The sequence below is a fragment of the Neomonachus schauinslandi genome, chromosome 13 (genome assembly GCF_002201575.2).
Source record: "Neomonachus schauinslandi chromosome 13, ASM220157v2, whole genome shotgun sequence".
NCBI lineage: Eukaryota > Metazoa > Chordata > Mammalia > Carnivora > Phocidae > Neomonachus > Neomonachus schauinslandi.
The window spans coordinates 72,092,661-72,225,706 of record NC_058415.1 but is presented as its reverse complement, the minus strand read 5'-3'; the positions used below and the strand labels follow the sequence as shown (position 1 = coordinate 72,225,706).

Here is a 133,046-nt window from a genome sequence, read left to right as displayed (position 1 = left end):
AAGGAAGGAAGGAAGGAAGGAAGGAAGGAAGGAAGGAAGGAAGGAAGAAAGAAAGAAAGAAAGAAAGAAAGAAAGAAAGAAAGAAAGAAAACGCTGCTTTATTTTTTTTTAAGTACACTCCACACCCAATGTGAGGCTTGGCTTGAACTCACAACCCTGAGATCAAGAGTTGCATGCTCTACTGACTGAGCCAGCCAGGTGCCCTAGTAAAGTCATTTTCTAACAAGAGTTTGGGGAGCCTTTGTTTTAATAAATATGGCTGCACATTGACTGTAAGGGTTTCCTCAATTATACAAAAATATAAGAAATCCTAAAAAGGATCCAGAATTATAGTTATTTTCTGCTATAAGACTAGAGAAATTTTTCTAGATTCCACATCTGGAGATTGAGATGAAATTCAAAGTTGTAAAATCTGGGTTTTCAACACCATGGACGTACCTTTAAAATAAATAAATAAACCTTCTACTTTACATTTCTACTGGAATAGCCTATCAAACTGTACTTAAAAAACTAAAGTCCCAGGGGCACCTGGATGGCTCAGTCGGTTAAACGTCTGATTCAGCTCAGGTCATGATTTCGGGACCCCCTGCAACAAGCCTTGCATAGGGCTCTGTGCTCAGAGGGGAGTCTGCTTGTCCTTCTCCCTCTCTCTCTGCCCCCCTGCTCGTGCTCTCTCTCTCTCTCAAATAAATAAAATCTTAAACAAAACAACTCCCCCCCAAAGTCCCAATTCCTAATTCCTGCTTCTAAAAATATTTCCCCTTTTCTAACTTCCTTATTTCTATCAATGGCATCCCTTAAGTGATGCTCAGAGTGGATATTTCCCAGATAAGGCAGAAGCCTAGGGAACAGAGACCTACCTGGTATAGAAGCTTCTGAAATGCAGGTCAAGAGGGAGACATTAATGATACCAGAGAGTTAACTGATGGAGTAAGGCCCATGAGGAGGTAGAGAGGGATAAAATTCAGACCACAGGTAGCTTTGGCTTTAGATTAGCTTTAGATCAGAGGATTAGCTTTAGACCAGAGGAGGGAGATGAAGATAATTTTGCATACTGGAGATGAGGCACAGAGACTTAAGGTAATTGCTCTTTAACACTTTTTATTTTCTGTGTAAGGTATTAAATGTGGCCATCTTGTAAGAGTGATGAGGTAAGGTGAGACACAGAAGGGGTAGAGAGTTTGCAGAGAATAGAGAAATTAAAAATAACTCAAACTTCAATGAGGAATAGGACAGCTGATCAGTGATGTGTCATGGAAGGTCCAGCTGTTTTTCCACATGGGTTAGATAAAAAGTTAAGGGGACAAAAGAACAGAAAATTTTGCCAATCAGTAATTGATCTGAAGAGCTGAGAATTTAGGTTAGATAGGGGAGAGACAAATAGACTGGAAGAAAATGGAAAAATCAAATACTGGAGGTCTTGTTAAGATCAAAGACCAGGTTTAAAAGAGCAAGGAGTGAAAGAAGTGGAATACTGAAGCCAGAGGGTACTAGAGTTACGATTATGGAGGTGTGGTTTGGGGCAATTGACAAGATCCAAGTTTTGTCTGTGACTGGGGGGGGGGTGACTAAAATTACATGGAGGTCAGGACATTGAGAAGGTCAAGAAGTTATTGGATAGGTGCTCCCCCCAGACACCGTGGTCACCCACGGATATTAAGGGACTGGACATGGATCAGGGGCCAGAGGCAAATGTGGGGGAAGGACTAGGAAGACAGTAGTTTGAGTCAAGGAAGGGAACTGTGGTATAACCTAGTGGCCTGAAATTCAACAGAGGAAAATGTTCTACTTGAGGGTATAGGAGTAATAGCCTGCAAATGACAATGGGATGTAAGAATGATGCGTTTTCTTCTGGCACTTGTGGTTGATGGAGTGTGGAAAGGGCAGTAGGGGAAGTAGTGTCCTTTGGGGAGAACCTGTGTCTGTTAGGTCAAAAGGAAGAGGTCAAAGATGTAGAGGACCTGAGTTAACATAATCTTGGGTAGAAATGAGGGGAAAATGGGGAAGCTGGTCTTGGAAGTGGAAGTACAGAATGTGGACCACTTCCCATAGGGAACTATTCCCCACCAATCCAGTTTTTATTTATCCTATATTCTCTGCACTTCTAAAAATTAATGTCTTCAAGTGCAGAAACTGAAGGGCATCCTTCAGTATTCAGACTGCCTGATTCATTGTAGAATGCTGCCTTCCAGGCATCCTCCTAGATTCTGATGTTACACCTGAGTTAAGACTTTGTGAATATTCCAGCTTTCCTCAACTGGTCCAGCAAGTTGAGAATGATCAGGTGTGGGTGGTTATTGCATGCTCTGACTACCAAGAAGCCTTAGTAATCCTAACATACCCTGATTCCGCACCTCCCCCCCCCTTTTTCACATAGCAGGGTAAACCAAAAGGCAGATAAACCTTTACCTATAGATTCTTTGTGTACTTTCTAAAAACTCAGGCCTTCAGCACCAAAAGCAAGCATACTCTTAGGATTTAGGCATGAGGTCAGAGCCAGAGGGATCTCATTTTCCTTTTCTCCCAAGAAATTCTCTTAATCAGGTACTCCCAAGTCCTGGTGGAGCCATTTGGTAACTGACACAAGATGCACAGACTGTTCATAGAAGCAGTATGAGGTAAAGGACATGGTCTAGAAGTTCACGGTCATCAAACCAAGAATGCAAAGATGGCTGATGGTCAGGAATTCACAGCCATTCTGATCTTACAGTGCTCAGGTGTCCAACCTGGCAGAGAGAGGGACTTGAGCTCTCTTACATGATCAGTCAGGAGATAAATAAGCAGAAAACTGCTCTTCTCACTGACATCATCCACATACTATCTATGGTCTTTCCTTCCAGTTACAATGGTTTGTCTCAAGATAAGGTTTCTAGGACCTGCAGCTGGGTATATCTCTGAAATGGATGGTTCAAGTTCTCGGTACTGGCTCTCTCAGCTACCCAGTTCTACTGCAGTTAACTGGGTCATTCTCAGCTTCATTCTAGGATATGACAAGTTCTCATGTGGAGAAGAGCTCTTTGCCATTCTTACTAATAATAGACATTTATGAAAACTTATTATGTATCAGACATTTTATAGATATTGATGCATTTAATCTTTTCAACAATTTTATCAGGTTGGCTCCATTTTTTTAGATAAGGAAATCGAGAAATTAACTAACTATACCCAAGGTCACAAAGCTAGTAAGTAGCAAAGTTGGTCTTCAAAATTAAACAGTCTGAATATGGAGACCTTGCTCTTCACCAGTACATTATACTATCTTGCTTGCTTGTTTTATAGAGATAGGAACAGTGTATGATTGCCTAGTGGAGGGAGTGAAATTCTTGAAGAATTCTTCAGTTCTGGGTATCAATAATAACACAATGAGGCTTCAAATCACAGATGGGTGATGGGAGATAAGTCAACTTATCAGGGAGCACTGAGGTTGAAATTTAAGGGGACTTCCCAATGCCATTTAAGTGAACCCATTGGATGCTAACCTCTTCCACACACACACAAATTTATCAAGTCCAGCATAACTGGAGGAACCTATCACTTCAGAGAGAAAAACATACATTTTTTTAATCTTTCTAATGAGACATCTCTTCAGATGAAACTGTAGTGAAAAAATGGCAGGAGTGAGATTTCAAGTCACAAATAGCCAAGTGCATACCTGTTTCATGCCTGAACTCGTGTCCTTAGACAGTCAATTCACCCCTCCAGGGTGCAAAATTTTAATAGTCTTTACTGACATGTGCACACTGGTGGTGGGGTGTTGGCAGCAGCAGAGCCGGGGAGGAGTGGATAGGTAAGAGAGGAAAGAAGTTATCATGTATCAGCCAGGCCTTATGCTATATGCTTTTTAGACAGAATCTCACTTAACCCTCATAGCAACAATGACATAAACATTATTATCTCCACTTTACAGATTAGGAAACTGGGAATCAGTCACATAATTATTAAGGGGTGAAACCGAGACTTCAAAGATCCTGGGTTTTTACTGTAGCAAAATGCATACTCATGTACAGGTGGGAGGGATGGCAACTTCCACAAGGGCTTAACAAATAAAAGGAGAAGTTGAACTGAAGTAAGTGTAGTGATATTTGGTATGCCAAGGACAATTACATCCTTGATTCACTTGGCATGAGCTGAATAGGGAGAGAAGACAGGGCTCTGTGCCTTCCAACCATATCTTTCCTCTTGTCCTAGATGTGGGCTCCATGCAGTCCTTGCTGCCAAGTCACTTTTATGCTTCCAACCTCTGAAATCCAAGCAGGGTATAACCACAGCCTGACAGAACAACAAAGACCCAATCCTCTTATCATATAGACCAAGAGACTGAAGCCCAGAGAGAGGTAAGGACTTATTCAAGAGCAGGCACAGAAGTATGATCAAAACCACAACTGGAACCTCGTGTTTTCCAGGCAAGGTTGGCCCTGGGGAATCAGCAGTTCTATGCCACACTTCCTCAAATGCTTAGTGTTCAAGTTCAGTTGCATCGTCCTGGGGATTCTCTAGAATTCCCCATACAAAGATATGTCAGTGAGGATAAAGAGCATATATTCACATTCAGGGGAGATAAATATCCATAACACTAATGTGAGGAATGGCTGGCGAGAAACCAGAAGACCCATTATGAAGTTAGAATTCCAGGTTAGAAATGGATCTTCAGAAAAACCCTGGTTCTAGGCTGTTTCAAAGCAGGGGACCTGATGTGGATGGTGATGTCCACTCAGTACCTCGCTTTGTAAAGCCTGTGTCTCTCCATACAGCCAGTGTTCCCACTCTGGTTTAGAACTCCTTGACCTTGGGGCGCCTGGGTGGCTCAGTCATTAAGCGTCTGCCTTAGGCTCAGGTCATGATCCCAGGGTCCTGGGATCGAGCCCCGCATAGAGCCCCGCATCCATCTCCCGGCTCGCCGGGGAGCCTGCTTCTCCCTCTCCCACTCCCCCTGCTTGTGTTCCTGCTCTCGCTGTCTCTCTGTCAAATAAATAAAATCTTAAAAAAAAAAAAAAGAACTCCTTGACCTTCCCATTAGAGAATTACAATCAGAGAACATGGATCTGCTTCCTACAACATACACTACTTTTGTGGCAATGAGAAAAATGTGCCCATGCCCTGCAGTCCTTGCCTCACGGGTTAGTGCACTGAGCGCAGGCTAGATTTCTGCCCTGACTCTCCTCCTCCAGGCACTCCATTGCATAGCAACTTACACAACAATACTGGGCACTGGCCTTTTCTCTTCCTCCTTCAAAGAGCCCAGATAACTCAGGGGAATCTTTCTATCCATGTACTTACAACTGCGCACAGGATCTTATCAACAAATGAGGTGTGGGTGTAGGAGAGGGCGTTACTCAAGTATATGCAACTCTGATGGGAATTGCTCAATTTTAATTGGAGTTTGTTCCACTTATTCCTCAATTAGAGTCTGAGAAAAAACCCACTTCAGCTCCTAATATTGGGGTCTTTCAGATTTTCCTAATTTAAAGTTGGCATGTGGGGCACCTGGGTGGCTCAGTCAGTTATGGCTCAGGTCATGATCTCAGGGTCCTGGGATGGAGCCCTGAGCAGGGCTCCCTGATCAGTGGGGAGTCTGCTTCTCCCTCTCCCTCTGTGCTCTCTCTCTCTCTCTCTCGCTCTCTCAAGTAAATAAATAAAATCTTTAAAAAAAAAATAAAGTTGGCCTTTTTTTCCCCACCATCTTGGAGTCTGTGGAGGCCTGCTGGGAACAGGACTCCTATAACGCCAAATAATGTCTGGAAGGCTGTGGTCCAAGGCCATTTTTGCTGGCTATAAGCGGGGTCTCCGAACCAGAGGGAGCACACAGCTCTTCTTAAAATCGAAGGTGTTTATGCTCGAGATGAAACGGAATTCTATCTAGGCAAGAGATATGCTTATACGTACAAAGCAAAGAACAACACAGTGACTCCTGGTGGCAAACCAAACAAAACCAGAGTAATCTGGGGAAAAGTAACTCGTGCTCATGGCAACAGTGGCATGGTTTGTGCCAAATTCCGAAGCAACCTTCCTGCTAAAGCCATTGGCCACAGAATCCGTGTGATGCTGTACCCCTCAAGGATTTAAATTTAAAGAAAAGTAAATAAAGGTGTAGATTTGTTCTCTTGTATTTTTGTTAAAAAATAATAATAATAATAATAAAGTTGGCATGTGATTCTTACCACCTTCTTATTGGAGTAGTGTCTGACATGCATAGCTCAAAGCACGCCTAGTGAGTGAAGGAAGGAAAAAGGGACGAAAGAAAAGGGGTAGGAGTGGGGGAAGGAGCAAGGATGGAGAATCCTCTGTGACAGAGATCATATCTATATGATGAAGAATACAGAATTCCAGGAGCAGCCTTGGGCCACGCTCTATTCAGAGAGTGGATGCAGGATTAATTTGGGCTCAATGGTACGCCGTGTGGCAATGATCTCCATATGTCTTTCTCCCTACCCCTAGTTTGCATGTCTGCAATTGCCAGACAATGCTGTAGCGGATGTGTTTGGCCCCCGAGAGATAAGAACACATTGCTTAATAATATGCTTTCTGAGATTCTTCACTTGACTAGTGAGTACGTACAGCTTCCTGAAATGTAGGTTCCCCAAATGCACGGGTCACTCTCAACCACAGCATCAGCTACTGAATGGAGAGAATTATGAGAGTCATGGCTACCAAATTTAATGATGTCCAAAAACCCATTTTGGGGGCAGAATGATATGCTAAGAGAATAAACAGGAGAGACTCCTTGCAGCAAGTAGAAGTCATGTTAAGGGCAGTGCCCGGCCCCAAAGGAAATGGGCAAAGAAATGCCATTCTGGGGAAATCACAAAGCTCCAGTGCTTTGGCTTGGGTAGTGATGAAATGAGTTCTTGCTCATCTTATCATTGGCACTATCATAATCATTACCAACAATAACAACACCTACGTCAGCAAATATTTATTGGGTGCCTTCTGTGTAAAACTGTCAACAGGATCTTTGGGCCGAGGTTCTGAAAGACCTTCTCTTCTTTAAAAAACCTTTGGAGAGAGCCTTAAAAATAAGGAATATTATCAATTTTAGATTTATAGATTGAAGCAGGTAGGTTTCCATAGACTTTTTGAATAAAAAAGAAAATTCACTCCCCAAATTTGAAAGGTACCAAAGCGTCTCCCTTAGGCTTTAGTAGCCACCTTTTTTTTTGCATCCCACCAATACTCCACATCCTCCTATCCACCCTCTGCTTAGTAGCCATCTTTATTAGCAATAAATTTGTGTCTTGAAATTTTGTTTCATCTTAAGTGAGAATTTGTCATTTATTTTATGGCTCTCTCTCCCTCTCTCTTAACCTCTCTCCTTGCCTATGTTTTGTTTTGTTTTTTTTTACCTCCACTCAGCCCTCTGGGTCCCTAATTCAGAACTAGGTCTCATAATAGTGGATCAGAGCTGATATTAAGGATAAGGCAGATCAAGTCATGTACCATTGGGTGTCTTGGCTTATATCCTGGTTGCAAGGCTATGATCTTGACCTTTGGCCTCCTTAGGCCTGCAGTTCATTATAAGTTATGGTCCCAGGCAGCAGTTAGCAGTAGTTAATTTTCATTCTCTTTTCATGGTGTTGAAGATGCACCACTACTGCTCAGGGTTCTGAGCTACGTGTCTGGTTCCAGTCTTCTATCTCACAGGCGTATTTTCAATCCCTTTCACTATATAAAAGGCAAACTTCAAGCTGGCCCAGCTTTAGTCCTTTTTACTGGCTTGAGTTTCTGTTCCTTTTGGGATTTTTTGCATTTATCTGGTATTTGAGCCTACTTATGCCTTTTGGTTTTCTTTCTTTATATTTTTATTATTGCTATGTATATGGAGCAAAGTGGGATTTCATGTTATAAATCCACTGTACCATCTTGATCTGAAAGTCTTTTGCTTCACATTAGAGTCATGACTTTTTTCTATATTTCTTAATTATTTTCCTAGGATTTCTCATGGCTTTTCTTTCTTCTTGATTTATCTGTATTTATGGTTTCCTCAAGTTTTCCAAGTTGTCAAAAATATTTTCTTTAATATTGGGTTCGCTTTATTTCTGTAAACTTTTGTCTAAGAGCCCTTAATCTTGCAGTTTCAATGTGGAGTACCTGTTCTATAGACTTGCTAATTACTTCATCCAGGAACTTCTTTTCTCTGTGTTTTTTTGAGTTAGAGTGGTACACTGTTTTCTGGATTCCATATCTCATCTTTCTTGGTCTGTTCTCTAAATTTGCTGGGGTATATCCTCAAGTAAGTTCTAAGAACAGTTACTTGGAAAGTAAAATTTTAGTCTTTTCGTGTCTGAAAAGATGTTTTCTTCCCTTATCCTTGATTAATAGTTTGCTCAGTGTTGGATTATATTTTGAAAATAATCTTTCCTCAGAACTTTAACATTCTGGAAGGACTTTATATGGAGGGACATGTTCTGGAAGTTGGCCCAGGGACATTCATGATCAGAAATAGGTGAGCAGTTCCTTAGGCCTCTGAAGGCCTGTCTTTACATCTGGTTAAGGTGCCATAAGTGTGAGAACATTAGAAGGGGGGATATGTCAGGCTATCAGATGTCTCTGTGGGGCATGTTAAGGGCTTTGGATAATCTGGAGAGGTTGGCTAGATTCATTTTAGGACAAAAATAAAACACCCAGAAATGGGCTTCTCTGGCCTGAATTTCATTTCATTCATAACTGTTCCTGGTCAGAACAGTTCCCCTCTGAATTCTGCATTCCCACAGGCAAGCTCTGGATGGCTGGGTGGTCATAATCAAGCTCAGGTACAGAGCATCTGCATGTTTCCTGTACCAAACAGTTCCCAGTCATCACTGGGGCTCGATTGCTGAGATACCACAGGACAGAGGGAATGAGGAATAGAGAAGTGTTTGTACTGTTATTTCCCTTGTTTGTGAGATAAGGCATTATCTACCTGCCTGCCCAGTGCCTACTGGACAGAAACAAAAAGGTGGACCACCTTGTAGGACGTGAGGTAAGCCTCCAGGTCTATCTCAGTTGCTCCAAGCTTACTCCCTGAAATTAGCCCTCACGCTTCTAAGGCAGCCTTTAAAACCATTAACGTTCACTCCCACAGGAGGTAGTTGTGGAAGTCAGTTATCTGTGCCTATATGAATATGATAACCCTATACCATGGATAAAAGTAAAGCTTCCAACAGTATGGGGGTGGGGAAGGCTTGGAACAATGGGAGTTCTCATGGCTTAAAGATGCAGCATGTTCTCTTTATTGAGGTGATTTGGATAAAATTGGGCTGATGAATTGCTCATAAAACAATAAACCCCAAGATATGCTAAATGCTTTTGAAAAAGTCCTATTTCCAAAACCATTGTTAAATTACTAGGTATCACATTTAAGCCTTGTTTGTCTATGTGGACCAGTAATCAGCCTGTGAGTCCTCAAACACAAATCTAACAGTTAAGCCAGTTTTTACTATACTGTGTCCAGGAATATCCATGTCAAGCTAGATTTCTAGAATAGGAGGATGTCCCCAAACAATATGTAATGTACTGTCATGGTTAGCACTTGGGCTGTCAAGTCAGGTTTCTGGGTTCTTCCTCGCTCTGTTACTTACTAGCTGGGTGACCTGGAGCAAGTTATCTGCCTTTATTAATCTTCAGTTTCCTTTTCTGCAAAATGTGATTAATACTGGTACTTAACCTCACAGATGTGTGGTGAGGCCTAAATGGGATAATCATGTAAAGTTCGCAGCATAGTGCCAGCAGAGAATACGTTTGTAATACAGATCAGCAGTTATTAATAGCTATCACTTTAGGAGGCCCTACTTTAGGAGCTTATCACTAACCTTATCACTAACCACTGGAAGATGATGGTGGGAGGGTGATCCAACAGTCCCAGTAGTCCAAGAGTGTTCTCAAAGGCCAACATGTACCATGGGACCTGGAGAGTCATGTTTGTTAACTGCTTTAATTGTAGGTACCCCAAAGATCCAGCTTCACGATCACCCATGTTCTGGGGTTGGTCTCAAGGTTGGCCATCAGTGAAACTGTGTGGCTATCTCTGATGGTGAGCCCAAGGAAGCTGAACTAATCTTGCACCAGGCAGAACTCCCTGTTTCTCACAGAACAGCTCCAAAATTGCCATAGATTTGAGAAGCACCTTAGTTTTAGGTTTGGCAAAGACATATAGCGATGTAATGGGAATACATTTCATTGTCATACACACTCGTGCATGCAAAATGGGAATGACTTACTTTTAACTCAACTTACTTTAGCTCTGGAGTCCTTATGGCACTGATGATGGAAAACCTGACTCTGTAATCCAAAGTAATCTTGGTAAATTCTTTTTTGGATAAATGGTCAAATTAGTATTTTTTCCCTTCACCTTTCTCTGTCACTTTCTAGTAGTCATCTAAGATCTGGATGATCCGAGTCCTGGGTAGTCTATCACCCTGACTTTGGGGGAGAGTAATATGTTTTGCAGTCATTAGCAAACCACCCAATGGCTTCTGCTGAGAGGAAAAATCCATTTCCTGTGTAGTAGCTGCCCATTCCCACTATTACCACGCCAAACTGTGTGTCAGCTTGGCTTACCAGTCATCAGGGCTTCACAAGTCACTCTATACTCCCCTGTCCTGACCCACTGAATTGACTTTCAATCATTTTTGTCTTCCTACTGGGGGCATGGGAAATTTTTCCCCCTTGATTTTTAAAAATTCTAGTAAAATATATATCACACAAAATTTCCATTTTAATCATTTTTAAGTGTACAGTTCATTGGCATTATTATTCATATTCTCATTTTTAAAAATATTTTATTTATTTATTTAGAGGCTGCACATGCAAGTGGGAGGAGGGGCAGAGGGAGAGGGAGAAAGAGACTCTCAAGCAGACCCTGTGCGCTGAGCATAGAGCCCAACATAGGGCTCAATCTCACGACCCTGAGATCATGACCTGAGCCGAAATCAAGAGTCAGATGCTTAACCTACTGAGCCACCCAGGCACCCCTCATATTCTCATATTTGTGCAACTATCACCACTATCCATCTCTACAACTTTTTCTTCACCTCAACTAAAACCAATACTTATTAAACTCTCCATTCTCCTTTCCCCCAAGCCCCTGGTAATCACTATTCTACTGTCTCTGAATTTGACTATTCTAAATATGCCATATAAATGGAATCATACAGTATTTGTCCTTTTGTGTCTATCTTATTTCACTTAGCATAATGTTTTATAGGTTCAATCCTATCGTAGCATGCATCAGAATTTTATTCCTTTTTAAGGCTGAATAATATTTCATTGTGTGTATATAACATATTTCACTTATCTAGTCACTTGTCAGTGGATATTTGGGTTGTTTCTACCTTCTGGCTATTGTGAATAATGCTATGAACATGATTACAAAAATTATGTGTGAGTTTCTGCTTTTAATTCTTTGGGGTATATAGCTACAAGTGAAATTGCTGGATCAAACGATAATTGCGTTTGCTTTTTTGAGGAACTATCATACTATGGCATAGGAACTTTTGAAGGTTCTCTCACACTACGCAGGGGTGTGCAGAACACCAAGAAGCTGCCTCAGGCCCAGCTACCTGGTGACATTTAGCAATTGCTCCTCCTCAGTTCAGATGCTCTCCTAGAGACTAAGCCTTCACTATAAGGTGTGCCATCTCATCAGGCAACATTCTGGGAAGTTTGATGATGGTTCTCCTGCCATGACAGCCCCCTAAATCTCAGTGGAATAGCTAGCTGATGAGTTTCTTCAATATCCCTCTTGGGACTCAACCTGAAAAGTGTTAAGGATAGAAACTACACCCATAAAGACAAGTTCCTTTCATGTCCTCTCCGATTCTCTTTGTCCTGCCAAGTCCTGGAAATCTTACTTTCTTTTGGCTAGGAAAACTGCTCTTCCAGCATCCTATATTGTTCCAAAATCTGATAATTATGGTATAAACTTTATATTTGGATTTTGGCTCTTGGTTTTCAAAGACAAGTTTCTGATTTTAAAAATATTTTCACTCTCAAACAGCCCAACTATTGCAATTTATAAGTCTGTGCTTGCAAGCCTGTTTTCTCTGCTATCAATTTCAACAGCCTACTTTAGAATTCAAAGCCAAGAATTTGACTTTTTGTTCTTGACTGTATAGGCCAAACCCTCTAGATCAGTACGTTTAGAAGTGATTGCTGCCATGCAATAGCTTGTTCAAGAAAGCTAGGAAGAGCATAGCTTGTTCAAGAAAGCACAAGGGTCAAAAGGAAACAATCTTCATTGTCTCAAAATATTTTACAGCTGTTTGCTTGGCTGTACCACAGGTCATGGACACAAAGTGTGTTACTTAGTTACTAGGGGTATGAAACCAGTCAGCCAGAGAAGAGCCTGAGACAGTTTCTCAAAACCAGAGTATAAGAGAACATGAGAGAGCTCTGAAATCTGAGAACTCAGAGTAATAGGATATTCATCATCCTGGGATGAGGATCCTAACTAGGCAAATGCCAGGATCCTAGGTAAATACTGCTGGCATTGAGAGCTGGTACTGGCGACTGACTTTGATACACTCTCTATGGGCTGGTTAAATCACAAGGGCCAGAAACAGGGTAACACACAGCATGGAAGTAAACTACCTTACATCCTAAAATGTTCCTAGTACCTCTGTATATAACATCTTAGCCCAAAAGTCCCCCTAAAGGGACTCAGCAGGACATACTTTTGATGTACTTATCCTTTGATTATCTAAAAGTACTTATTAGTAGGTTATTGTTTAGGAAGGAATTTTCTCAATAGATTATGTGTGGATGTGGGGGGCGGGGAGAGGGGGGGGGGGGAGAGAGAGAGAGATTGATTTTAGGCACAATTTCCTTTGCTTCTTTATTATACATACCAAGGAACAACAATAAAGCCCAATTCTGAATCCCACAAGCACAACCACAGAACCATAAAATTGTTGAAGGTTAACAAAAGTTGATTATACAAGACAACTGTGATTTGATTTTTGGGGTTTGTTGAAGTCTAGTCTTTATCCCTGCCCTTAACTTGTCGTGGCTTTGGCTTGGTCACATTGTTTCAGTGCTCATGTTCCTTCACTTGCAAAATGAGGTTAATTATAAGGACCAGCCTCACTCCCAAAGTGGTTTGTGGTTGTTGACTGCTTTAATTAGCAAGTCTTTTAGTACTAAGGATTTATCAATATAAACCATCTATACTCTTTACTGGTAACTGTATGGGTGGGGATATAAATAGCACATATCTGAAGGTTTTGACAAAAAAAAAAAAAACCATGTGAGGGTCACTCTCCTTCAACAAGCACTAGTTCACAAGAAATAAATGTTTCATTTATACACTGCACACTTAGGTATCTCTCCATGAATGCCCTCCTGGGAAAATAAAAATCTTAAATCTCAGGACACTAAAAATGCAAATTAAGTTCATCATCTTCATAATTTTAGTCTTTGCCATTCTTGTAATGTCTCCTGTGGCTTTGGTGAATCCTACCAGGCTCTTTGTTTCCAAACTTCTCCATGTTTGCAGAAATCAGGTCATAGAAACAGGGACTACTTTTCCCAAGCAGATGGAGACACATAAACTCTTTTTTTTTTTTTTTGACACATAAACTCTTTAAAGTTAATGGGCACTCATGTGAATGTCCCATATCATGTGATATCAGAATGGCCAACAGACAATGTTCACTTAGCACCAATTTTTGTCATCTGAAGGTTCACAGGGTAACCAACAAACAAAAGAGGGAAAGGACCATTATGTGCCAGCACCTACTAGAGCTTGTGCATACCTGATCTCATTTATTTCCACAACAACCCTAGGAGTACTTTGCATTTGAAGAAACTTAATATTAGAGTTTAAGAACCTTCTTCCTATGACCACACAACTATAAACTGACAGAACCAGCATTCAGACTCAGACCTGTAGGACTCCAAACCCAGGTTTTTCCTGAGGTAATATATGAAAAGTATTAATAACAGTCCCTGATTTATAGTAAGTCCCATGTAAATGCTGGATATTCTTTTTTTTTTTTTTTTTTAAAGATTTTATTTATTTATTTGAGAGAGAGAGAATGAGAGACAGAGAGCATGAGAGGGAGGAGGGTCAGAGGGAGAAGCAGACTCCCTGCCGAGCAGGGAGCCCGATGCGGGACTCGATCCCGGGACTCCAGGATCATGACCTGAGCCGAAGGCAGTCGCCCAACCAACTGAGCCACCCAGGCGCCCAAATGCTGGATATTCTTTAAGTCATTATTACACATTACAGTGTTTCTCAAGAGTGCTCCCTCTTTCTTCTGACAATGATTCCCATGTGCTGGGACAAATGTGGAGACACTACTTGAAGATGACTTCATTCCGTAGGGGAAGAAAATTTTTCCCTTCTTCCTTTTTAGGTTCTTTGGACTGTCTAATAATTAAATTGATATAAGACAGATTAACAGGAGAAAAACAAATTTAATTTTGTACATACAGAAGCCCCAAAGATATATGACACTCAAAGGTGAGTAGAGCAGTTGAGGCTTATATGCTATCCTGAGTTAAGGAGTGGGATAGGGGCCTGGGGCTTCAAAGGGAAGGAGGGTAATTCACAGGACAATAAGAAGATATGTTTGGTAATTAGATGTTTGCCCTGCCCTACAGATAGGTCTTTTAGATAAAAAGTTATCTCTGGTAAAAAGGAACCGTCCTGTACTGTCAGTGGGAATGTAAATTGGTGTAGCCACTATGGAAGACAATATGGAGGTTCCTCAAAAAATTAAAATTAGGGGCACCTGGCTGGCTCAGTTGGTGGAGCATGCAACTCTTGATCTTGGGGTTGTGGGTTCAAGCCCCACATTAGGTGTAGACATTACTTAAAAATAAGATCTTTGTGCCTGGCTGCCTCAGTCAGTACAGCATGCGACTCAATCTCCAGTTCATGGGTTCAAGCCTCATGTTGGACATGGAACCTACTTAAAATTAAAAAAAAAAAATTAAAAATAGAAATACCATATAATCCAGTAATTCCACTACTGAGTATTTACTCAAAGAAAATGAAAATGTTAATTTAAAAAATATATGCACCCTATGTTTACTGAAGCATTATTTACAATAGCCAAGATATGGAAGTAACCCAAGTGTCCATGGACAGATGAATGGATAAAGGAGATGCGGGGGTGACTGACATCTTGCTATTTCCAACAACGTGGATGGCCACAGAGGGTATTACATTAAGTGAAATAAGTCAGACAAATACCATTTTTCACTTACATGTGGAATCTAAAAAACAACAAATTAACAAACAAATAAAACAGATGCATAAATACAAAGAACAAACTGAGGATTGCCAGAGGGAAGGGATGAGGGGATGGGAAAAATGGGTAAAGGGGAGTGGGAGATACAAGCTTCCAGTTATGGAATAAATAAGTCACAGAGATGAAAAGTACAGCATAGGGAATATGGTCAATGGTATTCTATGGGGACAGATGGTAGCTACACTTGTCAGTATAATGTATACAGTTGTTGAATCACTATGTTGTACACTTAAAACTAATGTAATATTGCATATCAACTATACTTCAATTTTAAAAAAGAATACATTAAAAAAAGTTATCTCTGGTAATAGCTCTTTTTCTGGGCCAGCCTCCTTATCTAAATTCTTTTAGGTATTTGAGAGGTAAAAGTTTTTCTTGAGTCTTCTGGGTCTTAATTGACTTCAGCTCAAAATAATCCACATCTTGATTATTTTGTGGCACCTTCTGCTCCCCTTCAATTTCCAGATCCTATTCATACCAGGAATTTGAGAACAAGTATTTGTCCAATTTATAGGTGAGGACACCGTGTTTCCCACTTAAAAAGCCAGTTTTCAAAAGTTGTTTGAAAGTACGTCTTCCGGGGCGTCTGGGTGGCTCAGTCGGTTAAGCGTCTGCCTTCAGCTCGGGTCATGATCCCAGAGTCCTGGGATCGAGCCCCACATCGGGCTCCCTGCTCAGCGGGGAGTCTGCTTCTCCCTCTCCCACTCCCCCTGCTTGTGTTCCCTCTCTCGCTGTGTCTCTCTCTGCCAAATAAATAAATAAAATCTTTAAAAAAAGAAAGAAAGAAAGTATGTCTTCCTCCTATCATATGCCCTTCCTCTGACCTTTCTGTCAGTTGTGAAGTTGATGACATTTTTTTGAAGTCCCCAGAGGGCACTGGGCTGGCTGTCACAGGTTTACCTCTTTCTACAACCTTATGAAGACACGATTATGTCTTGTGACATGCACAGTCCATACATCTAAAGCATTCAGCATGGATACACAAATTTATGAATAAGGCAGACTTGTTCTTGCTTTGCTTGGGGGAGATATGAAAAGCCATGTGAGTGCCACATAGGATAGAATCAAGAGTACTTTCACCACAAAAAAGAAATGGTAATTATGTGACATGAGGGAGGTATTAGCTAATGCTTCAGTGTTAATCATACTGTAGTACATAAATGTATCAAATCAGCATGCTGTACACCTTAACCATATACAATATGATGTCAACTATATCTCAATAAAAAAAGAATCAAGAGTACTTTATTAATCTACAAGCTATTCTGCATAAAACTTTATGAGATTTCAGATTAACATTCTAATTCTGTTGATTTTTACACATCAGATGGGGGCATAAAGTTCCTTCTCTAAAGGAAAATAGGAAAGACAGACTAACCTTTTACATAAATGCTGTACTGGGAACTCAAAACTTTTGTGGGAACTCAAAACTACATCTGTTTTGTTGCTAGGATAGAGAGCAGCTGAAGTTCAAGTATGTGTGAAACTAGTTTTAATGTTTTATTCACTTCCTATTCTTGTAGGTAAGAATGAGAAAAAGTGGCTGGAATATTGAAGGAAACATTAAAAAACTTTAGGGAAAGTGGGTTGAGGAAAGAAAGTGAGAAAGTAGATACAGAGAGAGAAATTCTCCAGAACTCCATCCTTCACTTGTGAAATCCTGAATATGTTTACACAAAATGTAGTTTATAATTAGGGTGACTATATTCCCTGTTTTGCCTGGGACAACCTCAGTTTGTTCCTGTTGCCATGGTATGATTATTAATTTGCTTCTTTCGTTCTCAAAAGTGTCAGATTTAGACAACAAATTTTATGATCACTTTATTTATAATCTAATCTCCCAAGTTCTGGTTTCATGTCAGTGTAGTATTTTTTAACTATCGAGGATTACATTTCAGCAAGTCAAAATTTGTATTTACATCTAACCTTCCTCACACACAGGTGATTACATAAATGTTGGCACCACTCTAAAAAGGTTCTGGCAAACATTCCTGAACTAGCTGAATTAATGTAAGTTAAATAGCTGTAGTAGAAATTGGAGAGCACATACTTCCCGATCATATAAAATGTTCTGTTTCCTTAGGTAGTCATAGGATATCCAAAGTCAAATTATGTAGAGGGCTATTTAGAACTGTTTTTTCTTTTTTGGTCTTGCCTTCTGTCTTCACACCTGACTGGTTGAGATAGGATGGTATAAGAGTTGAGAATAGATAGTCCTATTCTGTAAAATAGATGTGTCTGCTGGAATAGAGTGGTACTAGATCAGAGCTCAACCACACAACATAGCTCAGCAACAACAAGAAAAAATGAGTAGTAGTAGACAGAATGCTTCAGCAATCCTCATTAGACAAAGCCTACCTGCCTGCCTGGTATCTGCCTCTTATTGTTAGGTACCTGGTCCTCACAAAGCAATTAGTTAAATCTTTCAGCATTCTTACTTCAATCCAAGATAGTTTTACCAAATAGCCAGATCAAATTACTGTTGGCTAACAGGAACCTCAGCACATATCAAAAATCATGGGGTGATTATATTACAAGGTCCTTTAAATTCCCTCAATTCTGGATTTAGTGGAAGTCTCCATAATTATAGGAAATCAAGCGTGCCTGGGTGGCTCAGTTGTTAAGCGTCTGCCTTCGGCTCAGGTCATGATCCCAGGGTCCTGGGATCGAGCCCCGCATCGGGCTCCCTGCTCTGCGGGAAGCCTGCTTCTCCCTCTCCCGCTCCCCCTGTTTGTGTTCCCTCTCTCTCACTGTCTCTCTCTCTGTCAAATACATAAATAAAATCTTTAAAAAAAAATTATAGGAAATCAGTAATAGGCCACCTAACGCCTATAGAACATTGTTTTCTTAGTTTTTCCTAACCAGAGTTTTGGATTATTTTCTCAGAAATTACTCAAAGGGTGAGTGTGCTGCTAAGATTCTACGCTGAATTCTAATGTATGGGGTTTTTCTCCCACACCTAGCAATTTCTGATACCAGCTGGGTGTCCTACAACTTAACTCAATTCTGACACTATCTACCCAAAGATAGCATCAGATCCCACAGGTTAAGGGCTCAGTCCTATAAGACTGCACCCCATCCCCCCCCCCCCGCCCCCCCCACACACACACTTCAGACACCAATTTCAAATACAGATAGTCACCTATGCTTCTGACCAACTGGGTATAGATTGGATATTCCAAAGACCTGTCCTTAGTTTCCATTAATTTGCTAGGGTGGCTCACAGAAGTCAGAGAAACATTTTACTTACTACATTACCAGTTTATTATAAAAGGATATAACTCAGAAACAGCCAAATTGAAAAGATGCATAGGGCAAGGTAAGGGAAAAGGGACACTAAGCTTCCATCCTCTCTCGGAATACACCACTCTCCCACAACTTCCATGTGTTCACCAACCTGGAAGTTTTCTGAACCCTGTCCTGTGGGGCTTTTATGGAGACTTCACTACATAGTCATGATTAATTAAATCATCAGCTACTGGTGACTGAACTTCACCGCCAGCTCCTCTCCCCTCCCCAGAGGTGGGGGAGGACTAAACTAAAAGTTCCAACCCTCAAATCACAAGGTTGGCTCCACAGGCAACCAGCCCTAGCCTTAGGTGCTTTCCAAAAGTTCCTCATTAACTTAATAAAAGACACCTTTATCTCTTCCTGCATAGTTAATTCCAAGGGTTTAAGGAGTCCTATGCCAGGGCGCCAGGGTGGCTCAGTCGGCTAACATCTGCCTTGGGCTTAGGTCATGATCTCAGAGTCTTGGGATCAAGTCCTGGGATCGAGTCTAGTGTTGGGCTCCCTTCTCAGCAGGCTTCTCCCTCAGTCCCTCCTCCCTGCTTGTGCTCTCTCTCTCTCTCAAATAAATAAAGTCTTAAAAAAAAAAAAAAAGCCCTATGCTGGGAACCAGAATAAAGATAAAATACTTATTTCTTATATAAATCACAATATCACAGCTCCATTCTTTCTGTGATATTTTGCAGGGATATTTAGTATATATTTAATTTGAGGAGAGCTATACTCTTCCCAACTTCCTCTCATCTCAGGCATCATTATATGTACTGACAATCCAATTAATTTCTTCACTGCATCTTTCAATACTCTCCCTATACTCATGAACGTCTGTACTCTGGTACCACTGATAATTTCCCTGAGGCTGTGATACTCTCACTTTGCCACTTAAGTTAGAAGCAACCCATAATTTATGTTAAATAAATACAGAAAAGAAGAAATGACATGAATATGAGGGTGAAAGTCAAAAGAAGGAAGATGAGGAACAGAAGTAGAAAAAAAAGTGTTTTTTTTGTTTTGTTTTTTTAAATATATATATTTTTAATTTTATTTATTTTTGAGAGAGAGAGAATGACAGAGAGAGAATGAGAGGGATAAGGTTCGGAGGGAGAAGCAGACTCCCCGCTAAGCAGGGAGCCCGATGCGGGACTCGATCCTGGGACTCCAGGATCATAACCTGAGCTGAAGGCAGCCGCTTAACCAACTGAGCCACCCAGGCGCCCAGAAAAAAAAAGTTTTTTAATAAGAGGAATAAGAAAAGAAAACATTGGGGAGGAAAGATGCAAAGAGAGAAGATGGGAAATAAGAGCCTGTTCTCAATAAGATTTGAGGGATTAATGGGGCACCTGGGTGGCTAAATCAGTTAAATGTCTGCCCTCAGCTCAGGTCATGATCCCAGGGTCCTGGGATTGAGCCCTGCATCAGACTCCCTGCTCAGTGGGGAGTCTGCTTCTCCCTCTGCCCCTTGTCCTGCTCCTGCTTTCTTGCTCACTCGATCTCTCTCTCTCTAATAAATAAATAAAATCTTTAAAAAAACTATAAGATTTGAGGGATTAAGAAAGTTGCTCTCAAACAGCCAAAATAATCTTAAGGAAGAACAAAGCTGGAGGCATCATGCTTCCTGATTTCAAACTGTATTACAAAGCTATACGAGTCAAAACAGTATGGTATTGGCATAAAAAACAGACACCTAGATCAATAGAACAGAATAGAGAAACCAGAAATAAATATATGGCCAACTAATTTATGACACATATATGGTCAACTAATTTATGACAAAGGAGCCAAAAATATACAATGGGGGAGAATAGTCTCTTCAATAAATGCTGCTGGGAAAACTGGACAACCACATGCAGAAGAATGAAACTAGACCACTTTCTTTCACTACCACAAAAATAAACTCAAAATGGATTAAAGACTTGAGCATAAGACCTGAAACCATAAAACTCCTAGAAGAAAACATAGGGGGTAGACTCCTTGACTTTGGTCTTGGCAATGATATTTTTGGATTTCAAAAAAAAAGCACAAACAACAAAAGCAAAAATCAACAAGTGGGACTACATCAAACTAAAAAGCTTCTGCAACAGCAAATGAAGAGGTAACCTTACCGAATAGGAGAAAATATTTGTAAATCATCTATCTGATAATGGGTTAATATCCAACAAATAAAGAACTCATACAATTCATAGCAAAAAAAACAAACAATCCAATTAAAAAATGGGCAAAGGATCTGAACAGACATTTTTCCAAAAAAGTATACAGATGGCCAACAGGTACATGAAAAAGTGCTCAACATCATTTATTATCAGGGAAATGCACATCAAAATCACAATGAGATATCACCTTACACCTGTTAGGATGGCTACTGTCAAAAAGACAAGAAATAACTAGTGTTGATGTGGAGAAAAGGAAACCCTTGTGCTCTGTGGTGGGAATGCAAATTGGTGCAGCCACTATGGAAAACAGTATGGAGGTTCCTGAAAAGATTAAAAATAGAATTACCATATGATCCAGCAATTCCACTTTTGGGTATTTATCTGAAGGAAACAAAAACACTAAATCAAAAAGATATCTGCACCCCCATTTCATTTCAGCATTATTTATAATAGCCAAGACATGGAAACTACCAAAGTGTCTAAGGAAATGTGATTTCTCACACACACACACACACACACACACACACACACAGAGGAATATTATTCAGCCATAAAAAAGAAGGAAATCTTATTGTTTACAATAACATACATGGACCTTGAGGGCATTATGCTAAGTGAAATAAGTTTGACAGAGAAAGACAAATACATATGATGTATGACATGATCATATATATGTAAGTATGAACATATGACTCATTTATATGTAGAATCTAAAAATCAAAAGAAACAGAAACAAACTCCCAGATACAAAGAACAGATTGTTGACAGAGCAGGGGTGTGGGGTGGGTAAAATGGGTAAAGGTGGTCAAAAGGAACAAACTTCCAGCTATAAAATAAATAAGTCCTATGGGATGTAATATACAGCATGTTGACCACAATTAATAATACTGTACTGTGTTTTTGAAAGTTAAGAGAATAGATTTTAAAAGTTCTCATCACAGTGGGGTGCCTAGGTGGCTCAGTTGGTTTAGTGTCTGCCTTTGGCTTAGGTCATGATCCCAGGGTCCTGGATGGAGGCCCCATCAGGCTCTCTGCTCATCAGGGAGTCTGCTTCTCCCTCTGTCCCTCTCCTTGCTTGTGCTCTCTTTCTCTCAAATAAATAAAATCTTTAAAAAAAAAGTTCTCATCACAAGAAAAAAAATTTGTAACTCTGTGTGGTGATGGATGTTAACTAGACTTATTGAGGTGATTATTTCACAATATATACAAATATTGAATCATTATGCTGTCCACCTGAAACTAATATATTATGTGTCAATTATATTACAATAAGAAATTATAGGTCCACAAACCATAAGACCCAGCCATTCACTCCTAGGTTTTTATCCAAGAGAAATGAAAACACATCCACACCAAGACTTGTACACAAACATTCACAGTTGCTTTATTTGGGATAGTTGCTAAATAACCTAAGTGTCCATCAAGAGGTGAGAACAAATTATGATATATATTTATTTTATTTTTTTGTTGGGATATAACTGACATGTAATAGTGTATAAGTTTAAGGTGTACAATGTGTTGATTTGATATGTATATATTACAACATGATTACCACCATAGCTTTAGCTAAAACCTCCATCACATCACATAATTATCATTTCTTTTTTGTGGTGAGAACATTGAAGATCTAGTCTCTTAGCAATTTTGAAGTATATAATACAGTATTGTTGACTATAATCACTATGCTATGCATTAGATCTCCAGAATCTATCTACGAGTTCTATTGTTAGCAAAGGAAAAAAAGCTAGTGAAACAAATGCTAAGTGAATGGACTCCTATTCTAAAACTGTCCTCACTCTCTGACTTTTGCTGGCCCTTGCCTCCTCTGGCAGTGTTAGCCAAGCATGCTCTTAGATTGAATAGATCCAAGATATATGCAGATGACAATTCCTTCTCATTCAATTTCATGAGGCTACACAAGGAACAGTTCACCTGCTTAAGAGTGCCTTGAAAGCAATGTTGCATTAACTAGAAAAAAGTACAGAGAACATAATAGAATGTAAATAGATTTGTGAGGAAATTTTCCATGTCTTTTGGTTACTTTTTTTTACCCCACCTATTCTAACAGAAATTTGAGGAAGTATACAAATCAAATTATAAATTAAAGAACAAAGTCCTACTAAGTTAAATGAGAGTACTCAAGCTAAATATAGTCACTGCAGTTGAAATTTTTTCTCTGAAATTGTAGGCAGCTAAGTTCTAAAGGAAAATATTCTAAGTTAGGTAGCTATTACAGAAGGGTATCCTCTATTTCTCTGGCTTCATGTCCCCATGCAGTATTTCAGCTAGAATAATATTCCTGGCCTTTCTCTTCACCAATCACTTCACCATAAGAAGAACAACTGACCTGATTAGTACTTTTGATTAGTACATTAATAAATACATTAGCATCTTCTAGGCTCCCTACAGAGAAGGTTAACACTAGTCAGTTCTTACTATGTGATAAGAAGCTAGTGCCTTCAGGGAGGCCTGAGGTTGCCCAACTTTGCCTATAAGAGGATAAGGAAGTTTGATTTTAAGGTGAAGTATTAAGAAGTCCAGTCTAGACATCAAAATCATGCCCTCCAATACAGCTCTTATAGTAATTAGCTAACACTTTTTATTTCCAGTTTTGATCTGTGTGTATTTCTCAATGGATTCTGCCAAATTTTTATGTCAGGCTTGCAAAACACAGAAATAAATTGACTCTATCTCAGGAGTTCACAGTTTGGTTGGGGAGACAAACAAGTTAACTAGCATTTACAGAACAGTATGGTAAGTCTGTAATAGAGGTAAATACAAGGTATTGTGGAAGTATACAGAGCAGGAGCTTCTTAGCCTCAGTAGGGAGGGGTCAGAGAAGAACCAGAAGTGACCTGAGTTGAGTCTTTAAAGAGAAGTAGGAGTTTTAGAAGAAAATGTTCTAAGCAGGGATGATCAAACAAGGTAGCAAAGTAGGATAACATTAGAAGAAAAAATGCTACGAAATATTTAAAGATTTACTTATTATTTAGCTGTAAATCATTAGAGGCTCATGTCTTAATATATCGAATTATCTTTGCATTCCTGAAATAAAATCTATTTGGGTCACAGTACATTCAACTTTAAAAATGCTGTTGTATTCAATCTGTTAATGTTTTATTTAGGATTTCTGCATTTATTTTATTATTAATTGTCCTATTGTTTTTTCTTTTCTTCTGCTATTCCTCACTAATTTGGTTTCATAGTTATGTTAGCCTTGTGTAATGAGTTACAAGTTTTCCATCTTTTTCAAAGTTCTGTAAATAACATTGTTTCTAAAAGTTTTGATAGAATCCATGTTTTAAAACATCTTGAACTAGAGGCGCCTGGGTGGCTCAGTAGGTTAAAAGCGTCCAACTCTTGATTTCAGCTCAGGTCATGATCTCAGGGTCATGAGATCAAGCTCCGCATCAGGCTCCATGCTCAGTGTAGAGTCTGCTTCTCTCTTTCCCTTTCCCTCTGCCCCTCCCCATTCTCTCACTCCCTCTGTCAAATACATACATACATACATACATATATACATAAGATATAAAAAAAAAAATCTTGACCTAGTGCCTTTTTCAGAGGTAGAACTGGTAACATTTCCCATTTCTTCTTTTGATCAGTTCAAGTTTTCTGCCTCTTCTTATATCAATTTTCATAATTTATATTTCTTAAATAATATCCTATGTTGTCAAAATTTTTGCTTTATTGATAGGTTAAACTTCGAGTATTCTTGTAATCTTTAAACTTCTTGGATATTTATATGCATCTGTTAATTCCATTTTTTTTTTTTTGCATTTTCAGCTGTTTTCTCTTTCTTCAGTTTTGCAAGAGGATTATTTGTCCTCTTAGTATTTTCAGTGAAGTAGCTGTTGATCTGCTTTATCTTACTTGACCTTTCAAATGCATCAGACACACATTTTCTTTTTCATCACTTGGCTCTAAGTGACATAAAATTCTTATCAAAAAGTTATGGGAAATGATAGTAATTCACAGGAAAGGGGAGCCCTCTGGAGGCTGAAATTTCAAAGTTTAGTGTTTATTAAGATTGCACTCCATACTCAAAATTAATAAAATGGCCACCAATAAGAGAATAAGAAAAAAAATCAATTTTTAATAACAGTACATAAAACACAAATTTAATAAGAGACATGAAATGTTTCTTTTATATACCATATAATCATGTAATCATAGGTAGTACTCATAGGGTACTTACTATGTGCCAAGTATTTTTTTAAGCACTTTAGATATATTAACCCATTTAAGTTCCATGATAACTCTAGGAGGCACTATTATTATCATCCCCCATATTATAGGAGGGGGAAATAAAGAACAAGTACACAAAGGTGAAAGAATAGGTTACATGGCTAGTAAATGGCATAGCTGAGTTTGGAACCCAGGCAGTTGATTCTTGTGTATATGAACTTAAAGCACAATGCTCTATTGAAGTGTACACACACACACATATACACAGAAATTGTAAAATTGGGCGCTTGGGTGGCTCACTTGGTTAAGTGTCTGCCTTTGGCTTAGGTCATGATCCCAGGGTCCTGGGATCAAGCCCCGAGCTGGTCTCCCTGTTCAGCAGGGAGCCTGCTTCTCCCTCTCCCTGGGCTGCTGCTCCCCCTGCTTGTGCTCTGTCAAATAAATAAATAAAATCTTTGAAAAAAAAATGGGGTGCTTGGGTGGCTCAGTTGGTTAAGCGTCTGCCTTTGGTTCAGGTCATGATCCCGGAGTCCCCAGAATCGAGTCCCACATTGGGCTCCTGGCTCAGCAGGGAGTCTGCTTTTCCCTCTGACCCTCTCCCCTCTCCTGCTTTCTCTCTCTCCCTCTCTATCTAATATAAATAAATAAAATCTTAAAAAACATATTAAAAAAAATTGTAAAATTATAAAATCTTTGGGAAAAATGACAGAAGACCTGAAAAAATGGAAAACCATATTAAGTTCTCTGATTCTGAAGCCTGCATATTAGAATGAGTCAATTCTCCAAATTAATCTATCACTTTTATTTCATCTCAATCAGAATCCCAGTAAAAGAAAATGGGGGATCTTGACAAAATATTTATGTTTTTTTTTTTTTTAAGAATAAACCTTAGAGGGGTGCCTGGATGGCTCAGTCAGAGGAACAAGCAGCTCTTGGTTTCGAGGTCATGAGTTCAAGCCCCATGTTGGGTGTAGAGATTACTTAATACAAAAATAAATAAACTTTAAAAAAAGAATAAACCTTAGAGGGTAGCTAGGAATATATTTTTTTAAAGAAGAGTAGTGGGGGCACTTGAGTGACTCAGTCAGTGAAGCGTCCAACTCTTAACTTCAGCTTAGGTCATGATCTTGTGGGCCTGAGATCGAGTGCCAAGACGGGCTCCAGTGCTCAGTGTGGAGTCTGCTTGTTCCTCTCCCTCTGCTCCTCCCCCCACTTGCTCTCTTTCTCTCTCTCAAATAAATAAATAAAATCTTTAAAAAATTTTTAAAGTAAAAAAAATAAGAGTAGTGAACGAGACTGCTGCCCAGAAATTAAAACTTTAATAATTAAAACAGTGTTGGGGCCCCTGGGTGGCTCAGTCATTAAGCATCTGCCTTGGGCTCAGGTCATGGTCCCAGGGTCCTGGGATCGAGCCCCGCATCGGGCTCCCGGCTCAGCGGGAAGCCTGCTTCTCCCTCTCCCGCTCCCACTGCTTGTGTTCCCTCTCTCACTGTGTCTCTCTCTGTCAAATAAATAAATAAAATCTTTAAATAATAATAATAATAATAATTAAAACAGTATAAATAAATAAATAAAAACAGCTCAGGAGTAAGTCATCAATAGAATAAATTAAAAATCTGGAAAGCTTAGTTTACATATATAATTATATATGGACATATATGATAAAGATGTAATTTAAATCAGAAGAGAAAAATCAATAAATAGTTCACTCAACTATATAAGAAAAACATTAAATTATAAACCTATCACATGCCTTACACACATGTATAGAAACACTCACACATGCACAGACACATAATCCCAGAGATTCTAAATGGAAAGAATGACATGATAAAAACAGTAGAAGAAAATATATTTGAGTATCTGTATAATTTTTGGGATAGAGGCGACCTTTCTAAAATGACCCAAAAAGCAGAGACAATAAGGAAAGAGAATGATAAATTTGGCTACAGAAAAATGAAAAACAAAAATTGAAAAATTACTCTCAATTTTCTTTCTACCTGCTGATTTTAAGTAACATAAAAACTTGTTTGTTAAAGGTGTGTGGCACGGGTGTTCTTAGGTGTATAATAATACAGACTTGAACCTAATGCTGCCTAAGATATTTCATCAGAATGGGAGGGTTTGTTTTCTTTCTACCTAAATACTATGTGTGAGGATGAGTCACATCCTAAAGTGCTGTTATTCTTGGTGGCCAATAAACCTCTCATGACTTTCAACCTCAAAAAGTATGTTCTTTTTTTTTTTTTTTTTTAAAGATTTTATTTATTTATTTGACAGAGAGAGAGACAGTGAGAGAGGGAACACAAGCAGGGGGAGTGGGAGAGGGAGAAGCAGGCTTCCCGCGGAGCAGGGAGCCCGATGCGGGGCTCGATGCGGGGCTCGATCCCAGGAACCTGGAACTGTGTGAGCCAAAGGCAGATGCTTAACAACTGAGCCACCCAGGCGCCCCTCAAAAAGTATGTTCTTAACAGACATTTACTCATTCATTCAGCTCATATTCAATAACTACGATGACCAAGGTATAGAGCTAGGATATACTGGGGGGCCAAAATTCTGAAGCCCTAGGTAGTATAGTAGAAAGAACCCTCAATTAGAACTCTTGAGTTAGAGCTTGGGTCTTATTGGAATATTTCTGCCCTTAGGCAGATCACTTGATCTCTCTGAGCCTCAGTTTTCTTATCTGTTAGTAAAGTATAATAATACCTTGGAGAATTGCTATGAAGATTAGAACCAAACAAGCAAACAAACATTTATTGAGCTCTTGTTCTTTGTCAGGTTAACATATTTGAAAGAGTGCTTATAAAATTCTACACAAAAATATGTACTATCACATAATGAGCTCCCTATTCTAAAGGAGGTAAAAATAGAGAAAGGGCAAAAAAGCATATACATACTTTATAATATCAAAATTTGTAAGCAAGAAAAAGCCCACTAGGGGAAAAAAAAGGGGGAAGATCAAAGATCAGCTGGGAAGCTTGGGTTGGGCTTGAAAGTGGGTGGGTATTTGGACCTCTAGAGATGCATGAGAAGATTAACATAGAGGGTATGATATGAATGGGAGCAAAGAGAAGAAAAGAAAGCAAAGAGAGTATGCAGAGAACAGCAGTACTTTAACATGAGTGTAGGGTGGATGAAGGTCGGCAGTAGCTGGAAAAAGTTTGAAGCCAGACACAGAGAGACCTGAAGCCAAAATCAGCAGTCTGGACTTGACGCCTTAGGGAATAAAGAGTTGTGTAAAATGTACACCAAGACTTTGGCATAAGACTGACTTGGATTTGAATCGGCTCCTCACATCCTAGCTATAGAATTTTGACCAAGACACTTAACCTCTCTAAGCTTCAGTTTCTCATCTATATGATGGAGATTAAATACTAACTTAAGTCAAGTTCCAAGCATAGTATCTTGTAAATAAAAAATGCTTGATGTGGCATAGTTATTGTGTATGGGCACTGGTTGACTACTGAAGGACTTTGATGAGACTAGTTGACATAATCTAAATTCTACAGCACAACGATACTAGATTAGAGGCTGGGAGAACAGTTAGGAGAAAATTATAGGAGTCCTAGGGGATACAGATAAGTTAAAAAACAGAAGGATTAAAGTAAGAGTTTTAAAGAATATTTTAAGATAGAATATAATTAAATACTTTTTAGACACAGAGAGAACCCATTGTAGGGGAAAGAATGAAGATACATGAGAGGAAATAACCTGTGAATTAAATTCTGGAGCTGGTGAGTGGGGATGAGATAAAGAATCCAGAGGAAACAGTACTCTGCTTGATTTCTTATCTGTTTTATTCTGTGATACAGAATGCATTCTTAGCAGCAGCATAAATAATTTGGAAAATAGGGTAGGGCATAAATATTGGAAGAGATTAGTCTTGGAAAGAAAGAAGAATATTTATCCACAGAAAGAAGTAAGAAAATGCCAAATGAGACTATATGGACATTTTGATATAAAAAGAGAAAAGTGAAGGAACACAATTTCTCATTCAAGAAGATGAAGTCATCTCCAGGGAATGGGGTAAGTTATATATATATATATATGACTAGAAGAGTGTGGATATCGTTTAGTCTTTAATCAGTTAAGATCAGGATTTCTCAACCTTCGTACTATTGATATTTTGGGCTGGATAATTCTTATTTAAGGGCGGTGGTAGACTTCCCTCTTAATTTTAGGATGTTCATAGCAGGATCCTGGCCTCTGCTAATTAGATGCCAGTAGCAATCCTTCCCCCAGTTATGACAACCAAAAATGTCTCCAGATGTGCCCAAATGTCCTCTAGGAGGTAAAATCACCTCAAATGAGAACCACTGGTCTAGCTGTTGGAATATGACAAGGAGCCTAAAGATACGGACATTGTCTTGAGACTCTTTCCCACATTCAGAAGATTGCTGGCACATGCAGACTCTCTCTCTCTCATATATATATTTATTTTCTAGGTACAGAACAGGTGAGAGAAATCAGGAAGCTAGAAACCTAAAGAGAAAGATATTTAAAAGAGAAGGTGCTCCACGTTGTGATGAGTACTGGGTGTTACACGCAACTAATGAATCGTTGAACACATCAAAAACTAATGATGTACTATATGCTGACTAACTGAACATAATAAAAAACAAACAAAGTAAAAAAACAACTTATAAAAAAATAAATAAAAGAGAAGGTGCTCAATAGTGTTAGATATTATTGTTTCTGGGTACTTTTTTTTCTTTTTTCCTGTAAGAGACAACCAAGTTGCTAATCTGCTAAGTTTGTACATACCAAGCATGTAGTAGGTGTTCAAAAATTATTTGTTAAATTAATTTACATTGTGAGGTATGAGATTGGGTCTAAATTCAAAATATGAAGTTGTGAGAATTGCTGTTTATGAAACAACATTAAGACTTCTTTTGGAGAGGGGTGCCTGGGTGACTCACCCGGTTAAGTGACTGCCTTCGGCTCAGGTCATGATCCCAGGGTCTTGGGATCGAGTCCTGCATCAGGCTCCCTGCTCAGCAGGGAGTCTGCTTCTCCCTCTGTCCCTGCCCCCGCTCATTCTCTCTCTCTCTCTCTCTCTCTCTCTGTCTAGTAAAAATAAATAAATAATTTTTAAAAAGACTTCTTTTGGAGAGAAAAAGAGAAATAGTTTTTCCATCTTATATAAGGATGATATTGGCTACCCTGGATATTGGTGATTTGTTATAACTTATTATAGTTTGAATTTGCAGTTTAGACCTTAGGAAGTTATTTACTTTATAAGTTGGTTCATTTTCTATTAAGTACACAGTGGTGTTGTTATGCTTTTGTGGTTCAAACAGCTAGATTTCCCATAGGTGTAGTTAACCTGGTGAAATATCTAAATGAGATATTTACTCAATTATTCTGTATCTCTACAACTTATTTGTTAAAACAATAAAGCATTATTTCCTTTAAGCTCCCATAACTCTTATGACATTAATTTCCTCAGGGAATAATTAGTTTTTATGTAAATGTCTTATTTCCCCTGCCACACTGACAGAGTAGAATCATTTGCTCTCCCCAACTAGCATAGTTCTTGCACATAATATGTGCTCAAAAATAATTGATGGATAGGGGCACCTGGGTGGCTTAGTCGATTAAGCGTCCCAACTCTTGATTGGAGATAGGTCATGATCTCAGGGTCATGAGATCCAGCCCTTTGTTGGGCTTTGCCCTGGGTGTGGAGCCTGCTTAAGATTTTCTCTCTCCCTCTCCCTTTGCCCCTCCCCCCCCAAAGAAATTGATGGATAAATCGATGAGTGAACAATTTCACCTCACTGGGTGGAAGTCAAAAGACCTATATTCCTATCCCACCTATGTTATCTTTGGCAAATGCCTTAATTTCAATGGACCATAAAATATGAGAGGTGTTAGAGTGAATGTTACCCAGGGAAATATTAAAGTATAGAGCTAGCCGTTCCATTTTTCAGAAGGAAATGGACACAAATATAACTGTTTATTCCAGCCTAAGGCTTCTTTAGGGGAACAGAGTCAAGTCTAAGCATGGATAATGTTTTTATCCTAGCCAGAAGCTTAGCTTAAGTAAATTTTTCAATGTGTGTAAAAGATATAATAAACACATAAAGTATGAGGTGACTCATAATCAGAAAAATGTTTAGGGGTTCTATATGTGAAAAAGAGAAAAGTGATAGGGTTTATAGAGACAAATGTTGCAAAAATAGGCTACAATATCATCTGGCTTCTGTAGTTGAAAAAAAGGTAAACTACATAAATATGAAATATTAGGCTTCCCTTGTATACTTGTGAAAATTTCTTTACATGCTGATGCTACCACAGCTTGTTTCTAGCATTATTATCTAGTTTAATTAGATTAAATATGTTGTGCCAAAATGTTTGCTCTCAATCTATTGATGTAAAATAGTTCCTTACTGATCAAAAGATAGTATGTGAGACTACACCCATAAATTAGCAACCACAAGACAATTTACTTATGCAACACATTTGTGCAATATTATTTCATTCCATATATCCAGATTTTCTGCATAATCTGGTTCAGACTAATCTGCAACTCTGTCTCAAACTGATTATCTGCCATATTTATGCCATGTCTCCTTTGGCTGATGTGTGTGTATGTGTAGGTAATATTTCATACACATTAATGCTTCTGCAAAAACACTGAAAACCTACATTTAATAGAAAATGCAAAAAAAAAAAATTTATTATTTCAAAATGACCTAGTGCCAAATTTCAAGTAGTGAATTAAATATCTATTTTAGAGCTTACTCTAGATAAGGCATTGTGCTAGTATATACAAAGTGTATAAAGATAATTAAGACATGGTCCATGGCCCATGATCTTAAGAACACAGCAACCTGGTAGGAGAGGCAGGCATAAACAAAACAATTATAATGTAAAGCATGGAAACTACCCAAAGTGGGACACTGAGAAAAACTGTTAAGAGTGCCAAAAAGGGGGCGCCTGGGTGGCTCAGTCGGTTAAGCGTCTGCCTTCAGCTCAGGTCATGATCCCAGGGTCCTGGGATCGAGCCCCACATCGGGCTCCCTGCTTGGCGGGAAGCCTGCTTCTCCCTCTCCTGCTCCCCCGCTTGTGTTCCCTCTCTCGCTGTCTCTCTCTCTGTCAAATAAATAAATAAAATCTTTAAAAAAAAAAAAAAAAAGAGTGCCAAAAAGGTAACAACTAATTCTGAGATTATCAGTGGGAAGAGGAAACAGTTGAACTGAACCCTGTAGAATAAATAGGTTTTCAACATGTGATCAGAATACAAATAAAACACCAAGAACAAAGACTTGGAAGTTGAAGGATCTGGGAGATGTTCAAAGAATGGCTAATGGTTCAGGGTTCCAAAGTAAATGGGATGGAATAATTGTTCCACGCTAAGAATTTCAGATTTCATCCTGTATGTGATAAATTATGAAGTTTGAGCAGGGGAGTGATATTCTCAATTAGTTATTTTAGAAATATCATCCTGGCAGCAATATACAGAATTGTCTGAAGAAAAGATGAAAAATAAGAATAACCCCAGACAAGGATTCACAAGCTTCTCAAAGGCTAAAATCTGTTTTCCTTATTTTTGCATCTTCAGTGCCTAATATTGTGCCTGGCACAAAGTATGTTCTCAGTAAACATTAAACATTATTACTCTGTCCTCAACAGCATACTGTGAGAATACAACAATGAAGCTTAATATTATTATAAGGGATTTCCACAAATGTATGGAATTGATCTGGATAGTAAAGGGTTTTTCCAGCTTCCTTTATGGCTCCTCAGCTTAGTTTACATTCAAGTGTGTTTAGGGGCACCTGGGTGGCTCAGTCAGTTAAGCGTCTGACTTGGTTTTGGCTTTGATCATGATCTCAGTGTTGTAAGATCAAGCCCTGCATCGGGCTCTGCACTCAGTGTGAAGTCTGCTTGGGATTCTCTCTCCCTTTTTCTCTGCCCCTCCCTGTGTATGCCCTTTCATTCTCTCTCTCTCTCTCAAATAAATAAATAAATAAATAAGATCTCTATATTCAAGTGTGTTTAAATTTACTTCCATCTAGATACAAAATAACAGTAACATAAATAATGTGAATTAAAACTTATAGGGAAGGGGCCCCCGGGTGGCTCAGTCATTAAGCATCTGCCTTCGGCTCAGGTTGTGATCCCAGGGTCCTGGGATCGAGCCCCATATCGGGCTCCCTGCTCGGCAGGAGGCCTGCTTCTCCCTCTCCCACTCCCCCTGCTTGTGTTCCCTCTCTCGCTGTCTCGCTCTGTGAAATAAATAAATAAAATCTTTAAAAAAAAAAAAAAACTTATAGGGAAAAGTAATTGTCCTAAGAGTCTTTTCATACGCATAATTTTTAAAAAATGATGCAGAAATATTATCTACTGAGAAAAAAACACAGATGACTTAGATATATAGGTGAAATTCACTATAAATAAAGAAAACTACTTTTAGAAATTTCCAAAGATAAGCAGGAGGAAAATCTCTGTAAAATATATGGCAGACCAAGAACAAATATTCCTTTTAAAGAGTATATGGCCCAGGGGCACCCGGGTGGCTTAGGCATTAAGCATCTGCCTTTGGCTCAGGTCATGATCCCAGGGTCCTGGGATCGAACCCCGCATCGGGCTCTCTGCTCAGCAGGGAGTCTGCTTCTCTCTCTCCCACTCCCCCACTTGTGTTCCCACCTCGCTATGTCTTTCTCTGTCAAATAAATAAATAAAATCTTTAAAAAAAAAAAAATAAATTAAGAGTATATGGCCCAGCTAAAATCATGGACTTTGAACCAGACCACGTGAGTTTGCAATTCTGTCTCATACTTTCTAGCTTAATCTTGGGTAAGACACTTAAATTCTCAATGTCCCAGTTTTCTTACCTGTAAACTGGGGTTTGTAATATATTATCTAATTTATAAGTAAAGTGTTTAGAATAGTGCTTGGCACATAGTAAGCGCTCAATAAAAGTTAGCTATTTTTTTGGGCGCCTGGGTGGCTCAGTTGGTTAAGCGACTGCCTTCGGCTCAGGTCATGATCCTGGAGTCCCGGGATCGAGTCCCGCGTCGGGCTCCCTGCTCAGCGGGGGGTCTGCTTCTCCCTCTGACCCTCTTCCCTCCCGTGCTCTCTGTCTCTCATTCTCTCAAATAAATAAATAAAATCTTTATAAAAAAAAAAAAAAAGTTAGCTATTTTTAAATTATTATTCTTAATGCAGCAGAAACTATTTCTCAAGATCTGTTCTTTCCTTCTTACTTTAATAATAGAGTCTCCAAGTTGTAACTATGCACATGACTGTCCAGAATAAACAATGACTCTTTTAGCCTTTACTACAGCCAAGAGTGACCAGGTGACTAGGGCCTAACCAAAGAGATGCAAGCAGAAGTGTCATGTGGCAGCTTATGGGAACCTTCCTTGAGAGAAACTAGATACTTACCAGATACTCAAAATTAAATAATATGAAGCTGCTAAGGGTTGGTAAGGACAAAAAGCAATAGGAACTCTAAAACATTGCTGGTGGGAGTGTAAATTAGTACAATCACTTTGGAAAACAGTTTGCCATTATTGAATAAATGTGATGATAGGCATACTCAATAATCCAGAAATTCATTCCTAAAATTATATTCCAGAAAAATGTATACGTATACTAGGATATATGTACAAGGATATTGATAGCAGCACTATTTGTAATTTGTAATAATCCAAAGGTCCATCAACAATAGAATGGATAAATAAATTGAAGTATATTTATACGATGGTGTATTCATCAATGAAATTGAATTAACATACATACATACAATGGCATCCACTGAATAGAAACAAGAACCAAACTAACACAAACAGCAATATTTAAAAATAAGCAAAACTGTATCATTTAGAAATGCATACTTGGGTGAAACTAAAGAAAAGCAAAGCAGTGATTACCATAAAGTCAGGATTATAGTAATCTCTAGGTCTAGGAGGAGACTTCCTCAAGGGAGAGTTGTGATTAGAAAAGGAAACATAGCTTCTCGAATTCTTGTAATGCTCTGTTTCTTTACTTTGAGTGGAGGGTGCATGGATGTTTCTTTAAAATAATTTTTTTAAAGATGTTATTTATTGGGGCACCTGGGTGGCTCAGATGGTTAAGCGTTTGCCTTTGGCTCAGGTCATGATCCCAGGGTCCTGGGATGGAGCCCCGCATCGGGCTCCTGGCTCAGCAGGGAGCCTGCTTCTGCCTCTCCCCCTGCTCATGCTCTCTCTCTCTTTCTGTCTCAAATGAATAAATAAAATCTTAAAAAAAAAAAGATTTTATTTATTTATTCATGAGAGACAGAAAGAGAGAGAGGCAGAGGGAGAAGCAGGCTCCCTGCAGAACAGGGAGCCTGATGTGGAACTCGATCCCAGGACCCTGGGATCATGACCTGAGCCAAAGACAGACGCTTAACCGACTGAGCCACCCAGGCACCCTTTAAAATAATTTTTTAAGCTATAGATTTTCTTATGTGTTTTTCTATATGAACATTATATTTCACAATTTTAATTACAGATACATAAAGAAACATTGTGCCCTTGGCCTCTCCTCTTTTTCATTCCTTGCTTCATCTTGCTGCCTGAAACATAAATAGTGCCACCTGAGACCATGAGACCAAGGACCACAACACAGGAATATCAGAGTAATGAGCTGGATGGTTAAGTCCCTGAGGCCTTTGTGGGGCACAGCTGCCATATCAGACCTGAACCTTTTACTTCCGTACCTCATTTACATGACAGAGAAATAAATTTTATATTGCTTGGAGATTTTCTGTTATCCACATAGTCAAATCTGACAGTAACTAAAGTACCTATATACAAGATCTTCAAAAGAGAACCTACCGAATAGAAAAATCGCCTGATCTTGCACACACACACACACACACACACACAATTACGCAATTAATGGGAATTCATGGAAGAAGAAATCAGAAGGGCTCATGAATATCTAAAAAGTGTTTAATCTCAGTAGTAATTAGGAAAATGCAAATTAAAACAATAATGAGATAGTATTTTTCATGTGTCAGACCAGCAAACATTTTCAAAGAGCAAAATATTCATTTCTGTTGAGTATTCAGAAAAATGATCCCTCTCAAGTATTGTTAACATAAATTGCTATAAATTTTTGGAAGGTAAATTGGCACTATTAAATTTGAAATGCTCTTACCACTTACGGCAGCAAAGCAACACAAATCTATACCATAGGAATAACAGCAATAATATTTAAAACCCTATGTCTAAAAATTCTTATTGCAGCATTATTTGTCAAGATTAAAAAAAAAAGCAAACCTGAAAACAATCTGTTAAATCCATCAGTAGCAGAATGTTTGGATAAATTACAGCATATCTTTACTATGAAATACTATGCAACCGTTAAAAATGAGTTAAATCTATATGTTTTTATCTGGAAGGTTGTTCATGATGTATTGTTTAGTAAAGAAGGGTGACAATTAAGTCACCCATTTTTATATAATTGGCTGAACTATCTTGTGTGTGCATGTCCATATAAATTTGTGTGAACGTATAAGAGGTATGAAAAGTTACACCCCTGGGTGGGGGGATGGGGTAACTGGGTGATGGGCATTAAGGAGGGCACTTGATGTAGTAAACACTGGGTGTTATATGCAACTGATGAATCACTAAACTCTACCTCTGAAACTAATAATATAATATGGTAATTAATTGATTTTAAATAAAAAAATTTAATTTAATTTAAAAAAGATACACCCCAGATTGTTAACCTTGGTTATCTGGGAATAGGGTTAGTAATAGAGATTACTTTTTCTGTATTCATCTTAGGATGGTTTTACTGGTTACAATGAGCATAACTATGTGTTACTTCTGTAATTTTTACAAAATTATTTAATTTAAAATTAGTTTTAATGAAAGGTATACATCCAAGAATGCAGAGTAGTGTACCTCAATGCCAGATGAACATCTTTATATTGATGACTGCCAAACATTAAATCCGTATCAGTGAAGCAAACTGCACAAACCTGTACAAAATAGAATGAAGTCAATAACTTGGGAGAGTAATGTGGCTTATCCACTGATGTTTCATAATTAGTATTTTGTTAGTCATTAACTAGAAAGACACCCATGTGTTAGTAAAATAAATAAATGCATGTTACGTCTTGCAATATTCTGGGAAGAAATTTAATACCAAGTTACATCATGGAAAGAAAGGAGTTAAGAAATACAGCGACAATTCTTCCTGATCTGGTGGGTCTAGTGATTCCTAAATGAGTGTGTTTGTGAAGGGGTGGCTATCAATCAACGTGTACAATCTGCATGTCCCAATTGTACATATCTTCCTGCCCCTCCTCAAATGCTCTTCCGCCTTCAAGGCATGGCCAATACCTAGCCAGACACCTGAATCATGTTGCCCTCCTCCCTTTCGCTTTCCTTCTTCCTGAATCTGATGGCTAAAATCTGTTTTACCTTTGGAACGCTTCTGTCCTTGCCTTCCCTCTGGTCCTGTCCCGTTTGGCCAGGATTAGCTAAAGTCCAGACTCCCTGGCCTGCTCGTCCCTGCCTTTCATACCGGGTCCTTCCGGCTTCCTGCCACCTTCTCCGCTGTCACTCTCCACTGCGTGCCGTAAAGGATTCGCTCAGCCGCAAGGACCCGGGCACCCCAGGCACTGGGCAACCGCAGGCGGAAGTGCCGGGAGCCCGAGGGGCGGGGCCTCGCCTGGCTGGCCAATGCCAGCGCTGAGCCCAGGGCCAGAGGTCACATGCCCAGTAGGCGGGAATTTTCTCAGGCGAAGACGGGTACGTGGCGATTTTACCTCGGTAGCAACCCTGAGGGGCTGAAGAGAGGAGAGAGGGAAGGTGTTCTTGAGCAGAGGAGAAGAAAAGGTCAGGATGGGGCTAGAGTATGGCAGCTCCAAAATTGCTGGAAAACAGATCTGTGAGGCCCGGTTGATGTGGCTCTGTGGGGACAAGACCCCAGAACCAGGGTCCACGTAACCTAATGAGGCGGGAATAGAGGTTGTGAAGGGCACGGAAAGGCCAGTGGGATTTCAACCCACTAACAAGAAGTTGTATAGATTAAACAATACGAGAAAATGTGTGAACCTTGTCTCCTCTGCGATTTTACATGGTTAAAGTGTGGTTTTTAGGCAAAGGAGTGAGGAAGGGGAGAAATCTCCATATGCCTTAGGCTGGCGAGAGGAGATGGGAAGCCAGCCCTAAAATTCACATTCACTCGTATGTGTCTTAAATAATCTTGGAAATAATATCCCAATGTATATACCTACACTTTAAATATGTAAAATTTTTACCTCAGTGATACTTCAGTAAAACTGGGTGGAGAAAATCTTGTGCCTTACTTCTCTGGCCTTGTGCATAAGAGCCTAACCTGGTTACTTATACGCATTTCCATTTTGGCCCCGATCAGGAGGTAGCACAAGAGAATAAAATCTTTAGGAATAGGTAAGGAAAAATATTTCAGGAATTGCTGCAATTCCTGATTGGTTGATTGATTGATTATTTTTATAATACCTTCTCTTTAGCCATGATGTTGCTTTTCTCCCTTTGACTTTAGAAATAAGGCCGATTTATCTCTCTTCCTATCCATCCACTATTATAAGATGGGATCAAATACCTGTAATGCAATGAAGTAAAGTTGACAGGTGAAAGGAATTCTATGAATATATATGATATATAGTATCTTATTTAAGTACTGTATGTTCAGCATGAATTTAAATGATTAATTTCAATACAACAGTAATTATTGTTTAAGGTAGTTGAGAGTGAATGAATCTGAAGCTAGTAGAAATATAGGCTTCACAAGAAAGGAAAATTTAAGATAAATGCTGATAATAACTGAATGGATTAACTAAGTAGATTGGTTGTTTTAAATTTTTTGAAATGACTTCTAGAATGATGCACAATCAGATAATGTTTTTTGAAAGCACAATATCAAGAAATGGAAATTCTAAATTAATATTTGGCTCAAAGGATCAGTGATACACTATATGGAAAAGGTATGGAAGTACAATGATTGGAAAATATTTCCAGAGAAGCAATCACCAGTGAGAAAACGCTATGTTGATATTGTTTAATTAAGAGTGAAAGAGTGAATTAAGAGTACTATGTACTCCCCATATCTGTTGATACCACAGAACCTAACAATATTAAAAATAATTCAGATAGCTTATTGGGTTTGTTTTCATTGGAAAGCTTATGATATCCAAAATGTCTTCTGATTCATTAACCAAATAAAGTAATTGTATTCTGGGACCAGTTTGCTCTTAGATTTTGTAATACAGTATTTGAGTAGTTAAGAATGTTCACTTGATAATGACTGAAAATAGGAATAGATTCATAGCTAATTAATGTAGATGAACTCTTAAGATCTTCTGGTGCAGTACCTTCACCATAGATAAGGAAACAGGTAAACCTCAAATAAGTTTAAAATAATAATGAAACTAAGGCAGAACCATTCGGATTAAAATGTTTATTTCACTCATTAAAAACTTACTGACAGACTACCTTATGAAGACTTCTAGCTTACATCTGAATTCCCCAAAACATTTTAAGTAACTGATCAAAATGCTAAGAACTACCTGATACACTGGACTCTGTCCTAGAGTGACTCTTATAAGCTGTAATTGCTCTGGTTCTCACATAAATGAGAACCATCTTGGACTCTTTCAGCATTCTAAATTTTACCTACTGCTTCATTAGATGAATTTGTTTATTTATCAGTAATGATCCATTGACCTAGGAATACTATGTCTTAGTGGCTTTATTCCAAATGAGCTATTAGGGAATTCTAACTTCAGCCTTTTTATTTTAAATTTTTATTTATTTTTTTTAGTAAACTCTACCCGCAACAGGGGCTTGAACTCATGACCCCAAGATCAAGAGTCACATGTTCTTCTAATTGAGCCAGTCAGGCACCCCTGGGCTTTTTATTTTTTAAGAGACTTGAATTTCCCAGATTCTTCTCCCCTGCTTCTGCACAGTTTTATGTGTGGTTATTCTGTTTCAAGACCACTTAAGAAATGTGGTTATCCTGAGAAAACCACTGTACCAGTCTTGAGAATTCCTGCCTGTTTTGCAACAAAATGGTCACAGAATATATATTTCAATCCACCAACCAGAAGTTGTGTGGATTAAACAATATAAACATGTATGAAAAATAAATGAAAAATTTTATATCAATATACATTATTTTCATATTAGATTTAAATCATAGTAATAAATGTTATTTTTATAGTAAACTTTTTTATCACTCAGTGCCTTTTTAAAAATGAATGAACCAAAGTTTTGTGATTAAGAATGGTTTTCTACTCCTTGCTTTGCTATTTTACCAACATTTAATTTTAATTTTTATATTTCCAGATACTGAAATTTGTACCGCTTTCAAAGAAAGAAGACATGTTTTCAACATTCAAATATTGTGCAATAGACTATTTATATGAGGTAGAGTATTATTGGATCACTAACTACTAAGAATTATGATATGAAAAGTACTATCTGCATTCACTACATGATTATGATAATTTTGCCATAGTCCTTAGATTAATCCTTAGTCTAATTACTTGGAGATTTATTTAAAATTTCTTCCCACTTCCAATATACCTTAAAAATGCCACTTTTTGGAAGGAAATTATTGACAATGTATTGTGAATCTGAAGCTGTCAGCAGAAAAAAATGGAAACTTGGCATATTTTGGCTGCTTTTATATGAACATTCTTGAGTGATCTTCCTTGAAAAGAGTGGGGGAAAAAGCAGTCCCAGTTATCTTTATGAGGAAATAACAGTAGCAGCATGTATTGACCACTTGTATGGGCCAGATACTTTGGTCTTTTGATGGATTATATCATTTGATCCTTTGCTCTTTTGATGGATTATGCCATTTGATCATCATAACTACTTCAAGAGCTAGATTTTACAATTTTACAGGTTAGGAAACTGATGTCTAGAGAACTTAAACAGCTTATACAAAGCTAAGATTCAAGTCCAGTACTTTGTTAAGAAACTAATTGGACTAGTCATACAACAAATCATTGTTCTTATGATCTTAATTCATAAGTTAAATTTTGATTTTCTTTATAACCTTGACCTCATTACCAGGAAAAAAAATTACTCCAATGTAACTAAAACTGTTCATTTTATAGGAAATAAGAAAGACATTTAGACATCTTCAGGTTTTGTATTTCTTCATAATTGTGGGAGGTAAATGTGTTATTATAACATATTCATGGTAGGGAATCAGAAGTCATTGTTAACCAAATATATTTATGAATATATTGGTCACTTCAAAATTAGTCTGTATTCAAACATCCTTAAACTTTTATCTGTGCCCATGGTATCTTAGTTTCTTGCTGGTGGATCACACCCCATGATACAGTACAAATATGATACTGATTGATGGCATTTCTTGCAAAAGTTGTAGAATTTTGTAAAGTTCATGGAAACAGTGTTGGGGAACCACTCAACAGGTAAAGCTATTGTCAAATGAAGACCTTGCAACATTCATTAGTTACAGATAAGAGGAAGAGAATGGTTTGAATATTAAAGGAGTCAGAGGGTGCCTGGGTGGCTCAGTTGGTTAAGCGACTGCCTTCGGCTCAGGTCATGATCCTGGAGTCCCTGGATCGAGTCCCGCATCGGGCTCCCTGTTCGGCGGGGAGTCTGCTTCTCCCTCTGACCATAACCCCTCTCATGTGCTCTCTCTCAAATAAATAAATAAAATCTTAAAAAAAAAAAAAAAGGAGTCAGAGATGCCTTGGGAATATTTTGGTTAAATATTTTTTAAAAATATCTTCTTTACAATCAAAGGTGAAGTAATGACTAATATCATGCATATCATTATATAATACAGTTTGTGGGAAAATTTTGACAAAAAACCAGTTATGGTTATAAACTAATTATAACCAAAATTTTGTTAGCTATAAAATTTTATTTTTATAACTTTATTTCATTTTTTTTAGACAAAGTATTAATCAAGCTTTTTTTCTGTTTTGCAATGAACCTTTGGTCCTTGTTTTATATGAATTACTTTAACTCTTCTTTCTTTGTACCATTTATTCTTGAATAATTAAGACCTCTTATTTAATATCTATAACACCTTCAGCAAACATAAAACTCTTGGGAAATAATGCAAGAAACTATCATTTGTCCAAATACATAGAATAATGAAGTTTGTGGGAAGTTGAGAGTTACTGAGGAAAAGCTTCATAGAGGAGATATTGCTTAAGATGGGCCTTGAAAGATAAATAGGATTTTTTTTTTAATAAATAGGATTTTGATAATCTGAGAAGAATAGTGGGACATTTTTCAGAGGCACACCATAGACTATGAGGTTTAAGAAATAGGTTTTTTTTTTTTTTTTAAAGATTTTATTTATTTATTTGAGAGAGAGAATGAGACAGAGAGTATGAGAGAGGGGAGGGTCAGAGGGAGAAGCAGACTGCCCGCTGAGCAGGGAGCCCGATGCGGGACTCGATCCCGGTACTCCAGGATCATGACCTGAGCCGAAGGCAGTCGCTTAACCAACTGAGCCACCCAGGCGCCCCAGAAATAGTTTTATTTGTTGATTTTTTTTTAAGTTAGAAACTTATTTGCTGGTTGTCACAAGTTTAATAATGCAAAGACATAGAAAACAAAATTAGACAGCCATATTATACTGTTAAGCGAAAAAAAGCACATTGCTAAATGGCATACTGTATAAATGATGTGATCTCCTTTTTGTCCAAACACATAGACACACACACACATTTTAGCCTAGCCTAGAAAAGGAAGTCTGTGGAAAACATGCCAAAGTATTACTTATATTACTAGGGACCTTGACTTTCTCAGTTATGTGTTCTGTGTTATTTTATATTTTATAATGAGCAGGTATTACTTTTAAATAAAAATAATATGAATTTAAAAGAATAAAAAATTTTAATATTCTGAATATTGATAGTTGCATCTGATAAATATATTAAAAGATTTTATAATCTTACTTTCTTACATAGAATATAGTTAGAAAGAAGTTTTGCAGAGATGCTTTATTGCTTCGAGTCCCTTCATGTTTATATCAAGATGGAAATTATGCAGGAGTTATTGATAGTAAGTTTAGGAGGCCATGGATGAGAGGTATGTTTTATTTTTATTTCTCAAAAATCTGTTTTAAAAGTAATGTCAGAGTTTAGCACCATAAATTATTAAGAAAGCATGCTTTTCTTATTAATAAAACTGCATTGCATTTATTATTTTTTTTAAGATTTTATTTATTTATTTGAGAGAGAATGAGATAGAGAGAGAGCATGAGAGGGGGGAGGGTCAGAGGGAGAAGCAGACTCCCCGCTGAGCAGGGAGCCCGATGTGGGACTCGATCCCGGGACTCCAGGATCATGACCTGAGCCGAAGGCAGTCGCTTAACCGACTGAGCCAGCCAGGCGCCCTAATAAAACTGCATTGCATTTATTCATATCAGAACTCCAAGGGGTGCCTGGGTGGTTCAGTCAGTTAAGCATCTGCCTTCGGCTCAGGTCATGATCCCGGAGTACCAGGATTGAGCCCTGCATTGGGCTTCCTGCTCAGCGGGGAGTCTGCTTCTTCCTCTGACCCTCCCCCCTCTCATGCTCTATCTCTCAAATAAATAAATAAAATCTTTAAAAAAAAAAAACTCAAGGTTACAAATTAATATTTTTATGACAGAATTTAGGTGACAAAGTAGGGAATTGGGAAGCTTATACTAGATATGAATAGAACAAATAAAAGATACATAGATGATGAAGTCTTAAAATATTCTAGCATTGTAAACATTTGTTGTATTGTAATAGGGTCTTGCTCAACTGTAGGAGGGCTACTTTAAAATGTTATGATATACCGCATATAAAACTATTTTTAAATGTATATGTACAAAATACTATCTTTTGCTCTTGTCATGTCATGGATTTAAGAAAGAGGTAGCTTCCATTGAGGAGTCAAGTCAGTTAACAACATTTATTTAGCATGTATTATGTACCAGGTACTGTTATAGGTGCTAAGGACAGTTACTAATAAGACAGAAGTAGTTCCTTCCCTCAGTGGGCTTTCAGACTGGTAAGAAATATGCAGCAATAAAACCATTAAATATATAAGCTAATGTCTGGTATTAATAAATATGTAGAAAAGACACAATAGGGTAATGTGATACAAGATTCAGTGGGGAGCACTATTTCCTAAGATGCTTAGGGAAGGAAGTGGACATTTGAGTTGAGATCTGAATGATGAGAAGGCAACAACAATAAAAAGATATGGGGGAGAAGCCTTTCAAGCAAATGCAGAGTTCCTGACTCAGGAATAAACTTGATGAGTTTTAGGACCAGAAAATTAAGCCACTGTGACAGGTTGATGAAAAGGGGATATCGAAGAAGTAGGCAGCTTCTGAAAGATACAAGGCATTCTAGGCCATAATATGGAGTTTATTTGCTTGTTTATATTATGGCTAATGTAACAAATCATTGGACAGTTTTTAAAAAGGGAGTGACATAATCTGATATGTGCTTTAGAAAAATCATTCTGGTTGTCTGGAGTATGGAAGGGGTAGGGATTGGGAAAGAGTAGAAATGATAAATTCAATCAGAAAGCTATCATATTAGTTCAGAATCTAGATTGCTAAGTGAATCTACACTCTACATAAAAGATGATAGTGGCTTGAACTAGGCTTATATTAATGGGAGGTGTGAGGAGTGGTTGAATTGAGATTATTTTAGAGATCCAGCCAACAGTGAGAGGGTTAAAGAAAAAATAGAACAATAAAGAATGTCTTCTAGGGTTTTTGACCTGAGCAACTGGGTGGATGGCAGTGCTATTTCCCAAGATAAGGAAAGGCTCGTGGGGAAGCCAGTTTGTGGCTAGAGTCAAAACTCTGCTTTGGCCAGGTTAAAATGCCTATTTAGGTATCTAAATGAAGACATCAAGGAGGCAATTTATTATATAAATCTTGAGCACTGCTGGAGTTTCAAATTGGAGTAATCATATATGGATTGCACATAAACTTATGGAAGCGGATGAAGTCACTGTGAGCATGAGTATATATAGAGCAGAGAGCCTAGGACAAAGCCCTAGAACACTCCAACAGTTAAAGGCAGAACCAGGTAAGAAAACAAGTGAGATAGGGACACCCACGGGGCTCAGTCCATTAAGTGTCTGCCTTCAGCTCAGGTAATGATCTCAGGGTCCTGGGATCAAGCCCTACACTCAACAAGGAGTCTGCTTGAGATTCTCTCCTTCTCCCTCTGCCCTTTCCTGCCCTCATGCTCACTTTCTCCCTCCCTCTAAAATAAATAGGGGCGCCTGGGTGGCTCAGTTGTTAAGCATCTGCCTTCGGCTCAGGTCATGATCCCAGGGTCCTGGGATCGAGCCCCGCATCGGGCTCCCTGCTCAGTGAGAAGCCTCCTTTGCTTCTCCTTCTCCCACTCCCCCTGCTTGTGTTCTCTCTCTCGCTGTGTCTTGCTCTCTGCCAAATAAATAAAATCTTTTAAAAATAAAAATTTTAAAAAATATATTTAAAAAAAAGAACGGGAAAACCAGTTTGGTTAGGAAGGTGTACTATTATCATCTGTCAATATTGGATGACCATTTGAAATTTATGGTCGTAATCTGAAATGAGTTCATTCAGCATGACTGGATGATCTTTTTCCAATAATTTTCAGCTGTTCTAGTGTAGGTACACAAGGTGGAGAGTAGGGGTTTTCCTGAGTTAGTACAAGGGAAAGAGAGGCAAAGGAATCAAGGGTCTTTGTAAGGTAGTGGTTATGGGACTGGCTATGGAAACTGAAGTGTGTAAGAAAGGAAGTAAGGACACGAGGGAGGAAAGTCTTCATTTTACAATGAATATTGTAAAAAGGGAGTGAATCTCAATCAGGTTGGAAGTAAGATAAAGAATAGCTTTCATTAATCTGCTTATCTAAAAGTACAGAAGGAAATAAATAAATAAATGTACAGAAGGAAAAATGAGTTCATCATTTTTTCCTATTTCTTTTTCTCTTTTTAAAAACAATAATAACATTAACAGCCAAAATTTTTTAAAAAGATTTTATTTATTTATTTGCCAGAGAGAGAACAAGCAAGGGGAGTGGCAGGCAGAGGGAGAAGCAGGCTCCCCGCTGAGCAAGGAGCCCAATGTGGGACTCATCCCAGGACCCTGGGATCATGACCAGAGCTAAAGGCAGACGTTTAATGGACTGAGCCACCCAGGCGTCCCCATTAACAGCCAAAATTTGTTTACAATATGTAAGGCAATGTTCTAAGCAATTTATATGTCTCATCGCATTTAATCTTCACAACACTAGGAAAAGACCATTATTATCCCTAATTTGTAGATAAGGAATACAGATACAAAGGGATTAAGAGGTTTACCCGAGCTCATACACTTACTAAGTAGCACTACAAGTATTAAATAAAATCTAGTCAGGATGATTCCAGAACCTATACTCGTAACCACTAAACTTTTGTATTTTTTTCAATGACACACAGACTCAGATGTTAAGTGATTTGTTCAAGATAACAAAACTAGTAAGACATAACATTGGTGGTAGAATACAGGTCCTTTGACTTCACTCAGTTGCTTCTTCTGACATTAGTATATGACATGATCTCTCTTTTAAGGAACTGGTGGTCTAATTTGAGAGACAAGCTACAGATACCTAAAATTTTTAAATATGGCTGTGTATGATCATGTGCCAGAGTGAGTGCTACTGACAATTATGGCCCTTCAAGGAGAATATATCAGAACAAGCTGAAATGGTTAATAATAAAACTTCATGAGGACCAATATGAGCTGTTGAACAGGACTATCTAGGATGGTAGTGCTGTATTAGCAAAAGAGAGGTTGTAAAAATGAGGATGGTATGTTCAGGTGATATTGTTCTGACTATAGTTGAAGGGTTTTGGGGGGGGTGAATTATAATGAGAAAGATTACTTAAATGTTTGGAATTTGATAAAATTTTGGGAAAAATTACATTCGTGAACAAATAACACCATAATATAAAATGTTCATGTTTGGCTTGTAGTAAGTGCAAAAGAAAATTCTAGAAGCTAATGTTTACCATTCTCCTTTCTAGTTTCAGCTGTTTCAGTGTGGGGAATGACAGATGATATTTCAGTCTTGGATCAATGGAAAGCAAGTCTCTTTGTGGAGGAGTTCCTAGAGAAGTATGTGTCCTTAACCTCAATTTCCCCTTTACATCTAAGAGAGAAATAGTAAGTTCTCCAGACCTCTGCAGAGACAAGATCCTTTCCTTTGTATCCTCAGAGATTTTATTCTTTTATCTGAAGAAAAAGCCCTAATCTGAGCCACAAAAGAGAGGTTAATAGAAGTGATTTATACCCTTTTTATTTTGGCCTAATTTATCACATATTAACTGTTCTCTATGCATTTGTGTTATAAAACACACAGAGAAATAAAGCAAATATGTTATGCTTTTAATCAATAAGTAAACTTCTTGTAGAATGTGTCTATAGGACACTTTATATTAAAACTGGTCTTTTTTCTTATAGTATAAATGCAGATTTAAGGGTATTTTCTACATAACTTTGTCAAAACATTATTTATTACTAGTTCAGTCATTCATCAAATATTTATTATATACAATCCTGTGTGCTGGATACAGATACACAAATGAATAAGACACAGTCTCTACTTTAAACGAACACAAGAAAACACAGTCTCTACTTTCAAAGAACACAAGGGAGTACAGATTTATAAATAAATAATTACAATACAATATGGGAAGTATAATGACAAAGATAGGAACACAGAGCGTACATAATACAAGGAAGAACATCTAACCCAGTCTACATTGTTAATATAGACATAAATTAGAGATTTTAGTGCAAAGGTAAATAATTTACTATGTTGCTTCACTTTGTACAAAGAGTGCTAATCAGACCCAGGAAGGATTTAGTTATTATTCACATTTTCAGGTTTTAGTAATTTAAGTTTTCCTTAATTGTGCTGGAAAGAAACAAATAACCAATTTAAATGTGTCCAGACTCAAAATGCAAAGAAACCCAATATACCATTTCCATCATCTAGGAATTTAAAAGTCAGGTTAGGAAGATAATATATAGACATAAAAAAATTAACCATGTAAGAATTAAATGATAATATCAGATGACCATCATAAAGTCTATCACAAGGCATAAGGCCAATACAAAGTGCCTATTGCATGACTAAACTGAGCACTGAGGAAGCAGGAAGGTGTAGTTAAAAGAGCTCTGCTCCATGAATTAAAAAAAAAATGTGGATTTCAAGTCGTGATTTGAAAAGTCAAGTACTATCTACTTGACAAGTCATCTTTTCTCTCTGACCCTCACTCTCTATCAGTATAATGATACTGGATCAGTGCTTCTCAAACTTTAATGTGCATGTGAATCACCTGACAATCTTATTAAAAATGGAGATCCTGATTCAGTTGGTCTGTGTCGGGGCCTGTGATTCTGCACTTTTTTTTTTTTTTTTTTAAGTAGGCTCCATGCCCAGCATGGAGCCCAACACAGGGCTTGAACTCATGACCCTGAGATAAAGACCTGAGCTGAGATCAAGAGTTAGATGCTTAACTGACTGAGCCAACCAGGCACCCCAGATTCTGCCCTTCTAATGTGCTCTTAGGTATGCTGATACTGCTGGCCCAAGAACCTACCTAAAGTAACAAGAAACAAGATGCTCTCTAAGATCTCTTCACTTTATGAGTTAGATTGGTAAGGCTTTGCATTTATAAGCAGGAGAGATCAGCTTCACAAAGAAGTAGGAATTGAGCTTGAGCTGGACATTGAAGGAAAAACTAACTTGAGAGAAAATTTTTCAGGCAAAGGGAACAGCAAGTCTGAAGGCATAGAGCAAGAATACGCAGTAAGTCCTCAGTGAAGGCAATGATCTAGCTACTTTGACTCAAACAAGATTCATGTATGGGAGAAATGGGAGGCCCTGAAGGAATGGATGTGCGATCTTATCTGACCTTCCATTCATTTTGCAGTACCAAGATAGAGTCCATGGCAAAGAAGGTGGACCTGTGGCACCACCTAGAATCACTTTTACATTTCTCAGCCTCTCTGTAACTACATATAGCCATGCAACTAAGTTCTTCCTAATGGGATATTAAGCAAAAGAGGCTTATGCAACTTCCGGGGAATGTCCTTAAAAGGAAGCAGCATGTTTTTCTCCTTCACTTTTCTCCTTCCCAATGCTGGAATAGAGATGTAATGACTGGCTCCAGCAACCAGCTTGGACTATACTGACAAGAACTAAATGTGGAAGTAAAAGAGTGGAACAAAAAGAGCTTTAGTCTCTGACACATTGCAAGCTGCTTTACTAACCATAAACTTCTAAAGTCCACTTTTTATATGTGTTTAAGCTATTATTAACTTCAATTTTGTCTCATACAGTAAGATTTAATTTTTAATAGACTTTATTTTTAGAGAAGTTTTGGTTCAAGCAAAACTGAGCAGAAAGTATAGAGATTTTCCGTGTTAAAATTTAATTTTAAATAATTCTGTTACTGCAGTTTTGTTACCTAATGGATTTTAGGAATAAACATTCTGATCATTAGCACTACTTAGAGTCCCTAAATCTTGCTTTTCCTCTCTTTCTCCCCTTTCTTTGTTCCTTGTTTCTATTTTTGTTACTTCTTAATATTGATTCTAAGGCTTCAATTCTTTTACTAACGTGTTGGTGTACTGTGTTTTAACATATGTGGGTATTTTCCGCCGTGTGTTCCTAAGAAATCTTATGTTCTGCAAAATTACACACTAAAAATAACAGGACATACAAGAAAATTGGCTTCTGTAGTCAAAGCTACAACTTGTGACAGAGCACTAACAAAAATAATAACTATTCTAATTTTTAGAAAACCACCAGCAAAAAAAAAAAACCAGCATAGTTTAAAAGACATATTAAGCTCCTAATAAATATATACATATTAGAGTAAATATAGCACTTATTTTAGCTTGATGGACAGAATAAAGAAGGGATTGAGGCTATCAAGTCATGGAGACAAGGGCAAAATGCAAAAACATCAGGGAGAACCATGCAATAAACTTCTAACTTCCAGGAGAGAGCACATGAACAAGTAGAGTAAGAGGAAGAATGTATAACAATATCCCCTGTTCCTCTGTGGCTTGCTATATTCTGATGAATGCAATTGAATTCAGGGCATTGAACATATATTTATTTCCATATACCTCATAACTATTATGTGAGGTGGATATTACTATCCCAATATTATATATGAAAAACTGAGACTCAGATTAAATAACTTGTCCACAGTCAAGAGTTGGAGCTATTCAAATATTCAAATCCTAGTCTGTCTGACTTCAAACCCTATACTCTTTGGTTTGGTTTGGTTTATATTACAGCTTTATTGAAATATGATTCATATCCATATAATTCACCCATTTAAAATGTCCAATTCAGTGGATTTTAGTATATTCACAGAGTTGTGCAGTTATCACCACAATCAATTTTAGTGCATTTTTATCAACACAAAAAGAAATCTTATACTTATTAGCATCCACTCCCTGTTTTTCCCCCTCCTCCAGACAGGCAACTACTAGTCTACTTTCTGCCTCTATAGACTTGCTATTCTGGACATTTCATATAAATGGAATCAAAGTAAAATCATACACCAATTCCAGCATAGGGAGGGGATGTAGTTTCCCCAGACCAACAAGCAATGCTCTGATACCAGCTGGGTATCCTACAATTCAACTCAATTCTGACACTATCTACCCAGAGATAGTGTCAGATACCACCTGTTAAGGACTCAGTCCTAGAAGACTGTCTCCCCTCTCCTGCCATTTCAGACTCCACTTGCAAGACCAGGTAATAACCTGTGCTTCTGACCCACTGACTATAGATTGGAGGTTCCAGCACCGTCCTCCTTGGATTTGATCTATTTGCTAGACAGACTCACAGAATTCACAGAAACATTTTACTTACTGGATTACCAGAATATTATAAAAGGATATAACTCAGGAACAGCTAGATGGAAGATATGCATAGGGCAAGGTATGGGAAAGGGGCACAGAGTTTCCATACATTGTACCTTCACACCACTTTCCCAACGTTTCCTTGTGTTCACCAACCCAGAAGCTCTCTGAATCCCACCCTTTGGGTTCTTATGAAGGCTTCATTTCATACATGTGATTGACTTGATCATAGGCCATTGTTAACTGATTCAACCTCTAGCCCTTCTCCCTGGAGGTCAGAGGGATGGGGCTGAAATTCCAGCCCTCTGATCACATGGTTGTTTCTCTGGGCAACAGAGAGGTTTTTCCAAAAGTCACCTCATTAACATAACCAAATATACCTTTATCACTCTAAACACTTAGGAAATTCCAAGGGCTTTGTGATTTCCTTGCCAGGAATGGGGATGAAGACCAAATATACATTTCTTATTTAAAACACAATATGACACATACAATATGGGATCTTTTGTGACTGGCTTCTTTCATTTAGCATAATGTATTCAAGGTTCATCTGTGTTGTAGCATGTTTCAGCACTTAACCTTTTTTCTTAATGGCCAGATAGTAATCCATTGTGTGGACATGGCACATTTTATTTATCCATTCATTAGTTGATGGGCATTTAGGTTGTTTTCAGTTTTTAGCTAGTATGAGTAATGCTGCTATAAATATTTGTGGAAAAGTTTTTGTGCATACATATGATTTCATTTCTCTAGTAGTAGAATTACTAGATCATATGGTAACTCATTATTTAACTGTTTGAAGAATTGCCAAATTATCTTCCAAGCAGTTGTACCATCTTGCATTTCCACCAGCAGTGTATGAAGGTTACAATTTATTTACATCCTTGCCAACACTTGTTATTATCTGTCTTTTTGATTATAGCCATCCTAATGATTAGCTTATTTTATGTCATAGTAGTTTTGATTTGCATTTCCCTCATGGCTAATGATGTTCAGCATCTTTTTGTGTAATTATTGGCCTTTAGTTTATCTTCTTCAAGAAAATGTTTATTTAAGTCCTTTGCCCATTTTCCAGTTGGTTTATGTGTCTTTTTATAATTGAATTTTAAGAGTTTGTTATATAGTCTAGATACAAGTCCCTTATCAGACACATGATTTGCGAATATTTTCTTCTGTGGATTATCTTTCCGCTTTCTTGATAGTATCCTTTGAAGCACAGTTTTTGAAAATTTTTGATGAAGTCCAATTTATCTATTTTTTTTCTTTAGTCACTTGGGCTTTTGGCATCATATCCAAGAAGGCTTTGCCTAATCCAAAGTCATGAGGATTTACTCCTCTATTTTCTTCTAAGAGTTTGCCTGGAATTTTTTTTTTTTAAGACACAAATCAGATCATGAACTGTCTCTGTTATAACTTACTGACAGTATCCCATTGCACATAGAATAAAATCCAAAGTTCTTACCAGGTGTTATAATGCCCAACATGATCTGGTCCCTTCCTTCCTATCTAACCTTACTCTGTTCCAGTCACCCTGACCTTTCTGCTTTTCTTAGATTATGCCAAACTTGTTACCCCACTTTAGGCCTTTGTATAGGTCACTCCCTACCATTATTCAGGTAGCTGTGGAATTATCAGCTCCTCACCTGGCCACTCTCTAAAACAGACCTCTTATCAACTCTCAGGCTGTTACTTGATGTTCTAATATTTTATTTTATTCAAAACAATTTTTTGCCACCTGACATTATGTTGTTTGTTTGTTTGTCTATCATCCCATTAATAGGTAAGCTTCATGAGGGTAAGAACTTTGTTTTGCTCTACCACTCCATTCTCAGTGCCTAAAATGGTGTTAGCACACTGTAGACATTCAATAAATATTTCTTTTAAGTTAAGGAATTAGTGAATTGGAGTGGACGAACTTACCCAGATAGAATGATATGGAAAGAAAGCAAACACCATCTAGATTGGAATCCTGGGAAATATCAGTACCACAGGTTAGGTGGAGGAGGAGACACCAGTGAACAAAGAAGAGATAATATTGGACACGGAGGTAGGAGGAGTTCCAGGAAATACTTTTCTTCATAGAACATTTATATCTAGGGAAAGAGAATTGACTGATTTTTCTCAAAACTGTAGTACCAAGGATTATTACAAAGTGCTGACCCTATTAGTAACATTTAAAACAAAAGAGAGAATTGCAATATAAATGCTGAATTTAGAAGTCTGTAAAGATTCACATAGGAATCAATGGTCTTACGAGTAATATGGACCTGGGTAAGTTGAAATATTTTCTCTTGTGCCTTGTATTTTCTTAGTAAAGGAGAAACTTTAGAGATTTTTCTATGACTTGAAGATATGGCATATTCATTTTTCTCCAATTACATTAGGGGGTTATATTATTTTGGTTCTCAGTCTGTGTAGGGAATTATTGAGGCTAAAATATTTTAGGATATCAGGGGGGGAAAAGGTATATTAGAATGTGTAGTTAAATTGCCAATAATATATTTATTTGTCAGAAAATTCATTAAAAAGATCTCTTAGAAATCCAAACTTTCCCAATGTTACATACAGTGGCAGATTACCTGGATGAATCAGGCAACAGGCAAAGTATGCGCAAGGTCAAGGGAGCCCCCCAAGAAAAAAAAGGGCCCCAAAACAGCAGGAAGTTGTTAACGCTCTAAGCTTGTAGGAGCAAGGGGACTGAACAGTAATCAACCCAGTAAGAACTATGGCTAGCTGTAGGAGAGGGGCTGCCTGACAAGAGATGTAACTGTTGGTAGAAGAATGCAGCCACTTCCAAACTGTGGCCCAGGAGAGGGATTTGGGAACAATAATATCTCAACTTGTCTCTCTTCCCACCTTTGATCTGCCAATGCTTCCTATTGGCTAAACCCAACCAGAAACCAGAAAGCAAGTGAGCTTAGTTCAGTCATAGAGATGAGCCTCTCAGGTTGAAAAGCAGAATATAAAAGGTTGGCTAATGATGTGGAAAAGCAAACATTGAATATCCAATACAATGGCAACTTGGCAATGCATGGAAAAGTGTAAAAATCTGTATACCTTTGGGCGCCTGGGTGGCTCAGTTGGTTAAGCGACTGCCTTCGGCTCAGGTCATGATCCCAGAGTCCCTGGATCGAGTCCCGCCATCGGGCTCCCTGCTCGGCAGGGAGTCTGCTTCTCCCTCTGACCCTCCCCCTTCTCATGTACTCGCTCTCTCTCATTCTCTCTCTCTCAAATAAATAAATAAAATCTTTAAAAAAAAAAATCTGTATACCTTTAACCTCATTGCTTCGGTTTTTAGGAAACCTATTTTAAGAAAACAGGCAAGTGCACAAAGATATTCCTTGCATTCTAATAGCAAAGGATTACAACAAATTTAAATTGCCAACAATAGGGAACTGTTTGAATATATTATGGCCTACCAATACAATGGGATCCTGTTCATCCAAAATGAAGTGAATGTACATTGACTGACGTATAATTGTACTCATGTTTTATTGTTTATCAGAAAAGGCAGGTTTCATGATACTATGTACATGAATCCACTTTTGTTAAAAAATGTCCAAAAGTAATTGAGAAAATATATAATTTTTGAATTCACTTCTTGAGTGTTGGGGCTATGGGTAACTTTGTATCTATTGGAATTTTGTAATTTTTCTACAATGAACATTATTTGTTAATAAAGATGTTTTAAAATAGGACATACATAAAATCAGTAATTTTATAATGTCATAGAAAAACAATTACAGGAATGGTGACTCAGATTGACTGTGGGTTTGAGGAAGTTGTTCCAAGTTCAAACCCAAACTCCCAAACTGAAGTAGAAGAAGCCAGTTTATATACCCATAAGGACTACACTGAAGTCTTTACACTTGTCAGCGGTTTAGAAAAATGTCCAGCACTTCAAACACAGGACGAAGGTAAAACATTTATTGTTTCTATTATTATAAAACATTTCTTACTAACAGATTGTCATTTTTGTGAGTGTTTTTCTGTTTTATTGGATTTTTAATTTTTCTATTTTATTAAAGGTGTCCACCTGCAAAATTATAATTCTAAGCTTTGCCACATTAGGGAAATACTTTCTTTTTCATATTAATCCCCTTTTTGTGAATTTGGTTGTTTTTGGAGTTTGTGCGTGCTGGGCATCAAAAAAGCCTCAGGGATTTGATCATTGTCTGCTCACACCATATTACTGTAACCAGATCTGATGACATAGCAATCTCGTATAACATTAAAATAGTAGATCACTAAATGATGGCTGTATTTTATTTTCAAAATATGCTCAAGATTTTCAATCTCATTTTATTGATGTGAAACCATAATTCAAAGTAGAGATGGAATAGTTGCAGTATTAGATCAGGAAATTCACCTCATTTTTACAAATTTACCATAATTAATAATTAAAGTACATTTTGGAATATTATGCAGCCACCAAAAAATGAAATCTTGCCATTTGCAACGATGTGGATGGAACTAGAGGGTATTATGCTAAGCGAAATAAGTCAATCAGAGAAAGACAATTATCATCTGATCTCACTGATATGAGGAATTTGAGAAACAAGACAGAGGATCATAGGGGAAGGGAGGGAAAAATGAAACAAGACTAAACCGGAGAGGGAGACAAACCATAAGAGACTCTTAATCTCAGGAAACAAACTGGGGGTTGCTGGAGTGGAGGGGGGTGGGTGGGATAGGGTGGCTGGGTGATGGACACTGGGGAGGGTATGTGCTATGGTGAGCGCTGTGAATTGTGTAAGACTGATGAATCACAGACCTGTACCCCTAAAACAAACAATACATTATATGTTTATAAAAAAAAAAGTTTAAGATACGCTATAGCTTCAGCTATGTTAATCTAATAGATATAGAATATATAATAATTTGGTTCTTTTACGGCTGTTTTTATGTAAATATACAAATTGTGTATAAAATTTTTTGTGTTGGCATATAGGTGTGTGAGGACATAGAGTTAAATCCCTCTTAGCTTGAGATGAAAGAGTGAGAGATTGCATTAAAGATTAAACTTCAGGGGCGCCTGGGTGGCTCAGTTGTTAAGCATCTGCCTTCGGCTTGGGTCATGATCACGGGGTCCGGGGATTGAGCCCCACGTCGGGCTCCCTGCTCAGCGGGAAGCCTGCTTCTCCCTCTCCCACTCCCCCTGCTTGTGTTCCCTCTCTCGCTGTGTCTCTCTCTGTCAAATAAATAAAATCTTTAAAAAAAAATAAAAATAAATTTAAAAAATATATAAATAAAGGCTAAACTTGAAGGGCACCTGGAGAGCTCAGTTTGTTGAGTAGATCTGTCTCTTGATTTTGCCTCAGGTCATGATCTTGGGGTTGTGAGATGGAGCCCCAGGCCTGGCTCTGCGCTCAGCGAGGATTCGCTTCTCTCCCTCTGCCCCTACTCCCGCTCGCTCATGCACTCTCTCTCTCTAAAAATAAATAAATAAAATATTTAAGAAAGAATAAAGACTAAACTTGAGAACATGATATATTAGGAATAATCTGAATTTGATCATAGTCCAAATGAAAATTTGATCATAGTCCAAATCTACTCTGAAACAGTGGTGCAATTTGAGGATAGTTATTAAAAATTTTATGGTTTTCAATTTTCTTCTAGAATTTCTTTTAACTTCTAATTTCTTATAAAAATGTGGGGATCAACTAATATATTTGTACATGTAATGAGATAGTTTATAAAAAATAACAGATATCCAAACATAGCTATTATTATTAATGTGGAAAACCAGGAGCCGTTATTGGCAAACCTCATAATATCTATCATCAACCAGAGTCAGAAGCTTCCTTAACTACTATTCACTGAATATGCTTTGAGTTTCCTAAATACATATAAATTGTCTGTATCCTGTATTGCCTTAGGGATCCTGTGTCATTAGACATCATTTTATACATTTAGATTTGCAATTTCATTTATTGTCTTTGCAGCTATATTGATTGCTGACAGATTTATAGATACTTTGGTCTCAGTGTCTATATCCAAAGGAATGCATTATGTTTTGAAATTCAATTGATACTATAAATTTTCTGTCTTAAATGTAGTTAATTACTAAATTATAAGTTAATTTCAAAACATATATTTCTTTAAGATATAAAAACAGTGGGTAATTTTCTTTTATTGTGGGGCATCTGGGTGGCTCAGTTGGTTGAGTGTCTGTCTTCAGCTCAGGTCATGATCCTGTAGTCCTGGGATCAAGCCCAGTGTCAGGCTCCCTGCTCAGCGGGGACTCTGCTTCTCCCTCTCCCTCTGCTCCTCCCCCCAGTGCTCATGCTCTCTCTCTCTTTTGCTCACTCTCTCTCAAATAAATCAATCAAATCTGTAAAAACTTTTTTTCTTTTATTTATTGGTTTGTTGATATGTACTAATATTTCTACAACATTCACATATTTGTCAATAAATGTAATTATTTTATGAATATCCATTCAGATTCCAAGGAATATATAAGCAAATGCAAATGTAGCTTTATTTTTTATTTAACTTTTATTATTTTTTTTTAAGATTTATTAATTTGTTTGAGAGAGAGAGGAGAGGGTGCAGAGAGAGTCTTAAGCAGACTCCGAGCTGAGCACAGAGCCCATCACAAGGCTCGATCCCACCACTCTGAGGTGACCACCTGAGCCGAAATGAGTCAGATGTTTAACTGACTGTGTCACTCAGGCATCCCTTTATCTTTAATTAAAAGAAAATTGTAGGGGCGCCTTGGTGGCTCAGTTGGTTAAGCAACTGCCTTCGGCTCAGGTCATGATCCTGGAGTCCTAGGATCGAGTCCCACGTCGGGCTCCCTGCTCAGCGAGGAGCCTGCTTCTCCCTCTGACCCTCTTCCCTCTCGTGCTCTCTGTCTCTCATTCTCTCTCTCAAATAAATAAATAAAATCTTTAAAAAAAAAAAAGAAAATTGTACATGCAGTTTAGAGAATCAAATAGTTACTCAAAATTTATAATAAAAAGCAGCAGTCCTTTGACTTCAACCACCCACATGTTTTTTCCTTTTTTTAGATATATTTAAGGTGTACAATGTGGTGATTTAATATACATATTCATCGTAAAAATTCACATCATTGAATTAACACATCCATCACTTCACATATTTACCTTTTTTTTTTTTGGTAAAAACACGTAAATTCTATTTTCTTAGCAAATTTCAGTTATACACTGCAGTAGTATCAACTATAGTCACCATTTTATACATCAGATCCTCACACCTTATTCATCTTATAACTACAAGTTTGTACCGTTTTACCAACCTCTCCCTATTTCCCCACAGCCCAGCCCCAGTCCCTGGCAACCACCATTCTATTCTCTGTTTTCAAGAGTTCCACTTTTTTCCCCCTTAGATTCCACATACAAGTGATACCATGCAATATTTGTTGTTCTCTGCCTGGTTTATTTCACTTAGCAAAATGTCCTCCATGTTCATCCATATTGCAAATGGCAGGATTTCCTTCTTTTTTTTTTTTTTTTAATTTTTTTTTTTAAAGATTTTATTTATTTATTTGAGAGAGAGAATGAGAGACAGACAGCATGAGAGGGAGGAGGGTCAGAGGGAGAAGCAGACTCCCTGCTGAGCAGGGAGTCCGATGCGGGACTCAATCCTGGGACTCCAGGATCATGACCTGAGCCGAAGGCAGTCGCTTAACCAACTGAGCCACCCAGGTGCCCGATTTCCTTCTTTTTTAACGTTGAACAATATTTTCTTGTGTCTGTGTGTATAACATACCTTTTCCTTACAACACGTTTTTTATCCATTTATCTGTGGACAGACACTTACATGGTTTCCACACCTTGGCTGTTGTGAATAATGCTGCAGTGGGAGTACAGATATCTCTTTAAGACAGTGATTTTGTTGGCCATCTGTTTCTTCCTTTACAACATTTATGTCTTTGTGTGTGTGTGTGTGCTGACTAAGACCTACAGTACATTGTTTAATAGAAGCAATTATGCACAAACAATGAATCATGGAACACTTCATCTAAAACTAATGATGTAATGTATGGGGATTAACATAAGAATAAAAAAAAAAGAAGCAATTATGTTGCCATCCTCGTCTTGTTCTTGACAGTAAAGGAAATACTTTAACATTTCATTATTAAAAATGATGTAAATATCATTTCAATGGTGAATCATTTATAATGTTTACGTCAGTTTCAAGGGTTAAGTGTTGGAAGAATTTCCTTTATTGGGTTGAGGAAGCTCTTTCTGTTCTGAGTTTGCTAAGAGCTTTTGATCATGAATGAGAACTGAATTTTATTAATGTTTTCTACATCTATTAAGATATATACATCCTAAATATGTAGGATGTCCCTTTATTAAAAACTTCCAAACCTATAATCTAAACATAAATCATTGTACTATTGGGATCATATTGTGTCTGCATTAAATTATTTTTATTTTTATTTTTTATTTTTATTTATTTATTTTTTTTAAAGATTTTATTTATTTGACAGAGAGAGACACAGTGAGAGAGGGAACACAAGCAGGGGGAATGGGAGAGGGAGAAGCAGGCTTCCCGCGGAGCAGGGAGCCCGATGCGGGGCTCGATCCCAGGACCTTGGAATCATGACCTGAGCTGAAGGCAGACACTTAACGACTGAGCCACCCAGGTGCCCCTGCATTATCTTATTTTTAAATGTTAACATTATCTTGGGAACATCTCACCATATACTTGTCTTCGAAAGCATGGCTTTTAATGACTGCAGTTTTAAATCTTATGTATGTATCATACATTTCCCAATTTGAGAACACTAATGTTTTTAATTGCAAAAATGGACATAAATTTGTATGCTTCCATTTCCAGTTCTTTCCATAGACTAAATTCATGGAAATGGAATTATTTGATATTTCTTTTAACTATATATACGTCCACTAGCATGATATGAGAATATCCTGTTCACACCAGCCTTATCATTGGATATATTACTACTGCTATTGTGTTAATACATTTTGCCCAATATGATGGGCAAAAATTATGTTTTTACTTGGATTTTAAAAATTATTCATGTTTGGGGTGCCTGGGTGGCTCTTTGGTTGAACATCCAACTCTTGATTTTGGCTCGGGTCATGATCTCAGGGTTGTGGGACCAAGCCCTGAATGGGGCTCCACCCTGGGCAGGGAGTCTGCAAGAGCTTCTCTTACTCTCCCTCTCCCTCTGCCCTCCACGCCCCCTCGCACTGGTGTGTCCTCTCACACTCTCTCTGTCTCTCAATAAATAATAAATAAATGAAATCTTTTTAAAAATTATTCATGCTTACTGGCCATTTGCATATTTTTATTTTGTGAAATGATTCTTTTATCTATTTTTCTATTCTTATATTTTATCTGTATATGTCAAAGATATATTTAATCTTTCATTTAAAACTAACCAGTCCCATCAATGTTTTCCTTTAAGGTTTCTTTCATTGCTTTTATACTTAGAAAATTCTTCTTTAAATTAGATAAATATTTATTCACATTTTCTTTAAGTTTTTCCTTAAGACTTTGATATATGTTTAAAAGTAAGGATAAAAAATATTTTTTCCAAATGTTTTGGCAGTCATCTCAATATCATTTATGGAATAGTCTTTCCTTTCTCTACTGATTAGAAAAGCCACTTAGAAAATATGCTAAATCCTTACCCACGTTAGAGTGTTTCTGGAGTTTCTGTTTTTTCTATTGATTTGTCTATTATTGTATCATACCTGTAATTATAACATTTATAAATAGTCTCTTCTTTTTTGTTATTAAATTTTTTCCCCTAGTCTCACATTTTTATTCTTCTGGATTTACTTTCAGCAAATCAGTTTTTCAAGTTCCAAAACAGATCTCTTGAGAAATTGAAATGTCATTGTGTTTTTTTACTTTTTTTTTTTTTTTTTTACTATAATCCATTTTATTAACCAAGTGAGTTACCCAGGCGTCTTATTCAGCTTTTTTAAATGGTCCTCATTAAAGTTTTGTAGTTTCCTGCATATGCTATCTGTACATTTTTGTTATGTTGATTCCTTGATGTTTATATACTTGTTACCATTATGAATGAATTTTTCCATTAATTTTGGGGGTGTTTATGTGTGTTTGAAAACCAGAGATTTTATAAATTTTTTATCAGACACCTAGTGAACTCCTTTATTTGTTTTCACTTAGTTACCTTGGGTTTTCTAGGTAGACATAGGAATCTTCTGCCAAGAATAAACTTGCCTTTCCTGTCAGTAGACCTCTATTTTCTGTTTCTCTTCATAGGTAAAATTTTGCTTCTTTGTAACAATTTAACACTTCTTTACAATAGAGAACAATCTCCTCATATCTGTGTTGGTAATAGAAGAGCTGTAATAAAGTAAGAACTCCAGGAAGTGTTGTATAACCTTAAGAATATAAGGAATTAGCACCCTTCATAAAACAACTTTTGTGTAGTTACAAAGAACATTGGTTGTGGTGTGATGCTGCCCTCAAGCGGCTCTATCAAAAATGGGTGCTTGGAAAACAAGCTCTCATAACTGATAGATGTTTGTTTCCTTGGACTTGCAGAAATACGAGGATGAGCCTGTAGGAAGGGAAGATGGCTAGAGGACCTGTGTTTGGAAGTGGAAGGTGGAAACAGGGATATAAATAAATGCTGTTTGGGTTTTTACTATTAATATGACTTCATTAATACTTTCAGAGTGGATGTACAAATGAACCATCTTTAATTGTCTCACATAAGCCCTGTTTAGATATGGAATTGATTGGCTAGCTCTCTTTGGTATATAAAAGAACTATGCCAAATTTGTCATGGGAAGCTCTTGGCCACAAAATTATCAGGAACTTAGCAGGTTCAGATAAGTAATCTCTTAGGAGGCTAGCTTACGGAACAAGTTCTCTGTTGGCATTTCAAGGTAACACCAGGCAAAGGGGTGTTTCCTGGCTGCCTGCTTAACACCACATATTTATTAAACATATGCATACCAATGATGTAATTGGTCATGGGAGACATCATTCCATGCTATTCCTCTCTCATGCCATTCTAAATTTACTTAACTGAAAGGTTACTACCCAGAACAAGAAATTGTTGCTCCCTCTTCAATGTAGCTTTTGCTTTGGGGAGTTTGGCTTTCTGAGCAGTTCCTCATCTGAACTTATATTTTCCTTTTCTTCTTTCCACTCAGGAGCTTATTGAAGAATGGGAGCAGGTTTTATGTTCTCTCCCTTGGCTCAGAAACTGTTAAAGCACTGACACAGTTGGCTAAGATTCTAAAGTAACCTGAACATAGTAGGGTGGGGATAAACAGGAGAAATTTATTCCAGCAATTACCTCTTGGCAGTAGTGTTTCCTAATGTATAAGATGTATCACACTTCACAAGTAGATACTTTGCCATATAACTATTTTACAATAGAAACAATTTTTTTTTTGTCATTACAATGATAGAATCCCGATTGATCTCATTTGTAGGTTTTGTAGACCATCTCCTTTCCCTACATCTCAGAGTCTCTAGGGATGAATTAGAGACTTTAAGAGGTACAATGATGCAAAGAAAAGACTAGGTTCCATAAAAGTCAAATGCTTTTATTTCTTTACAACTTTGCTTAGGCTACCCCTGGTTGTTTTGAAGCATAAGGCTGCAAGATATTTTACTCCATTGATTAAACTAATCTTTGTTGAAAAGAAAATGAACCATTACAACTCTTTCAGGATATTTGGTTACTAGTGAGTGTACTAAGTAATACTAAAATTTATTGAGCTTTTATCTATATGCTAATCCTATGCTACATGCTTTATATACACAATGAACTAAAGAATTTAAAGTGTGTCTGAATGGCTGACTGCAGTAACTATCAAGATCTCTTTGTGTAACTTTTGGATTTTTTTCTTATTCCTTTACATTTCTTTTATTTTCAGATTTGTCTATTGATGAAGAAATAATTTTTTTAAATAACTTGATGGCCTATAAAAGTCAGCTACCAACTTTGCATACTTTGTTGAGTAGGCTAAAACTATTTTTGGTAAAGGACCCCATTTTAGATTTCAAAGGACAGATCTTCACAGAAGCTAATTTCTTCAGGTACTTAATTGTCTGATGTAAATATTTTTTTTAATATTTTATTTATTTATTTGACAGAGAGAGACAAAGTGGGAGAAGGAACACAAGCAGGGGCAGTGGGAGAGGGAGAAGCAGGCTTCCTGCTGAGCAGGGAGCCCAATGAGAGGCTCAAACCCAGGACCCTGGGATCATGCCTGAGCTGAAGGCATACGATTAACGACTGAGCCACCCACGCGCCCCTGATGTAAATATTTTTAAAGAAGAAAATATTCTTTGTATGCTCAAAAGTCTAGATGTTATCAATAATAATATATTATCATTGCTTTACATCAATTCCAGTTTTAATCATTGTATTAAATTATTATTTAATTTGGCTACATTTAGTATGTACCTTGCTTTTAATAAACACTAATTTAATGTTTATTTTTTTGTTGTTAAGGGAATGTTTCTCTTTTCAAGAAGATTTGAAAGGTCTAGTGGAAGAAGATTTTTACATGGATAAAGAGAACTTTAGTCAGGAAAAGCTAGAAGATACAGTAGGTTTAAATCAAACTGTAATACTTGCTTTCAGTAATAGTTTTACAAAAGTTAGTAATTTATAATTTTAGTAATATGCATTGACCATCTACTAATGTCAAGTTAAAAAAGACTTGGTAATGAGTGGGTTGAATATATCAATAATGAAGTCAAATTTACCTTAAGATAGTGATTCTAAACCTTGGCTACACATTGGAATTACTTGGAGAGTTTTAATAAAATACTGAAGCCTGGGTCCTACTCAGATATATTCTGATTGAACTGGTCTGTTGTGCAGCCCAGGTATAGTGAATTTAAAAACGTCTCTTAATGATGTTAATAAATCTACCTGGTATAGGACATTAAGTGGTCATATTCTAGTTAAAAAATTGGAAATCAGAGCTAGAAATGTTTATTTTTATTTGTGAGTTATACACAAAACAGCACTTACATTATCTAAGAGAAGGGATCTCATTGAAGTAGTAAGAATAAAGATGGTCTGAGACTTCATTTTAGATACTGCCAGTGGTTAATAAGGAAGATAGCATCTTTGCATATTAAAGATCAAATTCCTCAAAGGCAGCCCCTCTTTTTTCGCGTACAGTTCTAATAGCACACAAAATTGTTATTATGATATTAGTGTGTAAAGAATTTTAGCAGTTGAGAGTGCAAATAACTTTTTGCAGTTTAACAAACTTGAAAAACTAGGCCCACATAGATTAGATGCATTTACAAAGTTACTTTAAACATTTTTTTGAGACAACTGAAAATATTTCACATTTGGGGCTTTTCTTAAAACATTCAAAGGAGATAGATATAGTTGTAGATATAGATATAGATACAGACACAGATATAGATATCTTAAGGCATTTAAAGGGTTTCCTTACAAATAAAAATTTTAACACACATGATAAAGAAAAACAAAACAACACACACACATGGTGACAGTATTAATTCACTTATTAGCCCCTTTTCTCTAGTCCCCCTCTCCCTCACCTATTAGCTCTGAGAATTATGCACGTAGAGTCTAGTTCTGTAGGAATGAAAGAGAAGCATATTTAATGGAGTGTAGTGAAGATCCATTCCATTTCATCTACCCTTTTTATTTCTCCCCATTAACCATCTCTTATCTACTGCAGTGATTATTTTTAATTCAAAAGTTTAAAAATTTGTTATTAGCCCAAAAGAAGATATTTTTGCATCTAGGATACTGTACATCACTAGTGTAATCAATGGCCATAAAGGACATTACTCAGAACATTGCTTGTAATATATTTTTTTACTACTATACCTCTGTTTTTTTTTAAATGTTTTCATAACATTAAAAATTTTGAATGTTTAGTTTAAAATTTGATACACCAATTAAACAAATTATCTATGTTTATAAGTCTAGAAATATTTATCTGGAAAACTTCCCTAAAAGCTTCTTTTACTTATACTATTTCAGCCATCAATTTTGCCTGAATGTGAATTCTTAATACCTACAAGCCTCAAACAAGAAGTTGATATTCCATCACTCTCCAAACTGAAGGAATCCTTAAACTTAATGCCAGAAATAATAAATTATACAGATGAAAATGAAAAGCTTTTCAGAATAGGTGAGAATAAATTTAAAAATCTGTTACTTGTAAAAACTACTTAATAATGTTTGTTATAAAAATATGTTGATTAAACTGTTTTCTGAACCTCCAGTTTTTCAAGAAGTTAGGGGTGTGGGGATGGGTTAGCCCGGTGATGGGTATTAAGGAGGGCACATACTGCATGGAGCACTGGGTGTTATACGAAAACAATGAATTCATAGATCACTACATCGAAAACTAATGATGGGGCATCTGGGTGGCTCAGTTGGTTAAGCGACTGCCTTCAGCTCAGGTCATGATCCTGGAGTCCCGGGATCGAGTCCCACATCGGGCTCCCTGCTCAGCAGGGAGTCTGCTTCTCCCTCTGACCCTACCCCCCTCATGCTCTCTCCCTCTCATTCTCTCTCTCTCTCTCTCAAATAAATAAATAAAAATCTTAAAAAAAAAAAAAACTAATGATGTATGGTGACTAACATAACATAATAAAATAAAATTAAATTAAAAAAATTTTTTTTAATTTAAAAAAAAGAAGTGTTCTTCAGGTTACATGTTGAAATCTCAGAATTATTGTTGATGAGACTCTTTTCTCATTGTCTTTCTTTTTATAATTTAACATATATATGTATATATATATATAAGTTAACTTATATAACTACAAACTTAAAACGTCTCTAAAATTAACCATTTCAAGATAATTATACAAATAAAATAAATCACCTATGACTACTAATTTTTTAAAGTTGTTTTCTTATAAACAATGACAAAGCACTAACAACTTCTGTGCTGACTTTAGTTAGATATGGAGAAGCTCAGAGTGAGGTTATGATTCATGGAATCAGATGACTGGGAGAATCATAACCTAAAATGTAGAAGCTTTTATCCCAGTTAGACTTAGTAAATATTGTTGAATTCTTTCTAATGACAATTGAAGCCCAAATATTTAACTATCCTTTTATAAATTCCGGTTGAAATCATCAAAGATATATATTAGGGAGGAGTGAAGGGAGATTTATGATATCCATTGAGAAGAGGGATGCTTGCCATTACTAGACCACAAACCTGAAGGAATTCTTATAGACAAGACTAAATCAAGTGAATTACTGATTAGCCTACAAGTCAAAGCAAGGGAATGAAAAGTCAGCCTGAGTAAGTTGATCAAATTCATACCAGAACTTGTAAATATAGCAGAGCTTAAAACTGCAGGGTTACCCATTGGCTTATTAGCAGGACACAGATCCATGAATGCTAATATAAAGGGCATGTGACTTTACTGAAGGACTGTGGTGGTACACTCTCAGCCTTCAGTTCACTCTGATGGTATACTAAATAAAACAGTCATTGCCACAGAGGAACGGACAACATTACAAAAAAACTGATACAGTAGTACTTATGCTGATAGTAGACTTTCTTACTTTTCTTTTCAGATCTTACTACCAAGCATGGAATTGACATTGAGGATATAAAATGCAGCTTTACAGAGATTTTGGCCATTCAAAGCTATTGTGAACCAGAGTACAGTGAACCAGGTAGAAATTTTGGATAAATCATTGAGTTTATCAGTGGTTACCCATATCTGATGTAAAAGTACAATACATTCACATGGAAGGTCTACTATGAGACAGTTTTCATGTTTAAAATTTGATTATTGCAATCCAAGTTGTCATTTTTTTCTCATATCTGTCCATTTACATTTGTTACTATTAGTAACTCATTATCCTTCTAGCATTAAAACTGAATAATATACAGAGTTACAAAGATTGAGGAAAAGGAATGGAGGAAATAGCATTAATATTAAAATCAGAAATCATAATATTATAGTTCAGTAAATAAAATTTTATATTTTATCTCAGTATTAGTAATCTTGCTGACCCTTGTTACACTTTTGTAAATTTAACTTTTTAATCACCCAAAGCAATCCTATCATTACTGTTACTGTTATTATCATACCAGATTTGGACTCTGAATCATCTTTTGTTCCACTGTAATGGCAAGTTGTGTTGCTTCTTAACTATGTTGATGATACTATTATTTAGTTACATGTATTTTATTTATTTGTTTATTTATTTATTTATTTTAGTGGTGGTAGGGGGAGGTAGACAGAGGGAGAGGGAGAGAGAGAATCTTAAACAGGCTCCAACGCCCAGTGTGGAGCCTAATCTCACAACCCTGAGATCATGACCTGAGCCAAAATCAAGAGTCGGACGCTTAACCGACTGAGCCAACCAGGTGCTCCTTTAGTTACATTTATAATCGAATCACATTTATCATCTCTTTGGAAGTTTATTGCTTTATTTATGAAAGTGATAGAAACACTACTTATGAATAAATTAGTTTCAGTTTCTCAAGCCCACTCTATAAATATGTAACTCTGTGCTGGGCCACCCAGACTTACTAAGATGAAGAATTAGTCTCCATTAATACTATTTACTTAACATCACCAATATTTAGTATGAAGATAAAAATAGTACTGTCTCCTAAGTACTGACAACATAAGTTGTCAGAATTGAAAGCATTATTTCACATAAAACTCTTAGAATTTATATCATACAGTAAAAAATAAAGTTTAGTTGTCAGTGTATTTTTTAAAAATCACCACTATCACTGTTGACATAGCATGTGACATATGTGTAATTCCTTAGATGGAAATTTAAAACTGTTATTTTGTATTTCAAGTAACGAAAATGTCTTTTTATTGAAAATCTTTGTTGTAGCAGAATGATCAACATCATAGTTGCTTACAAAAAGTTCTAAACTATACTTAATTCTATTCAATGTTTATGTAATTAATTATTTTTTAAACTTTTTGTATTCTAGTAGAGTTAGAAATGCCATTAACTCATCTACATCTAACAAACCAACATTCTTCCATGACTTCATTATGTACAGGACTTCAGACATTTCCATTTTCTCCTATTTGTAAAATGTAAGTAAAGATTATAGCTAGAACTCAAATTGCAATTCAGAATAACTAGTCCTTAATTAAATCCCTCCATATAAAGGCAATTTACAAGATACCTCTGTGGAAAAAAATGTAAGAGAGGACAATGTCTTTAGTAAGCAAATAGAATATATGAATATATATGTACATACTTGAAAAAAAATTGTAATACTATTTTTTAAATTTAAATTCAATTAATTAACATATAGCATATTATTAGTTTCAGAGGTAGAGGTCAGTGATTCATCAGTCTTATATAAATACACAGTGCTCATTACATCATGTACCCCCCTTAATGTTCAGCACCCAGCTACCCCATCCCCTTTTCCCCTTCCCTTCCAGCAACCCTCAGTTTGTTTCTTATGGTTTGTCTCCCTCTCTGATTTCATCTTGTTCTATTTTTCCCTCCCTTTCCCCATGCTCCTCTGTTTTGTTTCTTAAATTCCACATAGGAGTAAAATCATATGAGAATTGCCTTTCTCTGATTGACTTATTTCGCTTAGCATAATGCCCTCTAGTTCCATCCATCTCATTGCAAATGATAAGATTTCATTTTTTTGATGGCCGAGTAGTATTCCATTGTATATATATACCACATCTTCTTTATCCATTTATCTGTCAATGGACATCTGGGTTCTTTCCATAGTTTGGCTATTGTGGACATTGCTGCTATAAACATTGGGGTGTAGGTCCCCCTTTGGATCACTACATTTGTATCTTTGGGGTAAATACCCAGTAGTGCAATTGCTGGGTCATAGTGTAGCTCTATTTTCAACTTTTTGAGGAACCTCTATACTGTTTTCCAGAGTTGCTGCACCAGCTTGCATTCACCAACAGTGTGAGAGGGTTCCACTTTCTCTGCATCCCTGCCAACATCTGTTATAATTAATTTTAGCCATTCTAACCAGTGTAAGGTGGTATCTCATTGTGGTTTTGATTTGTATTTCCCTGATGCCGAGTGATGTTGAACATTTTTTTCATGTGTCTATTGACCATTTGTACATCCTTGTTTTTATATTTATGGAATATCTTTAGAAAGACACACAAGAATCAGGTAGCTTTGGTTGTGTCTGGAAGGGAACTGGGACCTGGCAATATGGGAGCTGGTAAGTGATAGAGCCAGTTCTTTTTTTTTTTTTTTAAAGATTTTATTTATTTATTTGACAGAGAGAGACACAGCAAGAGAGGGAACACAAGCAGGGGGAGTGGGAGAGGGAGAAGCAGGCTCCCCGCCGAGCAGGGAGCCCGATGTGGGACTCGATCCCAGGACCCTGGGACCATGACCTGAGCCGAAGGCAGACTCTTAACGACTGAGCCACCCAGGCGCCCCCAATAGAGCCAGTTCTTTTATAGTTTTAGTATTTTGAATGTGAACATGTTACCATTAAAAATAAACAACTTGAAAAATTGTGAAGATTCTGGCACTACAACTATTTGCTTAGGATCTTGCCATTGGATACCTGCCAAGGGTACTGCCTCCATTGGCACTCACTGCTATGAAAGACAGTGTAATGGTATATTCGTTTGCTCAGGCTGCCTTAACAAATACCATAGACTGAATGGCTTAAACACCCAGTCTATGGTAAATAAATTTAAATTTATTTATTCACAGTCTGGAGGCTAGAAGTCTTAAGATTAAGATATTAGCAGGGTTGGATTCATTATGAAATGTCTTTTTTTGGCTTCATCTTAGGTAACTATCTTCTACCTTTCTCTTCTTTTTTTGTTCTTTAAAGATTTTATTTATTTATTTGAGATTTATTTTTTTTTCTTTTTTTAATTTTTAAATTTTAATTCAGTTAGTTAACATACAATGTATTGTTAGTTTCAGAGGTAGAGGTCAGTGATTCATCAGTCTTACACACTACACAATGCTCATTATATCACATGCCCTCCTTAATGTCCATCACCCAGTTACCCCATTCCCTTACCCCCTCCCCTCCAGCAACCCTGTTTGTTTCCTATGATTAAGAGTTTCTTATGGTTTGTCTCCCTCTCTGATTTCATCTTGTTCTATTTTTCCCTCCCTTCCCCCATGCTCCTCTGTTTTGTTTCTTAAATTCCACATAGGAGTGAGATCATATGATATTTGTCTTTTTCTGATTGACTTATTTCACTTAGCATAATGCCCTCTAGTTCCATCCATGTGTTGCAAATGGCAAGATTTCATTTTTTTGATGGCTTAGTAGTATTCCATTGTATATATATATACCATATCTTCTTTTTTTTCCGGTTGTCTCAGATGTCATAGTTTATTTTATTTTTCTTTTTTTTACTTTCATTTCTTTTTTTTATTATGTTCAGTTAGCCAACATATAGTACATCATTAGTTTTTGATATAGTGCTCAATGATTCATTGCCTAATTTGTTGGCATATAGTTGTTCATAATATGTTCTTATAATTGTATTTCTTTGGTGTTGGTTGTGATCTCTCCTCTTTCATTCATGATTTTATTTATTTGGGTCCTTTCTCTTTTCTTTCCATAAGTCTGGCCAAGGGTTTATTAATCTTACTAATTCTTTCAAAGAACCAGCTCCTAGTTTCATTGATCTGTTCTACTGTTCTTTTGGTTTCTATTTCATTGATTTCTGCTTTAATCTTTATTGATTCTCTTCTCCTGCTGGGTTTAGGCTTTATTTGCTGTTCTTTCTCCAGCTCCTTTAGGGTGTAAGGTTAGGTTGTATATTTGAGACCTTTCTTGTTTCTTGAGAAAGTCTTTTATTGCTACATACTTCCCTCTTAGGACTGCCTTTGCTGCATCCTAAAGGTTTTGAACAGTTGTGTTTTCATTTTCATGTTCCCATGAATTTTTTAAATTCTTCTCTAATTTCCTAGTTGACCTGTTCATTCTTTAGTAGGATGCTCTTTGGCTTCCATGTATTTGAGTTCTTTCCAAATTTCTTCTTGTAAGTGAGTTCAAGTTTCAAAGCATTGTGGTCTGAAAATATGCAGGGCATGATCCCAATCTTTTGGTACCAGTTGAGACTTGATTTGTGACCCAGGATGTGATCTATTCTGGAGAGTGTTTCATGTGCACTCGAGAAGAATGTGTATTCTGTTGCTTTAAGATGGAATGCTCTGAATGTATCTGTGAAGCCCATCTGGTCCAGTGTGTCATTCAAAGCCCTTGTTTCCCTGTTGATCTTCTGCTTAGATGATTGTCCATTGCAGTGAGAGGGGTGTTAAAGTCCCCTACGATTATTGTATTATTATCAATGTGTTTCTTTAATTTTGTTATTAGTTGGTTTATGTAATTAGCTGCTCCCATGTTAGGGGCATAAATATTTACAATTGTTAGATCTTCTTGTTGGATAGACCCTTTAATTATGATATAGTGTCCTTCCCCCTCTTATTACAGTCTTTGGTTTAAAATCTAGTTTGTCTGATAAAAGGATTGCCACCCCAGCTTTCTTTTGATGTCCATTAACATGATAAATGGTTTTCCACCCCCTCACTTTCAATCTGGCAGTATCTTTGGGTCTAAAATGGGTCTCTTGCAGACAGCATATCGATGGGTCTTGCTTTTTTTATCCAATCTGATACCCTGTGTCTTTTGATTGAAGCATTTAGCTCATTTACATTCAGAGTAACTATTGAAAGATGTGAATTTAGTGCCATTGTATTACCTGTAAAGTCACTGTTTCTGTTTATTGTCTTTGTTCCTTTCTGGTCTTTGTTACTTTTGGGCTCTCTCTTCACTTAAAGGATCACTTTTAATATTTCTTGCAGGGCTGGTTTAGTGATCACAAATTCTTTATAGTTTCTGTTTGTCCTGGAAGCTCTTTATCTCTCCTTCTATTTTGAATGACAGCCTAGCTGGATAAAGTATTCTTGGCTGCATATTTTTCTCATTTAGCACCCTGAATATATCATGCCAGTCCTTTCTGGCCTGCCAGGTCTCTGTGGCTAGGTCTGCTGCCAGTCTAATGTTTGTACTCTTGTAGGTTACAGACCTCTTGTCCCCAGCTGCTTTCAGGATTTTCTCTTTGTGAGATTTGCGAGTTTCACTATTATATGTCGGGGTGTTGACTTATTTCTATTGATTTTGAGGGGGGTTCTCCTGCCTCCTCGACTTGAATGCCTATTTCCTTCCCCAGATTAGGGAAGTTCTCTGCTATAATTTGCTCCAATATACTTTCCCCCCTTCTCTCTTTCCTCTTCTTCTGGGATCCCAATTATTCTAATATTGTTTTGCTTTATGGTATCACTTATCTCTCAGATTCTCCCCTTGTGATCTAGTAGTTGTTTATCTCTCTTTTTCTCTGCTTCTTTATTCTCCATCATGTTGTCTTCTATATCACTAATTCTCTCTTTTGCCTCATTTATCCTAGCAGTTAGAGCCTCCATTTTTGGTTGCATTCATTAATAGCCTTTTGATTTCAACTTGATTAGATTTTAGTTCTTTTATTTCTCCAGAAAGGGATTCCCTACTGTCTTCTGTGCTTTTTTCAAGCCAGCTAGTATCGTTATTCTGAACTCTAGTTCCAACATCTCACTTGTGTCCATAGTGATTAGGTCCCTGGCAGTCAGTACTCTCTTGTTCTCTTTTTTGAGGTGAGTTTTTCCATCTTGTCATTCTGTCCAGAGAAGAATAAATGAACGAGAGAACAAAATACTAAAATGGCAATAATGACCCCAGACAAATATACACTAAGCAAATCAACTGAAACCAAGAAAAAAATTAAAATTAAAAAAAGAGAGAGAGACTATAATCAGACAGGTGAACAGAACAGAGCAATACACTGGATCCTGTGTTTGTTTTGGTCTGTTTGTCAGAAAATTAGATCCCAAAATTGTAAAGAAAGAAAAACTTATATATATGTACAAAAATAAAATCAAATACATTGAAAGGATAGAATATAACTGTAAAGATGAAAATTTAAAAAGACTTTAACCAAAAAAAAGAAGAAGAAGAAAAAAGAGAGAATATGATCAGACAGGTGAAGAGAACAGAGCCATACACTAGATTCTGGGTGTATTTTGGTCTGTTTGTTAGAAGAAATTCCATCCCAAAACTGTAAAGAAAGAAAAACTTATATATGTACAAAAATAAAATTAAATACAATGAAAGGATAGAATTTAACTGTAAAAATGAAAATTAAAAGATAAAAGAAGAAAAAAAAAGAAGGAATATAAACAGGTGAACAGAACAGAGCAATACAATATATCCTGAGTGTATTTTGGTCAGTTTGTTAAAAGAAACTACATCCTAAAATTGTAAAGAAAGAAAAACTTATATATATACAAAAATAAAATCAAATACATTGAGAGGATAGAATATAACTGTAAAGATGAAAATTTAAAAAGACTTCAACAAAAAAAAGAAGAAGAAAAAAGAGAGAATATGATCAGACAGGTGAAAAGAACAGAGCCATACACTAGATTCTGGGTGTATTATGGTCTATTTGTTAGAAGAAACTGCATCCCAAAATTGTAAAGAAAGAATAACTTATACAAAAATAAAATTAAATCCAATGAAAGTATAGAATGTAACTGTAAAAATGAAAATTAAAAAATATTTTTAAAAGAGTTGATAAAATAAAAAATTGGTTGAAAAAAGAAAGAGAAAAAATTTAACATTGAAAGACTAAAGAATCATGGGGAAAAAAACCATGAATTCTATATACTATTATCCCTTAGTGCTGGAGTTTTGCAGTTCTGTATGATTGGTAAACTTAGTCTTAGCCAGATGTTCTTGCTGATCTTCTGGGGGAGGGTTCTGTTGCACTGAATCTCAGGTGTCTTTGCCCTGGGTGGAATTGCACTGGGGGCCAGGCTAAGCAAGCTGCTCCAGATTGCTCTATGTGGCTTTTGTTCCCTGAAGGTTTTCTGTGCCACTTTAGAGGATGAGAATGAAAATGGCAGCCTCCCAATCTCCAGCCCCAGAGCCAAAACCCCCTCAGAGTGCCCTCAGAGAAAAGCAGTCAATCACTCCTGTCTCCCTGGTCTCCATCCACACGTAGTGCTCACCCAGCCTGTGACCAAGCATTTCTATCTGAGGCATGCAACCCCATTTCGAGTCTCTAAGCCAGGAGAGAAAGAAGGGGTCTCGCTATGGTTCCGCTGCTTGCTGAGCCCAACCGGGTGGTGGTTCATGGTATATGGCAACCCTGAGCTGAGAGCCCACTTCTGGGCTCGCTGATTGCATCTGGCTTTCCTGCTCTGATGCCTGGGAGCTCTTCTGCACTCAGGCATCTCCAGTCTTCCTGTGACCCCAGGGATCCTGAGACCACACTGTCCCACCTAGGATTCCACCCCCACCTCACCACCTGAGCACCTTTCAGGCAGGGAAGTCCCTCACCAGAGCAGACATCTAAAAGTGCTGATTTTGCATTCCACTGCTATATCACTTTCCAGTGCCGGCTTATGGAGGCTTCCTCCCCTTGCAGTTTATCTTCCCCATATATCACCTCGGATTCACTTCTCTGCACCTCCTACCTTGCAGAAAGTGGTCACTTTTCTATTTGTAGATTTGTAGCTTTTCTTTTCTTAGCTCTCTGCTTGAGTTTGCAGGTGTTCAGGATGATTTGATAGCTATCTAGCTGAATTCCTGGGACCAGATGAAACTAAGGTCTCCTACTCCTTCACCATCTTGGACTATCTCTGATTTTATTTATTTATTTGAGAGAGAGAAAGAGAGCATGAGCAGGGGGAGGGGCAGAGGGAGAGAGAGAAACAGACTCCCTGCTAAGCATGGAGCCCAACGTGGGGACTGAAGCAGGGCCCATCCCAGGATCCCAAGATCATGACCTGAGCTAGAGTCAGCCTCTTAACCAGCTGAGCCACCCAGGCACCCCATCTACCTTTCTCTTCTTACAATCCTCCATGCATGTCTGTGTCCCAATGTCCTGTGCATATTGGATTAGCACCCATCTTAACCACCCCATTTTAACTTAATTACCTCTTTAAAGGCCCTATATCCAAATACAGTCACATTCTGAGGCACTGCAAGTTAGGGTTTCGATATGATTGGAATTTAGCCCATAATAAGTAGTTAAGAGCCCTGAACTACAGCCAGACTTCCCGGCTGTATCACTTACCAGCTTGGACCTTAATTGCCCTGTGCCTCAGTTGCCTTATCTGTAATATTGGGATATTAATAGTATATACCTTTCAGGGTTGTTATGAGGTCTTCTAAAAGATTGTCATAGCTCTCTGACCAGGAATAGCCAAGGATCACAGGGCAGTGTGGATAGGGGTCCATCAATAGATTTATCTATCAAATTACTTTCCTAGGAGTACTAGGGATCACATCCTATCTCTAACAGAGGACATCCACTGACCTTGTTTACCTCTGTCGATGTGGTATTGGTGTTGGGGAACTAGACATGTAGAACCAAGTATTGATCCACAAATCTGCTCAATACCCCATTGTTATTGCACAGAATGGTCTGTAATCTCAGAATTGACACTGCAGGGCTGGATCATTGTATTCTAGTTTGAGCCAAAATTGTATAGCTTAATGGCCCAGCATCTTTGCCCTCCAGTGAAGTCTGAGATAGCTTTGGTTGCTATCTTTTATCATGTGGCATACATGTAACTTAATGTGTTCTAAGTTAGATTAGTCTGCTATCCTGGAATTGTCACTCCATTTCCCTGCTCTTACACCAGTTACAAAACTAGGAGCATAACCAGTACAGCCTCTTTCTTCTTCACTGTAGTCCTGAAACTAAATGTGTCCTAAAATAATACATTATCAGGAAAATTACAGGAAAGTCTACAAGTCTCTAATGAATTGTTCCCAGAATGGATGCTTTGGGAGCTGAGTACTGAGTTTTGAGTTTTTAGCTATGATTGACTAATCTGTCAAAGGAGACTTCTATTGCGTATTTGGGAGCAACTGGAACAACTCATCACTAACTGCTCAGGTTTCTATTAATGGTCTCAGGAAGGTGTCACAGCACACGATGGAGGAGCCTGGTATTGAGAGCCCCAATTACCTTTATCTTCTGGCAAAGAATTGTGTCATTTGGGGGATAAATCTGTGATATACAAAACTCTACCATGAACCAGAACTGCCCATATCAGATATGAACTCTAAAAAATCTCATGGAACAAGTACAGAACCTACTTCTAATTTGTTTAAATACTTTTAGTCCCTTTGCTGAGGTGCAGATGTTTATTTGCAGGACCTGTACTGTCGTTTTTAGTGCTCTTTTACTCCACATACCCTAATTCATCTGTTAAGGCAGATTGACAATCAGAAAGAGAAACTAGCAGAAATTAGTACAATCTTGAATTTCAATCTGATAGTAAAAGCATTTACTTAACTATCAAAAATTCCTGTTAATCACACAAGTTACGTATCTACTTATTGAAACTCAACTAATTAGAATTTATGAAATTTAAATCTTATCTATGTATTATGATTTGCCTAAGTTAGAACAAAAAAGACTTTTTAAAATTAGCCAAAGGTTCTGGGGCCATTTGAAACAACTTAAAGAGGTCATTTCATCACTGCTATATTGATTAGCAAGAGGTAAATCACTTCCATTTGGTTTATGAATATAAAAAAACCTTAAAATTCCTATTCTAAAAATGGGTTTTCACCTCATCTGTGAATCTAAAAACAAAGAAAAAAGTGTTAAAATAAAAAAACAACAGAAGGGGAAAATAATGTGTAATGTTACTGTACTCTTAATTTGCTTTTATGGCCCCAATTACTTTTATTTCAGAATACAACATTTTGGCTGGAAATATATCCAGTTAACAAGTATTTTGGGTGCTTACCACATGTCAAACCCTGTGCTAGATTTTATGGTGCTAAAAAGAAAAGTCTGTGTAACACCGGACTTTATTTCCATACTGGTTACTGAATTGTGAACATATTTTTATATATGACCAAACAATATATCAAATTCAGACATGTCTTCAGAAAGTTCCATTAAGAGTGAGAATATTTGTTGCTGGAGTGGGGGGTGGGGTGGGAGGGATGGGGTGACTGAGTGATAGACACTGGGGAGGGTATGTGCTCTGGTAAGTGCTGTGAATTGTGCAAGACTGTTGAATCTCAGATCTGTACCTCTGAAACAAATAATGCAATATATGTTAAGAAAGAAAAAAAAGAAGAAGAAGAAGGTAGCGGGAAGAATGAAGCGGGGGGAAATCGGAGGGGTAGACGAAGCATGAGAGATGATGGACTCTGAAAAACAAACTGAGGGTTCTAGAGGGGAGGGGTATGGGAGGATGGGTTAGCCTGGTGGTGGGTATTGAGGAGGGCACATTCTGCATGGAGCACTGGGTGTTATGCACAAACAATGAATCATGGAACACTTCATCTAAAACTAATGATGTAATGTATGGGGATTAACATAAGAATAAAAAAAAAGAGTGAGAATATTTGTTTATATTATGGCCTTCTGTTGGACTTGGCTTGCTTTCCTTTTGCTTTAAAGTAATTGCCTATAATCTGAGGTGTCTGGTTGTCAGAGATCTTGGTAAGGTTCAAGAATTATCTAGAATCTCACAGTTTGTCATCTCATCCTAGATTTTGGATTATGTAGGTAAATTGGATAGCTTAGACATAAAACAGCTTTCTGCGGCCCAGGACTGTCAACTCAACTAGCAGTACTTATAATTAGCATGCTCACATTTGTTCCATATGAACAGAGAAACAACACAATCAATTCTTGCCTTGGAGTGAGAGGTTTGGGGGCATAGATTAAGGGGTTTGAGGATTAATGTTATCTTCCCTACCAAGGCTAGTAACTTCATAGCTACTGATAAGCTGTGATTTACACTAATTGTCATGCATCTTCCTTTCTCTTCCTAGCACCCCAAAACATGCAAACAGACATACATCACTCATTCACACACCCACCAAGATTGAAGCACCTGAACTAAACTTTAGCACTAAACTTTTACCTTCCTAAGAAGGTAGAGCAGACAGGACTTTTTCATAATTCTGATCCTCAACCAGCAGAGGCTCCAGAATTTGTTTAGGATGGACTTGGGGACAGCAATTTTGGAAAAAAATTGTGTTAAAGCTACTGTCTTGTATGGAAAGTACAGTAATTTTACTTAAATTATATTTTTAATTTGGGTGGCTTATAGGGTTGGTGCTGCCACACTTCATGGAAGGAAGTGCTAAAACCCTCCTAAGTCAGCCTCCTTTGGCTCCAGGTTTCATTGAGGGAGATAGAGGTAGGAGTTAAGGTATAGGCAAGCAGGAGCAATTAAAGAGGCTAACAAATTGCCAAAACTTCCAAAGGGAGGAAAAGTAAGTATATGAAATTTGGTCTATGAAACTCTACTTCAGTTTAGCATTTATAGAGTAAATTTTTCACTTGCTTTTGAGTGTAAAAAAATACTTAGAAAAATAATTTTCTTAAAATAAAATTTTATTACATGGTGTGATGAGCACTGGGTGTTATACGCAACTAATGAATCACTGAACACTACATCAAAAACTGATGATGGGCGGCTGCAGCCTTGCTCTGGTCCCTGTGGCAGGCAGCCAAGCTGTGTCTCCTCCTCCGCCACCGCCATATTGTCTGTGTGAGGAGAGGGGAGAGCCACCGCTGCTGCTTCCACCACAGTTTAAAGAAAACAGTTCTGAAACAAGGTCTTACCCCCAGCTGCTTCCGAACACAGTGACCACCAGATCTCCAAATATCAAGTCCACCTTCGTTCACCAACCTGTCAGACATGTCGGGACCCGTACCAAGCAGGGCCAGAGTTTACACAGATGTTAATATGCACAGACCCCGAGAGTACTAGAATTATGAGTCACACGTGGTGGAGTGGGGTAATCAAGATGACTACCAGCTGCTTCGAAAATTAGGCCGGGGTAAATACAGTGAAGTATTTGAAGCCATCAACATCACAAATAATGACAAAGTTGTTAAAATTCTCAAGCCAGTAAAGAAGAAGAAAATCAAGCGTGAAATAAAATTTTGGAGAATTTATGAGGCGGTCCCAATATCATCACACTGGCAGACACTGTAAAAGACCCTGTGTCACGAACCCCTGCCTTGGTTTTTGAACACGTAAACAACACAGACTTCAAGCAATTGTACCAGACGTTAACAGACTATGATATTCTATTTTACGTATGTGAGATTCTGAAGGTCCTGGATTATTATCACAGCATGGGAATTATGCACAAATGTGAAGCCCCATAATGTCATGATTGATCATGAGCACAGAAAGCTACGACTAATAGACTGGGGTTTGGCTGAGTTTTACCCTCCTGGCCAAGAATATAATGTCAGAGTTTCTTCCCGATACTTCAAAGGTCCTGAGCTACTTGTAGACTATCAGATGTACGATTATAGTTTGGCTATGTGGAGCTTGGGTTGTATGCTGGCAAGTATGATCTTCCGGAAGGAGCCATTTTTCCATGGCCATGATAATTATCAGTTGGTGAGGACAGCCAAGGTTCTGGGGACAGAAGATTTATATGACTATATTGACAAATATAACATTGAATTAGATAAACGTTTCAACGATATCTTGGGCAGACACTCCCGTAAGCGATGGGAACACTTTGTCCACAGGGAAAACCAGCACTTTGTCAGCCCTGAGGCCTTGGATTTCTTGGACAAGCTGCTGCGATACGACCACCAGTCATGGCTTACCGTAAGAGAGGCCATGGAGCACCCCTATTTCTATACTGTTGTGAAGGACCAGGCTCTAATGGGCTCGTCTAGCATGCTGGGGGGCAGTACACCTGTCCGCAGCACCAATATGATGTCAGGGATTTCTTCAGTGCCAACGCCTTCACCCCTTGGACCTCCGGCAGGCTCACCAGTGATTGCTGCTGTCAGCCCCCTTGGGATGCCTATTCCAGCTGCTGCTGGTGCTCAGCAGTAATGACCCCTTCTGTCTCTTGATGCCTAAGCAGAGGTGGGGGAGTCCTCACTTTCCTTGATGCAGCTTGCACCTGGCGGGGAGGGGTGAAATACTTCAGAAGCACCGTGTCTGAACCGTTGCTTGTGGATTTGCAGTAGTTCAGTCATAAAAAAAAAAAAAATTATAATATGCTGATTTTCTTTTTTTTTTTTAACTCGAACTTTTCATAACTTGGGATTCCCTGAAAAATTACCTGTAGGTGGAATACTTCACGGACAACATCTTTCCCCCTTTCAAATTCAGTTTCTCATCGCTAAAGGACAAAGATGAACCAGCCTCAATCCCGGCTGCTGCATTTGGGTGGAGATATCTTCTCATGTCCACCATTGCTCCCCGACCATCCCACACTATGGGGGGTTTATATCTCATGCTCTTCTCCAGAGATTACAGAAATGTAGGTTCTTCAAGGGAGGTGGGAAGGAAGGAGGAAGGGAGGGCCCAAGCTAAAAGAGCAGTGTACTGCTTGTCACTTTTCTCACTTTACTCCAAGTGCTTCAGTGGGGTTGTCCTGGTCAATCTCGTGGAAATATGTCTTAGTTTCATTGAGATGCTGAAAATCTACCCAAAGTGCAGACAGGTCCTGAAAACTTCTGTTCAGTATGAATCATGTCTTATTGACCTAACCCTAAATCCAACTCACTTCTACTTTTAGTTTCAGTTCAGTTTAAGATTATAATACCTTCCCTCCCAGGCTCCTTACCTTGGTCCTCTCCCCTTTCATCTCTCCATGTGCTCTATAGCTGGTGGGAGGGGGAGGAAAAGTCTTTTTCAGTTTTCTTTGACTTGGCCATTTTGAATTCAGTTAGTTACTGGGCTTAACTTACTGCTTTTTACAAAAGAAAAACATTGTCTATATGGGTTTCATGCTAGCAACTCTTTAAGAGCTAATGGAAGATGTGGCCACCCTGAGTTTCATCTTAAGCTTTCTGCCTTCTTTTCTTCCTTTCTTCCTCTTCCTTTACATGCCATCCAGTGAGAAGACCTGTCCCTCAGTCTTGTAAATGTATCTGAGAGGTAGGAGCAGAGCCTCTATCTCCAGTGAAACTGAAATGGTAGACCTGTAATTGTGGGAAAACTATAAACTCTCTTGTTACAGCCCTGAAAAAAAAAAAAAAAAAAAACTAATGATATACTACTATTTGTTGGCTAATTGAATTTAAATTTTAAAAAAAGAAGAAAAAATAAAATTTTATTATACAAAAAGTCTCAATATTATTAATATATTAGGCTTTAACTCTTCTTTTTCAGTAGTTTGCTTACTGCTGAAGAATCAGCTAACAAAAACTGGACGGTGTGGCAGTTAGAAAGCTGCAGAAGCTCATTGAAACCATTTTTGCTTACAGGTAAAGATTAATTGATTTTAAACGCTAAACAAAAAGTAAAGGTGAGAAGGTATAATTAGTAGAAATGCATTGTCAGCTTTATTATTTTTTTATTATTGTTACTGTCATAAATACACAGTTCCAAAATTAGGATTTCAGAATTTTTCATCTTAATTTTGGGTTGATGCTTATAATGCAGATAAAAGTAGTTGTGCTACTTCAGTTCCTCCATACATTATGATTTGTTATTATTTAGATTAAAAGTAATGAGGTGGAAAGCTCTGTGCCACAGTATCTAAGATGATAGTCATCATAAAATCTGGTCAAATATATCTTCTAGTTTAGGTTCACTATAACAAAATAGAATTTCAAATTTAGTAAATCTTACTTTAATTCTTTAAAATGTTATCAAATGTATTAATTTAGTAATTACTAAAATGTTCAACAAAATAATGGTTCTATTTCCTAGTAAATATTAGAATAATTTTAACTTTATGATATTTCCAGAGATTGAAATAAATCCCTTATGTGACTTCTATTGCTATAATATTCTGGACTTTTACAAGTATTACCATCTTGAAGACAAAATACTAGCTATATAACTTCAAGTTTCACTTCTTTACCAATGTGTGAAAATCTGTTTCATAAGGAATTTTCAGTGTGGTTCTATTTATTGTGTTTTCTTTTACCCTATGAACTGCTTCTATTTGTTTTTGGTTTGTTATTGTTTTTTAAGTGCCAAGAAGTGAAGAGCCCAACAGTCAATATTCAGTTATGGATTTGAAAAAGATATTTTCTATTGAAGAAGAAAGTCTTGTAGTTAATCCTGTAAGCACAGAGTGGTGGGGAAAAGGAGGACTAAATCTGAAAGAGGCAGAAACTTTGGAACATCTGAATACATATTTGTGTCATGATGATCTATCTTCTGATGATACTAAAATGGAGATATTTTTGCCAACAAAAGTGCTTCAGTTAGAATGTAAGTACGCAATAGTAAATATCACTTGTGTGAATTTTTCAGAATGAGAAAATGTTAGATACTGGCTTTCTACCAGGTGATTGGGAAAATGAAACGAAATTCCAGCATTCAGTATTAGCCCTGGCTCTGCCAGAATTTATGACTTTGAGCTCCATTAAGTCCCATTTTCTTCCTTGAAAAAAAATGAGGAAGTTTGACTAGCTCATCTTAAAATCCTTTGTTGTCCTAAAATTCTATAGTCTCAGTTTTTAAAATTTCTAGCCATTTTCAATTAAAGTGACTTTCTTTTTATAAATGATTAATTGCTAGCCCAGTGTTTATTAATATCAGACTAGACTCAAAGCAGCACTGTTATTTTTCTATCTGACAGGTGAACTCTGGGTGTTCAATAATATCTAATAACCTCTCTTTAACAATAGATAATCTTCCTTTGTTTCCAAAGAGTTTACTCAGTAAACATTTTTTACTTATACAATTTAAGGCAGCAAAATGTCTTTTGAGTATCTATATTTTGAGTTATTTTGGTTGTTACATATGCCATTATAATAAATGGAACATAGTCTGAATTACACATTTTTGAAGTATATACGGATTGTTTTTAAATCAGTTTGTGCAACAGCTTTAGATCTTAAAGAAGTTGGGAAAGTTCACTTTTAGTTTATTATAGAGTAAGTAAATATATTTAAAAATGCATTTTAGATATTATTGTGTGTGTTGGGAGACTGCTTTAAGGGGATAGGAAGTGGGGCAAGAATTGTTATCAGCAAGAGATGTTTCAAAGACAGACCTTTGAAGTATCAGGAAGAAACTCTGACATTATATTCTTGGCCAGGAGGGTAAAACTCAGCCAAACCCCAGTCTATTAGTCGTAGCTTTCTGTGCTCATGATCAATCATGACATTATGGGGCTTCACATTTGTGCATAATTCCCATGCTGTGATAATAATCCAGGACCTTCAGAATCTGTACACCAGTCTATCTGTCCTAAGGCCCAGGTGGGTACTCAGAAGAATTTTAAAAGAGATTAAGTCAGATTGCTAGACAAAGAAAAGGGAAAGGAAGATTTTATGGGGTCTTCAAATATCCAGAATAATGTATTATATCTATAAGACTATGTAAAGTCTTTATTATGGTATGTAACTATTTTGAAGTTAAAACATATAATTCACCTTGACATCCAACAGAGTTATGATGATAGTTTAATTATGAAGTTTAAAAAGCAATAACTGAAAAGAAAACAAAAATAAATAAAAAGCAAGAACTATATCAGGAGCTCATTGCCAAGTTATCAGGATACGGGTGATTAAACAGAGAGAAGTAGAAGAAAATAATCAGAAAAGGGAAATAATAAACAGTTCATATTTGCTTGCTAAACATACCAGGATGTCTCTAGAAAATATCTCAGAGGTTTCGAATTGGTAGCCTCTGATCCTAGTCAGCCCATATATTATTGACCCATATAGTGTTTTAATTAGTTACCAACATTTACAGTTTGGAGAGTTGCAGATAAAGGATCTGTATTTTGAGATTGTCTTTAAAAATTCCAAAAACCAGACCCATACTCTTATATGGCAACAATTGGTTGGAACCAATAGCAGCTCACCACTTTAGACAGGCCGTTAATAGCTCCCCACCTCCAGTTCACCATAGTTCCCAGCCCTCATAAATTGACTCCAGGTGTTAGTTGGCACTTAGCATTACTCTTGCACTTTTGTCTTACATTTAGTATAGTTAGAAGGAAAGTAAAATGTTTCTTAAACCAATATCTCTAATAAAAGCAAAATCAAAATTACAGACTGCATTTGGAAGAAAAAATTCAAAATTTATCTTCCTCAAGATTATGATTTAAGCATTGGCAATATTTTTTTAAAGATTTTATTTATTTATTTGACAGAGAGAGAGCACAGGCAGGGAGAATGGCAGGCAGAGGGAGAGGGAGAAGCAGGCTCCCCGCAGAGCAAGGGAGGCCCGATGTGGGACTCGATTCCAGGACCTGAGCCGAAGGCAGTCGCTTAACCAGCTGAGCCACCCAGGTGCCTTTAAGCACTGGCAATATAGTTCATTCATTTACATACCTTATTTCTCTGGCCCTATAGACATTTAAGATTTTCTCAAACGTTATAAGGTATAAGTTACATATAATAAAATGCACCCATTCTAACTGTACAGTTTTATGCATTTTGACAAATGTGCATACCAATGAAACAACCCACCACAATTAAGATACAGAATATTTCTTGTTTTACATGTTTTTATTTAAATTCAATTAATTAATATATAATGTATTATTAGTTTCAGAGGTACAGGTCTGTGATTCATCAGTCTTATATAACACCCCGTGTTCATTACATCACATGCCCTCCTTAATGTCCATCACCCAGCCACCCCATCCCTCCACCCACCCTCCTCTCCAGCAACCCTCAGTTTGTTTCCTATGATTAAGAGTCTCTTATGGTTTGTCCCCCTCTCTGGTTTTGTCTTGTTTTATTTTTTTCCTCTCTTCCCCTATGATACCTGTTTTGTTTCTTAAATTCCACATATCAGTGAGATCATATGATAATTGTCTTTCTCTGATTGACTTATTTTGCTTAGCATAATACCCTCTAGTTCCATCCGTGTCATTGCAAATGGCAAGATTTCATTTTTTGATAGCTGTGTAATATTCCGTTGTGTGTGTGTGTGTGTGTGTGTGTATTTATATATACACCACCTCTTCTTTATCCAAGGATATAGAATATTTCTATCACCAAAATGTTTCCTGTGCCCCTTTATACTCTGTAGTCATTACATTCCTCTCTTCGTCTAACCTTCACCCCTGATCCCAGCTCAGACCCATGTGTACTTTCTGTCACTATGTATTAGTGTCCCTTGTTCTAGAATTTCATTTATGGAATCATATAGTAACTATTTTGTGTCTGACTTCTTCCACTCAGCATAACACTTTTGAGATTCATTTATGATGTTATGTGTACGACTAGTTCATTTCTTATTACTGAGGAATTTTTCATATGGATGTACCCCAGTTTGCTTATCAACTCTCCTGGATGTATTTCTCAGATTTTTACTATTAGGAAAAAAACTTCTAGAAGTTTTTTTGTGGACATATGTTATCATTTCTCTTGATTGAATATCTATGAATACAATTACTGAGTCTTATGGTAGGTATATATTTAACTTCATAAGAAACTACTAAAGGGGTGCCTTGGTGGCTCAGTCAGTTAAGTGTCTGCCTTCAGCTCAGGTTATGATCCCAGAGTCCTGGGATCAAGCCCTGCATCAGACTCCCTGCTCAATGGGGAGCCTGCTTCTCCCTCTCTGGGAAGGAGCTCCGAGAGCTTGTGCTCTCTCTCATTATCTCTGTCGCTATCTCTGTCTCTCTCTTTCTCTCAAATAAATAAATAAAATCTTAAAAAAAAAAAGAAAGATGGGGCGCCTGGGTGGCTCAGTCGTTAAGCGTCTGCCTTCAGCTCAGGTCATGATCCCAGGGTCTTGGGATCGAGCCCCATGTCGGGCTCCCTGCTCCACGGGAAGCCTGCTTCTCCCTCTCCCACTCCCCCTGCTTGTGTTCCCTCTCTTGCTGTCTCTCTCTCTCTCTCTGTCAAATAAATAAATAAAATCTTTAAAAAAAAAAAAAGAAACTACTAAATTGTTTTCCAAAGTGGTTGCACCATTGTGCATTCACACTAGCAATGTGTAAGAGTTCCAGTTACTCTATATCCTTGTCAACAGTTGGTATTGACAGTCTTTAATTTTAGCATTCCAATGGGTGTGTTGTGGTATCTCAGTTTGGTTTTAATTTGTATTTTCCTGATGACTAATGATGGTGAACATCATTTTACATGGTCATTGGCCATTTGTATATCTTCCTTTAAAAAATATATTATAGGGGCACTTGGGTGGCTCAGTCAGTTAAGTGTCTGACTCTTGGCTTCAACTCAGGTCATGATCTCATGGGTCATGAGATCGAGCCCCAGGAGCTGGCTCCAATCTCAGCAGGGAGTCTGCTTGAATATTCTCTCCCTTTGCCCCTCCCCCTACTTGCACATGCACTCTCTCTCTAAAATAAATAAACCTTTAAAATATACATATATATTATAGCTTTATTGAAATATAATTCACATACCATAAATTTATCCATTTAAAGTATGCCATTCAATGGTTTTAGTATATTCACAGAGTTGTAATCATCACCACAATCAATTTTAGAACATTTTTCTCATCTCCCAAAAGAAATCCTGTACCCATTAGCAGTCACTCCCCATTTTCCCCAGCTGCGGAACCACTAATCTATTTTCTGTCTCTATAGATTTGTTGACTCTGGATGTTTCATATAAATGGAGTCATACAATATATGGTCTTTTGTGATTGGCTTCTTTCATTTAGAATGTTTTCAAGATTCATCCATGTTGTAGCATGTACATATCTTACGTGAAGTATTGTTCAGATATTTTGTCAAATTTTAAATAGGCTTTCTTTTTAAATATTAAGCTGTAAGAGTTCTTTGGATATATTGAATACAGTCCTTTTTCAAGTGTATGTATTGCAAGTATATTCTTCTGGTCTGTGGATTGCTTGGTACCTAAGGTTTTTACCTTTAGACTTAATTGCAAGCCTATTGGCAATAGGGCTTTTCTGGAATTCTTTCTTTGTTTGGTAACCTAGTTCCAGGATTAAGAAAAAGAGGTCTGAATTTTTGCCCTTTTTAAAAATTTATATTATTCAGGCCAAAATTGATTTTCAAAGCAATAAACAAAGTACTTCCAAGGATCAAATTATATCAGTAAGAACTTACAAATAAAAGTTATTCTAATACCCTAGTAGAACACTCATTTATGCATGGAAGTCATTTGGATATTTTTATTTTCTGTTTTTAGCATGGCTAGAACATGAAAGTTGTTCCTCACCTATTGTACTTATTAATGAGACATCTACAAATGATCATTTATTACTTCCACAAAAGATTTCATCTCCGGCAGAAGAAGTACCAGACCTGTGTTTTTCTGATGACAATTTTTCTGTTAAACGACCAAAAGAAGAAAAACCAAAGAATGATCTAGAACTAGTTTATAGAATAAGCCAAAATAAAGAAAATGAAGATTACTTGGAACGTGACTGCACAGTACCATCTATTGAATCATCTTCCTCTCCAAAAATTGAAAAAGCATCTTTTAAACATGGTAAAAAATGGGAGAATGATTTGGACCTTTTGAGTGACTTCATTATGCTGCGAAATAAATATAAAACTTGCACCTCAAAGACTGAAGTCACAGACAGTAAAGAAGATGATGGTGGGTAATTTAGTAATATTTTGGCACAGATATGATAGCTTTAAGGTCTAAATGTATAATTTATTACAGAAGGTAAGAAAATTTAAAGCTCTTTCAAATAGAATATATTCTTTTTCAAAGTCAAAGAAAGTATCATTTATTCATGATACTTATTGAGTATGGAGATAGATGTGGCTATTTAGATATAGATGTAGATACGTATTTTCCAAAAAATTTAAAAGTACACTTGAACTTGTAAGAAAAACCACTATTTGTAAAACTTGCTTTTGCAACTTGGCCATACAGAGTCAGTATTTCTAACTTTTATTGATCATTCTGCCATTCTTTTTTTCTCTTTTAGCTGACAGTTCTCAGTATTACATTTTAATGTGTACTTAAGAACACTTTGCCGATTTGATTGCTTATTACTCTTTTTAAATTTACCAAAGAGTTTCTGTGTGAGTTGTAATTGTTTTACATTCACTGCTTATAACCATATCAAAGGTAATACGTGTCATACATTTCACTTCTGGTAAAGAAATAATAAGTATTCTAGAATATGTTTGACATACATTGCCCAGAAGAATTAAGTACAAAAATATATATATTTTTTGTCACAAACTTCACTTTATTACATGAATAAATCTCCCACTGCTCCCCCGCTCTGACCTTTAGGGGAAAAGAGAGAGAGAGAGAGGGAGAAAACTTACAAAATGAGAGCACACTTGACCTTAAGTACAAAAATATTTATGTGTGAGGGGCGCCTGGGTGGCTCAGTTGTTAAGCGTCTGCCTTCGGCTCAGGTCATGATCCTGGGGTCCTGGGATCGAGCCCCGCATTGGGTTCCCTGCTCTGCAGAAGGCCTGCTTCTCCCTCTCCCACTCCCCCTGCTTGTGTTCCCTCTCTCGCTGTGTCTCTCTCTGTCAAATAAATAAAGAAAGTCTTAAAAAAAAAAAATGTATGAGAGTTACAGCATAGTTAGGTCTTATGGTCTCATATATTATTAACATAAAATTCTGCTGCTTAGTTAATAAGGCCATTTGACTCTCAAACTAAGCTCCTTTATCCAACTTAGCCTTTACTAGTAACAGAGGTAATATTTTGGTATATATTTTACTTCTTGCCTTATTTTATAGTTAATTCAGGGGCAAGAAAGAATGTTACAACTTATTGGGCCCCCTCAAAAACTCTAGTAATTGTATTATTTAATCCTAGCTATTCCAATTATTTTTTTTTAAAAGATTTTATTTATTTATTTGAGAGAGAGAGAATGAGAGACAGAGAGCATGAGAAGGAGGAAGGTCAGAGGGAGGAGCAGACTCCCTGCTGAGCAGGGAGCCCGATGCGGGACTCGATCCCGGGACTCCAGGATCACGACCTGAGCCGAAGGCAGTCGCTTAACCAACTGAGCCACCCAGGCGCCCTAGCTATTCCAATTATTTATAGTTAATTAAAAGTATACTTGAAAATAATAACATAATCTAGTTTAGGATATTTTACTCCATTATTTTTCACCATGTATTTAAAGCTCATATATTAAAATGTTTTAAGATGGTATTGTGTTTCTAAAATTACCCTGTAATCATATTATTAATAGATAACATTACTATCTAGTTAATATAAGTAACTATAAATAAATTAATTAGTTATATACATATTTGTAATCCTCTACAATACTTAGGAAAGAAGGAAGAAAACTGACATTTGAATGTTGTATGCCAGGCACTAAAATACATATTAGAGATAAAGATGATACCATTGCTGACCTTGAGAAGCTTACAACATAGTACAGTAGGCTTATAGAAAATGCCTGAGAGCTGAAGGGTGAGTGGTAAGAATTGACCTAATTAAGAAAGGATGGAGCCAGGGAGGGCTTGGGGCATAGGAGAGGATTAGTAGCAGAAGGAGGGGTATGTGGAAAGTCACAGAGAAATGAAATTGAGCCATTTGTGCCTTTCAGGTGTCAGGAACTGTACTTGGTGTTTAATCCCTATAACAATATTCAAAATAGGTATGTTTATCTATATTTTACATATGAGGACACTGAAGCTAGTGTCAGAACTGAGATTGAAACAGTGATTCGATGTCAAGATTCTTTCCACGATTGCCTTCAGCACTGTGTTACATCCATTGACCTGAATAGTTGTTCAATTTAACACTGACATGTTTCAAGGAAGAACTTTAACAACTGTGATCATATTACATGAAAGCATTTTAAGTAAAGCAACATTAAGTTTCCCTGAATAATGCAAATTAATAATTTTTATTAGAATTTCAAGATAAAGAAGAACATTCTTTGACTCTTCAGGAAGAAAGTCCTCCTGTTTGTACTAATAAAGCCATAGAGAAAATAAATCAGGAAAGGAGAGTGGATAATGTCATTGAAATTCAAGCATCAGGTATGCTGTTATGCTTTTAAAATGCATTCAAATTAAGTAAATTTGAAAGCCTTTTCCTGAGTATCTAGGACATACCTGATTTTCCATGTAATTTTCTTCATTTGTTTCAGATGTTTCTTCATTCCATTCCTACTTTTAAGATATTCCTACACCTGAACACCCCATTCACTGCCTCTGCCCCTTTCCATTGCCCTATTCCAGTCCACTCACTGTTATTTCTTCCTTCATTTAAACTGCTGCTTCCTGGGCCGCCTGGGTGGCTCAGTTTGTTAAGCGACTGCCTTCGGCTCAGATCATGATCCTGGAGTCCCAGGATGGAGTCCCACATTGAGCCCCACATCGGGCTCCCTGCTTGGCAGGGAGTCTGCTTCTCCCTCTGACCCTTACCCTCTCATGCGCTCTCTCTCATGCTCTCTCTCTCTCAAATAAATAAATAAAACCTTTAAAAAATATAAAAAAATAAATAAACTGCTGCTTCCCTACATTCATCAGAGAAGAGCAGACTGCAGCTGCTCAGACTCTTCTGCCCAGTTAGGAAAAATGAACTGCTGAGGCTTACTCCCTCTGTTCTCTTGCCCACTGTCAGGGTGATGTTAAAAAAGCTATTATTGTTTCCTATAGTGATTAAAATTTTTGCTTCTGCTGTGAAGAAGAATATTCTTTGACTCCTAAAGAATAGCCTACTTAAAAGAACATCATGCTCATTATTAAAATCAATAAGGAAATATGACACTAGTTTTTAATATCTTTTCATTTTTCGGTTCAGTTTTATTTATGACCTTTAGATGATAATGCAAATCTTAAAGTATTGCTATTCTAGTGAAAACTAAAAACAGTTTGTCATTGTGGTAAATTTATTCAGCTTAAGGTTGTAAGCTAATTGTGGAGGGAAAAAAAAAATATGTGATTCTCTTTATATGGCTCTTCACACTTGCCATATTAGTTACCGAATACATATTTTCTAATAAGCAGAATAACCATAAAATTATACATATTAACCATAAAATTATACAATTAACCATAAAACTACACAAATTCTACAGATGGTTTTTGTTTTGTTTTGTTTTCTTATTATTTTTTTGTTATTTTTGTTACTAGTTTATTTAGAATAAATATCCTAAAATGAACCTCTGTATAATCTCACGATTTTTAACTCAGAAAATAATTTGGAGGGGCGCCTGGGTGGCTTAGTCATTAAGCGTCTGCTTTTGGCTCAGGTCATGATCCCAGGGTCCTGGGATCGAGCCCCGCATCGGGCTCCCTGCTCAGCGGGAAGCCTGCTTCTCCCTCTCCCACTCCCCCTGCTTATGTTCCCTCTCTCACTGTGTCTCTGTCAAATAAATAAATAAAATCTTGAAAAAAAATAATTTGGATGTAGTTCAGTTTTCCATGAAGTGACATGTTTAATTGGTTTGTCAAAAAGAGCATGCCATCCTTATCAGACACTATCTTTAATGCTTTTACTTTCACAGAGAGCCAGTGCCAAGCATTCTGTCTCCTAGAAGCAGCAGCTACTCCTATCTTAAAAAAACTTGTATGCCTCTGTACTCTCCCTGCTGCTAATTGGACATTTGCCACTGTCATTTTTGACCAAACAAGGTTCCTCTTAAAGGAACAAGAAAAAGTAATAAGTGATGCTATTCAGCAAGGTAAGTACAAATAAAAGTCATATTATTTAAAAGGATAAAAATTTATGGGTTGTTGTATCAAATGAGTAAAAATTGAATATAGAAGGTATAGAAATTAGTCATGGATGAAGACATAACTTTAATTCAGAATATGACACCCATAAACTAATACTGGAGGATCAGCTAAGTAAGGAGAAAAAGGTAACAAATACATCTGGCATTGCTTCTCAGTAATGCTCCTAACTGACTTATATTACTTGACAGATTCCTAGTGCAAAAACCAAATTAACCCTATTATTGTTAAATCTGAACCACCTAGTTCCCTCCCAAGGTCGGGGGGATGTCAAAAATAGATTAATTAAAGTCAACCCTGGACTTTTCTCCTGGCCAAGATGGAGTAAGAGGGATTGAATTTACACTCCTTTCAGGAAGAAAAAGAAAAGACAAAGACAAAATACATGAAACCAGTTTTTAAGACTCTAGACATCAGGCAGTGAAGCACCCTGATTCCCAAGAGATGGGAAACAAGTAAGGTGAGCCCTACCATTGCCCTAGCTTACTGCCTTGAAAAAGTTGCCAGGCCATAGCACAGGGAGAGATAGTAGGGGCAGAGCCCAGTGGACAATCTGTGTTGAGGAAACAGAACTGAGAGTCCAGGGAGACCAAGGCAGCTAGAGTTCAAAGGATAGAATATGAGAGACAGAGAGAGATTCACACAGAGTATTGAGCAGAGTACTGATCAGAGTATATGTGAGGAAACCACCTGAGGTTGGGAAAGCAAACCATCTGAAAGGATTAGAGGGAGTAGTACTCTGCACTCACAGAGGGCAGGGAGTAATGCCTGCTCCGATCAGCTAGATTAGAAAAACTCATAATTTGTGGGGCACCTAACATGGTAAAATTCACAGTGTCTGGCATCCAATCAAAGATTACCAGGCATGACAAGAGATAGGAAAACACAACCCATAATGAGAATATTCCATCAAAGCAAACTCAGAACTGACAAAGATGTTAGCATTATTAGAGAAGGGCACTGAAACTTCTTATAACTATGTTCCATATGTTCAATAAGTTAGAGATAGAAAAAGGACACAAATCAGCCTTTTAGAAATGAATACAGTGTATGAGATGAAAACTGCACTGGATTAATGGCAGAGTAAATATTACAGAAGAAAAGATTAGTAAACTTGAAGCCATAGCAATAGAAACTATTCCAAAATAAAACACGGATAGATAAAATAATCTAAAAAAAAAAAAAAGAAGAAAAGAGCATCAGTGCACTGTGAAACAACTTCAAATAGCCTGACATAATAGTAAGTGGAGTTCTCAAAGGAGAGGCAAAGGGGGTAAACAGAAAAAAATATTTGAAGAAATAGTGACTGAAAGGTTTCCAAACTTAGTTAAGAACTACAAACCCATAGATCCAAGAAACTCAGTGAACCCCAAGCATAAGATGCATAATGAAGCTACATCAAGGCATATAGTCAAATTGCTCAAAACTGGTAGTAAAGAGAAAATTGTAGGAGCAGCCAGAGCAGGTACAGAAAATATGTTGCATAAGGAAAGCAAAGATAAGGATGACGTAATTTCTTGTCAGAAGTTGTACAAGTGAAAAGACAGTGGAGTAAAATCTTTAAAATACTGAAAGAAGGGGTGCCTGGGTGGCTCAGTCAGTTGAGCAACCAACTCTTGATTTCGGCTCAGGTCATGATCTCAGGGTCCTGGGATTGAGCCCTGCATCTAGCTCTGCACTCAGCTGGGAGTCTGCTTGAGGGTTCTCTCTCTCCTTCTCCCTCTACCCCTCCCCCCACTCTCTCTCTCTCTCAAATAAATAAATCTATAAGAGATGTTCAAGAAATGTTCTCCTAAAGAAAGAAGAAAAATGGTACCAAATCTGGTTTCTCTGCTCTGCTCTCATCCCTTCCAGGTCATGATTGACTTGTTTCCACAAGTCTTACAGGGGCTGGATATACTACCCAGAAATGGTTCTCCTGTTGCCTCTTGGTTCCCAGTGACTACTTCATATTTGCCTTGATCTTTATTGATTGATTAGATGAGCAGTTTCAAACTTTTTAGCAGAACATTTTGTACAAATAAATATTTCATGGGATCCCACTATATAAAACAGAGAAAAGTAGAGCTTTTCTGGTTGATTTGGGGCAATGGGCCTAGATTCCTATCTTCTTGGTTTCACTTTTGCACATGGTAAAATCCAATCTGTCATCTTCAAAAAGCTCTAGAACTACATGGAACACATTAAGTAGACAATTGGCCTGTCCCTGTGAATACATCTCTTGTTTGAGTCATGTCTTTGGACAATTATTCCCAGGTGTCTCTACCTTCATTTTAAGGTATTGCTTTATGTTATGATCACCCTTCTTTATCTTCACCAGTTGGCAAGTTATGAGTTTAATTTTCTTCTTGTTTTATAACTGGGAATCACTGATCTTTTTTCCTAAGTGGGAAAGCAACAAGAGTATGAACACTGAGGTTAGCCATCTGGGTTTGAATGCCAGCTCCACCATTTATTCACATATTGACCTTGGACAGTTACTTAACCTTGTTCAGACTATTTCCTCATCCAAAAAATGAGGCTCATAATAAACTTGTCTGACAGGGTTATCATTATAGATTCAGTGAAATAACCAGCTTACATACAGCCTGGCACATAGTAAGCACCTGATAATGAATGTTAGCTATTATTGTTAAGCGTTCTGATACACATTCAAAAATTCTAATGTGTATCTTATGTTTTTAAATATGTTTCTGCTTGCTTAGGTACAAATGATGAAAAAGAAATGACGTTCAAGCATGCTGCTCTCTTACATCTTCTGGTAACAATTAGAGATGTCCTTTTAACATGTAGCTTGGACACAGCATTGGGTTAGTGGGGGAAATTTTTATTTCCCCTTTTCTTCCTATTGAAATATTTCATCTGAAATAACTTTTACTTTTCTGAAAAAGAAATTATAAGAAATGATGTAGCCTCTTTTACTTCCACATTAAACATTATATACATTTTGACATAATTATAATAGAATATATATTTTTATTCTGCCTGTATTCTTTAAAAGAAATCATTTGTAACAAATATCATCACTTAGAAAAATAGGTTTAGGATTCTCTAATCTAGGCGTGAATTATAGAGTCATAATGCCTTAAACAGATTTGATTGTATAATCATTGTCATGCACTACTTTTTAATGTAAGGTGATATTTTGCCATGTACGTTTTAGGTCTTCATTGAATGTTTGTGGCTTTGAATCTTTGCTAGGTGAATATACATAACTAATATAACCAAATTATTAGTAGTAAGATATTTTGCAATTTCTTTTTTAGTTTTGTCTGTAAATTAGGATATGAATTACTGGAGGAATAAAAATCAAACTATTTTGAATACATTGGAAAATTTAAAGATTTTAGAAATTTTTTCTAAACTATGAAAATCATTTAAATATCTGTCTCAGTACATTACTGCTTGAGGCTCCTTATTGCAGGATTATTTAGACTTGTTTAGTAATGGTATGCTTATAAGATTGTTTCATAATTTAGAATTTCTAGGACCTATTTAAAATATAAAGTGAAAATAATTTTGCTCTGATCTGTGACCCAGAGGTTTTGTTTTATCTGTGACCCAGACAAGTATTTCTCTAATCCAAGGTTTTGATAAGTACTGAGCAGCAGTGAATTACAACTGTACTCCCTTTACGGCACTGGGAGTTATATTTGGCCAAGCATTATATTAGTATTATCTGGCCAAGTATTATAACTAAATTACAGCTACCTTTAGAAAGCCCAACATGGTGCTTTTGCTTTTCTCTCCAATTAAACCACTTGGGTGTTGATGCTGATTGGGTTGTTTTACCTCCATCTCCATCAAGTATGGATTGGGGGCTCTCACCCTAGTTTACAGTACCTGGAATTGGTATAAGGGTGTAGTATTACATGCCCTTCTATTTCGTCACCTGTCTTTTCAGCTTCCATAAAAAATCATCAGTTCTATCAAAAGCTAAGCTGATTGTTAAAGCATAGCGTAAGGCAGAATGTCAGAATCTAGACTACCTGAGCTCCCAGTGCTGTAAAGAGAGTACATTGTGGGGGCGCCTGGGTGGCTCAGTTGTTAAGCGTCTGCCTTCGGCTCAGGTCATGATCCCGGAGTCCTGGAATCGAGCCCTGCATCGGGCTCCCTGCTTGTCGGGAAGCCTGCTTCTCCCTCTCCCACTCCCCCTGCTTGTGTTCCTGCCCTTGCTATCTCTCTCTCTCTCTCTGTCAAATAAATAAATAAAATCTTAAAAAAAAAAAGTGAGAGTGCATTGTGACTCGCTGCTGCTTAATACTTATTAGTATTAGAGAGCTAGAATTAGAGAAATAATATTTATGGAGGATTGCTTGAGATATATTCACCTTTAAGTACTCTTACAGTCTACCCTAGGATAAGGTGAGACCATTAAGAACCATGTACTTGGGCTGAATAATTTTTACTCCTCAAAGAAGTACTTTCACCAAATCAAACTTGGACATTGCTATTTGGCTACCTTGAGGAATACTATGAAAGTAAAATCCTCGTTGGAAAACGAACTTCTTAAGCCCTACGTACTAAGCCATAAGGAATAACCTAGCCACCTTGGACATTTTTAGTGGAGAGATTTCTCACTCCTCTAAACCTCTCAAACTCAAAGAGTTAGTTAGTTTGTCCTCTTTTCTTTTTCTCTGCATAGTGTCAGAGAAAGAAAGGTCCATGGGGGTCTGGCTGTCTGCCCTGCTGCCTTCCAGAATTCTGTATTTTTCTCCCAGTTTCTAGTTTGCTACCTCTCCCAAGCAGGCAAGTTAATGAGTTTCAAGATTAAAGGTATAGAGTTTCACTCTGAGCTTTAACCCAGAAATAAATTCAGTATTGTGTAATGGATATTATAGCAACAATATGTACTATGGCACAAAGGATGGAGACTGTTAACTTAAAGCTGAATATTTGTTTAAAAACAAGTAGGAGTTTGCCAAATAAAGTGTAAAAGGGTCTTATAGGCAGAATTGAGAGCCCAGAAGAATGACCCAGTGGGTGTGCTGCATATAGCTAAATCGAAGAGTGTAAGGTAGAAAGGAATAGGAACTAAGCCTGAAGACATAACAAAGAGACAAATCATGAATAGCCTTTTAAACTGCACAAAAGAGTTCAGACCTTATTCTGTAGATGATAAGGAGCCATTGAAACAGGGATGCTACTGGATTAGGCTTCTCTTTCAGAAGATTAGGTCTAGAGAATCAGGAAGAGCTTTTAGGCAGAAATCCCTGGGAAAGAGTCTAGATTTATTGAATATGAACTTTCAGGGATTGGTCTCAGGATTCTGTGTTTAGAAACTGCTTTAGTGAGTCTGAATTTAGGCTCTGCTGTTTTAGCAGCTATATAAGTGAATTTTGCATAAATATCATGGATTATATCCCAGGAGTTTATAGACTAATGAGATTGTCATATACATAAATAAGAAATCAAGTACAAAAGCTTTATAGATAAAATACCAAGAAAATTCCAGTGAAGTGGCATTTCCATACGACTTGCATGTAAGTGTAGACCAAGCCAGAAGGCAGGAAAAGATGGGATATATTCAGAGGATGTATAGAGTATGTCATTATGTAGCTTAAAAGAAGACATTTGGTACATATTTTTCAGCTTCACTCAGTTTAAAGGTTTTCATTAGTCAATATCTTTGATCAAAATCGGAAAACGATTAACTCTGTTATGACTCATGGAGTTTCTCAAAGAACAAAAAGATATGCCTTTCCCCCCTGCTTTTGTTTTTAACAGGATATTTGTCAAATGCAAAAGATATCTACAGAAGCATTTTAGGCTCCTATTTGGATGACATTTGGAGACAGCTGGAGATTGTACAGTTTATTAGGGAAAAAAAGCCTGAAACCAACTACAAGATACAAGAACTGCAATGTCAGATACTAAATTGGATGCAAAGTGAGCAACAGATTAAGGTAAATGCTGGAATAAAGCAGATAACGGTAATCAGCTTAAAGAAGAATTGTATGTAAGAAATTTTTGCATTTAACTCAGAAATTATGAAATAGTCTAGACTCTTTGGTCCCTTGGTGGTTTTCTCCTTAAGTAAGTTAACAAAACAGAATCAGACACAGAGAAAGGATGATTTGCATCATTGTTCATGTATCTTGAATTTAAAAATACTTTAATTTTTATTATACTCAGTTTTCTATGGATTAGCTCTCCAAATTTCAAAACTGTTGTCTGGTACATCTAAGTTCATGAACATATACCAAATAACAGAACTACAATAATTTATTTTTAATATTAAGCCAGAATCTCATCTTATATGATTCTATAAAAAAAAAAAAGCATTTAGCTTATGCTTTGGATTATATTGGAAATTTTTGTCCACCCTACCTCAAGCGTATGAAGGTTACATTGATAAAGACTTAAGAGGAAATACTTTCTTAAATGTTTTCAAACCAGAAAACTTTTCAAGTGCTTTACGCTAAATCTGGATATAAATTTGGCCTTTTTCTTCTTTTTTTCTTTGTCCCTCCTATGTCTTTATCTCCAACTCTGTGGTTACTTAGATAACTTGCTTGTCATTAAAATAAAGTAAAATAATCAGTAAGAAATTTAAGAATTGGAATTTATTTGTTGTCCTCTCCCCCCCACCACCAAAAAAAGCTATAATGATAACTAGGAAAGTATAGCAACAAATCATTGGTTTTTTTTCCAATCAATTCAAACTTGTCTGGGTTGAATTTACGCTAACAATGCAGGTAGAGACAATTTATGTATACAGTCACCCATATGGGAGTACACGGATGCTAAGAGTGCCCCACTTCAGAATATTTTCCTCATTGATATTTGATCTTACCAGAATTTATTCCTTTGTGTTTAAGCACTGACATCTTTTACAGCACAAATATTTACTTGGTAATCTTTTTGCCAATAGTTTCATGTAACCAATCAAGCTTGTTATTTTGTCACAGTAGTAAAACTATGAAAAAGAATAATTATTCAGAGATATATGAAATTCTTATTTTTGATCAGGTGCTGATTATAGTAAGAATGGACTCAGATGGTGAAAAACATTCACTCATTAAAATCCTTAACAAAATGGAAGGTAGGGAGTTTTAAATTATGCTTCATTTGATAACAGATGTTTGGAACATATAAAAATGTAGTGATCTAAGTTTTTAAATTAAGATATAATAATAAAATTCATTCTTTAAAAGTATATAACTCAGTGGAATCTGACCAGTTTTTAAATAAATCTGGACTTTAAGTGTGCAATATAAATATCCTATAATGTACTTATATGTACATTATATGTACTTTTGTGTATATTATTATTATCAGTTGACACGTTTTATTGATTGACTACTAGTTGCTAAATGATTCTGTATACTTACAACAACTCTATAAATCAGTTTTACAAATAAAGAAACTAAAGTTCATAAAGGTGTTGTAACATGCTGCACCTCACAGGTGATAAGTGAGGGACTCAGGATTTGAACCAAGGTCTGTCTTGTTCTAGTGTCATTCTTCAACTCTTCTACCAACTATTGCCCCCTCTGCCAACCCTTTCCACCCTGTGCCATGGAACCCCTTGCTTATATGTAAACTATTTTCCTTTTTTTATCTCCTTGTCTTAAGTGAACCCAGCTTTTCGCAGATGATTCCCCTTCCCCTGTATCCCTTTCATATAGAAGCTGATAATTCTCTCCCTCTTATATATGATATATATATCATAGGATTGAAAGGGCCATTTCTTGCTTTCCATTATCCTTTCCAAAATATTATTATTTCTCTATCCTCTGAGGCTAGGCCATATTGCTACACCATTCGCTACGACTCCATATTGCCATCATCTAGTAGCCACTCAAACATTCCCCATCATCCATGGACAGTTGTGCACCTGGTTCATGGTATTCTTTTCACTCCTAGTCCTGCCATTATCCTAGGTGTCTTTAATGTGAATGGCTCATTCAATACCCTGACCTTATAGTTTCATTGGCCTCCACAGGAGAAATGATATTCACTCCTTGGCTATGCCATTAACCTTGTAATAATGCAGAGCTGTGCTACTTCTGAACTTTAAACTCTGACACACTGCTCTCTGTCCACAGCTATCTTACCTCTTCCATGATGTTCAGCAACTTAGAGATCTGTAATCAATCAACTCCTTTTTTGTTTCACATTTTTCTCTTTCCAGGCTTGGTGATGTGCCCATGACTTTAATCAGTCTTGTCCTTCTATTGTACCTTCCATTTAAATCTCAGCTCTGAATCCATCAAGACGTTTAACCTCTCTGTTCCTATACCTGAGCTCCTGAGCATTATTAGAGAAAATCAGGTAGTTTAGTACCACTACAAACTTAACTTTCTGACCTTGTATGGGCTCTCAATACCTCTTGTTTTTTTTTTAATGTTTTATTTATTTATTCATGAAAGTCAGAGAGAGAGAGAGAGGCAGAGGCAGAGGGAGAAGCAGGCTCCCCGCCTAGCAGGGAGCCCAATGCGGGACTCGATCCCAGAACCCCGGGACCATGACCTGAGCCGAAGGCAGACGCTCAACCATCTGAGCCACCCAGGCGCCCTGGCTCTCAATACCTCTTAACAACCTTTCATCTTACAACCTTACCATCTACAAACTTACCTTCATTTCTTTTATTCTTTTATCTTTTCCTCCTTTCTTTATAAGGGAGGTGAACCTCCTCCCTTCGAAAAACAATTTCTCACTTCTGCTTTAGATCCCATCTCTTCCCGCATCAGTGTGTTCCCATCAGTTATTTCCTCGCCCAACCTTCCTCTCCAGTGACTCTCCCTTAATCTTTAAGCACTCCAGTATTAAAAATAAAATACCATCCTCAACCTATGTCACCCTTTTTGTTTACTATTTCTCTTCCCTCCATAAATTGCATCTTTGGCCATCTCCAAATATATCTTTGCTGTAACCCTACCAAACTGTTTATCATGCTATTTCTCATCTCCATGCCTTTACACCTCCTGTTTCTGCTACGTAGTGCTCTTCTCCCTTCTTTAGCAGCTAACTCCTACACATCCTTTAAAAATTAGTTAAAACAGGACCGCTTCGGACCTCCACCAGAGTTTCCTCTGGCTTCGCATTTGTTCAGGAAGCCTTGATTTAAATGCTTTCCCTAGGGCGCCTGGGTGGCTCAGTTGGTTAAGCAACTGCCTTTGGCTCAGGTCATGGTCCCGGAGTCCTGGGATTGAGTCACACATTGGGCTCCCAGCTCAGCGGGGAGCCTGCTTCTCCCTCTGACCCTCTCCCCTCTCATGCTGTTTCTCTCTCTCAAATAAATAAATAAATAAATCTTTAAAAAAATGAATGAATGAATAAATAAATAAATAAATAAATGCTTTCCCTTGTGCTCTTAGTGTATTATATGCATACTTCTAAGGCCCTACTTACCATCCTAGGCTATAACAACTGAGATTCTATTGTCTGTTTTCCTCACTAGCATGTCACTTTCTGGAGGGTAAGGACCATGCCCTAATTTGTATTACCAGCATCCACAAAAATGCCTGGAATATAGAAGGAACTTTATGTAAATGAATTGAATAACTGAATAATGAATGCCTCTCTGTATACCTAGTAGACTGAGACTAGTGAAAAAGATTGAACTGAACTATATACAAATATTACAAACGTCTGCTTATCAGTGCACTTGGCAAAATTAACTATTAAATTATAGCAATGTGAGAATGGAAGACTTTTTGCAGTCGAACTTTATAAGGTGCTATTTCTAGACATTATCATGTGTCTAGAGTCCAGATTTGCCAGCCTGGATCTTATTATTTCATCCAGTTTTCCGGGCCTGGGAAGATGAGGTTTTATCCACCAAATTCACAAGATTTTACTAGTACCAAAATGTTAAAGTAGTAGTTAACAATTGTGAGGCTGTACTTGCCACACCTGTCTGGAATCAGGGTAACTGAAAACTTTTTTTTTTTTAATTAGGAAAGTGCTGAGCAATGTAGCATTAAGAAACAAAGGGATTTGGGTAACTGAGGTAATACTTTTGTGAAGAGGCTGAGGAAATATGCCTGCCCCACAGAGAAGAATACTTAGACCTACTTAATGGGGCATCTTTTCCTTTGATGTGCTTAAGACACATGGACAAATTATTATTGTATATATTACTTCTTATATAGGCTTCATGCTGAACATTCTATTTCTTTTGGCTTTGGGGATTATATCATCACTACTCTGCTATTTTATTTCAACAAGGTTGAAACTGACACAAAAATATTTGACTCTCTAAGCTGAAAAAAAATGTGTTTCCTATCTTTTAACAAGCAGCTATCCTCTGTGTCTAGGAGTGAGGCCTTTTTTTTCTGTCTAGGGTTAGAAAGTAGAAATGTGGTTTCATCTTCTCTGCTTGCAAGATCCTAGTAATGCATTTAGCAAGTAATCTGCTTTGAGATTACAGCTAAAACAAATCAGCTAAAGAGATTAGGTTTTAAATAGTATGAGCTTGGGGTACCTGACTGGTTCAGTCGGTGGACCATGCGACTCTTGATCTGAGCATTGTGAGTTTGAACCCCACGTTGGGTGTAGAGATTGCTTAAAAATAAAATCTTTTAAAATAATAATAATAATATGACTTTATAAATTTATATACAAAAGAGAAATACTACTCATCCTCTTCTTATTGCTACCAAAACTATTGTCATACAAGCCAAGTAAACATTAAATTATTAAGCATTACTCTGTCATTATCACATCATGCCTTTGTCAACTTTACAACTGACAAACATACACCAATCGAGAGTAAAATTTATTTTAACTAGAATCAGTTATTCTTAAACCAATGATGTCTACCAAAAATAAACTATATGTGTGGCTCCAGAATTTTTTGAAATCTATTTTGTTAAAAAATCGGTAACATAAGAAACTTAAATTACAATTAAGAAGCAGAAGTGACTCTAAGGAGCAGATGGCACCCAGTAGGTCTTCTACTTCTTATACAGCCAGTAGAAGGGAAAAAACAACATCAAAATGTAGTCACTTGCTATTTAGTTATGTACTTAAATTTTTGACTAGAGAAAAAAGGTAAAATCAACCATGATTTTTAGCAAAGTAAAATTAAATGCACAGAATTGATGAGTGTTTAATTTGGCTACTTTAAAATTAAGATTTTGATACATTTTATTATTTTACATAATAAATTCAGAATTTCCATGCTTATACATATAAAACATATACACACAACAGAAATATTGCCCATGCTTCAAACTTTCGGACACCCACAGACAGAAAAATAATCCAGCAAATTGTATTTTAAGCAGTTTCCTTGTTCAAGGTCTTCAGTTCATTTTTTATGATAGTGAAATATATGAACACCTAAAAATTATATATGAACAAAACACTGAAAAACACTTTTTGTATTACTCTTTTTTTTTTCCCAACAGGTTTAACATTGACTGTCTTACATTCAAACAGAAGGAAAGATTTTGTGGAATCTGAAGGTGTTTTAAATGGGTAAAAATGTATTTCTTCACCTATGGGGAATAAGCATACCAGTTCCACAGGAAAAGCACAATTTCTCCTGGAATTTAACTTTTTAAAAGGTTTAATAAAACCTGAAATGAATCAATGTATCTCTCCTCTTCCTGAAAAGTGTTTTACATTAGAATACTTGAACTCAGGTCATTGCCTTGTGTATTATCTATTATTGTTGTCCAGAATTTTAGTTCAGTCTTGCTTTAATATCCCCAACTTATCATTATCAGTGTTACTTTTAGGACAGGAAGTACCCATTTAGATTTACCCTTGTTTATACCAGTTTTGGGTTTTTTTTGCTCAGCATTGTTTCTTATATCTTCTTTCTTTCCTTCTTCCTGAAGTACATTCTTTAGAAATTCCTTTGGTGCGAGCATGCTAATAATAAAATTTAGTGTTGACTTGTCTAAAAATGTTTTTATTTTGCCTTATTTTATGTAGAAATTTTTATTTCTAATATTGGGATCCAGATAATAAAAAGAGAAGTTGTAAATCAAATAGAAGCCCATAAAAGCATTTAACTTATGTCCATTATCTATCTAGATTGCTCTAAATAGAAAGCAGCAGTAGAGAATTCTCATTACAATAAGTGCTATTATATGAAATTTGAAGATAGGAAAGATAAACTTATGATATTTAAGTATCCGTTTTTTGTTGTTGCTAAATCACCTATGAAGCTCATTGAGAAAAAGAAAAATCATTTCACAGTTGTCAGATAATATTCTCTTATGTAGATCCTCAAAGATGAAACCTCACATGTGTAAGAAAATGAATTCTCACAGTGACTTGTCTGTTATTGATAGGACTCAGTTAATAAAATTAGGGTCCCTTGCATTTGAGAATGTGAAGTAGTCCACAGTTTTTTAGATCCTGTTTTTTTAAAAAATACATGACCATAGGGGCACCTGGCTGGCTCAGTTGGAAGAGCACACAACTCTTGATCTCGGGGTTGTGAGTTTGAGCCCCACATTGGATGTAGAGATGACTTAAAAATAAAATCTTAAAAGGGGCACCTGGGTGGCTCAGTCGGTTAAACGTCTGCCTTTGGCTCAGGTCATGATCCCAGGGTCCTGGGATCAAGCCCCATGTCATCATCGTCATCATCGTCATCATTGTCATCATCATCATCATCCTCATCCCTCATCATAGGGCTCCCTGCTCAGTGGGGAGCCTGCTTCTCCCTCTGCCCCTTTCCCTTTTGGGCTGGCTCTCTCTCTAGAATAAATAAATAAAATCTTTTAAAAAAATCTTTAAAATTTTTAAAAAAATGGATGACCATCAAAAAGAAAGATAAAAAGGAATTAGCACAATTGGAGAACAAATCAACAGAAAATACATGAGTGCCTTTCCAAGATAAGTAGGCACAGACTAGAGAAGAATAAAATAGCCAAAGACAGTCATCTTTTGGCCTCCCAAGTAAATAATGACACAAATATAATTCTATTTTCTTGGCTTTATTTTGTCTTCAGTACAAGTTCCTGTGTAGTTGTACATAATCAATATATTGGATCAGATTTCCCCTGGAGTAACTTCTCATTTGTGGTGGAATACAATTTTATAGAAAACTCTTGTTGGACTAAACACTGCGAGAAATTGAATATTCCTCACAAGGTCTTCAAAGTGATTCTTCCAGACACAGTTTTAAAGAGTAAGGATATAAACTAAATCCTTTTGTTGTAGTAGAATGGAAATTGTTTTCTGCTTCTGATCTGTGGAAAGAGAATGAGCAATGGCATTAGAGGACTTGAGTTCAAACTCTAACCTCAGCACTCCATGTGACCTTGGGCCAGTTCTTTACCCCTTACCTCTCATTCCTCGTTTGTAAAGTAAGGTTTACTGGTTATATTTGTCTTCATCCCTTTACCTTCTAAATTTTACTTATAATAGCACAATCTATTACAATTATATCGAATCTTCACCTGATACTTCTATGCAGTAGTATTTTTTATTGAATTTTAGGGGAAAATGCTGTCGTAGTATGTTGACTGATTCAGAAAACTTAATGTGCCAAAAAAAATTATACATAAACACTTCGAAAAGAGTTTAAAACCACTTTGTATATCATTCAGTTTCTTTGTATTTCTCAGCAACACTTCACATGACTCAGGTTGTGAATTCTCACATCCATTAAATTAAAAAGCCTGTACACTTTTAGTCCCAGTGCATCCCTTTCAATACTTGCCTTAAGTTATTTTCTGTCCACCTCAAGTGTGAGTGGGAAGTTTTGAATTCTGAGATATTCCAATTCAATTCTAAAAATACAGTCACCATAATGATTACTTTGGAATCTTTGATATGTGAAATTAAATGTTAAATTGATTAAATAAGGGCCCCCCAAAAGATAAAAGATAAATATCCCAGTTTATATGTAGAGGCTCCTTCCATTCTCTCAAAGATGAACTTAATTGGGGACGCCTGGGTGGCTCAGTTGGTTAAGCAACTGCCTTCGGCTCAGGTCATGATCCCAGGGTCCTGGGATCAAGTCCTGCATTGGGCTCCCTGCTTCTCCCTCTGCCTGCCACTCCTCCTGCTTATGCTCTCTCTCTCTCTCTGACAAATAAATAAAATCTTAAAAAAAAAAAAAAAAAGATGAACTTAATTGATTCAACCAATTCCTTATTTGGAGCATTTACAATGCTTCAATTTTCCACTATTGTAATATAAGATTTATAGTAGCTTATATGTCTTATTTATTTTTGTATACTTGTTCTAAGAAGTAAAATGAGTTGCTGCGTCAAAGGTATACATACATTTATATATTGCGAAATATCCTTCCAGAAATGCTATCTCAATTCATATTTGTGCAGAAAGTAAAGAGAATCTTTTCCCCAATATCTTTACTGTAAGTAGGTATTATTATTCTTTTAAATCTTTGACAGAATTATAGGCATAAAATATTTTATAGTTATATTATAGTTAATTAATTACAGATAATGTCTTAGATTATCCATATCTTTTCAGATGTGAATTGATCTTGTATAGCCATTCTTTTGTAAATTGCCTATTAATGTTCTCTGTCCATTTATCTATTGATGTATTTATTATTTTCCTATTAACGTATCATAGTAGTTTTAGTAAATTCTGTTAATGCTGTTTTATTTTTAGGTAGTAGGATAACATATGGTTTTTATTTTATTCTTCAGACCTTTCTTTATTCTGATTTCTGATTTTTTACAATGACTATGTTTTATTTTTATATTACTCCTTGAACATACACTTGCTATTCTCATGTTTAGTAAAAAAGAGAAAGAGCTGAAGGATAAGAAAAAAGAGAAATATTTATAAACTTTCTCTTATTTAGGAAGCACCTTGCTGGATAGTTTTGGTGGATTTCTTTTGGAAATTCAGGTTCCATATGTGTTTTTTGCATCTGAAGGACTTCTTAATACTCCAGAAATACTTCGGTTGCTAGAATCCAAGTAAGTTATTGATTTCATAACTTTAGCAAAGGTATATATATCCTAAATGGCTGAACATTGTGCTATATACGTGGCATATTTCTCTCTGATTGAAGCATGCACTTATATCACATAGAAATAGTTTTCCAGAGAGTTTATGTCAAGTTACACTTCTCTCCCTATAGTATACCACCATAATTACTGAATATTATCTTTTTTGGCAATATATATCAATCATGTGAAGAAAAAATATTTCATTATTGTCTAAATTTATATCTTAATTTCGTTTCTCTTGTTACCAGCAAATATGAACACTATCTGTCTTTTTTTTCCTGCGAATTTTATAGTCCTATCTTTGGGTCATTGATAATATTGAGAATGAGTATTCTTAATTAAAGGGCTTTAAATATTGCATGGGAAATAGGACTACGAAGCTTTAAGTGAAATACCTAAGGCAATGCACATCTCGACTACTTTGTCATATATACTGAATAAATCATAATTTCATTCCTCAAATTTATAAAGTAGAATAAATTGATGTATGAAAGAAAAAGCACAGTAGTTCAAATAATTTAATATGCAAGAGGACAATACAGCTTTTCTTAAGGAATTTTTCTTAGCATTTCATTATGTCACCCCAAAATATGGTATTTTACAGGTACAATATCACACTAGTGGAGAGATGCTGCAGTGAGTCGTTGAAACTCTTTGGATGTACAGAGTGTTACGTGGTGGTGACAGTTGATGAACACACTGCCATAATTTTGCAGGTAAAATTATATAGTAAAGAATATAAATTAAATATAGTACAGGGGCGCCTGGGTGGCTCAGTCGTTAAGCATCTGCCTTCGGCTCAGGTCATGATCCCAGGGTCCTGGGATCGAGCCCCACATCGGGCTCCCTGCTCGGCGGGAAGCCTGCTTCTCCCTCTCCCGCTCCCCCTGCTTGTGTTCCCTCTCTCGCTGTCTCTCTCTCTGACAAATAAATAAATAAATAAAAATCTTTTAAATAAATAAATATAGTACAATATATATAACCATGTAATTTATTATTAGCTTTACTATAGAGAGCTTAACTATAACCCATTAGTGTTTTCTTCCAAAACTTTGCAAATAGATAACAAGTATTAAAATCATCACTGTGGAAAATGACTTTTACCAAGCTTCTTTAATGCCTTATAATTTTTAACATACTTTAAGAAGACAAAGCAAGTATGGAATCTTTAATGTTAATATTGACCTATTTTAAAATATATTTATAGAATAATTACAGTGTTGAAAACCTTAAAAATCAAATCTTAGTCACTATGTTTCTTAAAAGGTGGTAGTATTTTAATCCATGATTAGTAATACGGGATTTCCTCTGAGGTAAGTGGGGATTGCCTGTAAGTAAGCCAGTTAAAAAAACAAGAAAAAAAGATTCTCTCAAAAAAAATCCCTGTAGTTGAAATTTAAGATGTACAAATTTTTGACTGAATCTCCCTGATAAGTTTGCTTGATTGGAGTACAAATTACAAAGAAATTAATTCACTAGGGTGGAAGTGGGGAGCAGAAACTAAGTTTGAATGGTATAGAATATAAATTAATGGTAAATATAGTAAGGTAGAAGTCTGATTGTGAGCAAATGTTAACAGTATAAGAATTATATAATGGAAACACAAAGCTCTGTTAGAGGGTTTCTTAAGAGTTACCATGTCTTACATATTTAAAGCTTTTTAAAAAGATTTTATTTATTTATTTGAGAGAGAGAGCATGCATGAACGAGACAGCACAAGCAGGGGGAGCAGCAGAGGGAGAGGGAGAAGCAGATGCCCAGCTGAGCAGGGAGCCTGATGTGGGGCCCTATCCCAGGACCCTGGGATCATGACCTGAGCCAAAGGCAGATGCTTAACTGACTGAGCCACCTAGGTGCCCCTAAAGTTTTTTTAAAAAACAATTATTTAGGGAGAAATACCATTTGGGAGACTTTTAAATTTAATTCATAGTTACATAACTTATTGTTAGAGTAAGACACTTCCTGAATCATTCACTCTATCAAAAATTAACTGTAGACCCAAGTTGGGCTCCATGTAAGCCTGCTTAAGATTCTCTAAGATTCTTTCCCTCTCCCTCTGTCCCAGCCAACCCCACTTGTGTGTGCTCTCTCTCTAAAATAAAATAAAATAAAATAAAATAGAACATAATAAAATAGAATGTAACTTTGAAAAAAAAATAATTGCATTAAAGGAAAAAGATTCTAGACTATTAGAGAGCAATTCCTGGAAGTCCATTGATGGCTTCTTTATCATCTTCCTTAAATAAGCATTCAGTGCAGATTATCCCATGAGTTTTTAAACATATTTTATATTGCCCTTATGAGTAGGCAAATCCCTGTCTATAAAGGACTTTGCCCAAATAGGGGCATTCTATAGGCTGCTTTCTTCATATCTAGGACTTTGGGAGATTCATGAGCCTTCCTTGCTGAAGCTATCATTTGCTGGTTGATATCTACTGTAGCTTTTCCCCTATTACTTCCAGTGTGATTTTAATTTTTCCACAAAACGGAAGCCCATACCCGTGACTCTTCTCAAGTTATTACATAGATATATATTTTTTAAGATTTTATTTATTTATTTGAGAGAGAGAGAATGAGAAAGAGAGCACATGAGAGGGGGGAGGGTCAGAGGGAGAAGCAGACCCCCCGCCGAGCAGGGAGCCCGATGCGGGAGTCGATCCAGGGACTCCAGGATCATGACCTGAGCCGAAGGCAGTCGCTTAACCGACTGAGCCACCCAGGCGCCCTAATAAAACTGCATTGCATTTATTCATATCAGAACTCCAAGGGGTGCCTGGGTGGTTCAGTCGGTTAAGCGACTGCCTTCGGCTCAGGTCATGATCCTGGAGTCCCTGGATCGACTCCCGCATCGGGCTCCCTGCTCGGCGGGGGGTCTGCTTCTCCCTCTGACCCTCCCCCCTCTCATGTGCTCTCTTTCTCATTCTCTCTCTCTCAAATAAATAAATAAAATCTTAAAAAAAAATAAAATAGATTATTAAAATATGGTAATAATAATTTCATAACAACTATTCAACCTAGTGAATCTTTTTATTGTTTTTCTGCTAGGACCTAGAAGAATTGAATTGTGAGAAGGCATCAGACAATATCATTATGAGACTGATGGCATTATCACTCCAGTACAGCTGTTGTTGGATAATCTTATATACAAAAAAAACATTAAACTCAGAGTAAGTAAACATTTCTTCATCCAAAGTTACGTTTATATTCCTTAAGTTATTTGGTCCTCTTCTTTGAATAAAAGTAGCTATGCAAATTTTCTACTTGTTCATCTAGTTTGCTTTGAGTGGGGATCTTCGAGGTGGAGGCATGCTGATAGGAAAACAAATCAGAATTTTGGAGATGATATATTTCCACTGGGCATTCTGTGCAAATCATCCTCCTCTAGTTCACTAAGAGTCGCTGCTTTAAGTGTTTCACTTTTGATTACTTTTTAGTTATGGACTTGTCTGTCAAAAGATGCCATTCTTAGGGGAGCCTGGGTGGCTCAGTCGTTAAGCGTCTGCCTTCGGCTCGGGTCATGATCCCAGGTTCCTGGGATTGAGCCCCGCATCGGGCTCCCTGCTCAGCGGGAAGCCTGCTTCTCCCTCTCCCATCCCGCTGCTTGTGTTCCCTCTCTCGCTGTGTCTCTCTCTGTCAAATAAATAAAATCTTTAAAAAAAAAGATGCCATTCTTAAATCACTTCTCTCTAAAAGCTTATTAAATTTACCAACTAAATAGCACCTTGCTATTCTTTCATTGACGTGCTTAACTTAAAAAATACAAAAAATCCATGCCAAGATACTGGCTCAAATTATCATCATATGTCCCTTCTTTCCTTCATCTTAAAATTTTACGAACCCACAGCTTCCACCTCCTTTTTTTAATTCTCTGCAGTCTGGCTTTTCTCCTACATCTGTACTAATCTGTCTCTCAGGATCACTTCCACCTTCAAAAGTATTTTTATCTTTCTCTGCTCTAAAGTATTGAAGACTGTTGTCAGTGCTTTCTTACTTGAAGGTCTTCAGTCCCATGACACTTCACAGTTTTGATCTTCTCTCTAACTACTCTTTCTCTCTCTTTACCTCTTCTTCTTCCTTGTCCCAGTCTCCAGATACATTTGAATTCTTTTCTTTCTTCTATTCAATCCATTAGAAACCTTACTCACTGCCATAGCTTCAATCAGCATCTTTCTGCCTATAATGATTATATCTGCAGCTGGAGTCGCTTTTTGAAATTCCTGACATGTATCTCTAATTTTCTATTAAATATTTCCACCCTGATATTTTATAGGCTCTCAAACTTAACATGTTCCAGGGTGAATTCATTGTATTCTCTATCCCCTCCAAAGCAGTATCTCCTCTTTTCTGCCCTTTGACTATTTATGACCATTGCCTTTCTTTTAGTCACCGAAATTAGAAAATATATCTTATGGATGTAACCACTAGTCTCTTTTTTATCTATCCCCTATCTCCATTTATATTACCAACATCTTAGATCAGATCTTATGTGGACTGTTAACTACCGTTTTCCCACCTCATGGCTCTCCATGTTACTCTCCATAATCTGTCATACCTTCGATTAATATTCCAAAAACCAGGCTCTTACTGTTTCACTCTGATAAAAAGCCCACTGACTTCCCTATTATCTATTGAATACATACATACTATTCACCCTAATATTCAAAGTCTTTAGAATATAATCCTCACCTATATTTTCAGGCTTAATTTTCACTGTTTTTCATTTCAGTCAGAAGGATTGCTCATTGGTTCACAAACATGGTCCTTACTTTGCCACTTCTACTTCTGCTGATACATTTCTCTCTTTCTACAATATTCTCTATTTCCTCCAACTATTTGATCTGGTGAAATCGTGCCTATTTTTCAAAACCTATATCCAAACATCACTTTTTCTATTCTATCTTTCCTTAATACCCCCATCTCATGCACACAAATAGTTAATTGTGACCTCTCCATCCTTTGAACTCCTTAGCTCTCTATCTTTTCCTCATCTTTGATATTTACCACATTTTGCCATGTATTATCATTTGGAGTACTTGCCCCATGGCACTGCACATTGTTTCATATGATAGATGCTTGGTAAATATTCCTTGATTGAATGAATGAATCTTTCCTACTAAATTTCAAACTAGTCTCCTTTTTTTTTTTAATCTCTACAGTATCACATAACACATACCAAATCACTCATAGTAAAAGTTCTTAAAATATTATTTAGTCTGGGGTGCCTTGGGTGGCTCAGTTGGTTAAGTGTCTTCCTTTAGCTCACCACCCTGAGGTCCTGGGATCGAGCCCTGTGTCAGGCTTCCTTCCTAGCATGGAATTTGCTTCTCCCTCTCCCTCTGCCCCTCCTCCTGCTCGTGCTCTCTCTCACTCTCTCAAATAAATAAAATTTTAAAAAATATATTATTTAGTTATTAGAGAAGGTATAGAGATCTTTCCTTATTTGACATTGCATATGTGATTTTTTTCTTTACTGACTTTCCAGTTTGATTACATTTTTGTTTACCTACTGTACCAAGCTCTTTGTATACAATTATTATTATGTGGGGTAAGTATAAGTTAAAATTTAAGAGTCCAAACACCTTGGTTCTTATTTCTTTTTCTATTAACAGTAACCTCCAGCAAGTCATTTAACCTTTTTTTCCCTTTCTACCAAAATTGAAAAATAAAAATAATAATTTAGGTATAAAATCTTCATTTTTGATATAGTAAAGGCTGTATAGCATTTTAAGCTTGGAACTTGCTTGTAAAGCATTTAAGCTTTATCAAGATCTTGGAAGTATCCTATACATAAAACTGTTTTGGAAAAAAATTTTAAGTTGTTTTTAGATTGCTATTTACCTATGTTCCAGAGGTGTAATTGAAGTACAGCAAAAAAGAGGGGATTCACACTTATTTTTACCCAGATTTTCATTAAAAAAAAAAAACCAATTATGTAATAGTCCGAGATAGTTTTATGTTCAGGATATGAAGAGTTATTTATTCACAATAAGATATTATTATAAAATGTAGTTATTTTCAGACTTCTAGGTATCTCAGTTCTATACTTTTAGATGTATAAAACATTTAAGAAGTCTCTTAATCAACTGACCAAATGAGGAAAATTCAACATAGAAAATAAAATTGCTTGAATTACCTTAGTTCCTGTTTAAGAAAATGTGTTAGGAGTCCCAAGACTACCCCCAGGTTTGATGATTTGATAAGAGGAGTCACTGGACTCGGCATATACTTGTACTCATGATTATGATTTATTATAGTAAATGGTTACCAAGCAAAATCAGCAAAGGGAAAAAGTGCATGGAACAAAATCCAGAGGAATCTAGAAGGAAGCTTCCAGGAATCTTCTCCTAGTAGAATCACACAGAATGTGCTTAATTTCCACAGGGAAGAGTTGTGACAACACTTGTTAAAATGTTGTGTACGAGGGAAGCTCACTAGAGACTCAATGCCCAGGGCTTTCAGTAAGGATTGGCTGTGTAGGCACCCTCTGCCTAGCACATATCAAAATTCTAGACTCCCAAGAAGAAAAGCAGGTGTTAAGCAGAAACCACAATGTTTATACAAGCAGTGTAGGCAGAGTAAGCCACTCTTGTTAGCCACTCTTACGGAAAAAGCTTGCCTGAGAAAAAAACTAGCAAGGGAAAGGAGAGCCAAGAAATTAAGGAGCCCTTGTCTCAATGACATGGTTTGAGTCCCTGGATCCAATAATGTCCTCTCCTGGATTTCTTAGTAATATGAGCCAATAAATTTCCTTTTTGCTGCTTAGGGTACTTAAAGTGGATAAAGGCAGTAGAAGTATATACCCATAGCTCAAGACTCACATCTGATCTGCTTAATTACCATAGGGGGAAAAAAAAAAGAGTGTTCTTTTAATTGAGATGTAATTGACATACAAGATTTTGTGAGTTTAAGGTCTACAACATGCTGATTTGATACATTTATATATTGCAGTATGATTACCACTGTAAGGTTAGCTAACACCCCTATCACATCACATAATGATCATTTTAAAAAGTGTTTTTTCTAATAGTTCAAGAAAAAGACCAGGGAGGAATCTAGTTATCCTGGCTGTGGTCACGTGTTCATATCGGAACTTGTTACTTTGACCAGGGGGATAGAGTATTATAGTTGGATCAGTTAGATAGCCATCCCTGGAGCCAGTAAGGGGATGAATTAAACTTCTCCCCTCAAACACTCTCAGCATCCCCTAGATTCAACTGGATTGTTAAAGAATGGAGGTGGAACCATCTTCTTAAGAGTGCTGAGTCTGCCACACAGCTTTATCTTAGCCAGATTATTCTCATAACATGAAATGTGGAAAATGAACTTCTAATAGGTACAATCAGATATCAAATGAGTACAGTATAATAATATAATTTTTTTTAGGTACCATCTTACAGAAAAAACACTTCATCATCTAGCACTGATTTATGCAGCTTTGATATCATTTGGGCTAAAATCAGAAGAACTGGATGTAAAGGTATTCTTTTCTTAAATGTTTGTTTATAAGTATTTTTCATAAACCAAAATTATACTCAAACTCAAGTGCCCAGTGCAAAGAAACATTAAATTAGTAAACTAAAAAATGCTTAAAAGCCTTCTAAAGAACAGTTTTCAAATTAATAAATATCCTTTCCACTTCAACTTCTGTTCTAAAAGAAGGGTGCCTTGGGGCACCTGGGTGGCTCAGTTGGTTGAGAATCTGCCTTTGGCTCTGCTCATGATCTGGGTCCTGGGATCAGGCCCTGTGTCTGGCTCCTTGCTCAGTGGGGAGCCTGCTTCTCCCTCTCCCTCTGCCACTCCCCCTGCTTGTGCTCTCTCTCTCTCTGTGTCAAATAAATAAATAAAATCTTTAAAAAATAATAAAAATAAAAAATAAAAGAAAGGTGCCTGGATGGCTCAGTTGGTTAAGTGTCTGCCTTTGGCTCAGGTTATGATCCCGGGGTCCTGGGATTGAGCCCTGTATCAGGCTCTCTGCTCAGTGGGGAGCCTGCTTCTCCCTCTCTCTCTGCCTGCCGCTCTGCCTACTTGTGTTCTCTCTGTCTCTCAAATAAATAAATGTAAGAAAAATTAAAAGCCTTTAATAAATTTAAAGTCATATTTTATCTCTTAATTACTACTTGGCAGGATATGAATAAAAGTAAATATCCATTGATCAAAAATGTTCACTTAAGAAACATACACTCTTTTTATCTGCTGTAGTGATCTCTAACCAGTGTCCTTTCTTGGTTCTTTTTTCAATGTCCTATTATGAAATTTAGACACTCCTCCAAATTCAGGGCTCAGTCCTCTTCTGTTACCACTTTATACTCTTTCCTTAATAAATTCAGAATTCCCAGGGCGCCTGGGTGGCTCAGTTGTTAAGCATCTGCCTTCGGCTCAGGTCATGATCCCAGGGCCCTGGGATCGAGCTCCGCATCAGGCTCCCTGCTCCACGGGAAGCCTGCTTCTCCCTTTCCCACTCCCCCTGCTTGTGTTCCCTCTCTCTCTGTGTCTCTCTCTGGCAAATAAATAAATAAATAAATCTTTAAGAAAATAAAAATAAATTCAGAATTCCCACAAATTTGGCTTTCATTTCTGAGTATAATCCTTAAAATTTTCCTGACTTTTCTTAAGATCTGCACCTATAATTCTAGCATTCTACTGGAAATCTCCACATGAATATCCCACAGGTGCCTCAAACTCTGCGTGTCTAAAACACAACTTCTCATCCTCCCCACACTTAGTTTACGGCATTACTACTGTAACCTAATTAGTAGCTGCAGAGTCTCTCTAGAGACAGTGATATGGCCCATAGAGGACATGTTCCAAGGAAGGCATTTAGGGATGACACAGGAAGTATGCCTAGGCACAATCCATTCCAAACAAAAGGAATATGTCTCTCCATTCTACTCCCACTGCTTTTTCCCAAAATCAGGCCTTCACCTCTCTTGGAGTTTTAAAGCAACTTCCTGACTAATCTCCTATTTCTAGTCGTCCTCCTTTGGTGCATAATATAGATTCACACCAATTACATTTCTGAAATATAGCTGTGAACATTTCACTTCCTGAACTGTAAGCTCCTGAAAGAAAGGAAACATGTTTATTTGTTTTCAGATTCCTGGTATCCAGCACAGCGCCAAGTATATAGTAGATTCTTGATAAATATGTGTTGTTAAATTGAATTTTCTTGCTCAAAAGACCTTCCATAGCTTCCTACTTCATTCAAAAGAGATCAAATTCAACTGGATTCAAACTTCATGATTTGGCCCCTAGTAATTCTTCCTTTAGCATCATTCTACTCACCATTTCCTAAATATGTCCACGCTATCACAGTTCAGCCAATGCACAAACATGTCATCCCAGCCTGTCTCCCCCTTTCTCTTACTGCTGTCCTTTAGAGTTCTGTCTTTTGTTGCCCAGCTCAAACACTACCTCCTTTAAGAAATGTGCCCCAAATATGCCCTCAGGATAAATCTCTCCTCCCATTCTCACAAGAGCACTTCATACCTTTATTGTAGCATGACGTATTCATTCATATACCTTCCACGCCGGGGCAGGGGTAAGAACCAGACCCTTTTTCTTTGAAAAATGTGTAGCATCCAGCACAGTGCTTTGTACACAGTAAAAATGTTCAACAAGGGGCGCCTGGGTGGCTCAGTTGGTTAAGCGACTGCCTTCGGCTCAGGTCATGATCCTGGAGTCCCTGGATCGAGTCCCGCATCGGGCTCCCTGCTCGGCAGGGAGTCTGCTTCTCCCTCTGACCCTCCTCCGTCTCATGCTCTCTGTCTCTCATTCTCTCTCTCTCAAATAAATAAAATCTTAAAAAAAAAAAAATGTTCAACAAACATCTACTGAATAGAATTAAATCAAAGTACAACCTGTTAAGAAAATTAACAAATGATCTATTTGAAATAGAATCCTGATCATTTTGATCCTGTGAGGCATATTAAACATTGAAATAAAATTCTTAGAAAAGTTACCAATGAATGGCAAATTAAGTTTATTTCCTTTACCCATTCAAGTGTGGTTTCACCACTTAACCAACCTCTTTTCAGCTAATGGTAAGCAGTTATATGCAAAATATACTTCAGAGAATTATTTTATTCCTCTATATATGGGTTATGTGATATTAGTGAGCGATACTATATTCAGGTACAGTGATATGGCCCATAGAGGACATGTTCCAAGGAAGGCATTTAGGGATGACACAGGAAGTATGCCTAGGCACAATCCATTCCAAACAAAAGTCTGCTCCCACCTGGATCAAACTATTCCAAAAGCTTTTCAAGTTATACATAATAATCTTAAAAGTAGGTCAGTTTTTCCATAGAATCTGAGAAACAAATACCAATTTGCTCTATTATCAATGTCACCAGTACTCAAGCCTCCTATTCTCCTGACTTGATGACATTACCACATTAAAGGGGGTTCCCTAGACTCATATTATTTTAGAGTATATTATTGCTTTACTTACTTACTTATTTAGTAATATGGCTTTTGGCCTGTTAGAGCACATCAGTATGGATTTTTAAAAAAACTTTTTCAGGCATCTGAAGAGCCTAGCCATAAAGGAAGCATTAGGAAGTTTAAGTACATTTTCTTAAACTAAAAGAAAATACTGCTAGCAGCGTTATATTTTATTCTAATGTCAAAAACAGTTCTATAAATTTTTTATAAACTCCTTTTGTAGAAAAATGCATAGATAAACATATATGCAAAGCTTTGAAAATAATGTTAGGGGGTTCCTGAATCTCCCCAAATCTAACCATGACTCCAGAATCCTTGCCCTAATAAATTAAGGTAATATTCATAACCATCACCATAAAATTGTGCCATTATATATTTAAATAAAACTGTCAGATTTTCTGGGGTGCCTGGGTAGCTCAGTCGTAAAGCATCTGCTTCAGCTCAGGTCATAATCCCAGGGTCCTGGGATCGAGCCCCACATCGGGCTCCCTGCTCCGCAGGAAGCATGCTTCTCCCTCTCCCACTCCCCCTGCTTGTGTTCCCTCTCTCACTGTGTCTCTCTCTGTCAAATAAATAAATAAATAATCTTTAAAATAAATAAATAAATAAAACGGTCAGATCTTCTTAAAACACCCAGAACTGCAATAAAATTAATTTGGAATCAAACAGTGTTATTTCTGTGCACTCTATACATATTTGGGGTGCCTGGGTGACTCAGTCAGTTAAGCAACCGACTTGATTTCAGCTCAGGTCATGATCTCAGGGTCCTGAGATTGAGCCTGAGTTAAGCCCCCCAGTCAAGCTCCCCACTCCATTGGGGATGGAGCCTGCTTAAGAGTCTCTCTTTCCCTCTCACTCTGCCCCTCCCCCCCCACTGCTCACTCTCTCTCAAAAAAAAATTTTTGTACATATTTAACATAATTTAAAGAAAATCCTCCTTTAGAATACATGTACTCCCCAGGTATGTACTAACGGTTGTGTATTTGTTATCTTGTGAAAGAAAAGATTGTCATAATTATTTTATGAGGTTTATGCAGTCTTTGTTTCTTGAATTTTCACTACAGGACAGGATGTTTATATTTCTAAGATATGATTTTTTAGGACAGTGTTCCCTATTCACATTAAACTGCTAATCCATGGACTGGGGTGCCTGGATGGTGCAGTTGGTTGAGCCACTGACTCTTGGTTTGGGCTCCACTCATTATCTCGGGATCTTGAGATTGAGCCCCCTGTCAGGCTCCTCGCTTAGCACGGAGTCTGCTTAGGACTCTCTCTCCCTCTCCTTCTGTCCCTTCCCCACTCCCCTCTCTCTCTAAAATAAATAAATAAATCTTAAACAAACAAACAAACAAACAAAAACCCTGCTAACCACATGGACTATATGTTGAAGGAATACTGAATCTAAAAGATGAAGAAGATAAAAATAGAACTGAAAGCAGAAGAAAAAGACTGGTATTTCAAAAGAGAGAAGGGCATGGAGGAAAACACAAGTGACAGACAGGAAGTTGGAGATATTAAGAAACTTTTTTTTAGAGTTAAGTTTAACACACACACAGTTTAGCATCAAATAAGACAGTATTGGATGAACAATTCCCAAAATATTCTACATCAAAACTTTTTTCTTTTTGGGGATGCCTGGGTGGCTCAGTTGGTTAAGCGTCTGCCTTCGGCTCAGGTCATGATCCCAGCGTCCTGGGATAGAGCCCTGTGGGGCAGGGAGCCTACTTCTCCCTCTCCCTCTGCCTGCCGCTCCCCCTGCTTGTGCTCTCTGTCAAATAAATAAATAAAATCTGAAAAACAAAACTTTTTTCTTTTTTTTTTTTTTTTAAAGATTCCAATTATGGGGCACCTGGGTGGCTCAGTCATTAAGCGTCTGCCTTCAGCTCAGGTCATGATCCCAGAGTCCTGGGATCGAGCCCCGCATCGGGCTCCATGCTCAGCAGGAAGCCTGCTTCTCCCTCTCCCGCTCTCCCTGCTTGTGTTCCCTCTCACTGTTTCTCTCTCTGTCAAATAAATAAAATCTTTAAAAGTAAATAAATAAATATTCCATTTATTTATTTGGCAGAGAGAGACAACACAAGCAGGCGGAGTGGGAGAGGGAGAAGCAGGCTTCCCTGTGGAGCGGGGAGCGCGATGCGGGGCTCGATCCCAGGACCCTGGGATCATGACCTGAGACAAAGGCAGACGCTTGACTGAGCCATCCAGGCGCCCCAACTTTTTTCTTTTTAAACACAGCATCAAATTCGTCTGTAAATATCCTTTATCTTTTAATGTCATTTTGAAAAATCTTGCACTGTATTTTTAAATTCTTTTTTTTTTTTGAAGATTTTATTTATTTATTTGACAGAGAGAACTAGCACAAGCAGGGGGGAGCTGCAGGCAGAGGGAGAGGGAGAAGCAGGCTCCCCACGGATCAAGGGACCAATGCCATGGGGTCATGGTCATGCCATGATCATGATCTGAGCTGAAGGCAGACACCTAACCGACAGAGCCACCAGGCACCCCTTAAGTTCTTATTTTTGAAAACTACTAAATTTAACTTGGAAAAACCAAAATATTAAATATTAATGACATCCAAATTGCAAATAAATTTATTAGTAAATACAAAATGGAAGTGAAGAAATTTAGCTCCAAAAATTGGAAAACTATAAGGATATCATATTTAAAGAAGAAAAGAAAATTGCTTATCCTCACAAAATATGCTGGATTTCACATAGACATTTAATAAATTATATCTAAAATTATATTCAAAGATTAAAATCTGCTGGGGGTTTTTTCTTCTAATTACAAACAAATTTTGAATGATATATTTTGCTTCCTAAAATTTCCTATATTCTAACATATAAAAAATATATTTTAGCTTATAATTGCCCCAGGAGTGGAAGAGGCTGCACTGATAATTCGGCAAATTGCTGATCACAATTTAATGACCTCGAAGAGAGAACCTCATGAATGGTTGGATAAATCCTGGCTTGAAGTTTCACCATCTAAGGTCCATTTCCTAAATATGTAAATTAGGTATTTGCAAAGCAAATATAAATACATGTGTTTGAATTCTCTTTTTGGTAGCATTTTTTTGTCCTATAATGTTTGCATGAGCATATATAGCAGTAACTATAATGTACAATATTTATTTAGATCATTTTCCAGAATCATGGGTATTTTTCAACTTCACAGAAGTATTTTAATGAGATCTTTTATAATGAACTTTTTTTTTAAATTTTTTTATTCTTATGTTAATCCCCATACATTACATCATTAGTTTTAGATGAAGTGTTCCATGATTCATTGTTTGTGCATAACACCCAGTGCTCCATGCAGAATGTGCCCTCCTCAATACCCATCACCAGGCTAACCCATCCTCCCACCCCCCTCCCCTCTAGAACCCTCAGTTTGTTTTTCAGAGTCCATTGTCTCTCATGGTTCGTCTACCCCTCCGATTTCCCCCCCTCATTCTTCCCCTCCTGCTACCTTCTTCTTCTTCTTCTTTTTTTTTTTTCTTAACATATATTGCATTATTTGTTTCAGAGGTACAGATCTGAGATTCAACAGTCTTGCACAATTCACAGCGCTTACCAGAGCACATACCCTCCCAGTGTCTATCACCCCATCACCCCAACCCTCCCACCCCACCCCCCACTCCAGCAACCCTCAGTTTGTTTCCTGCGATTAAGAATTCCTCATATCAGTGAGGTCATATGATACATGTCTTTCTCTGTTTGACTTATTTCGCTCAACATAATACCCTCCAGTTCCATCCACATCGTTGCAAATGGCAAGATCTTATAATGAACTTTCAAATCAAGTGTATTAGGTGATATAATGACTTCAATGCCTAATATTTTCAAAACATGTTTTTCTAGTTCCTAAATTTAAACATTTAAGAGTAGTAAATATGAGAATAGCAAAAATCCAGCATTTCATTTTGTCAGTAATTCAGTTACATAATTGAAACTGAAAGTAGAGTTGTAACATATTTGTAAGATTGCACAGTTAATTTTTAGAAATTCCTTTTGTTTAAGCATAAATCTTCCCAAGTTCTCATACCAACCTAGTATCTCTGTTACCTTTATTTTTAACATATTCAAATCATGAAAACATAAAAAAAGAATAATGAAGCTAACATGGAATGATCTTTCAGATATATTACATGAAAAATGAAGTTGCAGCATAGAGCTTGTGTACTACCACTTGTGTAAAACAAGGGGAAATTAATATTTATATGTGTTTGTAAATGAATAAAACATCTCTAGAAGGATACCAAGAAATGATAACATTAGTTATCTCCAGAGAGGAGAACTGGGATAATGGGGTGAGGATGAGAGTTTTTACTGCACACCTTTTAGTACGTTTTGAATTTTGAACCATGTGACTATTTTACCTATTTAAAAAATAAAATTATAAAGCAAATAAATAAAATATTAATGTATTCATATACATTCATCAAACATTCATATATTCATATATATTAAATCACAGAATTTTTATATGCCTAAACAGAACATGGGTGTAATTCATTATGGGATGTATGTATGTCTGTGCAATTTCCCTCTTACCAAGGCATGTCTAATCTACTCACATATCTGTCATTTGATAAAATCAAAGAGGGTGCAAAAAGCCAGCGTAACCCAGAAAGAAAAGGAAATACAGTAATAGTAAAACATGGCTGCTGTATTTCTAGACTTTTATGAGATCTCTCTGAAAACACACATTTTTAGACCAACAAGGTCAGTTCTGTTCGATAGAAGTTCTTATACTCTTCACAGCAAGGCTTTTCTGAAAGTATCATAAACATGGTTTCTCATAAACAGGGTTCATCTTAATCAAATAGCAATAGAAGTATAAGGGAGAGCTAAAGAAATCTTGAGTTATAAAAGTCCCCTAAAACGTTTCTCATTAGAAAATCTGCCATTAGGTAAAACAATTGTTATTCGAAGGAGGCGAACTGTAACAAAAATTTTTGGATGAGTGATTAAAATGAATGAACTTTAAGATTTTTCTCAATTCTGAGAGCATATGAATCTTAACTGCCAAAGAAGTTCCTTTCCCTACTAGCCATACTTTTTTCTAGGCATCTCAAATTGAGTGATACATACAATGACAAAAATTTTAATCCGCTAGATTGAGCAGAATAAAATGGATCATTTTCAAAGGACCAGTGGCTGATTATTCCTTTAAACTCTTTTCTAGGAAGAAATGTACTTACTTGACTTTCCATGTATTAACCCATTGGTGGCTCAGCTCATGTTAAACAAAGGACCTTCACTGCACTGGATATTATTAGCAACTCTGTGTCAACTTCAGGAGCTTTTACCTGAAGTTCCAGAAAAGGTGTTAAAGGTTAGTTTTTTGAACTCCATAGTCTTATATGAGTTTATTTCCTTCCCATTTGAGTACTGATTTTTACCATAACAGTTTTCAAAATGAAGGTATCCAAGTTAAATTGTTTTGGACTTTCTGTAGCAAAGAAATAATTTACTTGAACTAAATTTCACATAGAACTCTCATTGGATGTCAATCACATTATACATTTTAAAGCTATCTTGTATAGATAATTCAGTACAGTCAGCTTATCACACTTCAAATTATTTTGAAATGTTATTGTGCCCACAAGTATGTGATCACACACTCTATTCATATGTGCTTACAATCCTGATGCCCTTCCTTATAGTAATAAAGAAAACTTTAGCCTTATTGGTAAAAATTTTACATTTTTATCAAGCAGATGGTATTCATGTATAACTTGTGTAGCTAAAAATTCTATTACAAGTGATTAGAAAATGGATTTTATAATAAGTTTTTCTTTTAATAGAGCCTAATTATGTTATGTTTCTTATGACATGGATCACTATAATACCCTACTTATTTATATCTTGCTTTCTTTACATATAGATAAGCATTGTTATTTATATTTACTTGACTGATGTTTATATTGTATTTGTTTATATTACTTGACTGATGTTTATATTGTATTTGTATTATATTAATTAATTTTTAAAATTTTTTAGCATTTTTGTAGCATCACTTCCTTATTCAAGATTAGTTCTTCTTCCATAACAAATTCACCTCCAAGTCCATTACCTCAGGAAAATGGGAATCAGACTAGTACCTTTACCTCCCAGAGTTCAGCTTCTGGCTCTTCAAACTCTGTCTTTCAAGAACATAATGAATATTACCACTATTCAGATACAGGAGAGACAGTGCACAGAGATACAAACAGCACTTCAAACTATAACTCTTCCCTTATGGAACTAAGAGAAATGCCATGCATTTTACCACCTGTGACTTCTTACAATCAGGCCAGCTACTGGAAGGACTCCAGTTGTAACCCTAACACAGTGCACAATCCTTTCCTGGTTAATACAGAATCAAGGAATGTGGCTGGTAACTCCTTTCGAAACCAAAATGATTCAGAGTCAGATGTCTTTTATTTGGATCTAACACAAATGAACTGTGAAGACATATCACCAATTGACACTCAGAAGAGAGTTGCCCCTAATTTTATAAATTACCAGAAAAAGGGAACACATGATGCAAAAGGACCTATAAATAAAGAAGTGTCTGCCCCTAGCTTTTCACTAGAAGGCTCCCAATCTTCTCTTCCCTGGAACTTTAAGAAAAATGTATGGGAACAACAGAATCACTCATTCAACTTAGAATATGGTGTACAGCAGACTACATGTGACAAATGGTACTCTCAGAAAGATAATTTATTCACTAATCAGCAAAAATGTCTATCAGATGAGTTAGAAGGCTTCATATGTGAAAGTTCAAATGCTGGGACTAAAAAGACTTTCTGGAAAGAATTACCATCTGTCTCCAGTTTGGATTTATTTTGTGCTTCTGATCCTAATGTAAATAAAAAAGAATTCAGCAGTCTTTATTTCCACCAAAGAGCTGGAAAATGTTTAGGACAGAAAAGGCACTCTGAATCCTCATCTAACTCAGGAGACAAGAAATCATTACCAGGTAACACTATCTAACGTTAATAAAACTACTCACAGGTATAATTTTTTAAAGTTTATTTATTCTTTTAGCAATCTCTACACCCAGTGTGGGGCTCAAACTCACGACCCCAAGATCAAGAGTCACATGCTCTTCCAACATGAGCCAGCCAGACACCCCTTGCAGATGTAATTTTAAAAGATAGAACCATCTCTAAATTTTAAAAAAAAAAGTTTGTTTTAATTACTGTACTTAAAGAATCTATTTGGAGTCAAAAAAAATCAAAATTCTAATTATAGACATCTAAGAAAATAAATGCAAACAAAATATGTCAGATTCTTGTAGCTTTAGATGAACTAAGCGTTCAACTTAAGAAGTTAAAAATAAAACCTCAGGGGGCACCTGGGTGGCTCAGTCGGTTGGGCGACTGCCTTCGGCTCGGGTCATGGTCCTGGAGTCCTGGGATCGAGTCCCGCATCGGGCTCCCTGCTTGGCAGGGAGTCTGCTTCATCCTCTGACCCTGTCCCCTCTCATGTGTTCTCTCTCTCTCAAATAAATAAATAAAATTAAAAAAAAAAATAAAAATAAAATAAAATAAAATAAAACCTCAGAACAAGTCTAAGTAAAGCTGAAGACTAAAATTAGCAAAGATTAAACAGAGAAATCAGTGAATTAGAAGAACTAGCTTCTTTGTTGGGCAGGAATATTTAATGGGCTAACATTAAGAGCTTATTATAGGCCAGGTGCCCTTTTAGGCCCTTTATGTGGATTATTGAATTCTGACAATACTATTAAATAGATATTACTATTAGCTCTACTTTACAATTGATGTTTCTGAACATTTAATCATATCAGTTTTTAAAAGGACAATTTTATTTTCTCTTTTCTGGTAATGATACCTCTTGTACCTTTATTTTCTACGTCATTTCTTATTACCTTGGCTTGAACATCTAGAACAAAACATTAAGTTCTAATGGCCATACAAATGTAGCCTTACCATGATAGGGGAAAAAAATAATAAAAAGGGGAGAAGCTTAAGCTTCAAAGCTCCTTTTTTGCATAGGCCCTTTTGTGAGGCTTGAGAGGCTCCCAGAAAATCTTGTATTCTTTGTTTTGTTAAAAGAGAACCTCCCCAAATACCATATGATCTCACCCATACGTGGAATTTAAGAAACAAAACAAATGAACAAAGAAAAAGAGAGACAAACCAAGAAACATACCCTTAACTATAGAGAACAAACTGATGGTCACCAGAGAGGAGGTGGGTGGGGGATGGGTGAAATAGGGGACAGGGATTAAAGAGTGCACTTGCCATGACGAGCACTGAGTAATATATAGATTTGTTGAATCACTATATTGTACACCTGAAACTAATATAACACTGTATGTTAAGTATACTGGGATTAAATAATAATAAATAAAAATAAAAAATAAATAAAGAATAAAATAAAAGAGGACCTCCCAACTTGTACAGTTGACCCTTGAACAACACAGGTTTGAACTGCATGGGTCCACTTACACACAGAGTTTTTGATAAATACAATATGGTACTATAAATGTATTTTCTCTTATGATTTCTTAATAACATTTCTTTTTTCTAGCTTACTTCTTTGTAAGAATACAGTATATAGTACATATAACATACAAAACATGTGTTAATTGACTGTTTATGTTATCAGTAAGGCTTCCAGTCCACAGTAGGCTCTTAGTAGTTAAGTATTAGAGAAATCAAAAGTTATATATAGAATTTTGGGGTGCCTGGCTGGCTCACTCAGCATGTGACTCTTGATCTCAGGGTCATGAGTTTCAGCCCCATGTTGGATGCAGAGATTATGTTTAAAAGAAGTTATATATAGATTTTTGAGTAAGAGGAGAGAGTCGGCATCCCTAACACCCTCATTGTTCAAGGATCAACTGTATAAACCCCAGGACTCACAAAACTTGGATTTGGTCCTGCTTAATAGTCATAATTTGTTTTGTTCCTGATCTTAATGGGAAGTATTCTATCCCTAGTTTTGTAAGAACATTTGTGAGGAATAGATGCCAAATTTTATACACATTTTTTTTGGCGCCTATTGGGGAAAATCAAACATGTTTTCTCCATTGATCCATTGATGTCAAGGATTATATTAACAGGTTTACTAATATTAAATCATTCTTATTTTTCCATAATAAACTTAATTGGCTTTTGAAGAGTGATTCTTTTGGGGCGCCTGGGTGGCTCAGTCGGTTAAGCGGCTGCCTTTGGCTCAGGTCATGATCCCAGGGTCCTGGGATCGAGCCCCGCATCGGGCTCCCTGCTTGGTGGAGAGCCTGCTTCTCCCTCTCCCTCTGTCTGCCGCTCTGCCTACTTACGCTGTCTATCTCTGTTAAATAAAAAATTAAAAATTAAAAAAAAAAGTGATTCTTTTAATTTGCTGTTGAATATGGTTACTAATATTTATTTATGATTTTCATATCTATATTCATAATGCAGTTAACCTATTGTGTTCTTTACTTGTGCTCTGTCACATTTTGACATGAAGTTTATTCCAGCTTCATAAATGAACTGAATTAAAAATTCCATTTTTTTTCCATCTTGAACCAAATCAAGCATGTGAATTACTATATGTTCTTGTACATAGGGCATCCCAATATATAAGATAATCTTCCGAGAAGATCTCAGAAATTATTTCCAATAACTTTTAATATTTAAGCTTTTGGGGGTAGGGATGGAATAGTCAAATGTCTATTTACATTTTAATTAATTAAGTATAAATATATTTTTAAATCATAGATTGGATGTTCATTTAGAAATATTGCTTTTTTCTGCTTTCAAACTTCTTCCATAAAATAATTTTATTCAAACAGTTCACATGAATCTTTGATACTAGTATCATTATCACTATGGAAACTTTTGACTTTTTTACTGTGCTTTCCCAAAGCACATCATTACCTTCATTGTTTAAGATGTAACACTTTTAGAATTCATATTAATGCAGGCCTAGACAATTTATTCAAAGCCATTGGCATAATCTCAAGATAATTTTCCATTTGTCTTATAGATGTGTATTTGTGATCTCTATGATAAAAATTACCTACTATACTGCTTTTTAAATTTGCTTATAATGGCATCCAACTCTTATAATTATGAGATTATATTCCCAGGAATAATTACTAAAACATTTTAAAATACTTTAGCCTCCTTTTTCACTGATTTAATTAATTAACCTCTATAAGAATCCAAATCTAGGATATTTCAGGCTAATGTGTCATATATAATACAGTCATAGAAGGTGAGTCCATACATGATCACCACCTATCATATATCAGAGCTCAGGATAAATTCCACAACATTACAGATAGGAGGTAATGAGGGAAAACTTAAATGAAAGAGTCTTAAATCTAGGGAGATTTAATTATTTGTGCAAAGCATGAGCATACAAATATGTGTACATGACACTGATTAGTATTGAGCCATTAGGTAGAGGTGCATTTATGCTAAAAATGTAATTTTTATAGTTATTTTATCTCAGGTTGTGAATTTTAACACTTTGTAGATAGATGAAGAGATAGGATGCACCAGAATAGCTGGAAAAAATAGCTATATTTTATTACTCTCAGAAATAAAATGGTTTTCCTTTTTCTTCTTTTAACAGATTTCATGTGCTCACAATTACCACAATTCAAAAAACGGCGTCTAGTGTATGAAAAAGTCCCTGGTAGAGTTGATGGACAAACTCGTCTGAGGTTTTTTTGAAAGAAAGGATAGTGTTCTGTGCCACATTCCTTTGTTTTTGATGAAAATCTAGTAACAAAATGATTTAGATTTGCTCATTCATTAAAGAAAATACATTGTTAGATGTTCTTGGTGCTTCCATATTAAATTTTCAAAATATATATTCTGCCCTATTGTTTGCATCTTTGTATGTAAAATATTCTAATTGGCATAATTGTCATAAGATCCAAATATCTTCCAGATTCACCTGAACACTGCAAGCCTTTTTTTTTTAAAGCAGTAGATACAATATATACATTTAGAGCAATAGCAGTATATATAGTATTGTGCGTGTGTATATGTATAAATATAAATGTATATATATGTTATTTAGTTGTCTTCTGAAGGGCTTACTGCTTCCCATCTTTCCTCCAGCAAGCCTTTTAAAATGAGCCTCCATCTCAGTCTGACCCTTTAAGTCAAGAAGTGAAGATCACCAGAGTAAACCCTCCATCACCAAGAAAGTTAAAATCTAGGCAAAGTTCAAGTTAGAGAACTTCTCATTTTTTTTCCTAAAGATTTTATTTATTTATTTGAGAGAGAGAGCGCACAAAGGGAGAGGGAGAGGGAGAAGCCAACTCCTCGCTGGATGTAGGACTTGATCCCCAGGATCCTGAGATCATGACCTGAGCCTTAGCCGACTGAGCCACCCAGGCACCAGAGAGAGAACTTCCCATTTAAAGTGTTGCCTTCAGGGATGCCTGACTGGCTCAGTCGGAGGACTGTGCAACTCTTGATCCCGGGGCCATTAGTTTGAGCCCCACACTGGGTGTAGAGATTACTTAAATAAATAAATAAATACTTAAAAAAATAAAGTGTTGCCTTCATAAATAAAAATTTAAAACTAAGAAATTTGCAACCTACATAATAAAAAAAATTTACATTCCTAATATACAAAGAATCCTACAAATTGATAGGAAGACAACCTAATAGAAGAGTGGACAAAATATATGAATAGATATTACACTGAAGAAACAAAAATAGCCAATAAACATTTGAAATTATATGTAGCTTCATTACTCATCAGGCAAATGCAAAGGAAAACAGATCACCTATCAGATCTGCAAAATTTTTGAAAATTAGCAATATTCAGTGTCAGCATATTGGAGAAAGAACACTTTCCTATACTGTTGGTACAACATTTTTGGAGGATAGTTTGTATATTTTTTAATGGATGATTGTAGGTTTCTAATTACTCTGGTATTTATATTCCATTGAGTACATTTTTTTAAAGATGTAATAATTTTATTTTAAAATGTCAGAATTACTAATAAAGTTATATTCTTTGCAACTATTCGGTTATTAACAAAACTTTTATATGTCATCTCAAATGGAGGTAATGGGTTTTTGACATTATTATAGGTGGTACAGCAGCAAAAATGTTTGAAGACCACAGGCATACTCTTCCCTGGCTTCTGAAATTATCACCCTATTACTACCAAAATTGACCTCTACCTTCTTAGATCCAGGAGACATGCAGACATCACCTTACTTGACCTCTCTTCAACGTTTGATACTGTTAATCATATCCTTTTTGAAACAGGCTTCACACCACCTCTTCCTTTCCTCCTCCTACTCTCCTCTTGCTATTATACTTTTATTTATTGGATGTTTGGTTTTGCTTGGGTATGTGGGGGTGGAAACTTTAAAGAGAAACTATTTCTGGACATCTAATTGGAATTTCTGTTCTACTTTTTTTTTTTTTAAGATTTTATTTATTTGACAGAGAGACACAGCGAGAGAGGGAACACAAGCAGGGGGAGTGGGAGAGGGAGAAGCAGGCTTCCCGCTGAGCAGGGAGCCCGATGCGGGGCTTGATCCCAGACCCCAGGATCATGACCTGAGCCGAAGGCAGATGCTCAACGATGAGCCACCCAGGCACCCTGTTCTACTTTCTTAAAATTTTGTCAGGATAGCTTCTAAACTAAGGTAAGGCTAAGGCTTCTCAGCTTGCAGATCTCCGTTATCCTGCCTTTAATCAGCTTCCAGAGGAGAGGAGTTTCTTTATAGGCCATCAACTACAGCAAGCCTTGAGGCTAGGCTATTAACAGTCATGTCCCTGCTTCCTCACCAAATGGAGTGGAAGTATGAGTCCTCCTGTGGGCATTCCTTAATGGCGCTTGCTGTTTAAGGACACATTCTGCCTGAGCGTGGAACAACCTCTGTCAGAGGTATTGGGAAGTAAGTCTTGTTTTAGGAGTCTGGGAACAATGGATAAAGTAAGTGAGCTCTGCTTTAGTAGAGCACTCCCTGGAAGCCATTGTCACATGTCAGGTTGGGCTGATCATAGAAGCCCCGAAGGGTCTGGTTGGGCCCTTGTTAGGGGACCAAAAGTGTCAGTCCGGCCTCCAAGATCCTCTTCCAAACACCCCATCACAAGGGATTGTTTGGAACAGCCCCAACTTCTCAGGTTGGCTCTTGCAATGGAACTTTGATTTTTTTTTCCCCCTCTGAGAGCATTTCCCTGTGAGGTTTTTCATGTTCTAAAGAGTTACTTGCCCTTAGATCCATTGCTGTGATAGTGCTGCTCACTTTTGAGAACTTTTGAGAGATCTTACTCCAAGTTTCTAGGTCCAGCCGTAGAACATCAGCTGCTCCCTCCAACTGTGGATGGACATAGATACTCCTTCCCTTGCCACTGAGATACAGGGTATAAATGGGAATCAACACCAGGGCATCTCACCCCTTGCCTCTAACAGTAATAGGTTGGTTATTTTCCCCCACATAATAAGCCGACCCTCAAACAAGGGATCCAATGATTTTAATAAATAGAGCAGCCTGGATTAGAGGGGGTGGAGAATGCAAAGAGCAATCCCAAATGAGGACTGAAAAAGTACATATTTTTCTGTCTTTTGCCTTTTTATTCCATTTATGATTTTATCATACAACAGTTTTAACTTAATACTTATTTAAACTGAATTATTTATTTAAATTAAGTTTTATATAGTAAAGTATACACATCTTTTCTTTTTTGATTTCCGGGTTTCGTGTCTTGCTTAGGAAGACCTCTTTTAACTTTTGTACCTTAGTTACACAACTATTCCCTTAATTTTTCTTCTAATGCTTTTGTATTCCCTTTTCTTTAACCCATGTGGATTTTTTATTACATAATACAAGCCCAATTTTATTTCCTTCCAAATGGATGGCCAGTAATGCCAGCACCATTTATTAGTAAACCATACTTTCCTACTGAATAGAAAAGTCAAGTCTATTTCTGAACTGTTATGATCCAATCATTTATTTGCCTATTCCTATATCACAATAATTTTTTATTTTCTTTTTAATTTTTTTTTTTAAGATTTTATTTATTTGACAGAGAGAGACAGCAAGAGGGGGAACACAAGTGGGGGGGTGGGAGAGGGAGAAGAAGGCTTCCCTGCCCAACAGGGAGCCCGATGCTGGGCTCGATCCCAGGACCCTGGGATCATGACCGGAGCCGAAGGCAGACGCTTCACACCAACTGAGCCACCCAGGCGCCCCTCTTTTTAATTTTTTAAAAAATCATAGTTTTAGGGGCTCCTGGATGGCTCAGTTGGTGTGAAGCGTCTGCCTTCGGCTCCGGTCATGATCCCAGAGTTCTGGGATCAAGCCCCGCATCACGCTCCCTTCTCAGCAGGGAGCCTGCTTCTCCCTCTCCCTCTGCTACTCCCCCTCTTGTGCTGTCAAAGAAATAAATAAAATCTTAAAAAAAAACAAAGGGGCACCTGAGTGGCTCCGTCAGTGTCTGCCTTCAACTCAGGTCATGATCCTGAGTCCTGGGAGTGAGTCCCCCATCGGGCTCCCTGCTGAGCAGGGAGCCTGCTTCTCCCTCTGCCCCTCCCCCTGCTTTCTCAAATAAATAAAATCTTAAAATAAAAAATCATAGTTTTGATTCAGCATGTTCAAAATAAGGGTTTTTTTTAAAGATTTCGAGAGAGAGTGCTCGAGTATGAGCCTTGGGGAGGGGCAGAGGGGGAGGGATAGGGAGAGAATCTCAGGCAGATGCTTTGCTGGGCATGGAGCCCACGGGGCCAATCTCATGACCCTGAGATCGGCCTGAGTTGAAACCAAGTCAGATGCTTAACCAACTGAGCCACCCAGGTGCCCCATATTCAAAGTAAGTTTTAATATCCAGTAAGACAGGTTTCACCCTCCCATGTTTTATACACACACACAGAGTTTTAAAAATTATTCTGGCAGGGGGGGCACCTAAATGTATTCTTAAGAATTTTTTATGTCATTAAAGCAGAAATGGTATATAATTTCCATTTCCATTTTTTTAATGAGAATGTTTTTATTCATTTATTTATTTGAGATAGAGAGAGGGCGAGCACAAGCAGGGGGAGTGGCAGGCAGAGGGAGAGTGAGAAGCAGGCCCCCCACCAAGCAGGGAGCCCGATGTGGGGCTAGATCCCAGGACCCTGAGATCATGACCAGAGCTGGAGGCGGACGCTTAACTGACTGAGCCACCCAGGCGCCCCTCCATTTCCATTTTTAACTAGCTATTGCCAGTGGAGAAAATACTTTTCATTTTTCTACACATACTTATATCCAGCCAGCCCCTTAAATTCTATTACAAATTTGAGTATTTCTTTTTCTATATTCTCATCAGTTTTCAAAGTGTACAATTATATAATCCATAAGTAGATACTGCTTCTAAAATGTTTACCCCCTTTCGTTTTTTTCATCTTACTGCATTAGCTAACACCTCTAAAGCAATGCTGAATAGGGGCGCCTGGGTGGTTGAGTTGCTTAAGCATCCGACTTGATTTCAGCTCAGGTCATGCTCTCAGGGTCCTGGGATGGCGCCCCTTGTCAGGCTCCGCACTCAGCAGGCAGTCTGCTTCTCTACCTCTTCCCCTCCCCCAGCTCACTCTCTGTCTCTCAAATAAATAAATCTTTTTTAAAAAGGGAAAAAAAGAAAGCAAGCTGAACAATAGTAGTGATAAAAAGTATGCTTGTTTTGTTCCTAACATGCTGAATACTTCCACATTCCACTATGTAGTATGAAATTTGCTGTTGCTTTTGATAGTCTTTATCATCTTTCTCTTCCAATTTCCCTAAGCCATTTAGTTCTTACTCAGAACAGCCCTTGAATTTTGTCAAATGACTTGTTGGCATAGATTCTTTAATCATTCATATAATGAATTACACTTTAAACCAATGTAATGAATTATACTGACAGGTTTTATCAAAATAGTTTTGTCAGGTTGTATCTTCTCTTGATATACTAGTGAATTTGATTTGCTTATATTTAGGGCAAATATCTATATTCCTAAGTGAGACACCTATAGTTTCTTGTTGTATCTTACCAACTTTTTGCCGAAGGAGAAATTGGAATCAAGAAAATATTTTTTTTTTTTTGACATACAAAAGGCTGTACATAATAATGTATACAACTTAAGGAGTTTGGAGGTAAATATATACCTCTGAAACCATTATCACAATCTACACCATAAACTTATCCATCATATCCAAAAGTTTCCTTCCACCCTCTTATTATTTTTTGTGGTAACACCTAACATAGGATCAACTCTCTTAGTAAAATTTTCAGTATATAATACAATATACTAACCATGGGCACTATGCTGTAGAGTAGATCTCGAGGACTTACTTATCTTTTATAAATGAAAATGAATTTTTTAATGGAGATTTTTAAAAATGCTTATTGTTGTTAAAACGGAGACTGGAACATGTTTAAATGTTGACAG

At 37.0% G+C, this 133,046-nt stretch overlaps 1 protein-coding gene and 2 pseudogenes across 1 annotated transcript; all 3 read left to right on the top strand.

Moving 5' to 3' along the window:
- Positions 1-5,686: 5,686 nt before the first annotated feature.
- LOC110581762 lies at positions 5,687-6,103 on the top strand (annotated as a pseudogene).
- A 31,461-nt stretch (positions 6,104-37,564) lies between these two features.
- Positions 37,565-127,338, top strand: SHOC1 (shortage in chiasmata 1). The gene is made up of 28 exons (XM_044920401.1): positions 37,565-37,596; positions 40,177-40,257; positions 42,801-42,921; positions 46,879-46,969; positions 54,476-54,660; positions 62,608-62,770; positions 63,189-63,303; positions 64,713-64,863; positions 66,270-66,371; positions 67,660-67,768; positions 80,886-80,980; positions 81,696-81,938; positions 86,813-87,226; positions 89,485-89,604; positions 91,077-91,253; positions 94,011-94,115; positions 97,033-97,211; positions 98,278-98,350; positions 102,666-102,735; positions 104,226-104,404; positions 106,058-106,175; positions 106,813-106,924; positions 109,254-109,375; positions 113,592-113,685; positions 119,515-119,646; positions 121,845-121,994; positions 122,663-123,623; positions 127,238-127,338. The coding sequence occupies exons 2-28, from the start codon at positions 40,213-40,215 to the stop codon at positions 127,336-127,338; spliced, it is 4,527 nt and encodes a 1,508-aa protein (XP_044776336.1). The 5' UTR covers positions 37,565-37,596; positions 40,177-40,212.
- LOC110581422 lies at positions 78,432-79,598 on the top strand (annotated as a pseudogene).
- Positions 127,339-133,046: the final 5,708 nt, after the last annotated feature.

Bases quoted from the DNA above. Each gene is read 5' to 3' on its own strand.
- SHOC1 (XM_044920401.1), top strand. From the start codon at position 40,213: ATGTTTTCAACATTCAAATATTGTGCAATAGACTATTTATATGAG. The intron at 54,661-62,607 runs GTAAAACATTTA...TTTTATTTTCAG, and splicing joins ACTTCAAACACAGGACGAAG to ATTTGTCTATTGATGAAGAA. The intron at 80,981-81,695 runs GTAAAGATTAAT...TTGTTTTTTAAG, and splicing joins GAAACCATTTTTGCTTACAG to TGCCAAGAAGTGAAGAGCCC.